This window comes from Durio zibethinus, chromosome 14, assembly GCF_047325235.1.
Source record: "Durio zibethinus cultivar Kanyao isolate XHJ-2024 chromosome 14, ASM4732523v1, whole genome shotgun sequence".
In the NCBI taxonomy this organism is placed as follows: Eukaryota; Viridiplantae; Streptophyta; class Magnoliopsida; order Malvales; family Malvaceae; genus Durio; species Durio zibethinus.
In genome coordinates, this window is record NC_143175.1 from 14,631,515 (window position 1) to 14,775,693 (window position 144,179).

At 39.6% G+C, this 144,179-nt stretch overlaps 1 protein-coding gene, 2 non-coding genes and 3 pseudogenes across 5 annotated transcripts in view; 2 read left to right on the top strand and 4 right to left on the bottom strand.

Annotated features, from left to right (window-relative positions):
• Positions 1-3,632, bottom strand: part of LOC111294389 (beta-1,3-N-acetylglucosaminyltransferase lunatic protein, putative (DUF604)) — a 5,871-nt gene extending 2,239 nt beyond the window's left edge. Inside the window, exons 1-2 of the mRNA XM_022887678.2 lie at positions 2,770-3,632; positions 1,609-1,858 (exon numbers count right to left, since the gene is read on the bottom strand). Of these exons, the coding sequence (XP_022743413.2) occupies positions 1,609-1,858; positions 2,770-3,356 (837 nt within the window). The 5' untranslated portion in view covers positions 3,357-3,632. The remainder of the gene's footprint in view (positions 1-1,608; positions 1,859-2,769) is intronic.
• Positions 3,633-8,328: 4,696 nt separating this feature from the next.
• On the top strand, positions 8,329-19,326 carry LOC111294814 (tropinone reductase homolog At5g06060-like; annotated as a pseudogene). Its single transcript, XR_016327286.1, has 9 exons — positions 8,329-8,774; positions 8,968-9,062; positions 9,287-9,354; positions 10,833-10,914; positions 16,525-16,622; positions 16,809-17,017; positions 18,077-18,282; positions 18,407-18,513; positions 19,105-19,326. The product of XR_016327286.1 is annotated as a tropinone reductase homolog At5g06060-like (transcript).
• Positions 19,327-28,464: 9,138 nt separating this feature from the next.
• On the top strand, positions 28,465-37,828 carry LOC111294816 (protein phosphatase 2C 37-like; annotated as a pseudogene). The gene is made up of 10 exons (XR_016327287.1): positions 28,465-28,575; positions 29,753-29,887; positions 29,994-30,068; positions 33,454-33,573; positions 33,733-33,783; positions 33,896-34,393; positions 34,483-34,571; positions 36,796-37,052; positions 37,141-37,246; positions 37,334-37,828. The product of XR_016327287.1 is annotated as a protein phosphatase 2C 37-like (transcript).
• Positions 37,829-54,253: 16,425 nt separating this feature from the next.
• Positions 54,254-55,173, bottom strand: LOC149515064 (25S ribosomal RNA; annotated as a pseudogene; the record flags this gene model as incomplete).
• A 21,066-nt stretch (positions 55,174-76,239) lies between these two features.
• LOC149515065 (25S ribosomal RNA) lies at positions 76,240-79,634 on the bottom strand. Its single transcript, XR_016327918.1, has one exon. It is a non-coding gene; the product is annotated as a 25S ribosomal RNA (ribosomal RNA).
• A 228-nt stretch (positions 79,635-79,862) lies between these two features.
• LOC149515066 (5.8S ribosomal RNA) lies at positions 79,863-80,018 on the bottom strand. Its single transcript, XR_016327929.1, has one exon. It is a non-coding gene; the product is annotated as a 5.8S ribosomal RNA (ribosomal RNA).
• Between the last annotated feature and the right edge of the window lie 64,161 nt (positions 80,019-144,179).

Sequence of the window (144,179 nt, forward strand, 5' to 3'; positions counted from 1 at the left end):
GACCAATAATAGTAGCTGAGGATACAACAATCCTCCATGTGAAGTAATAGAAACGAATAAGTTGTTTTCTACCAGAAAACTTAAAAGAATTTCAGGAAGTTTGACAGAGAAACCATTTTAACTTAACCAACAAACTTTTTCTAAATTTCTACCAGCGGAGATGTTATCTCACAGAGTTGGTTTCTTCATATGACTGACATTTCCAAACAACTTCTTTTGGTTCTACTTTTACAACTGTGAAAAGTACTAACAATAAAAACTGTAGGCCAGACCTATTCTTTGTGTTGGGTATACATATCTATCTTCACATGGTTCCCCTTTAATTTGTGGCCTATTCCTTTTGTTTGTATCTTTGGGACCTTAAAAATGCAATAACTTCACACGGTTCCCCTTTAGTTTGTGGCCTATTCCTTTCGTTTGTTCGTTTGGGACCTTAAGAATGTAATACTAGTTTGGCCCAAAAATGATTTTTTTTTTTTTTTGGTTGGTTTTCGATTTTCAACTTTGTCAATTGAGTTGACAAAGCAAACTTTTCTTTACCTAATGCTAAAAATTCAGTCCTCTATCTTCGGTTATATAATTCAATCAAATTAATATTCAAGTTAACCGTCATGTCATAGGATCCATTGGTTAACAAATTCAGGTACGATAAAAATGCATTCTCATCACATTGAAATCCCAAAAATCATTGAATCCTCAGAGAATACAATGACTTTTGAAGATCAAATCAAGCTCCATTGCTGTGGGAATTAATGTACTTTTTTACCAGAGACATTATTTTGGCTTTCCATTTTCTAATTTTCGTTTTTACTATAAGTTTTATGTCATATATATATATATATATATATATATATATATAGAAATGAACTCTTGTGTTATACTTATCTACACACCTAAATGAAATGATTGGATCTACAATGTTCCCACATCTTAATTTGTAATAAACCTTAATTTCTTCATAAATCTAAAGAAAATGATAGTAGAAGAAAATTTCCATGATTTTTCGATTTTAAGATGCCTCAAGTGCTAAGCTTTTTCATTCCCCGCTTGCTTTACTTTATAATAATTCTATTTTTCTTCATATTTTAAATTTTTCAATACAAAAAAATCACCATTAAGCCAGTAAATATATAAATGACATTTTCATGTAAATAAATATGATTTTTTTTTGCCAAAATACTAATAATATATATGAGTTGAAGAAATAAAATTACGCCTGAAAGTCCATTCATTAAATTTATAATTATATGCTAATTAATATCTTGATAATGTAATTATGCTTTGATTAGGATTTTGAAAACTTAATTATCTTTAGCAAGGAATCTAAAATAGGGTTTTCATAAGCTTTAACATCATTCTACAGTATAATGGCAAAAGGATTGGCGAAAACAAAAGATAAGATGGCAAAAGCAATCTTTAATCAGTGGACCAAAATCACCAACCAAACCAAAGAAAGAATTCTACACGTGGCAAGAAACCCTTCAAAACGTCAAAATCTACCCTATGAATTTTGCCGGGATGAATTACCGGCATCTCATCTTTGCATTAAATAGTCGCCACGCGCAAAACAAAATTCATGATCGTCAAGTAATAAGAAAATCAACGTACCTGATGAAACCCAGGTTCTTTAGTGAGTGGGACCCCAATCTCACTGATGCAAGCCCATATCCTTTGATCAGAGCCGTAGAAATGAAAGTACCTTTCGAGACAACCGTCCAATACTTTGACTAATTTCTCAGCCAGTGGATAACTCACTGCAAAACCTCCACCCCCAAACGCCATGTCGTATGCATGCATTACGTTTTGTTCTACACTCTCTGAAATTCCACCAATGTACCACATTTCACGATGATCATACCTTTAAGAAATTTTTAAAAGAAAATTTCAAACATTATTAAATTTTAAAAGTATTAGTGCAATTTTTATCAAAAAAATTATTTACTCATGTAATATTATTTATGAAATTATATACATCAATAAAAAGTATAATCATTATATCAAATATTTTTTATGTAATATAAATTAATAAAAAATCAAACCTATATATAATTAAACAAAACTTGAACTTAATAATACTTGAATAAAAAACTTAAATGTATTGAAATCTCTTGTTTATCATTGCGACATTGCATTGGCATGTAAAATGTTCAATTTGTAACCAAAATTAGAAAATTTTATCATTAATAATTTTGATGTGCTACAAAAATGACATTGATATTACATGAATTAAAGTTTTTTTTTGTGTAAAAACATGCGAAAAAAACCAAGGTTAACTTTTACTTGTCATTAAATAAAATTATACATTAAAAAATATACCAAAAATACACCCACAAAAATCATCAAAAAGTATAAAATCGTTCATGTATTTTGTAAATAAAAATGTAAGATGAGTGACACACATATAAAAAGCTTATTTGTAATCAGATTAAAAAAAAAGAGAAATTAATTTAAATCAGCAAAATTTTTTAATTTTTTTTAATCATTGATTTCAATATTTCAAAAAATAAAAAAGATAATTAATAATAATAATTTAATATCTTTTAAATTTATTGAAATCAATTATTAAAATATATATAAAATTAAAAATTTTATTATGATAAGTTATCCTTTCTCTAACATTCTTCAATTTAAAAAAAGAAGAATAATACATTTAATAAGGTAATATTAGAAATTTCTTATAAACAGTTTTTAAAAATTGCAGGAAATGAAAATTTTCGTGCAATAATTAATAAAAAAAATAAAAAAAGTCAACCAAAAAAAAGGGTTTACCTCGCTAAGACAGAAACTAAGTTATGAGTGAAAAACACGGTATCATCATCACCCATCACAAACCACCTTACATTAGGCAACTTCAAGTTAAAACTATCCCATATTATTCGGGCGATCCGAACCGCATGTCTCGAACTCGAATACTTAAACCGAGTCCACTCAGGACTCGATATCCGATAAGGCAACGAAATAGCCGTTTCCGTATGATAACCGTTAACGATCCCGTTGTCTTCGGGTTTTTCATCAAACCAGAAAAAGCCGAGGGTGGAATCCACATGCCACCAAAGCGAACAAACAGCGCGTCGTTCTTTCCACGTCTTGGCTGAGCCACCGATGCCAAAGAGGAGGTGGGAAATGTTGGTTGGGGCATTGTCGGGTGGTTGTTCGGAGCCGATTTTCTGGTTCAAAGAAGTGAACCGGGTAAACGGGTAAGGCCGGTTCGAGAAGGAGCCGTAAAGAACGAGAGCTATGGAGGTGAAAAGGCAGACGAGAAGAGCGATTCGGGTGATAAGCAGGAACTTGTCACGTGGCTTCTCTGGAGAGAAGAAGAACGCCGTAGTTTTGAGAAGGTCCTGTCGTGGACTCATTTTTTTTTCTTTCGGAAACTGCTTTGAAATTGAAAGAGAAGCTGGCAACAAGAAAGAAGAATAAAAAAAAAAAAACTGAGAAAATATCGGGTTTTGGTTGGTTTGTGGATGTTTCAAGGAAAGTAGCTTTAGATTTTTGACAGCCTTTTTTTCTTTCTTTTGTTCTTGTTCTTGTTCTTGGTTAAGACAGGAGACCAAATAATATTGAAAATGAAGAGATTAGCTGCGGGCTTTTTTTTTTTTTTTCTTTTTTAAAGATAATAAACTGCCGGATTTGATTTTAAGAGAGTTTTGAGTTTGGATTAAAGAGTAGGTTAATGAAGGTGTTTTGAGAGAGTTTAATGGTTAATGAGTTTATTGAGGATAATAAATTTTTGGTTAATAATTTACTTACTACTTTTAGCACGTTAGTTGATATGTATCAAATAAAATGGGAGAGTGTTCCACCAAAGCAAAAGTAAAAATAAAAAATAAAAAATGAAAAAAAAGGCTTTTAATATATTTTTTATATACAATTTTTTTTTTTTAATGTTACAAGAAAACAAAATTGAAAGTATATGTATGTTTTTCTCCCTTCATCATATAACCAATAAATATTAAAAAAAAATTATCTCATACATCATTAATGAAAATTGTAAACTAATTTAATTCACAGTTTTTTCCTTACACTCGATAGGATTTGATTATAAGATCAACTTTTAATATATATATATATATATATATATATATTTAAAATTTTAATAAAATAAAAAACATATAATTAATCTTGTTTATGATATTTATAAATTTCAATGACACATATGAAATAATAATTTATGAATAATTATTATGTTTTTTTTATCAAATATTGTTTAGTCTACATAACTAACAACTTATAATCCAATATGTACCCCAAATCTATTTACATTAATCTTTTACCCGTGAAAAATTACCTGATTTTTATATTTATAATAATATTTAACTTAATTTATTAAAAATTTATATAAAATTTTTATACATTTAAAATTTTATTTTTATCTTAAATATTTGTAACTTCTCTCTTTTTATTTTTTATTAAATTTATATATTTAATATTAAAATCTTTGATTTGATTTTTAATTTCTTAAATCGAAAGCATAAAATTTTCAAAATAAAAAAATATAATTTATTAACAAAAATTTTCAAATAACTTTTTGATCTCCATCTTAGTTTAGAAAAGTTTATTAGTAAATATTTAAGACATTTAAAATTTTAATTAAATTCATTTCATAAATTTGACTACTTAATTAATACAAAAGAGAAATTTGTCATATAAAAAAAATGTTTACATAAAATCCAAATGTAATAAGTATTTATAGATCGCAAGAAATTATATGAAAAAATATAATTAAAATAAAGTGCAACTAAAAGTTAATAGAGAAATTTGAAATTGAAAACAAAATTATGATTTAGGAAGTCAAACCGAAAAAGTTCATGGAATTCTAAACCATTCTCCAATCCTCTAAATATTTATCTTTTTCATGCATACATATATTCATGCTCAGAAAGTTTCATTCATTATAAAAAAAATGATAGGAAAACTCCAATTTAAAATTTTTATCACTGTAATAGAATAAAGTTTACAATAAGAGCAATAGAACTTATATATATTAACAAAAAAATTACATGACAATAAAAAAATGAAAACCTTTTTAAAAATAAACCACATACCTCAAGGAATCGAAAAAAAAAAAAGATTCATTGTTTATTCTTATTTATCTTATAAATCATTGCCAAAAAAAATAAAAATAAAAATGGAAAAATTTAAGGGAGAAAATAGAGTTTTGAAAAAGAAATTCGAATGAAAAAATATTTTTAAATGAAAAATTTGAAGAAATGTTAAATGGAGGTGGTAAAGAATTGAGTTTTGGATGGAATAGAATAGCAAAATTCTATTATGTTTTTAATTTTACATCAAGTATTTTAAAATATTAATAATTAATATGTTTTATCCATTTATTTAAATGGATGTTTTTGTTCACTTATTTAACTTGAAATTAAAAAATAAATTAAGATGGATATTTTTAAGTCCTTAAACTAAAATTTTTAAATAGTAATTCATGTATGCTCTTATCAATTTAAACAAATTTAAATATTTTAAATGGATTTGCATAATATTAAATAAAGTAAATAATCATATATCTTTTTATTCATTTCTGAATTAATATTTGAATATTTATTATTTAATGATTTAGTTTAAAAAATTTTTATATTTGATTATTTTGATAATTATATAATATAATTATTTATTATTATTTTATGTGTCATCCAAAAAAATTCACCTACGTAAACAAACTTTATTAAATTTATATATATATATTGTAATATAATATTATATATGATTAGTATAAATAGTAAATACATCTACATTCTTTTAATGTCATAAAGATATTATTATTGATTTAAATATATGTGAGGACCTAGTAATATTTTTTATATTCTTTGAAATATTTTATGAGTTTAATAATCCTGATTTGTATTTTTGGAATAATAATTATGTTAAGAGAGATTTTATTCTGGCGCCTGTTGAGGATTTGGGTTTAAGATAGTGGGCGAATGTCAAATATTACTTTAGTGCCAGGGGCTTCTCCATCATTTTCGTACCTTCCTTGCGAAGCTATCTAGTGCACTAGAAACATTATATTAATGGTTAATTATTGTTTTTAGTACAAAAATATTATTACAATAATTTTTTAAGATTTTTGTTAGGAAAATTTTAAATAAAACAGATTAACCTAGCAAATAATCATAATTATTACAATAAATATATATACACTTATAATTACAGTTATTTAAATTTAAATACTAAAATTACAATAATAATAATGTATTATTTTTAGAGATATCAAATGAGTTTGGTAGCCTATAACATGACACGAATCAATATGGTACGAGCCTTATTTGGCATGACCATTCTTAAAATCATTGATCAAGTCAAGCACTACTCATATATTTGTCATGAGTTAGATATTTTGAATTTACTGAATTGACACAGGACGCCCATTAAAGATCAATGTTAGTATGCAGCACATGGGCTGATATAGTAGACACACAAGTATTAATGTATTGTGTTGTGTCGGTCCAAAAATGTTATAAACAAGTTTAATTTGTTAGTTCTTAATTGTATTTAATATAACTCTTATCATATGATGGATATTTTTTATATTTTATGTTAATAGTTTATAAAAATTAAATTATATAAATAAATCTACTTATAAAATATTTAAACTATTAATAGAGAAAATTATAATTTTTTATTTTGATTTATCATTTTAAAAAAACTATGAAATTTGTATCTTAAAAAAAAAACAAAACAAAACACATGATACAAATGAATTATCATATATTGAAAATGAGAAATAAAATAATATTTTGATATCTATTTTTTTAATTTAAAGATGTAATATTAGTATTTATTAATTTTCACATATTATTTTGCTGTATTCTTTTAATCTTTATTAGTAAACATAACTATTTTGTTGAACCATATGAATTATGTGGCTCATTATTAATTTCATATATTAGTTTTTAAAGATGATAAAAAATCAAGTTACACAAAAAAAAAATTTACATCTTTTTCTAACCATTGATTTAAATAAATTCAAGAAATAAGATTAATCCATTTTTTTCTTGATTTGTCTCTCTTATTTTTTAGATCTATTAAAATTAATGATTAAAAAAATATATAGTTAAAATTTTTTATATTGATGTAAATTGATCCATCTCCTTTAAAGATAATTGAAAAATAAAGAAAAATTTTTTTAAAAAAAAATGATAAAAATTTATTAATGAGTCGTGTTTGATCCGATATAGTGCAAAAAATAGTGTCACTAGTAAGGCACGATATAAAAGACCATCAGACATGTGTCGTACCAACCTAATATGTCATTTAACACCTCTAATTATTTTTCATATAAAACACCAATTAATTAAATCAAATTAATAAATCAATCAAAGAATCAGCATATATTTTGGGATTTCAAGGCAAGTCAAGTTATAAATCTTTGTTTGTATGGCTAGGTAAAAGGGAGGAAACATGTTGTTGAGGGATTGTGAAGCCCAAGAAAGTGAATAGTAAAATTGGAATTGGGCTAATTGGCATAGCGACAAACTCACTAATCCCAGCAAGCCCTAAACTCCAACATAGAAAAAAGTATCAACAATATCCATACGTGCTTGGTTGTGACCCTTATGAGTGGGCTGAAAAATTCGAATAAATTTCATTTTCTAAAAAGTTTTCTGCAAATGATCATTATAATTTCATTTTCAAAAGAAAAAAAATAAAACAAAAAACTGAAAAAGCAGTAAATATCAATAAGTGCCATGCTATATATAAATGGAAAAACATTTTTTTATGGAAAAATGGAGAATCCTAGAGGCCAGCTTTTTGCCAATCCACTCATTTTCTTGAGCTTTTCTTGGCTTGAAGGCAAGGTTTTGCTTCAGATGGTAAGATTTGAATGAATACATTAAACCTAAGTAATTTTTGCACAATAATTGTACCAACAATTTTTTCTTTTTGGAAAAATGACTTAAAATGAAAACTTTACCTTAAAGTACAGAAAAAAAAAGGCTTATTGATTTTAATATGTAATCTTTCATAAATTTGTTTGAAAAAATTCAAAATAAAATAATCCATATAGTTGCATGGTTAGAACTCCTCTTATTGCACTGAAGTATTGGTTTAGTACTGTACCTAAGGTGTGGCCATTATTGTTAAACAGATTTGAAATCTAGATCAATTATGCTATTGACTCATAAGATGTTAGTTTAATATGCCTTTGAGAGTTTAACCACCCAGCTTGCATTTTCCTTTAGCTTACATTATATAAACTAATATAAAATGAAAGAAACTTGCTTGAAATCTGTATTTTTATAACATAAATGTAAGGTGTCCCCAATTGGTTTTAATGGGACAGCTCAGTAATGTAAAATAAAATGATTTGGGGTAATTTTTGTCTTTCTTTCTCTCTAAAAGCTTCTTTGAAAAGAGAAAAGACAAAGCTAAAAGCATGCTTTTGAGTCATTTTTTTTTATTTATCAATCCTGCAGATGTCGTGCGTGTTCTTAATGTTGAATCTACTTCATCATTCTCTGTGGCTTCACCTGTGGTTCCACCTTAAGATGATTCAACACTGAATTCCCTTCACACATGCTATGTAAAGGAACAATTGAGGGGTGAAAAGGGAGAAAGTCTACCAATGGATCAATCTTTCTACCGCTACCTCCTCCTCTCTTAAGTGTTTTTTTTTTTTTTTCCTATTTTGATATTTTTCCTGTTATTCGATTTTACCTTTAATTTTTTAATTTTTTGCTAAAGTGTTTGTTATTGGCAGAAGCTGGGCTTTATGAGAGGAAAGAGGAAGTTGTAAAGAGAGAAGTTCTCTGTCGTATTCAAAGGTAATTACATGTGTTTTTTGTGAAAAAATTCATGTTTCTATGAAATTTCAAACTTTATTAGGTTTGGGATACATGCATGAAGAAATGATTTTTTGTTGGGGTTTAGGGTACGAGGTTCTTTTCCAATATACTTTTGCTATTTCAATTAACCATTTTCATGAGAAGAATAGCAAATCAATTTTTTTTTTTAAAGGCAATTTGGGTTCATTTTGGGCTTAGTCTATGACCATAGCTGGCAATTGCAAATCTTTCATTGCTTCTGCAAGGCAAAAGAGGGCTGTTGAACAGGTGCATTTTTTAATGTTTACTAATTTTTTTAATGATTTGTTTTCGGGGTTTCTTTTTCATGCACTTTGAATTATATCGTTGGGTTATGGAGGAGTTGAAATTTAAAACATTGATGAACCCATGAGTCCACCATAGTTCTAATACTATATTTCATCACTAAAATTCAAATGAAAAATGTTATTCTCTCTGATTGAGATGTTAAATCCCCTCACTTTACTTCACAGGTATTGCAGAATGCAGAATGGCAAAAACAGTTCCCCTTTAAAGATGAGGATTTCAAACGCTTTGATGAGTAAATAATACAAACTAAAATTTTCTGTTAAATTAAAATCTATGTTAAATTTTTGCTTTCCTTGAGATTATTTATCTAATTTTGTTCATGCTTTGCTTCTTCCATGCGTTAATTTCCTAGCTACTGTTACTTACTCACTATTTTCACGATGATTATTCACATTTGCGATTACTAGTTGGGGATTGGAAAAGTAAATTTTGAAGCATTTATTGCCAATTTTAGATGAATGAAGGTTGTTGATATAAGAAATGTTTGGCGAACCTTTTGTTCAAACTTCAAAGAACATTACTCTGTTAAAACTATAATTTCTCCTAGACTAAGGGCTTTGTGTTTCAATCAAGCAGTTTGCACTTTTTGTCTGCCTATATCTCGCGTAATTTCCTCTACACTTTGCTAGAATAAAATAAAAAATAAAGTTCATTGTACTGTCAAGCAAACAGGAAATCTCACAACACTTCATAACTCATCCTTGCATATATCATCCTATATTATATCGATTACAAGTTTGTAAAATAATGACTTGAAAGTTGGAAATATAGAGAATTGGGTAGCTATTGTTGTGTAGATGGCGCAAGGGATTAAATTGCCATATCTGTTATCTTTTTGTCAAATAGAAGTTCTCCAAATCTATATTTTATAATTGAGCTTTGTTATTTTTTGTTAACTATGATTCACGGGCATACCAACAAATTTGGGATCTTTAGAAATCCTTCATGTTTTATTATTTTGGTTCTGATGCCACCCAGCTACAATATCCGGTAATAAGTTGGAATCTCACCTTTCTCCTATCTTGGTTCTTGACAAGACACCCTCAGTTACAATCAGCACAAATGCTCACCACTTTTGTAAGCTCTCTTTAGTGAAGAAACCTATTGCTAATGCAAAGCAAAGGAAGGAAGCTGTTGATATAGAATTTTCTAATGATAGTAGAGGAAAGACTGTAGAAAATCAAGTAGAGGGTTCCAACACCTTTGAAGGCTAGTTTATGAGCTAGTTTCAGGCAGGTTTTCAAGATAAATGTTTGTGACAACACACTCTCCTGTCTATAGGCTTAGATTTTCGATGAGTTTCTAGATTCAGAAATGGACTCAAGGGATCATTTTTTTCCCATAAAAAAAAAAAAGCCTTTTGTATTTTCTACCGAGAGGTGATATAAATTCAACCCAAAACCAAAAATATTTGATTTGGTATTCTTATCATATGTACTCCAAGAAACAAAAGTATAATTCTTTTTATTTGTAGTATTGACAATCTGTTGTCCGTGTTCAGAAATGAATCAATTTCTTTTAGCTATGGTCTATGGTTAGCTGACCCTTTTATATTTACATGCAGTGAATGGAAAGTTTTTCATGAACTTTTATAATGAGATGCTTACATATGTTTGGGACATCATTATTTAATATTGTGAATTATTCTCAACTATAATTTTTTGTACTTCTTTTGCTCAATCTCTAATGGGCATTATTTTTTGGTGGTAGAACTGAATACAATCTAGACAGTGATCTGTTGGATGAAGAGTTCATGTTGAAAGGAAAATGGTACCAAAGAAAGAACATAAAGGTACTGTTTTTAGATTATAAATATTATGTTTAAACAATATCTACTTCATAGTTTAAACATTATATATTTCATTATTATGTATGCTGCGGGCCTGTAAACTAGTATTAACTAAAATTGTGTTTGATTCTATAAGAATATTTAGTTTTCATGATTAAAAATACATTAGTAACTCTTCAAATTGATAAAAATAAGTCTGTCAATTCAAAAAAATTCTCACCAAAGCTCATATGAATTAGGAAATAATTTATATATGGCTCAAGACTAATCCAAATATATGAGTATTTATTTATCAATCAAAATCTAGAAAACTTAATTATATATACATTTAGTTCTTGTTTTCTAGTGTCATATCATACCGCGTGCACGCACACACATATATTATTGCATGCTACATGATAACTTGATCTTTCTCAGTTGGGTAACATATTTATTTAAATTTTATAAATATAACTCACTTTTAAAGTAATCCATTTGTCGATATGTGGTCAAGTCATAAAACTTTAATTTGATTATATATGCATATGTGTGTGTTTCTCTTTCAAAGTTTCCTAAGTATCCCAACAAGTTGAAGAATGAAGACATTTTAGGTAGAATTTATCAGGTACAAGACAATTTTGTTTGATCGAGATTAAATTCTACATTTTAAAAGTAAAAATTCAATAACATCTTGATGATTAAAGAGAGAGATGAAAGGTAAAGAGGGAAAGTGAAATGGGTATGTTAGGAGAAGCAACCGCAATCAATCAATGGGGAATAGGCAATTGCATTCAGAGTTAGATCAGTGGAAAAGGAAACTGGTAACAGTTTTTGTTGATAATATCCACCCTGATGGCAAGGAAGCATAATTGTGGGACAAGATCATGCAACGTGGGAGAATCCTTGACTTCTACATTCCTCTTAAGAGAAAACTGTTTAGGTGTAGCAAATTTGGCTTTTTTCGTTTCAAAGACCTACATAAGCCTTTTTTAGTCATGAGGGCTTTGGATGGTTCAATGTGGAATAGATGGAGGCTAAGGGTGAGTCTGGCCAAATATGAGAAAAGTCATCGTGGAACTCCTGCAACAAAACATATGCAATGAAAAACATTTTTCAATTCACCTATCTCGTATATGGACTTAAAGGAGGATGCGAGACCTACCTATGTAGAAGCAACAAAAAGGCACGCTCCAAAACAACAAGAAACATTGCTGGAAGGTAATGCCAACGTAATAGAGCCAAAGGGGACCTCAGAACCGACGTTGGCTCTAGATGACAAGACTCCACCACAAAATAAGATTGTTGTGGAAGAGGAAGAACTGGAGATATAATGGTTGGAAAAGTGTGTAGTGGCAGAAGTCAAAACCCTTAAGCAATCCACATGCTTCAGCGGCACATTCTTAGTGAAGGAGTTACGCACTTTTCAGTTACAATGATGGAAGGAAGTATGGTGCTTTAACAGTTTCAATCCAGAGAAGATATCTTAGCATGCTCGAGGATAGCAAAACGTGGCTTGAAGAATGGTTCTTTGGACAGTACCTTTGAGCCATGACTTAATAAGTTATGATAAATTTATCTGGCTCAAGACAGAGAACATTCCTGTCTAAATGGTATGAAATAAATGGGGCACTTTTATCATGGTAAATGATAGTACTATGAGGAAAAGATGTTTGGATGTTGCTAGAGTTTTAACTCTTGTTAAGAAAAATGCTCTCATTCTAAACTTACTCACAGTCCTGTTAAATGGAAGTGCTTATAAAGTTAAAGTCACGTTGGAAGGATGTTATGATTTCCTGTGGAATTCGGGGGTGAAGCAAACTGTTCAAGCAAAATCCAGTGCATCTTCATCAAGCTCTAGTTCCTCTGAGAATAACATAGTGATAGGTTTTCACAAAGAAGAAGAACGGTCAAGTTGGAAGCATAGAGATCCAAACAGAAAAAGTGTGAATCTAGCCTCAATTCAGATTGCTTTGAAACTCTTTGATTTGAAAAGACAAAATGATAATGAACCATTGGGAATGGATGACACAGCTATAGATGGCTGAGACTTAGGAATAGCGAAATTTAAACAAGTCACGTGCCCAAGACAAGGCTAAAATGGTTGGTTGGATTTTCAGTGCCAAAGATAAGCAAATTATTAGTGAATAAAGACTATGCTCTACAGGTCAGTGGGCTTAGCTATTTGGGGTTAAGGGGTTCTTTTATTAAAGTCCAAATAGGCAATGACAATGGGCCTATTCATGATATAGTTCCACAACTGGGTCACATGCAAATCTCGGGCTTGAATTAGGCAAAAAAAAGGGATGCAGGCTTGGATAAATCAGTGAATAGCAAGGAGTACTAGCCCTAAACTAAAAAGGGCCTGGGATAGATGGAGTTTTGGAAAATTTTAACAAAGTTTTTGAGACACAGCTGGTAAGCATGGCTCGAGAAAATCATTAAAAAAATCAAAGGGGAAAATAGATACCCTGTGACCGAACACCCTGCTACTCTAAAATAAGTTCCCATAAAAGGCAAGAAGACAAAAAAAAGGTAGAAACAACCACCTGTCTGGTCGAGCAAAAGAAGGGATAAGTTGAAGTAGCAAATTCTTGAGAAAGCTACCAAAAAAGTCCAAAATCTACAGCTAACACAAAAGAGTCAAGTTGAGTAATTAAATTATACCTATCAAACTATATACTATATATTACTACTAGTAATTTACTCAGCAATTGTGATTACAGTCAAGTTTTCGGTTACATTACGTTTATCACTATTACGGTCATAATGAATAAAAATAACAGTCATTGTATGCATTGCAATCGTGAAATTTTTTATTTTTGCATAACTCATTATATAATGAAGTAAATTATAATTAAAATACTGAAAACTCTTATTTTATGATATTTAAAATAATTTAGAACATTTTAATTTCTTTACTTATATGAGAAAATAAATTATTAATATTTTTTATATTATATCTTAATAATCAAATTAATCCATAATTAAAAGTTGTTTAAATATATTCATGAATATTGTGATATTCACTATCATAATTATATAAGAGTGACAAAATAGTATTATACATAAAAATTAAATATTTTTCTATCTTTTTTAATTATATGAAATTAAACTCATAAATTAATTTAGTTAAAAATATAATGGATGAAAATTTTAATATCTAATAATTTACAAATTAAATTTAACAACCAAACTTTAATCAAACACACAAAAAAATAACAATAATATTAAGTAGTAAAACTTTAGTCATTTAAATTTAATTATTTTTAAACCATATTAATACATACAAAAGACTCATAAAATTAATTTTAAAAAATCTCATAAAAATAAATTTATTTTTATCATCTCATTCCCTCTCAATTTTTATCTAAATCATTAAAAAATATTTCTCAAATTTTTAATTTTTACTATTTAATTACTTTTTCATCCCAACTTTTCATATAAAAAAAACAATTTTAATTTTAATTTAAAGTCATGTGAATGTGACTGCTCCCCTAAAATCCCACTAGTCTCTTTCTCCTATGTCTCTTCTCTTACTCCACTCTTCGCTGTCCCCTGCCTCAGTTCATTGTTTTAATTTTCTTTTCCATCCAAGCAATCCCACCAACAATCATCCGTCCAACTTCATGCAGCACCCAGTTCCTTGTGGCCTCTGCTTCAATTAATTTTCTCTCTTTCATGTTTGGGCTCTTTTCTCTCAATGTTGAAAAGATCAAAAACTCTCACTTGCTGCAATTGATAAATATGGAAGTTATGAAAAAGCACTATCTCTTTGATTCTTGTAGTTTGGTATGATTTTTTTTTATTTAGTTATGTATTAGAATTTCGTTTTGATAAAAATGAAAAAAAAAGTATTAGAGAATTCTCAATAGCAATCGATTATGAAAAAAACGGATTGATGTTACCATTATTTACCGTTTTTCTGCTATTTGAGATTGTAAAGAGCTGCCATTAGTGTGATTCATTTCTCTTATTTATATAGTGGAAGATAGTGGTTTCAGAGGCCAACGTTACAGCAAAATAGCATTCGCTATACCGTTGTCCGATGGCTATTTGAAACATGACAGTAATTTATTCTTGACAAACCAAAACTAGCTGCCTTGAAAAAAAATAAATAAATTCTGCAACAAATCAAAATCAACGCCAACACCGCACCCCCACCCCCCCCCCAAAAAAAAAAAAAAAAACTAGCCTGTTAGACATTAGCGAATTAAGCTCGTGGTACCTATGGATCCTCCAGAATATACGGCGAGGTCTCTTAAGTGTTTTGTAGTTCTTTTTCAACGTTTATCTTTACAAGGAATATTGATGAAAGGTCACTGTTGACTTAACAATGGAGTTTTGCAGAGAAAAGGATAAAAAAAAAAAAAAAAAAACACTGATGCATTGCTATTTTTACAGGGAATTTATGATACCCCAAAAAATTTTCCTGTTGTAGAAAAGGAGGGGGTAAATTCGGTGCTTACTTTTGATGGTATCTTGTATGTTTTTGGACGTGTATAGGGTTCTTTGTTTTTTACAAAGGTTTGTAAAGGCATACAGAGAAAGTAAAAAACAGCACATGGAAAGTGAGGTTCGGGGTTACTTCAGGTTTCCATGAAATGCCCAAGGATGATAAAAAGGGCAGCATTGGGCTAGGGGATGGCAATGGCAGAGATGCACATGGGGTTGTGGGATGATCTGTCTGTTTCTATGTTGCTTTCAAAAGATTCATTTATGGGATTTCTCAATGGGAATGAGGATATATTCTGAGCATCTGTGGCGCCTTTTTTTTTTAGTTGTGCCTTGAGAGACTGGATCTTGCTGACACCACTCGTTTATCTCAAGGACTTAATGATGTGAGAAAAAAAAAAACTGAGAAAAGAGTTCTTTCCCAAGGTTGCTCAAAGATACAAAGGAGCCCAAATTAACAACGAGTCCAAGTAGCCCAGACAAAAAGAATGATCAGCCGAATAGGTGTTAGATTAAAGGAAAATGATTACTAACTTTGACTTTATATGTAATATACTAGATTTTATATATTATTAATATATTAGATGATGAGAATTTATTAATACAGTGAATAAGATGATAATATTTTATTAATGAATAAATTATATTTATTTTATATATTTATTTTAAAAATTGATATTTGATTATTAATAAATTATTATAATCTTATAGTATATAAAATTTATATATTAATAGTATATCAAATAAAATTTATTAATTATTATACAAGTAAATTTTTTTTTATAAGAAAAATTCAAAGATAGATAGGTTTTTAGTTCTCAATATCAGAATAAGATGTGTTCTATCTGATAGTTTAAGATAAGTGGTTGCAAATTATATATTTGAGATGATCCAACAAGTAGTTACTGATAAGATTCGAATTAAAGATTTTTTCATCGAAAAAAATAATTTTAACCGATTGAATCAATCACTTGAAAAATTATAAAATTCTTAGACGATAAAAAAAAAACCCTTGACCGTTCGAATGATGTATGTGCACATTTGTCAAAAGATGACAGCGTTTCCTAGGTGCAAACAAGTTGGAAAAATTGCAACTTGACGTGGCTTTAAGAAGATATAGCAAGAACCAGAGTCCAAACTCCATAAAACATTTGCAGGTAAGAGAAAGATAACCCAAAAAAGGCCATTGCAGGGACAGCTAGCAGCTCCAAAACTAAAAGCCCAGGATGGTTTCTCAGTGGAATGACTGCCATTGTCATTGTTGGCAATCGGGGAATTGGGTTGGCTTCTTTTTTTTCAATCTTTTCTCTTCTTGTTTTCTTCAATTCCCTTTTTTTTTTTAATTATTTCAAAATTTTAAATGGTCAAGTTTTGATTTTGGATTAAACCAATGGTAAAAGTTTCATTTTTTATTGGTTTTATCATTTTATTGGTAAAATTTGTATTTATTTGGTTGTTGCTTCTAGGCATGCGATTATGGAAGAACTAGCAGGGCTTGCGGCTGCTGTCTACACATGTTCAAGAAATGAAGTTGAATTGGACAATGAAAGTGTCCGAAGGAAAGGGAAGGTAAAGGATTTGTGGTTAGTGGGTCTTTGTGATGCTTCAAGTAAAGACCAGAGAGAAACTAATGGAGAATGTTGCTTCTCTTTTCAATGGAAGGCTTAACATTCTTGTACGTGTCGTTGCCAATGTGTGCCTTGTCTTAGAAACATTTATATGAATCACTTTTGGGTTTTTTATGAATGATGTTAATGATTATGTCATTTCACGTTAGAGCTTACTTGAGCTAGTCAAATTGTGTCTTTATTCTTTTACTGTATCCTTCTGTTTGGTTGTTTATATTCCAATGCCCAACTTTGGTCTAGGGAGAGGTTGGTGAGCTGGGCTTTTGTTGTATTGATTATAGTAGTTCATTAATATCCATTTTTGGTATTTCTGATTAACTTTTTTTTATTTTAAAGACTTGAAATTGTGTTGTATTAGTCGAATCCTATTGCAGTCGCAGCTTTTGCTGGCCAAATTGGTAGACTATGGAGATGGTCTAATCACTAATGCTACTATTTTTCTTATGTATGATGCATCCGCTGTCATAGCTTTCAGTGGTAATGAATGTTAGGAGCAGATAAGATTGCCTGGCCTTCAAACAATGAAAATAAGAATTCTAAACTATTTAAGTAGAGAGAACATTTGAAATTCTTAATAGAGGTTTAATTAAATATTTGTAAAACGACTTATGTCGAAGGTTTTTCTGTGAATTGGCATGTTTTTAGATTTAGAATATCGTTACAATATAATCAGATTGTGAAAAGCAACAAGAGCACTGTATATATAGTTTTAAGTCATGTAAGTTAGGATTTGAATTTACAACTGAAGAGATTTGATAGAAGTTTCAGAAAGATTTTACCTTGCAGATAAAAAACCTGATGAAAATTAAAAGGATTAGTCACAAGTTCCTCGGTGAAAGGTTGATTCCTGTAAATATTTCGTCTTAGGAGTGTGAAATGTGTCTAATTGCATCAATTGCTTCTCTTCTTTCTTCTGTCTTTCTCTCCCCACCCCTTCCTAATGGTCGCATTATTTCTTTCTTCTTATTGCCCATTGCTAAGTGTTCTTACAACCCATTATGTAGAATAACAAGTATGCTTCTTAACAATATTACATATCTCTATTGTATATCATTAGTTTTGAAGAATGTTGTGGCATAATAATGTTCATGATCCTCTGGGTTTAGGTCAACAATGTGGGGACAAACATCAGGAAGCCAACAATTGAGTACTCTGCTGAAGAATATTTAAAACTTATTACAACTAACTTTGAATCTGCATGCCACTTGTGCCAACTCGCACATCCTCTTCTAAAAGCATCTGGAGTAGGAAGCATTGTGTTCATTTCCTCTGTTGCATATAGCTAGTAGATCCATTTATGGACCAACTAAAGGCAAGTTATCTTCTTATGCGGTGTATGACAACCGTCAACTCCCTCCCATGCCTTGTCAGCTTCGTATTCTTGGCACGTAAGATCAATTTATAAGCATCTTTTGTCTTGTATTTGTTATTGTCAGCTGCTATTAAGCAGCTTACAAAAAATCTGGCTTGTGAGGGGGCAAAGGATAATATTCGGACCAACTTTGTTGCTCCCTGGTATATCAGAACCTCGCTTGTTGAACTTGTAAGATTTCTCATTTCTTGTTAAATTTTGATACTTATTTAGTTTTATAGTCAGCTGCCATGAAAGTGGGGTTCAGGTCTTTTATGGTAGGCGATAATATGCCCCAATCCACAAACCAATAGTAATGAAGCTGAAATGCTCAATCACATGCATCTTTCAAAGATTGTCTCCTGTTGATGAGGATTAAAATCCTTTAGACCCCACTTTGGGTGCTTTGCCTTTAAAATTCAGCACCAATCCCGCTAGTCTTTTCCAAATGATGGTATCTAAATACGTGTTAATTTCTCCAAAATATCTGATGTTTATCTGTGGTTCCTCTAAAACATGTGATTACCTTTGAGTGACTAAAATATATCTTTTCTTCAAATCTTTTATGTAAAGAACATCAAGTTTGGTGAAACCATCGGGATATTTCTTTCTTGAATTTTTCAAAAAGCTAAGTTACTCAACTAGGGATGAGTGTCGGATACAAAAATGTGTCTGACATTGATACGTGTAAGTTTTTCTAAAAAATTGAAGGGTTGTACCTCTATATCCATGTCCATCGGACATGTATCGGACACAGGTAACTAAAGGAAATATGGATTGGAGAAAAAAATAATTTCTGGAACCCCTCTTGAACGTGTTGGAGAACCAATAGAAGTCTCGTCCATTCTGTCATTCCTTTGCCTTCCTGCTTCTTCTCACATCACTGGACAGATTGGTTTTGTCGATGGAGGATTTGCAGTTAACGGTTTTAATCCTGGCATGAGACTTGGATTGAACAAAAACTTCCCACCTTCTAATCTTAATCTTCAGCACAGAAAGTCCTGAATTACTAATTATACATAACAATTCATTGTTCATTTCAATGGCGATTGGTGTGTTAATTTGTCATTGATACTTTTATTCGTTAAAGCTTTAATGCACGCAAATGGCAGTTTTCTGTTTAAATTCTTACTCCTTTATGTTTCAGCACATTATGTTCTTGTTATCAAGATCTTGTTATGAAGAATCTTTGTATATTTTGCTTGCTTTAAACTATAGATGATCAGAGATCATGCCAGATGTTCAGAATTGGGAAAATTGTTCTTTTTCAAAACCTAATTCTGCACCCAAACTTTTCACTAGTGCATTATTATTATTATTATTGGTAATTGATTAGGATTTGAATCTTGATAATTAAAACTAAAAATCTAATATTCTATCAACAAATTATACATTTGTTCGTATCTATTTGCTATAAGTGTATTACTTTTTAAAACTTTACACTCTATTGATAAGTCTATTATCTTAAAATAGATTTGATAATTTTAAACATAATATAATAATACGATACAATTTTAAATTTAAATAAAAATATATGATTTGAAAAAAATAAAAAAATATTTTGTATTTGACATACAAACATAAATTGAAATACAATAATTTTCATATTTTATATGTATTTAATAAAAATAAATATGATATTCATCCACAAATTATTAAATATACTCTTTGTCAAATCTACTCAAAAAATAGGATTGGAATTTCTTTTTTTAAATAAAAATAAATTAAATTTTTAGCAACACAAAAATTATTTCATTTAACAACTATTCAAACTCGATTTCATCATTGTTATTCTAACATGAAAGAGTCTTATAATAAAATATCAAATAAGTAAATAAATTAAAGATTTAAGTTTTTACAATCTTACAACTTGTTGTCCCAAATGTCTAGAAATTTTGGACCATTAATGTTTAAAGTTGTCAATACTATGAAATTTTGTGAGTGATAACATTTACAAGAGTCTTAGTATTATATTGGAAAAACTGGTAACAGGAAAACCGCGAACCTAAACTTTATACAATGCATCAGCAGCAGCAAGCAAGCAGTTTACCAAAATTAACGTTGCATTTGCAACAACCTCGGAAAACCTCAAAAGTATCTGTCTCTTCTTTGCTTCAATCAAACTTTCGGTTTTCCCCATTCATTGACAATGGCTTTCAAGCCCACGCCTTCCTGTCCCGTCGACATGTTTTCAATCAACCCAAACTTTTTTTTCTCTTTTCTTTTTAAATCATAATGTATTCTGAAAATTGTTGACTCCAAGCTCAACATCATATGTAAACACATGAGATCAAGGGCGATCGCAGACGGATCGAGAGCAAAGGTTAGAGTTGTCTTCTATATTTCTATTTTGGCGTTTAGGTTATTATTTGAAAGAGAAAAAAAAGTGTAAAGAATTTATTGTCTATACCTAAAAAAAAAAGAGATATTTATACTAGAGGGAAAAAGTTTTTAGATCTTAATGATTAAATCTTTTAACGGCTGAGTTTAATATTGATGAGATCGATTTAACTTGATATGATCGAATTCACGTGAGTTTTGAAGAATAAAATTAACCTAAATATAGATTAAATGATTAAAATAATCTTAAAATGATGGTAAATCATTTTTTATAGTAAAATATTATTATACTCTTTTAATTATAAAATGCTCCTGACAAAAATTAATCATATTTAAAACTTTAATCCTATTCTGAGAAAATTATTATAAAATTTTGATGTGATTTAATTTTTATGAAATTACATAACAGCATAAAATATTACATTGATTAAAAAATCACTTAATTAAATTAAACAAAAAAATCAAATAAAGAATCAACACGTAATAAAATTAGAATTTAAAATCTCAAGATTTTCAAGATCTTGAGGTGACTTAATCTTATAATTACAAAATTTTACAAGTTCATAATAAATAATAGGATTTTGTTTAAATATTTTAAATAACTCTTTTGAAAACTAGTATACGAAAATTTCAATTAATAAGAATTTTTTTATTATTGTTCTTTTTTAACCATATTTTTATATAAAATTCAAGTTCTTTCAGCCGTTAGGTATACATTGAAAGTCAAATTAAAACTACAAGTGAAAGCATTCCTTTCTCTCTGCACTCAATTTTGTTCAAAAAAATAAAAAACTTTTGAATTGTCAATAAAAAGATTCCATGTTATAAATATAATAATTTATAAAAATAAAAAATGAAAAATAATATTCAATTTGACAAAATCACTATTAAAAAACTATAAAATTATATTATCTCCCCTTTTTTTAGAAGAAAGGGCTTTTACTTTCTTTTTTTTCTTTCAATATTTTAAAAGTTTTTAAACACAAGGAAAAAAAAAAAGAAACAAACTGTTGTCAGCTCTGAGCTTTCAAAAAGGTTATGGCCGGTGGGACGTGAGCGTTTGAAAACAACAATGCTTTCTCCGGTCACCTGGCACTGGTCTTTAATGACGTCACCTCATGCTGGCAATGTTTGCTTCTTAATGAAAACAAGAAAGAATGTTTGTTTAAGATAGTCTACGAATCTAGGTTCTATTTACACGTTTTTCATAACAAATTAAAATTATTACTACACCCTTACACGTGTACGTTTCGTTTTATTCTTTATTTTTTTTCTTTTTTATTTTATTATTTTTTTTCAATGATATAATTGGAAATGTTCAAAATTTAATTTTAATCAAATTAATATTAATTTAATTCTGTCAATTGATTAATTAGTGAATTAATTTGGATAAATTAAAGATGATTTTAAAAAATTTTGACTTTTAATTAATTCGATTCACAAATTAAATTAATTGAAATTTTAACAAAAATATAATAAAATATATATAACTATATATATATATATATCTGAAATTGATCATTTCATTTTAAATTATTAAAGTTTTTAACTTAATATTTAAATATTTAAATAGTTTTATTAAATAATTTTATTTAATTTATTTCACATAAAAAATTTAAAAATTTTAGAATATAATTCAACTTAACATATTTTATTATTTAATTAATTAAAAAAATTAACCAAACCAATCAAACTAATTTTAATCAATTAATTTTTTAAATTAAAAAAATTGATTTAATTAATAAAAATAATTTAATTTAATTTAATTAATTCAATTTTAAATAATTTAATTCAAAAATAATCAAACTAATTAAATAAACAACTATAAATATAATCATCATTAGTATTCTTGAACGGAGTTGCACTTATATTCCAACAACGTTTGCTTCTTAATGAAAACAAGAAAGAATGTTTGTTTGTTCTATATCTAATGCTCCTTGGTCCCTTTTTAAATTATGTTATGTACCAAAATTATTTTTTTATTCTTTTAAAGATTTAAAACTTTCATGTTTTTATTAGTTTTTAATTTTTTAACATTAAAAATCATAAAAAATTTATTTTTTGAAAAAATAAAAATTTAATATTAAATATATAAAAATTAAAATTTTTTTGTTAAATTCCATAAAAATAAAAAATAAAAATTTTGGGATGAGGGAAATTTTGCCAATTATAAAACTTTTTTTTTAACTTTTAAAATCTAATCCACCATTTTTCATATAGACTATACTACTTTTTTTTTAGATTTTGATAATTTCATTTTTTTATTAAGTAAAATGTTTTTATTTTTCACTTAAGTTTGATATCATAATTAACCCCGCATGTTTTTAATCAAATAAAAAAATACCTTCATTTCCAAATGAATTTAATAAAAAAAAAAGGCTTTCAAAAGTTTTGGCCTTTTAAACAAGAGAAATTACAAGTGAATATTCATGCTTTTTTTGGTAATTCCTTCATCCTTTTTCAGTTGTTAGGTTTAGAATAAAAAAAAGTTATTTTGTATCATGTTTTACAGTGATACATGTTAAGTATGCTTTTACAATTGCTATAATATTATGGATTATCTACATCAAAAAGCCTTGTAAAGTTGTCAAATAGATCATTGATCCACTTAAAAGAAGAAACGTTACTATATCAAGATATTATTGAAATAGTTTATCATAATGAAAGGCATGTCTCTATAAAAGTCATGCCACCAATTCAACATTATGACAAGAAAGCGCTAAGTGTTAAATACCAGCTAGAATACTTTGATTATATGTCTGAACTATAACTGCTTATCTTTGGTATTACCTTAATACGAACAATTGATCATCTCTTTCTTGATATTAGGGCGTAACTCTATATACAATCTTGTTCTATTCTATTTCTAACACTAAGTCGGTTAGGAAAAGCTAAAATAGCTTTCTTCCCATGAATTTATCAAAAGATAGTAGTTCACAACCTTTTACTTCCAGATTTTCTTTTAGTTTACATTCTCCTCTTTCCTTTGTAATTAAAAAGTCTTCTTTTTCTAAGTTAGATTTTCTTTATGAAGTAAATTATCTTCCAGAAAAAAAAAACTTCCAAAATCGTACAAAATCTAAACTCCTTAAAAACTAGAGACAAAACAACCCTTACCCCAGTTGTGTATGATGTTACCAAGTCAATCTTATGATTTCGATTTTTCTCTTTCCTAAGAATTCCACAGAGACTAATAAAAACACATTTCAAAAATCTCAAACCTTACTGACGAAGATGAATATGAAAATAAAAAAAGTGTTTCTCATGCAGAATCAATTTTAAACTGACAGACTGAAAATTCTCTTTAATAGAATGTATACTTGACCAGAATAGAGAACAAGTTGGACTAAGTTAGTCACTATTTTGATCAAAGTCTCATCAATCTTTTGAATATTATTCTTGAAATCCAATCAAGAATTATAACTTTAGATCGAGAACTTAAATACATGGTAGAAACCAACACTGGCTTTACTTATGCTTTAACAGAAAGAGAAAAAAAGATGAAAAGTTTCAAGATTCAACTTGTAAATCTTCAAAATCAGCTTTGTCAGAAATAACAGCAACAATAAACAACTTTCAATTATAATATCTTCATTCCTATCAACACTGAACTGCATGACACTCATTATGAAGCTTATACTCATCCTTATCAACCACACAACCTACCTCGCGTCTAAAACATTTTTTCAGACCATTGTAGTATAAAACCTCCTCTTACATCAACACCTTCATAACCAAGACAATATTTTACCCCAATATTAGATCAACTAAAATAACCTCATTTTAGAACAACTAAGCAATAGATTCATAGATTCAGAGAAAAATAATCAATTGACCAAAAACCTAAGAGAATTGCAAAACAACCACTTCCATAACCTGCAAAACCAAAACCAAACTCAAGTTTTATTGCTACCCCTTCTAACCTTACACTTAAATCGACACCGAAACTAAAACCTCCAATATAATTCATAATTTTTTCCATACCAAAAATCTTTCAAGAAATGCTATAACAAATAGCATAAGAGAACTTCCCTTAATTCTCCATTGAAGATATCTTTCCTACCAAATATGAAACAAAATCTCAGATGGAAAGTATTGAGTCAGATAACTCAGATGATTCAAATGAAACACTTTTTTAGATTTTCATGACGGAACCAACAGTTGAAGTTCTAGAAGATAACCCAAAAGTGCACAATCCTAAAGCCATGGATGCTGAATAACAACCTTCTCCAACATAGATACATGTTCCTCCTTCCACATCAAAGTTATCAGTTTTCACAATTGATGATATTTCTTATTCTAATTGGCTTTCAAGATTCCAAAGGTTCCTAACAGTGGAACTTGTTGAATTAAATTCTAATCTCAATGTTATGATAAACACGATTTTAATTAGATTTATCTCAAGACTAGTTAGAACCCTCAAGAATTTTTGAAATAATATTGGTAAATACAGACAACTACAGTTTCTTCAATGCTTAAAAATCCCAAAAGCTATATTTTAGTTTTTGGTAATATTTTATGGCCAAAAAACTCATAGATTGAAAAAAAAAAATTAGGGAACAATTCCTTCCAGCTAAAATGCTGTTCACTTCATCCAAAAGATCTTGACAAAATTACCAACAATTTTTTCATTATGTTTATATACTTGGTGGATTGATGATGTCAACCTGAAGTAAATTTTTTTTAATTTTGTTTCAAAAAAACTTACTCAACAAATAAAACTTAACTCAATTTAAGATACCTTGATGTCAGAACCATGAACCTTGGGGACATCTACAAAATGATGATAAAAGCCCTTGATAAGATTTACAAAAATCACAAATACATTGCAAACTTGGTGAACAACTCAAAAAAAATTAAAAAGACCATGTTCTTACTCCTCCTCAGGACTATAGATCAAATGTTCTTTGATAACATCATAGGAATCCAATAAGGGTTCCATTTTATTGGTCTAGCATGAACAAGTTCATATTTTATTGTTTCAGGAAGAGGTTCTATCCATGCACTATTAAATCTTGTTTCATAAATATTTTTTTATCATTCTTGAGTTGGTAATTGTATTTTGAAAGGTAATTTTCTCATGAAATATCATCTTAGAGCTCTAGCCAATTTTGTTTAAGAATCTTGTGGTTCATCTCACATATCTGTCTCAAAACTCTAAGTATTCATTAGGATTGTCAAATAAGGAGTCTGACAATAAATAACCTTGTGAGTTATAAATTACCATATAAGAGAAATAATATGGTTCATTTGTCAAACAACTGTAAGATCTATGAAAAATCAAAATGATGTGAGGATCAAAAAAATACTCTAGTGTATCTTTCATAAGTCTCTATCCATTGGATCTAATACGAAATGTGTTAAAACAATTGAAAGAAAAACTTAAGATGTTGATCACAAGGTCAATTTGATTTCTTTTTGGATTGATGGTTGACTGATAAAAAAATAGAGGTATCTTTTAAGCTTTTAAAGTAAGAATTCTACAACAATATAATAAAGGTGACAAATACTATATGAAACAAACAGTTTCTTTTACGAACCAAAGTAGGTCAAAGAATTTGAAGTGGTGAATGAAAGGATATTCTAGGTGTATTCCAAGGGATTGAAATGAGGTGTCTCCAAATCTTTTGAGTATCTTGGATTGGTATTTGAACAGAAGGTGTGAGGTTTTTTTGTCAAGGGATTTGGTTGCAATTAGCCTTAGTAATTCTGGAGGGAGTTTTTCAATTAGGATGTTGAAAAATTCATCAGAAAGGTCTATCATTTTTGTATTCATATATTTGTCTGATTTTATTTTTTTCTTCGATAAAGATTGCCTAGCCAATTTTGTTTAAGAATCTTGTGATTCATCTCACATATCTGTCTCTAAAACTCTAAGTATTCATCATGATGGTCAAATAAAGAGTCTGACAATAAATAACCTTGTGAGCTATAAATTACCGTATAAGGGAAATAATATGGTTCATTTGTCAAACAACTGTAAGATCTATGAAAAATCAAAATGATGTGAGGATCAAAAAATACTATAGTGTATCTTTCATAAGTTTCTATCCATTGGATCTATATGAAATGTGTTTAAACAATTGAAAGAAAAACTTAAAATGTTGATGACATGGTCAATTTGCTTTCTTTTTGGATTGATGGTTGACTGATAAAAAAATGGAGGAATCTTTTAAGCTTTTAAAGTAAGAATTCTATAGCAATATAATAAAGGTGACAAAGTACTATATGAAACAAACAGTTTCTTTTACGAACCAAAGTAGGTTAAAGAATTTGAAGTGGTGAATGAAAGGATATTCTACGTGTATTCCAAGGGATTGAAATGAGGTGTCTCCAAATCTTATGAATATCTTGGATTGATATTTGAACAGAAGGTGTGAGGCTTTTTGGGTAAGAGATTTGGTTGCAATTAGTCATAGTAATTCTAGAGGGAGTTTTTCAATTAGGATGTTGAGAAATTCATCAAAAAGGTCTATCATTTTTGTATTTATAAATTTGTCTGATTCTATTTTTTTCTTTGGTAAAGATTGCCTAGCCAATTTTGTTTAAGAATCTTATGGTTCATCTCACATATCTGTCTCTAAAACTTTAAGTATTCATCATGATGGTCAAATAAGGAGTCTAACAATAAATAACCTTGTGAGCTATAAATTATCATATAAGGGAAATAATATGGTTCATTTGTCAAACAACTGTAAGATCTATGAAAAATCAAAATGATGTGAGGATAAAAAAATACTCTAGTGTATCTTTCATAAGTTTTTATCCATTGGATCTATATGAAATGAGTTTAAACAATTGAAAGAAAAAAATTAAGATGTTGATGACATGGTCAATTTGATTTCTTTTTGGATTGATGGTTGACTGATTAAAATATGAAGGAATCTTTTAACCTTTTAAAGTAAGAATTTTACAGCAATATAATAAAGATGACAAAGTACTATATGAAACAAACAATTTCTTTTACGAACCAAAGTAGGTCAAAGAATTTGAAGTGGTGAATGAAAAGATATTCTAAGTGTATTCCAAGGGATTGAAATGAGGTGTCTCCAAATCTTCTGAGTATCTTGGATTGGTATTTGAATAGAAAGTGTGAGGCTTTTTGCTCAAGGGATTTGGTTGCAATTAGTCTTAATAATTCTGGAAGGAGTTTTTCAATTAGGATGTTGAGAAATTCATCATAAAGGTCTATCATTTTTGTATTCATATATTTGTCTGATTCTATTTTTTTCTTCGATAAAGATTGCCTAGCCAGTTTTGTTTAAGAATCTTGTGATTCATCTCACATATCTATCTTTAAAACTCTAAGTATTCATCATGATGGTCCAATAAGGAGTCTGATAATAAATAACTTTGTGAGCTATAAATTACCGTATCAGGGAAATAATATGGTTCATTTGTGAAACAACTGTAAGATCTATGAAAAATGAAAATGATGTGAGGATCAGAAAATACTCTAGTGTATCTTTCATAAGTTTTTATCCATTGAATCTATACGAAATGTGTTTAAACAATTGAAAGAAAAACTTAAGATGTTGATGACATGGTTAATTTGATTTCTTTTTGGATTGATGGTTGACTGATAAAAAAATGGAGGAATCTTTTAAGCTTTTAAAGTAAGAATTCTACAGCAATATAATAAAGGTGACAAAGTACTATATGAAACAAATAGTTTCTTTTACGAACCAAAGTAGGTCAAAGAATTTGAAGTGGTGAATGAAAGGGTATTTTAGGTGTATTTCAAGGGATTGAAATGAAGTGTTTCCAAATCTTCTGAGTATCTTAGATTGGTATTTGAACAAAATGTGTGAGGCTTTTTGGTCAAGGGATTTGGTTGCAATTAGTCTTAATAATTCTGAAGGGAGTTTTTCAATTAAGATGTTGAGAAATTCATCAAAAAGGTCTATCATTTTTGTATTCATATATTTGTTTGATTCTATTTTTTTCTTTGATAAAGATTGCTGACCAAAATTTGCCACTTGCATTTGTTTATAATATCCTTTTGTCATATGAGGGAATCTTTTAAAACTGAAAATGAACATATCACCAATTAAATAGATGTCAAATCATTGTTAAAAGTGAAACAATTTTTATTCCTTTAAGAAATGTTCGGTCTCCAAAATATAAAATGAATGTCATTTCTTAAAAGCCATACATAGTAAATCATGAAAGAAAGAAAACAAATCAGCAATTTCTTAGTTAAAAATTATTCAAAAGTTAAACATCATAAATATAGAAAGAAGTGTTTAAGTGTATAGATTGATACTTTTGTTTACTATTTTGTTTTATTTTCTATTAAAAAAATTAAATAACAAAATCATCAATCAAATATAATTCAAATTATTTTTTAACCTTTTTAACAGTTAGAGTGTGAGTTTGCAAGATCAATAAAATTTATCAAATTGTAAATCCTCTAAAATCTTAATTAATTAATAATAGATATAGTTACACTTGATTAAGATCAAGTATAATTTGTGTAAAATCGCATTATAACATTTTTATACTAATAATTCATGCATTTGCGCTTTTCGCACAAAGGAAAGGAGTGGGAAATAGGTACCTGTTCATATTGCAAAGACGGCAAATTATAAAATTTTTCCAAAGCCAGGCGAACGGGCGAAACGTGTTATAGCGCGAGCAAGGAGGGGGCGGGGTAGAAATGTCAATGGCAAAGTATGCTAGGTTAAAACATTTCCATTCTTAATCTTTAAATTTTTATATTATAATTCTATTTTCTTCTTCGATCGTGTAAATATTTAATAAATACAGATAATTTTAATATTTTATAATTTTTTTAAAAAATAAAACTTAAATTTATTTAAAAATTTTTTTTTTCTCAATATATAATTTTAATATATATAATATTATATATTTTTAAATAAAAATATATTAATTATAATTAATTTAAAATAAAATTTTATATTATTTACAAAAAAATTATTTATTAAATATATATAAATAAATATATAAAATAATACAATATTATCCATTCCCATTTTTATATCAAATAAAAATTAAAATCGTCCACGTTATCATTTCCATCTGTAAAATTCAAAACTGATCCTCGTCCTTATTCTGATTAAAAATTCAGATTCATATCAATATGGGTAAGATTGACGTAAGAAGGTGCGCGGCTTCGGTCCACGTCAGTAGGACAGGTGTCGATGTTGGGTTTAGGGAAGCTTCGGATATTAGGCGATCGAGGTTGACATGTGGTCCCACACGTGTTCTAATTTTCATCTGTTGCGTAGACGGTTTCGCTGTGGGAAAAAGAACCTCGCAGAATTTAATAAAACGAACATATTTTAGATTAATTATTTTCCTGATCGCAGCCCCTGGATCGTAAACTCACTCTCCTTCCATTGCTAAATGCTGATTTAAAACAAAATTACAACAGTGGTACCATGGTATTAATATTTATGTGAGAAAACTTTTTATTATTTTTACATAAATGATTAAAGACATTTGACCAAAAAGTTAAAAATATTTTTAAATTTTATTTAAAATTTATTTTTTGAATAATTTTAAGAATATATTTTTATATTGATTTTGTATATTAATTTTTTTTAGAATTATTTCAAAAAATTAAACACTTAATTGACAAAAAAAAAAGAGAATTTATCGTTTTACTAACTAAACTAAGAATTGAAGATTTGATTCACACATGAATAAGAATTGAAATATAAAAACTTGGCAAGATATAGATTTTTTTTTTACATTCATATAATGACTTTTTTTTTTTCTATAAGCAACCATTTTGGTGAAAATATTTTTATATTGATTTTTTTTTCTTACTTCTGATCATAAATTTTAAAAGCAATAATGATAAAAACTCAAAAAAAAATTTTTTTTTCAAAAGTATTAAAAATTTTAAAATAAGCGTGTTACAACATTAGACAAAAAAAAATACTTAAAAATATAATTTTATATGTCTCAAGGTCTAGTAATTATAATTTATTATGAAAAGTCAAAATACAAAAAAGCAAAGAAAGATTTTCGTGAAATCATATTACATATCATATATAATATTATATTATAATATATAAAATTATTAAATAAAATGTGCTGATATAAACGTTTATATGAATAGTTTTTTTTTTATGATAGTTAGGATAATATTTAAATTATATTATTTATCAAGTAACTCTATCAAATAAATTATTTAAATTTAATATGTTTGAATAATTAATTTAAATTCAAATCAAAATCTATAAAAATATTTAAAATTCTACATAAATTTTAAATTCAAATATATTAAATTATAAATTACTTTTTTTTTTAAATTTAATCATAATTCCATATATATATATAAGCTTCATAAACTGTTATCAGCTATCAAATAATTTTATTTAATAAATTATATAAATTTAATATTTTTGGATAAATATTTAAATTCAAATTAAATTCTATCAAAAAATAAAAATTTTACATAAATTTTAAATTTAAATATATTAAATCATAATTTATCTTTTCTTTTCAAATTGAATCATAGCTCTCTCTCTCTCTCTCTCTCTATATATATATATATACATATATATATATGTATATATGTGTGTTAACCTTAATAACTTTTTATCTACTGAAATCAAGATCTCAAAATAAAAATAAAAAGCTCATAAAGTAAGTGCTTCACCCTCTAACCAATGTAATTTTATTTGTTATTATGAGAATTAAAAATTAAAAAAATACAATCTTTTTTTACTTGATTATGGTTTACCGGTTGTGATGGTCTTTGATTGGTTTTTTATTTTTTTTATTTTTTTGTAGTATTGATTTTTGTTTTTTTAGATTTCAATAATGAAAAGAAAATGACTGCACATTTGGATTGGTTTCAACTAAGTAATAGATATAGTTCATTACTTTTTTTCATATTTTATTTCTGTTTTTTATTTTTTCCTCTTTTTTTGTTTCTTCAAACCTTTTATTTGGTTTTATTTGCATTATATGATATATACATTTAGATTTGATTTATTCTAAAAAAATTGGTTCATATGTTTTTATATATATTTAGTTAAATTGGATATATGCTATGCAAAAATATAAGAGATGTAAATTATATTTGCATTCTCAATTTGTATATTTGGAGTATATTATAATAAAAAATAATTATGTATGTTAAAGTATATATGTAAAAAACAAGAACTAATAAAAAGCAAATAGTTATGAACAAATTAATAATTATGCTTTGTAGTTCAATCAAATACATATAAAAGAAATTATTATTATTATTATTTGATTTTTTTGTTGAGCTTTATAAGATTTAATAGTTTTAAGAATATTACGCTAATATAAATATCTTTCACAATTTAATCAAATGATATATTTTTTATATATCTATATCAACATATAAACAATTATTAACATTGACTATTTTTTTTTTTAATAAGCCAAAGTAAAATTTTATTAAAAATAGTAAAATAATTATAAATATCTAACCATAATTAAGAATATAATAAAGTACAAAAATAATATAAACCTTAAAGAAATTATACTAATATTACGTGAAGAATCCAAAAGCATGGATAATAATAGTCATAACACTCAAAATAACATATTAACCAACAATAAAAATCTTTATTATTTAAAATTGAACTTTTCTTTTTTGATCGAATAAGAAAAAAAGAATGGCAAAAATTTTATTATTTAGTAAATGAATTAAAAAAATAATTTTTTATGAAAAAGAAAAGAATTTTATAATTCTTTTGAATTTTAACAAAAGCTTTTACTTTGAAAGAGTATTACAATATGTATAAACTGTTACTTAATTGCACCTTGAACTTTATTAATGTATATATAATAAATCAATAAAAATTTACATGCTCTTTTATTAAAGTAAAACAAAAAATTAAGGGTAATAAAAAAAATTTTTAATTATGGAAATTAATAAAAAATTCCCATGGCGTGGGTTGAAGAACTAGTATATATAAATTGTTCACTCTGCACGGCAGGGCTATAAAAATAAAAAAAAGTATGTAAATATATTTGTGTGTTATTTGTATAAAGTTTTTCTTTATCATAAATTCAGTGGGGCATTCATTTACTATTAACGAAAACTAAATTTGTTGTTTCTCTAAAAAACATACTATAGTAGCTAAAAATAATTAAGGTCAATTGTCAAATTCACAGTTGTATTTTGGCTAACTATTAAATTGTGTTATAGTGTTAAGAGATATTTTTTTTTTTTATTGTCAGTAAATTTTTAAATTTTACAAGTGAAATTAATAGTATAACAATTATTTTTTAAGATATATTTAAAATTATAATAAAATTAATTAAAAATAGATATATTAATATTTTAATTTTATTTATGAAATTAAAATATTATACTAATGGAGTATCAAATACTAATACAATTGATTTTTATCATTCCATTTATATTTTGTTGCTTTTTTACATGAAATAACAGAAAGTGATAAAATTTTATACTTTTGATGTTAACAAAATATTTTTTGAAATATTTGAGTTTCGTTATTTTATTAAACTAATTTATTTTTTATTTAAAAATGCTGTGATAAATTTAATAAATTTGAAGTATAATAAAACATTTTAACATTAAATTATAACACTAGACATTTTACCTTTAAATTCTTAATTAAAATCTAATAAGCAAAGTAAATGGTGGTGATCTACGCCACTCTAAAAAAGCGTGTGGAGAGGCGGATCGAGCACAGTATTTCACGATCCCGCCACGTGGGGATATCTTCGTGACAGTTTTCCTTTTAAGAATATTCTTTAAAAAATAAAAAACCAAAATATTTTTTAAAAAAATTTAATTGAAAAAGCGATTAACAGGAAAACAAGACTGGCAAAGCGGGGCCGTCCTCCTTCTCTCATGTGTGTCAGCAAAAGGCCGGTTGTTTCAAGAATTCGTGTTATCCAATAATTGGTCCACGTATCCCACAGCATTCAAAAGTTACTCACACGTGTCATTTTTAAGCAATTTGATCAAATGGACGGTGCCTGATTAACTTCTTTTATTCAGTAAATCGACGTCACACCCACTGTATATGTCGGGTCCCCTTGCCCGAACAGAATCGGTCATCCTGCCCTTGCTTTTGGTGTGGCCCCCAGGTGAAATTGGAGTTCTCAGTACAAAAGCTTCCATCCCAGGCCTTTATATGGGTCCTTTCTTGTCAATCTGAAAAAAAAAAATCTTTGATTTTGCAACAAAGGTTGTTTTACAGCGAATAACGCTTTCATTTTTTTTTTTTTTTTTTGTGAAGAAGAAGAGTAATTCGGTAATCGAAGGGCTGGAATTTGCGGTGGAGTTGTTGGAGAAAGTGAGGCGGCGGCTACGGTTGAACCAACCGCAAGAGCTTCTTGCCGTAGCAGAATGGAGCTTTGTCCGTTTAAGTTAGTAGCCGACGCCGCCGTTTAACCACCCTTAGAAAACGGCCGTAAACTCCAGAAGCTCCCTCTCGATCTCTTCCTACCGGCTTCTCCTTGGGACTGTGATAACGTGGTTCAGAACTCGGATACTAACAAGCTTAAGAAAGATCACGAATTTAACGGAGGCCTAATTTCTTATGGAACAGTAAAATTAGAGCCGGAAAATTCCGTAGAAGGAGAAAAGGAATGGCCGAAGTTTGGAATGACTTCCGTTTGTGGAAGGAGACGAGATATGGAAGACGCTGTTTCGATTCACCCCTCGTTTTGTAAACAAAGCTGTCAAGTTCAAAATTCATCGGATATTCACTTTTTCGGAGTCTTCGACGGCCATGGCTGTTCTCATGTACTAAAAAGAATCTTGAAAATATTTCACAAATTTAATTTTATTAATAAACTAATTGATTGAATTATAACTGGCTTCTCTTCTTTTAGGTTGCGATGAAGTGTAGAGATCGGTTTTCATGAGATAGTGAAAGAAGAAATCGAAGCGTGCGTAGTGTTAGGAAAATCAATATATTCACGTAATATAAAATAGTAAGTTTAATAAAAATAAAAGTATATAAATATATTTATTTTGATCTAACTCAAAATGACCTACTTCAAATCTAATTTACTATCAAATAAATTTTTATAATTGTGAGACTTTTGAAATGAGAAAAATCATAAAAAATTTTTTACTCAAAATTTAACCAAAAATCTAATTACACCATTTAATAACCTATTCACTTGTTATTCTCTTTATGTCTAACTCTCTAGGACTACCAAACTAAAATTAAAACATCTTATTTATAAGGATGAAACCGCTTATACATTTACTAAACTCTCAATGTGAGATACAAAGTAAACTTAAAACTCTTATAACTTTCGATATGAGATTATGAGATTCAAGGTAAATCTCAACAAATTCTCTCTTGACTTGAATCTCCAAACACTTCAACAGTATCTGTAAAGCTGACACGCTTATCTTTCTTCTTTTCTTTCATCATAAGAATCCTAGCAACTGAGTCTCCATCAAACATATACAAGTGATTTTTGACCTTATTCCCTTGTAAAATTACATTATCATTCTTGTACACTTTCAATGAATCATTATTACCATAGTATGTGTATCCTTGAGAAGCTAACTCACCCAAAGTAATTAAATTGTAGCTAAAACTCGATACATACCTTACATGACGAAGCGTCCTAATAACACCATTGCGAGATCTAAGGCGAATACTCCCAATGCATTGAATCTACACCTTTTATTTATTAGCAACCATAATATCTCTATACTTTTCATTCTCATCCAATTTCACAAAGTAACTTATATCATTGTAAACATGAACTGTAGCAGCTGAATCTAAAACCTAACCTTTATCACCTTTTAAAATCTTAATCTCATCTACACAAGTCATCAAAACATCATCATCATCAAACACAATAGCAATAGTATCACTCTTTCTTTCACCTAATTTTTTCTCATCATTCATCATTTTGAAAAGCAGTCATATCCTTTTTCAGCTTTCTGCAACGCACTTGGATATGTCCTTTTTCATCACAATAATAACATTCTATATCACTGTAATATCTGTCTCTTGACTTTAATTTTTCTCTTAATCTATTAATTTTCTTTTGAGTCCTTCCTCGATCAAAATCCTCTACAGCTAATGTACTTTTGATGAGTTCTGAGCTTTCATAAACCTTTCGTTCTCACGCAACAAGACAATCACATCATCCAACTTCAAAGTAAACCTACCTACCAACAAAGTCTGAACTAAAGGCCTATAAGATTTGGGCAAAGATGACAGTAAAATTAAAGCATTCTCTTCATTTTTTAACTCATCAACAGAAATTGCCAACAATTGAGAAATTAATCTATTAAACTCATTCAGGTGATTATGAAGACTCGTACATTCTTTCATCTTCAGAGAATACAGATCCATCTTCAAACATAATTTATTAGTCAAAGACTTTGAAGCATAAATACTCTCAAGCTTATCCTATAAACTCTTTGGAGTACTTTCAGTTAACGCACTGTACTTTACTTCTGGAGCTAGCACTAATCTAATAATACTAATAGCTTTTTTCTGAATCTTATTTCAATTACGTCAGACATTCCTTTAGGCTTACTACTCTCTAATGTCTTATCTAACCTTTATTGTACTAACAGATCTTGAATCATACTTTGTCATAACATGAAATTACTATTTTCATCAAATAACGAAATTTCAAACCTAGGCATAAGCATACTAGATATACCTTCTTCAGACATCTTCAAACACTGCTTCATGATCTCTTAGGTCCATGAACCTTAAACCTTGAACCTAACTCTGATATCACTTGTTAGAAAAATCAACACACACACGTAGCATCCACACACAAAATAGTAAGCTCAAATCAAGAATAAGAACACATAAATATATTTGTTTCGGCTCAACTCAAAATGGCATACTTCAAACCTAATCCACTATCAAATAAATCTTTATAATTATGAGACTTTTGGAATGAAAAAGGTCACCAAAAACTTCTTACTCAAAATTTAACCCAAAACCCAATTACATCCTTTAATAGCCTACTCACTTGCTATTCTCTTGATGTCTAACTCTCTAGGATTATCAAATCAAAACTAAAATATCTTATTTATAATGGTGAAACCCTCGTACTTTTACGGAACTCTCGATGTGATATATAAGGTAAACTCAAAATTTTTATAATTTTTGATGTGAGATTATGAAATTTAAGACAAATCCCAACACGGATAAGGAAAGGCTGTGAAGTGGAAGCAGACGATCGAGACAAGCTTTGAAAGGATGGATAAAGAAGTTCAAGAATGGACATTGGGAGCCAATGAAAGTTCGAATTGCCGGTGCGAACTTCAAACTCCACACTGCGATGCTGTTGGATCCACCGCAGTGGTTGCTCTTGTCAACCCGGATAAAATCATTATCGCCAACTGCGGTGATTCCCACTCTGTCTTATGTCGGGACGGCGTCGCTTTCCCCCTCTCCGACGATCACAAGGTGAGAGATTTTACTTTCTATTTTAATTTAATTTCACGTACGTCCGCTGAAATTAAAAAAAAAAAATTATTAATTTACTTTATTGCAGCCGGATCGACCCGATGAATTGCTCCGAATCCAAGAAGCTGGTGGCCGAGTAATTTACTGGGATGGCCCTCGGGTTCTCGGCTTTTTAGCCATGTCTACTGCAATTGGTAAGCTTTAAAACAAAATTTCATTTTTCTTAACAATTTTTATTTTTAAAAAATTAGTATCTAATTTTTTGCTTCATTAATCGCCAGGTGATAATTATTTGAAACCTTTCGTTATGCCAGATTCTGAGGTGACAATAACGGAGAGAAAAGGAGGAGATGATTGTTTGATACTGGCGAGCGATGGATTGTGGGATGTGGTGACGAATGATACGGCATGTGGGGTGGCGCGTATGTGCTTACAATCTCAAAGGCCGCCATCGCCACCAGGATCACCTGGTAGTGACGCGGCGGTGAAAGGTGGAGCAGCCGAGAGTTATGATAACGCGTGTTGGGGTGCTTCCATTTTGTTAACGAAGTTGGCGTTGGCTAGGAATAAAATGGATAATGTTGGCGTTGTTGTCGTTTATTTGAAGAAAAATCAGAAGCAGCTATAATTAAAAGACTAATATTTAACTTTAAACAATTATTAAATCAAGAAAATATGATTTTTTCTTTTTTTTTGAAATTGTGAGATGTAGCGTTTCAATTCCTTCTTGACGGGGAAATTGAATGAAAGGACACGAAAAGAAAATATTGGTTTTATGATTTGATTTATTTATTTATTTATTTTTTTTAATGTTTTTATCTAACAAAGATCATAATAGATCGAAACGAAATGAGTTTTTATTCATTCGAATCTAATCTTATTTTACATCTTTAATATTTGATTTAATTTTTGTATATTATTTTTATGTTGGAAATTGATTCAATTTAATATTATATAAATTTATAATTAATTTGATTTGAAATTGATAAAATATTATTTTAATATAAAATATTATTTTTAAATATAAATATAAAATTAAATAAATATAAAAAATATATAAATATAAAATTAAATAATTAATTAAAAATTATTTATATATTTTTTGGGTGAGGATGGATTTATTTAAAATTTGATTTTAATTTTTTTTAAGATTCAATTTGATTTAAAATTTAATTTTTTTTATTTGATTTTAAAAAAAAATCGATATTATAAAATTAGATCCGACCGAAATTCAAAGATTGAATTGCCAAGTTTCTTAAAGAATTTTCTATTAATGATTACTTGTAAAATCCGAGAGGATTTTATTTGTTCTTGAAACCAAAATTGGTTTTTCCTTTTTCTTTTAGTTATTTATAATGTGCAATTTCAAAATACTATGGTAATTATGAGGTTGAACTTGAACTAAAAAGAAATCATATATAATATTTTAGAATACATAGAAATTTGATAAAATATATTATTTTATGTAAACGTTTATGTAGATGATTTATATTTCAAATACATAAAAAATTGTTTAAAAATTTTATTTACGTCAATATATACTTAAATAATTTTTAAACTGTTATTAATAAAATTTAATTTAGATTTTTTTTAATTTTTAATGAATTTCTAAATAATTTATACAATATATTTTTGAATTTAAAAATCTCAAACATAATGATATTTTATCATTTAAAATGAATTTTTTAATAATCTAAATATATATCTTTTTAAATCTAAAAATTTTGAATGTAGTGATATATCTTTTTAAATCTAAATATACATATCCTATTTGAGATATATTTTTCTTTTTAAAAAGATATGCTCTTTTAAATTTAAAAATATCTCAAATAGGATTCAAATTCAAATATCAAAAGTTAGATTAACAAACAAAAAATTTGTTAAATAACATTTCAACCAATTTAGACTTTGGGTTATGAAATGGATAAAACTACCTATTTAGATTCAATATTGAATTCAAACAAATAGATTAAATTGTAATAAAATTTAAATTTTAACAAATTCATTTTATTTGATTTGAATTTTATCTATTTAGAGATTTTATTTTAAATTTAAATTTCTCAAAAAATATATTTACCTTCGTAAATTTCTTTATGATTCTTTAGTTTTATTTTTTCTAATTCAAAAACATAAATATCACTTATTATGTTATATTTAAATTCAAAAGATATTTATCAATTTAAAAGTTATCTATATATCTTAATTATCATCCAACATCTATATATGGTTTGAGGTGCATAGTTTTTTTTATTCAATTTGCAACTTTTCATAATTTTGTTTTTATACATAAATAATAAAATTCTTTTTTTTTTCTTTTGACACACATTTATTAACTTTTTTTTTCAAAAATTATTTAAAGATCACAAGTAAAATTATGTAAATACTACTATTACGATTTAATTCATTATTCAAATATGCTATAGGAGTGCTAGGCATGTTGTATAGGTGTGCAGATTGGTGTCTAACCATAAGTGCAGGGCATACTGAGCCAATGTATAGATTGGTGCGTGATAGCGTGTGTGCTAGTGTGCTGTGCTAACAGACAGGTGTGTTGGCTCATTGGGACTAGGATCGGATCACTAGAGTGTGCAGAAGGTTAAGGTAACCTTTTTGTCTTTCTGCATTCATGACTAACAATGTTTTAGGGGCTGTGACATGGCTAAGGAAAACCAGATCGAAGGCCAGACCAAGGGCCTTGATGAGCGCCTACCTATAAGCAAGGCAAGGGAAGCTGGATCGAGAGACATGGTGATGTCCCTGCACACCCAATTGTAAAAGTTCGAGGTGACAATTGTTGATTTGAATGATAGGTTTGAAGATAGGGAAAGATCATTGAACGAGGCATTAGAAGTACTTATGTAGTAAAACGAGGCATTGAAGGCCATGGTGTCAACCTTACGAGAGAAGCTGGCAAGGTTTAGGGTTTATCACACTATATTTCGAGCTATCGTAGTTGTTGGTGTGGGCTTAAGACCTAGGGTAGCGATGCCTAAGCATTTTTTATATAATTGGAAGCCAAATGTAAAGATTGTGCTACAATAGAGTGGCATGCAGGAGTTAAGTTGGGCCAATGTTGCTATAAAATTGAAGACTTAGGTTGAGTGCACCAAGTCTCCAAGGCCTAAGGGAAATGGCCAGAGTGGGAGAGACACTAGTGTTTGTTCTTCAAAAGAGGAAGGGGCTATAGGAAAGCTTAGATTTCACAAGGCCAAAAGTGCTACTAGCAAGGCCAAGGAAAAGAAGCCTTGGAGTTACTTTTTGTGTGGTGGTCAGCATAAGGTCAAGAAATGTACAAGCCATACAGGTTTTCAACCATCAACTGGGTAAATGAGTTATTTATATGCAACAATTGTAGCAGTGATGGGCATCAGGACCCCAAGGTGATGCAGCTTGATGCTTTTCAATTCTGTCCAAATTGTAGAACTTCTCTAAGAGATAAGGGCAAAGTGGCAATAGAGTGCCACAGCATGAGTTCCAAGGTGTAGCTAAATCCTTCCAACACAAGTGTGCAGCACACAACTCAAAGGATATAAAGGATACATTGAGTGTGCAGGCAAAAATGACCAATATGGTGTAGGACTGATGATACTAAGGAGAACAGCCAGTAGAGTACATGTTCGAGTATAAGACTGACACATGGTAAATCTGGTTCAAAGGGTAAAAGGAAAAGAGCATATGAGTGCTCAATCCAAGCACAACATCCCTCTAGCAATGAAGGCAATGCTAGAATGAATGGGGGAAAATGTCATGGTCCACGGGGAGGACCAAACCCAATAGTTCTCACTGAGGTAGGAAACAGTTCTAAGGCAACCAAGATGAAGTCAGAAAGTAAGGAAGACCAAGCCCAAAGGTGCAGTGGAGGTCCTAAGGATAGTACCATGACCCAGAATGAGTGCATGGACACTGAAATGAGCTCAGGCCAAGGGTTCAATTTGATTACTTTCAGACATATTGAGGTGTAGACACAGTAGTAAGCCCAGGCATAGGCAAAATTGAACTAGGCACAGGCCTATGGAGGGGCCCTATGTAGGCACTACTGAAGAAAGAGTCCAAGCTGGTTCAAACTATTTTTTGATAAAGTCCATGTAAAATTAAAACTCTCTAGTTGTAATCCTTTATAATTTTTTATATATGTTAGACTCTTTGTAAGCCCTAGGATAGGAACTATCTTAGCTATTAATTTAAGAGAGCCTTAGTAATAAATAGAAGGTGCCCCTACCCTCATTGTACACACACCACAAGTTGAGTAATACAAGTTTACTCTCGTCTATCTCTATTGTTCTCTTTAGCTTTCCATTAAATAGTTTATGTGCAACCTTGTCTAGCAGTAGCTTAGGGTGGTGTCTTTGGTGATTCTAATGTTCATGTATCAATCTGATTGAAGTCTGATCTAAGATACCAAATGAGTCCATTTTTGGGTCTTGGAGCCACACAAGTTAGAGCTTGAGTCTCGACCTATGACACATGGGCTTGGCTAGGCCAAGGCATTTTTATGGTCAATGAGAAGGGACCACGAAACCGTCAAATACCTAAGAGACTTGGCTAGGCTAAGTCCATGACTACAGCTTCTTCATACACCTTCCCAAAAAGCCATTACCCAATTCAGGCACTTGGTCTAGGGTCTATGGTAGCATTAATCGTAGGCACGGGCTTTAGCTCAACTCTCTCTTTTCACATGCATGCCAATCGATGAGGTCATAGGCACCTACAGGTCATCAGAGTAAGTAGTCATCAAATAAAATGGCTAAAAGGAATGCACAACCAAGATGTACCCAATAATAGGCCCATCACACACATTTACTCCCCTACGAGAAAGAGAAGAGGTGGAAGGACTACCACCCCTTAAAGAGCATGATAGATTTTATAGATATGCTAGCAGTAGACATTAAAGTATCTTAAATAAAGACATATTTTTCAAATAGGCATATCTTGCACTAAAGGTTTGTAGATGTCGATGGTGGTCGAAGAATGTGCTTACACCAAGGGCTATCTTCTACTGATGTTGATTAAGGCATATGTCCTTACCAATTCTAGATAGTGCCGATGCTGATCAAGGCATGCATGTACTGATGGTGGTCAAGGTAAGTGCTTGTATAAAAAGCCAACTTATACTAATAGTAGTCGAGATAAGTGCTCGTACCAAAGGCTAGCTTGAGTTGATGGTGGTTAAGGCATGTGTCTGTGTTACACCATGGGTAGGCACACCAAACGCACAGGTCCAAGCACTAGAGGTTAAGGCTAGAGTCCCAAGGACATTGGTAGGGGTTTGTGCACTAGGCCTTAGAGAAGGGTTCAGACCAATCGCACAGCATGCAGGCCTACCCACATAGCTAGGGCCAAGTCCACAAGAGGCCCATAAGATGCTCATACCACACCTAAGAGGGCCTAAGGGAGTCAATGCACACCAAAATCTTCCAAAATCAGTTAGGATTGGTAGGAGCTTTTGGTAGGATCTTATTGACCCTGAAAATTAGGATAAGCCTTTTGTATTAATGTGTAATCCCTAATTTTTAAGAGATATTGTAATCTTTTGATTTTAAAAGTTAGCCATAAGTATAGCTTGGGGCCTTAACTATAAATAAAGGGTCTTTTAACCTTCATTTGTACATCATTAGACATTTTGCTTCAGTAATATATAGTGTAAATTCCAATAATTCTCTAACTCTCTCAAACTTGCACATTCTATCCTTTCAATTGTTTTAGTGCCCACACACTTGTGTTTTAGGCTGACTTAGGCTAAAAAAAAAATGATTCTAAACCTAAGACCACATGAATTCTAAGTCTTAGGTTAAAGCCCATGACAGGTGATATTAGAGCAGGTTTGGTTTAGGTTCTACTTATGTTTGTGTGCAAGTTAGATCACAGTCGAGGAGATGGCATCCCAGAGTGATGTTGCTAAGCAATAACCAGAGGCCCAAGAGCAAGGCTGCGAAAAGGGCAAGAAAGCCAATTTGAGAGATATTTGGTTTACCATGAATGGGAGGTGATCCAAGATAGAAGTGACTATAGGCAATGTGAAGGATAAGCTTGACGATGTGGAAACTCATGTTAAAATGCTAAACTTTATGAAGAAGAAGCTCAAGGGTGAGTTATAAGCTACTATTAATAAAGGCCCTGACATGATGGCCTAGAGGAATGAAGTCTTGGAAGCCCAAGTGAAGACCATGTGCAATGAGATGAAGGCCATGCGTGGAAAAATGAAAGAGCTTAGGGGTGAGCTTATTGCTTACAAGACTATCATTAAGAATGGCATGTTTGCTTAATGACAGTTTTGTTGGAGTGTCTAAAACCTATGTGAAAATTCCTAAGCCCAAAGAGTTCAAGAGGACAAGGGCAACCAAGGAAGTAGATAACTACTTATGATGGATGGAGCAATATTTTTAGGTTATGGGCATGCAAGATGATGTTACCAAAGTAAACACCACTTCAATGTATCTTATTGATGTTACCTTATTATGGTAGAGGTACAGGTGTAATGATGTCTAGTACGGGGATGCCATAATTGAAACATGAAAAGAGTTCCAAAAAAAGTTCAGGGAGTAGTTTGACCTAGAGTACACCAATGATGAGGCATAGGTAAAGTTATGTAGGCTTAGCCAGTAAGGGGATGTGAAGGAGTATATCCAAAAATTCTTTAAACTGATGCTTCAGATTTTAGATTTGAGTGAGATAGAGGGTTTATTTACCTTCATAGATAGGCTAAAGCCATGGGTGAAGCATGAGCTACAACAAAAGGAAGTTCATGACTTAGCTGAAGCCATGACTACTGTTGAGTCTTTGGTGGAGCTTAAACCACAAAACAAGTTTGAGTCTTCCAAGCCTAAGGGAAAGGGTAAGGATAAGAGGGATTGAGAGAGACAGTCCAAGGGAAAAGATTGTGACTACTAGTCCAAATATAAGGATCAAGACCGTTCGAACAAATATGGTGAGAGGAAGCCACCAGTAGGGAAGTGGAAGGTAAAAGGAGACTAAGAGCCAATCTCATGCTACTTATATAGAAAAAGACATATAATGCGTAATTACCCAAAAAAAGGTAAACTAGCTATTATAGATAAAAAGTCAGATGAAGAGCCAAAAGTGAGGTGGCAAAGCTTAGGTTATCGGTGCTCAATACTGTCCAAAGTAAGGGGAGGCACAAGCCAAAGGGCTTGATGTTTGTAGATCTGATGGTTACAAGCAAAAAAGTGAGCGCACTAGTGGACATAGGTACTTCATATTTATTTATTTAAGGTGATGGAGCCTAAAAACTTGGATTGAAAGTGTAAAAAAAGATCGATACCATCAAACGGTGAACTCTAAGAAGGTTATAGCCATTAGAGTAGTACGGGGAGTGGAGTTACAGCTTGAAGGCTGAGAAAGCAAAGAAACCATTAAGATGATACCCTTGGATGACTATGAGTTTGTGATTAGGTTAGATTACCTTGTTTGGATTAATGCCCTTCTTGTGCCTTTTACCAATTGTATATGTATTTTGGATGCAAGGTGCTAATGCCTTATACCATTAAAACACAAGTCCAAGATTAGGTCCAAGGTGCTATCAACCATTCAATTTGCCAAGATAGTGAGTAGGGATAAAGACACCTTTTTGGCAGTCTTAAAGTATGAAAAATTAAGGGAAAAAAAGACTGACACCCCTTTGAGGGTGTTAAAGGTGCTAGAGGCCTTTAGCGATGTGATGTCTGCAAGTTGCTAGGTAGGTTATCACTTAAGAGAGAGTTGGACCACAGGATCGAACTGGTGTCTAAGGCCAAGCCACTAGCCAAGGCCTCTTACTGAATGTCTTTTTTAGAGTTGGAGGAGTTGACGAAATAGCTTGGAAAGCTGATTGATGTAGGGTACATCAGGTCATCTAAGGCCCGTGTGGTGCATTGGTGTTGTTCTAATGCAAGCATGATGGGTCACTATAATTGTGTATAGACTACTAGGCATTGAACAAGCTGACCGTGAAGAACAAGTATCCTATCCCACTCATTGCAGACTTGTTCGATCAACTTGAAAGCGCAAGGTGGTTTTCCAAGCTTGATTTGAGGTTAGATTACTACCAAGTTATGATCGTGGAGGGAGATGAGCCCAAGATAGTATGTGTTACCCACTATGGTTCGTATGAGTTCTTGGTTATGCCATTCGGACTCACCAATGCTCTAGCCACATTTTGCACTCTAATGAACAAGGTACTTCAGTTGTTCTTTAATCATTTTGTTGTGGTTTATCTTGAAGATATTATGGTGTAGAGCTAAACATTGGAGAACCATGTAGATTATTTAAGATAGGTGTTTGAGGTGTTATGAGTGAATGAAATGTATGTCAAGCGGAAGAAGTGCTCATTTGCCAAGCAAGAAATCTTATTTTTAAGCCACATAATGGGAGGTGACAGGATTCGCATGGATCAAGACAATGTATGTACCATCATAGAGTGGGAACCGCCAACCAAGGTCACTAAGTTAAGGTCATTCCTTGGGCTCATCAACTACTATAGATGCTTCATCAAAGGCCACTCAACCATAGCCACACCATTGACTGACTTGCTCAAAAAGGGGAGAGCATAAGAGTGGAGCACAAGGTGCCAAGAAGCTTTTGATCATTTGAAGCAAGCTGTGACTGAGAAGCCAATCGACTATGCCAAGGTATATGAGGTGATAAGGATGCATCAGACTATGCAATAGGGGCTGTGTTGATGCAGAAGGGTCATCCAATTGTATTTGAGAGCTAAAAGCTCAATGAGACCAAGTACAAGTACACGGTTTAGGAGAAAAAATGATAGCAGTGGTGCATTACTTCCACACTTGGTGCCATTACCTGTTGGGGTCAAGGTTCATGGTCAGGACAGCCAATGTGGCAATCAGCTACTTCTAGACGTAGAAGAAGCTATCCCTTAAGTAAACAAGATGGTAGGATTTTCTTATGGAATTTGATTATAGGTTAGAGTACAAACCTAGGCAGGCAAACCTAATGGCTGATGCATTAAGTAGGAAGGTGAGCCTAGCTACCATTAGCCAACTAAAGGGTTTTTTAGTGCCACGCATCAAAGAATGGCTCGTGTATGATCCTACAACCAAAGCTCTTATCGAGCATGCCAAGTAAGGTAAGACTAGACGATTTTGGGTATAGGATGATTTGTTCCTTACCAAGGGTAGTAGGTTGTTTGTGCTGTAACATGGAAAGCTCCATAAGAAAGTCATGAACGAGTGCCATGATTCAAAGTGGGCTAGACACCTAAGGTTGAGCCACACCTTGGCTTTGCTAAAAGATTAGTACTACTAACCACACATGAGGGAGGATATGGAGGCCTATGTGAAGACTTGTCTTGTGTGCCAATAGGACAAGGTGTGGCTCACCTTTGGGTATGTGAATCTATTTGCTACAGGCAAGAAAATGAATGCTCTAGTGGACACAAGAGCTTCACATTAGTTCATTTCTAATAATGGAGCCTAGAAACTTAACCTAAAAGTGCATAAGGTGATTGGTACCATCAAGACAGTCAACTCTAATGAGGTTCCAACCATTAGAGTGGCATATAGGGTAGAGCTAAAACTTAGATATTGGAAGGGCAAGGAGACCATTGAAGTAATACCCTTAGATGATTATGAGTTTATGGTTAGTTTAAATTTCCTTATTTGGATTGATGCCTTCCTTATGCCTTTTGCCAACTCCATATGCATTCTGGATGTAAAGTGCCAATACCTTGCACCAACAAAGCATGAGTCCGAGCTTGGTACCAAGGTGCTATCATTCATTCAATTTGCCAAGGCGGTGAGTAGGAATAAAGATACCTTATTGGTTGCCTTGAAGTATGATGAACCTAATGACCTAAAAACTGACACCCGTTTAGAAGTACTAGATGTGTATGAGGCCTTTAATAATATGATGCCTGTATAGTTACCTAGTAGGCTATCACTCAAGATAAAGGTAGACCATAAGATCAAGCCAGTACCTAAGGCTAAGCTGTCAGCCAAGGCCTTCTAGCAAATGTCACCTTAAAGTTGAAAGAGTTGAAGAAGTAACTTAGGAAGTTGATCGATGTTGGCTACATCAAGCCATCCAATGCCTCATATGATGCCCTGATTTTGTTTTAATGCAAGCATGATGGGTCTTTGCAATTGTATATTGAGTATCGAGCATTGAACAAGCTGATAATCAAGAACAAGTATCCTATCTCCCTCATTGCTAACTTGTTCGACCAACTTAGAAGTGCAAGGTGGTTCACCAAGTTAGATTTGCAGTCAAGGTATTACCAGGTTAGGATCGTAAAAGGAGATAAGCCTAAAACTGCTTGTGTCACCCGTTATGGCTCTTACGAGTTCTTGGTCATGCCATTTAAACTCACCAATGCTCCGACAACATTCTGCATGCTCATGAACATGGTATTATGACCATTCCTTGATCATTTTGTTATGGTTAATCTTGATGATATTATGATATATAACCAGACATTGAATGAGCATATAAACAACTTGAGGTAGGTGTTCCAGGTTCTGTAGGTGAACAAACTATTTGTAAAGAAAGAGAAATGCTCATTTGCCCAACGAAAGGTATAATTTCTAGGCCATATAGTGGAAGGTGGCAGGATACGCATAGATACCAATAAGGTTTGTGCAATTCTAGATTGGGAACCACCAGCCAAGGTCACTGAGTTGAGATCATTCCTTGGGCTAGTTAACTACTATCGATGCTTTATCAAAGGTCACTTGTCCATCGCCATACCATTGACTGACTTGCCTAAGAAGGGGAGAGTGTGGGACTTGAGCATTGAGTACCAGTAGGCTTTTGATCAGTTAAAGTAAGTAGTGATCAAAGAGCTAGTCTTAGCCTTGCTAGACCATGCCAAACCATATAAGGTAGATACAGATATATTAAACTTTGTAATTGGGTGTGTGCTACTGTAGGAGAACCATTTGGCTACATTTGAGTGCCAAAAGCTCAATGAGACCAAGCGTAGATACATGATTTAAGAGAACGAGATGACAGTAGTGGTGCACTACTTGTGCACTTAGTAGCATTGCATGTTAGGATTGAGGTTGAGGTTTGTGGTTAGAATTGACAACGTTGTAACCAGTTACTTCTAGACACAAAAGAAGTTATCCACCAAATAGGCCTATCGGTAAGACATATTTGTAAAATTTGGTTACAGGTTAGAGTATAAGCCTTGGCATGTAAACACAGTGGCTAACACCCTTAGCTGAAAGGCAAGCCTTGCTACCATTAGCCAACTAGAAGGGTCTTTGGTGCCATGCATTAGAGAAGGGCTATCCCATAATACTTGAGTGTGCTTCACATCTTAGCTTTGCTAAAAGATTGATACTATTAGTCATACATGAGGAATGATGTTAAGGCCTATGTGAAAACCTATCTTGTGTGCCAATAAGACAAAGTAAACTCAATCTATCAGGAATCTTTTGGAGCCTATGTCTATACCAAAGTGACCATATGAGAGCATCACTTTGGATTTCATAATAAGTCTACCCAAAGTGGATGGATTTCAAAGCATTATGGTAGTGGTCGATGGATTTTCTAAGTATAGGACTTTCATTGTAGCAACCAAGGAGTGCCCAATCGAGGTGGCAACCTATTTGTTCTTGAAAAAAGTGGTAAAGTACTGGGGAATACCATAGACCTTTGTTAGTGATTGGGATAGGTGATTCACAGGGTGATTATAGACTGAGTTTTTTAAGCTATTAGGGTCAGACTTGAACTTTTCCACCAACTTGCACCCCCAAACCTATGGGTAGATTGAATGAGTAAATGGACTATTAGAGGTTTACCTCGGGCACTATGTGAGTGCCATATAGTGGGACTGGCCTAAACTACTTAATGTTACCCAGTTCTCATACAACCTATAGTAGAGTGAAGCAAATTGTGATATGGTAGCAACTGCTAACTCCAAGTTTGATTACAACAAGTTTCATAGGGCTTAAGCCAACCACATATAAGTTTGCTAAGGCATGGTAGGAGCAAGCCGACCTAGCTAGAATCTATCTACACAAAGTAGCAAAGAAGTCCAAGAAGTTGGTAGACCAAAAAAGAGGGGATGTGCAGTTCTAAGTGAGGGACTTGGTCTTGGTGAAGCTGTACCTCATCATGCACAATAAGGGTTTGCATAAGGGCCTAGTCCAGAGGTATGAAGGACTTTTCAAAGTTTTTAAGAGGGTAGGCAAGGTTGCCTACATGCTGGATATACCACCAAAGTTAAAGGTACATTTAATTTTCCAAGTTAGCATGTTCAAGCTATTCTATGAGGACTAGGGGGATCTAGGGCAGACGGAGTCAAGGCGTGCACTATTGAGAGCTAAGGCCTTATATGAGAAAGAGGTCCAATTCATTCTTGTTGATTGAGTCATAAAGTAATAGAGTTATAAACCAAAACAAGAGTACTTGGAGCAATGGAAAGGGCTTCTAAATAGTGAAGCTAGTAGAGAACTAGTTGAAGACCTATGGCAGTTCCAGGATCAGATCAAGCAGTTCTAAATAGAGGATGTGATAAGGGCATTATGAGATTAGGTAAGGGAAAATGTCATGCCTTGGGTAGGCATACCAAGACCTGAAGGTTGCACCTTAGTAGCCAAGGCTTGTGCACTAAGACAGAGGTGGTGGTTCATGTAATAATTAGCTGAGGACCAAGACCATTTAGCTAAGGATGGCGAGAGGAGACCTCCAATAGGGAAGTGAAAGGCTAGTAGAGATCGGGAGTCAATCTCTTACTTCTTATGTGGAGGGCCACATGTAGCACAAGACTACCCTAAGAAGGGTAAGCTAACTACCATCGACAAAGGGTTGGATGAGAAGCCAGAAAGGGGGACTACAAAGCTTAGCTTAATTTTGTTCAATGCAATCCAAGGTAAAGGGAGATACAAGCCAAAGGGACTAATGTATGTGGATCTATTGGTTGTAAATTAGAAAATGAACACTTTGGTGGACACAAGAGCTTTACATTTGTTCATTTCTAGTGATAGAGCCCAAAAACTCAGCCTAAAGGTGACAAGAGGACTGGTACCATCAAGACAGTCAACTCCAAAGAAGTCTTAACCATTGGAGTGGCACATAAGGTAGAGTAACAACTTAGAGATTGGAAGGGCAAAAAGACCATTGAAGTAATGCTCTTAGATGATTATGAGTTTATGGTTGGTTTAGATTTCCCTATTTGGATTAATGCTTTCTTGTGCCTTTTGTCAAATACATATGCATTTTGGATGCATGATGCCAATGCCTTATACCATTGAGGTGCGAATCTGAGTTTGGGACTAGAATGCTATCGACTATTCAATTTGCCAAGGCAGTGAGTAGGAATGAAGAAACCTTTTTGACTACCCTAAAGTATGATGAACCTAATGAGCCAGAGTCTAACACCTTATTGGAAGTGCTAAAGATGTTGGAGGCCTTTAGCGATATGATGCCTGCATAGTTACCTAGTAGGCTACCACTCAAGAGAGAGGTGGACCATAAGATCGAGGTGGCACCTAAGGCTAAATCACCAACCAATTCCCCTTACTGAATGTCACCCCTAGAGTCAGAGGAGTTAAGGAATTAGCTTAGAAAGCTGATCAATGTTGGCTACATCAGGCCATCCAAGGCCTTATATGGTGCCTTAATTTTGTTCCAACATAGCATGATGGGTCTTTATGGTTGTTTATTGATTACCAGGCACTGAACAAGTTGACCATTCAGAACAAGTATCCTATCCCCCTCATTGTTGACTTATTCAACCAACTTAGAGGCATAAGGTGGTTCACCAAGCTAGATTTACGGTCAAGGTATTACTAGGTTAGAATTACAGAGGGAAATGAGTCCAAAATCGCATGTGTCACCTGTTATGGCTCTTACAAGTTCTTAGCCAAGCCATTCGAATGCACCAATGCACCAACAACATTTTGCATGCTTATGAACAAGGAACTGTAATTGTTTCTTGATCATTTTGTTGTAATTTATCTTAATGATGTTGTGGTTTATAGCCAGACACTAGAAGAGCATGTGGACCACTTAAGGCAAGTGTTTTAGGTTTTATAGGTGAATGAACTGTTATAAAGAAAAAGATGTGCTAATTTACCCTGTGAGAGGTATCATTTTTAGGCCACCTAGTGGAAGTTGGCAAGATAGGCATGGATGTAAGCAAGGTCCATCCAATTTTGGATTGGGAACCACTAGCCAAGGTCATTGAGCTAAGATCATTACTTGGGCTGGTTAACAACTATCGATGCTTCATCAAATGCCACTCATTCATCACCACACTATTGACTGACTTGCTCAAGAAGGGAAGAGTGTGGGATTAGTGCATTGAGTGCTCATAAGCCTTTAATCAATTGAAGTAGGTAGTGGCTGAAGAGCTAGTCTTAGCCTTGTTAGACCAAGCCAAACTATATGAGGTGAATATAGATGCATCAAACTTTACGATTGGGGGCATGTTAATGGAAGAGAACCATTTAGTTGCATTTAAAAGTTGAAAGCTCAATAAGATCGAGTGTAGATACATGGTCCATGAGAAAGAGATCACAATAGTGGTGCACTACTTTTACCCTTGGTAGCACTACCTATTAGGGTCACGATTTATGGTAAAATTGATAACATCGTAACTAGCTACTTCCAGACATAGCAAAAGCTATCCCCTAAGCAGGCCTACTGGTAAGACTTTCTTTTGAAATTTGATTATAGGTTGAGTACAAGCTTAGGCGTGCAAACACAATGGCTGACACCTGTAGTTGAGAGGTGAGCCTTACTGCCATCAACCAACTAGAAAGGTCTTTAATGCCGCACATTAAAAAAAGGCTATCCCACGATCCTATAACAAAGACTCTAATTGACCATGCCAAGAAAGGTAAGATTAGATAGTTTTAGTTGTAGGATGATTTATTGTTCACCAAGGGCAATCGATTGTTTGTGCCATAACATGGGAAGCTCCGCTAGGAAGTAATGCAAGAGTGCCATGATTTGAAATGGGCTGGTTACTTGGGCATGCTAGAGGATCGATACTACTAGCTTTACATGAAAGATGATGCTGAACCTATGTGAAAACCTATCTTGTGTGCTAATAGGAAAAAGTAGAGCTCAAGCCACCAGTTAGTCTTTTAGAGCTTTTGCCTATACTAGAGTGACCATGAGAGAGCATCATTCTAGATTTCATAGTCAGTCTACCAAATATGGATGGGTTTGAGAGCATTATGGTAGTGGTGGATAGATTTTCTAAGTATGCGACTTTCATTCTAGCAACCAAGGAGTGCCCAATTGAGAAAGTAGCTCATTTATTGAAAAATATGGTGAAGTAGTAGGGAGTACCATAGACCATTGTTAGTGATCGAGATAGGTGATTCATAGGGTAGTTTTGGACTGAGTTATTCAAGTTGTTATAGTCAGACTTAAACTTTTCCACTAGCATGTACCCCTAGATCGATGGGTAGAATGAATAAGTAAATAGACTATTGAAGGTTTACCTTAGGTACTATGTGGCATCATATAGTGGGATTGGCCCAAGTTGCTTAGTGTCACCCAGTTCTCATACAACCTACAGTGGAGTGACGCAACGAATTAGAGCTTTTTTGAGATTACGATAAGGCAGCAGCCAGCAACACCAGGTTTGATTGTAGCAGGTTACACAGGGCCTAACCCAACAGCATATAAGTTTGCCAAGGCTTGGTTGGAGGAAGCCAAATAGCCAGAGTCTATCTTCATAAGGCAGGAAATAAGTCTAAGGACTTGGTAGACCAAAAAATAAGAGACATGGAGTTTCAGATGGGGGACATGTAGTTTCAGGTGGAGGACTTGGTCTTGGTGAATGTGTACCCCATCATGTGAACAAAGGTCTACACAAGGGCCTAGTTTGGAGGTAGAGGGACTTTTCAAAGTTCTTAAGAAGGTAGGCAAGGTTGACTACAAGCTGGATATGCCACCAAAGCTGAAGGTATACCCAATTTCCATGTTAGCTTGCTCAAGCTGATCTATGAGGACCCAGGGGATTCAAGGCAGGCAGAGTCAAAGCCTGCACTATTGGGAGCTAGGGCCTCATACAATAAATGAGTCCAATGCATTCTTGCTAACCATATCATAAGGTGATAGAGTTATAAACCAAGATAGGTGTACTTGGTGCAATGGAAAGGGTTTCTAGATAGTGAAGTTAGTTAGGAACTAGCAAAAGACTTATGATAGTTTCAGGACCAAATTAGGTAGTTCCACATAGAGGACACGACTTGGGCTTGCGAGATCAGATGAAGGAGAATGTAATGCCCTAGGTGTGTACACCAAAAGCTAAGGCCTACGCACCAGTGGCCAAGGCTCGAACACCAGAGACAAAGGCAATGGTTCATGCAATAATCATGGTAAAAGAATCCAAACCACTTGCTCAACAGTTAAGCTGGCCTTTAGCATCGGGACCAGGCCCGCAACATGCTCGTATCATACCTAGGTGGGTCAAGGAGAGTGGGGCCAATGTACTCTTTGTAATTTGTATTTTTTAATTTGAAATTGTAATCTTTTGATATTAGGAAGAACCATACTAGAACTGGGGCCTCATCTATAAATAAAAGGCCACCCCACCCTTATTTGTAAGCATTCACTACTAAACAGAGCATTCCGGCATTCCCTTATGTTCTTAAGCTTGCGTATTCTACCTTTCGATGTTGGTTTTATGTTTGCACGATTGTTTCGTAGGTTGACTTAGGCATATAAAATTCATTCCTAGTCTAAGGCTATATGGAGTTTGGCTTAAGACCAAAGTTTGTGACACTAGCACCAGCTAAAGAGGCGATGAAGGCAATAACCCACACCAACCAAGGTTCCACTTATGTTGATAGTGGTTAAGGTAAGTGCCTGCACGAAGTGCTAGCATATTATGATGTTGTCTAAGGCAACATCCTATACTAAGGGGCCAGTATCTGATGATGGAGTCTGAGCTAGCAACAAGCCAACATCTATCGATGGTGTTGGATATGATTACTTGTACCTATCAATGGCCAAATGCTATCGATGGTGGTCAAGGCAACAACCCATACCAAGGGCCAGTAGAGTTCAAGAAAAGTACCTGTATCGAAAGTGAGCCCATCCTTGTAACAAATACCAAAGGCATTCAATTATCATTTACTTAGATGCTCGAAGGAGGGACATCATCACCTGACCAAATTGGTTGTAATGGAAAACACCATTCATCCCCAACCCTAGTGTGGTATAGTGTAAAAAAAATGAAGTGAAAAGACTTTGGTGGGTGTGAGGGGGGAAGAAGGAATAAATCAAAGCAATAAAGGGCTAAATCTTAGTGGATTATGGTAGCAAGGCCAATCTGCCATTTACAATATCCTGTCACGTATTTAAGTTGTCTGCAAAGGATTCTACCTATTACTTGGTGGGAATTGAGTTCTAAAGAAGCCTGTGTGACTTGTCTGCCATAAGGGCTACACCTACGATACATGCCATTGGGGGCTATGGGCCTGTACTATGGGTTAGCAATTAGGTGATGGGTGCATGCATCACTTCTAGCCCAAATTTTGACTTATAGGCATTCAGTCATAATCTAGTGCACGATAGCTTCACACCATTGGCTTTTCAACCAAGCATAATGACCAATTATGCTAATTAACTATTCCTTTTATACTAGGTTAATTACTATTGCGACATTGCCATCAATAGGGTAAAACTAACCTATCTCATGATGGTTAAAACCCAGCTCACGTCTTTTATTGGTGGGTGACCAATCCAACATTTGGTGAATTCTGCTTCATAATGATTGAAATAGCCAACATCGAAAGATTAAAAAGCAACATCGCTATGAATGCTTGGTTGCCACAAGCTAGTTATCCCTATGGTAACTTTTATGACACCTCTAACCTTAAATTTTGAAGGTTTAAAGGATGAATAGGCCAAGTTTTCATAGTTTGTATTTGTATTGGAAATCAAAATCAAATGAGCTTTTACCCTTTTATTCCACATGAGTTTTTGTTCTTGTTAAACTCATCGTAGGACACTTGCGTTATCTTTTAATAGATGTGTTGCCCTAGCCAAACTTCCCACCAGACAATGTTTTTCACTTAGATCGACCTATTGAGGCTAACATTGGGTCCAAAAAAAGAGGTCATGCCCCACCTTTGGTTCACGAAAATACATAACATTAGATAGAAAGAGCCAACACAGGGCATAAACATTGTACATGTCAAGCACGTGAAATGCATAACATCAGATGGGTTGAGTGCCCAAACCCACAAACCATTCCATATTTAAGAGCACAATCAAACACTGGTGCACTAATGCAACCATAAAGATTTAGGTCCCACATTTGGGCCATGAGGCATGATTAAAGTTTGACTCGTAGCTCCTAAGGACACAAGATGGATGAGGGATGGTAAGACATCTAGTTTTCATTGATTTAGGTATGCAACATAGGATCTCGATTATGCTTTTAGGGTATAATAACCATAAAAAAAGAGATTGAAGATGATGATGGGCTGACAATTTGATGCATCGAGGATGGAACCTGCCAACACGTACAACCATTGCACCACTCATATGCCCATTAGATACAAGTAGTAGCATCCATGTGTACCGATCCATAACCCACCCGATTGATTACTCAATGGGCGAGTGGAAGAAATGATGTATGAGGCCATGCCACAATCATTTGGCATAGGAAAAACTCAAACAAGGGCCACAAGACTACCACTGTCATCCAATAGGTAACAACGATATGACACCACTAATGCTTGGTTTAGTTGAGACTGCACACACAAAATCTGCTATCACCACCATCGGAGACATTGCTCATTTAAGGACTTATTCTTGAGGTCATAGGTAGCATCAGCTACATGCACGTGTCATAAGCTAAGACTCAAGCTTCAAGTTGTGTGGCTTTAAGACCTAGGAATGGCCTTATCTTACATCCCATATCAGCCTTTATCTAGACTAGTGCATGAACACTCGAACCACAAGGGCTAGTCATCCTAAGCTACTACTAGACAAGACTTCACATAAACTATTTGATGGAAAGCTAAAGAGAAGCAGAAGAGATAGGTAAGAGTAAACTTGTATTACTCAAGTTGTGGTGTTGTACAATGAGGGTAGGGCACTTCTTATTTATAGTTAAGGCCCCCTTACATTAATGGTTGAGATAGTTCATTTTTTAGGGCTCATAAAGAGTCCAACATATATAGGACATTACAAAATATTACAATAGAGAGTTTTAATTTTACATGGACTCTATCAAAAAAGAGTTTGAACCAGCTTGAACTCCTTTTTCAGTAATACTCTTGTAGGGCCCCTTTTTAGGCCCATACCTGGTTTAGTTCTGCTCGCCCTTAGGCTTGCTCCTTTACCCATGCCTGGGTTCATTTGAAAGCTACCAAATTGAATCCCCTAGCTTGAGCTCTTTAAGCTCGATTCAGTGCCTATGCACCTATTTATGGGTCATGGTCTTGCCCACAATACCTCTATTGTGCCTCTGTGGTTGGTTTCCCTTACTTTTTGACTTGGTCCCAGTTGCCTTAGAATTACTCCCTATCACAATCTACAAGTTGGTCCAAGCCTAAGGGTTCTTTTCAAGTTAGGTAATAGTTCAACTTCTAGCAAAATAGAGTTTGATAGCTAATGGGATCGAGCCTTGAGTTGCATTGAAGGTCCAGGTTAAAGGGAACCAGCCTAAAATAATTGTGTGAGCAGTGATTAGGACTTCAGTGGCTTAGGTTAGGTGTTCGGGTTCACCACAGTCGAGCTAGACCTAAGTACGAGTAGTGTGGGCACATAGGCAGACACATGCATGGGCACCTAGTCAGACCATGGTGGGAGTACTGATGATTGAGGTGTGGGTGCACGATTGGGCCTAGGTGTGGGCACACTTGAACACAGACCTGAGATAATTAGAGTTGGCAACACTGAGTCAGGCCTAGATATAGGCACAGGTACAGGCCCAGGTATGAAAGGCCTAAAATGCACCTCCCATGCCTAAAACTGGTGAGGATAGATTCTCACTCAGATTGGATAAATGATGCTATGAATATGCCACAGCATTATATCCCCTAAAATCAAGGACTGTATCATATCTCCTAAAATCATGAAATTTAAACTAATGTAATCCCTAGTGTTTAGACATGTATCTTGGCACTAATTGTAGGGGGATTCAGCTATAAATAGAGAGTCCCCCACCCTCATATACATAAGGGAAGAAGCCAAAACCATAAATTGAATAATAAGATCCTTACTCTTGCTTTAATCCTTTTTATTGTTCTTTTATTAGCCTTTCTTCAGGCACTTGCTGTGCCTTTTTTTTTTGTAGTGTATTAGGGGCCAAGCCCTATAGTCTAGTGCATATGTGCATTGTTTCTTGTGTTAGGCTAATTTCGGATGCTGGATAAGTCCATTTCAGGGTCTTGAGCCACGCGAGCCTAGAGCTTGAGTCTTAACCCATGACAAGTGGTATTAGAACATAATTCAAGGAAGCTTTCATAGTAGGCCATAGAGTCTGATACCAAGTGGTATTAGAGCTTGGTTTGGAGGAGCTAAGAGTAGGCCACAAAGTTTGATACCAAGTAGTATTTGTGCCTAGTTAGGGGGAGCCGAGAGTAGGCAGCAAGACCAAATACCAAAGGATATTAGAGCTTGGATCAGACCAAAAGTGGTGACTAGAACCTTGTTTCAGAGTGTGCAATAGATCTCTATCCGTGACAAGAGGAGCTAGAGTCAATGTGTGTGCTAGAGTTGGCTAGAGAGCCAAAGTTGGCATTGGTGCAGGTGTGGGGAGTTGTGTGTGGGCATCCTAGTGTGGTGTGTGGGCATCCTGGTGAGTTATGCAAGTATCTTACTATGTGTATAGACATCTTACTATGTGTAAAAATTTTCTACTATGTGGCACGGGTGGTTTGCTATATGGCACAGACATCCTAGAAAGGCTACTGTGCTTGTGTACTGGTGAAATGCTTTTAGTGTGCTGCTAAAGTGCAAGATAGGTGCTTGATAATTTGTTACTGTGTTATGGATGTGCTGGGCATGCTGTGCAAGTGTGCAAGTGTGCAGACTAAAACCTAAATGAGAGGTTAGTGTGCTAAGCCAGTGTGCAAACTGGTGCTTAATAGTGTATGCTATGCTGGTGTGTTGTGCTAGTGTGCTGGTTTATAGGAACTAGAGCTAGATCACTAGAGTGCCTATAAGAGTTGAGGTAAACCTTTGGTTTATGCATTCACGATCTAATAGTTTGTGTGTTTTGGCTATGGCATTGCTAGGGAAAACTAAATAGGGGGCCAAAGCGATGTGTTTAAAGAGCACCCACCTACAAAACAATGGGGAAGGCTTTTTCAAATAATAGATCAGTTCAAGGATGTTGAGGGATCCTTGGATAAGGCAATGGAGAGGTTTATGCAATGTACTAAAGTGTTGGAGTCTGTGGTGTCAACCTTGCTAGAAGAGCTAGCCAAGCTCAAGGTTGACCATGCAGCATTTTGAGCTGGTTGCTAATGTGAGGTTGGGACTGAGAGTATAGGTGCCTAAGTATTTCATTGATGGAGTGAAGGAATGGGTAAAGGCCAAATTGCAATGAAGAGGTGTGCAAGAGTTGAGTTAGGCCAGAGTTGTTGTGAAATCATTGACTTAGGATGAGTGTACCAAGTCTCTAAGGCTAAAGGGAAAAGGCTAGAATTGGTGAGACATCAATGTTTGTTCTTCAAGGAAGAAAGGGCTGTGGGGAAGCCTAGATTTTGCAAGATCAATAGAGCTGCCAGTATAGGCAAAGGGTCCCTGATTTGTTATTTTTGTGTAGGTCCATATTGGGTCAGTAAATGCCCAAAGCTTTCAACCATCAAGCATGTAAATGGGCTATCCGAAAGCAAATGTGGTAAGGGTAAATAGCACTAGAAAGAGCCTAAGGAAGAGTGGTCTAATGCTAGTCAAGACTATTGAGGGGTTAAGACCTCTTGAGGAGCTAATAAGGGTAAACCAATGGTAGTAGAGTGCCATAGCATAAGTCCTATAGTGCAACTAGATTCCATATAAAAGAGTGTACGGTGGGTAACTTAGAGGAAGCATAAGAAACATTAGTACTGTCAACAGAAGGGACCATTGCAACAGATTCTAAGAAACCTCAAATCGAGAGCAATGAAAGTAGTAAAGTACATGTTTGGATATAGGACCAAAATGTTAGAAAATTGGATCATGGGGTAGGAGTCAGAACTAGCGTGCATGGTGGGTGCATCATTCCCCTAGCAATGAGGGCATTACTAGAATGAGTGTGCAAGAATGTGATGGTCCACAAGCTAGTCTAGGCCCAGGGGTTCTCTTCAAGTCAGGTAGTAGTTCAAGTTTTAGGTGGATAAAGTCTAATAGCCAAGGGGACTAGGCCTAGAAGTACACTAAAGGTCCAGGTAGTAGGGAACCAACCCAGAATAATTATGCTGGAAGTGACCAGGACTCTAGTGGCTTAGATAGGGTGTTTAGGTTTGGCACAATCAAGGTAGGCCTAGGTGCAGGTAGTGCAAGTGCACAGGCAGACACATGTATGGGCACCCAATTAGACCTTGGCGAGAGCACTGATGATTGAGGTGTAGGTGCATTGTCGGGCCTAGGTGTGAGCATACCTAAACACAGACCTAAGATAATTAGAGTTGGCAACACTGAGTCAAGCCCAAGTGTGGGCACAAGTACAAGCCCAGGCACAAGCAATGCTGAGCATGGGCTTAAAATTGGCCAGGATAAATTCCCATTTAGATTGGATCAAAGATGTTGAGAATATGTTGTAGTATCATATCCCTTAGAATTAAGGACCGTATCATATGTCCTAGAATCATGGGATTTAAATTAATGTAATCCTTAAAGTTTAGGCATGTATCTTAGCACTAATTATAAGGGAGGCTCAGCTATAAATAGAGAGTCTCTCACTCTCATGTACATAAAAGAAGAAACCATAACCACAAATTGAGTAATAAGATCCTTACTCTTTCCTTAATCATTTTTATTGTTCTTTGTTAGCCTTTCTTCAAGCACTTGCTATACCTTTTTGTTTTGTAGCATGTTGGTCAACCAAGCCTGCAGCCCAGTATGTCCGTGCACTATTTCTTGTGTTAAGCTGATTTGAGATGTAGAATAACTCCATTCCAGGGTCCTAGAGCCATGCAAGCCAAGAGTTTGAGTCCCATCCTATGACACCCTATCTTAGTGAGAACCACTGGCCTGGTCCTCCCCAAGGATCGTGACATTCTCCCTGACTCATTTTAGTAATGCCCTCACTGTTAGGGGGATGTTGTACATAGACTACAAACCCTCATGCACATTAACTTTATTTTTTACCCCTTGAACAACATTTCCCTTATGTCAGTCCCATACTTGAACAAGTACTTTGTCGGCTATTCTTTTGAGTGTCATCAGGCCTCTATTGCACTCATCCCTTTTGCCTGCATGCCTAATGTTTCCTTTGCTTCCTTTAAGTTACCTACCATGCGCTCATGTTAGAAGAATCTAGCTGTACCTTGAGACTCATGTTATGGCACTCTACTGACACTTTGCCCTCATCTTCTAGAGAGGTTTTACCCTTTCAATAGAATTAGAAAGCATCGAGCCACATCGCCTTCAACTTTTCCTAGTGCTTATCACCACTACTATTTTTGTTTATAGACAGCTCTTCTACGTAGTTAATGGTTGAAAGCCTTGCATGCCTTGGGCACTCTTTGACCCTATGCGGACCATCACATAAAAAGTAACTCAAGGGCTTCTTTTCCCTACCCTTGCTGGCAGCACTATTGGTCTTACGAAATCTGGGCTTTTCTGTAACCTTTTTCTCCCCTGAAGAGCAAACACTAGTGTCTCCCTCATTCTGGCCATTGCCCCTAGGCCTTAGAGATTTGGTGCACTCAACTTGAGTCTTTAATTCCACAGTAACACTAACTTGACTTGACTCTTGCATGCCACTTTATTCAGCACAGTCTTTACCCTTAACTTTTGACCATCTAAAAAATGCTTAGGCACCGCCACTTTATGCCTATGCCGTATGATCAACCTTGAGCCTCGCTAGCTCTTCTCACAAGGTTGACACCGTGGCCTCCAATGCCTCATTTAAGGATCCTTTCCTTTTTTTGAACCAGTCCCTTAAATCAATAATGGTCACCTCGAACTTCTGCAGTCGAGTGTCTACGGACATCACCATGTCTCTTGATCCATCTTCCCTTACCTTACTTGTTGGTGGGCATTCATCAAGGCCCTCGATCTGGTTTTCCCTAGCCATGCCACAGCTCTAAACTCACTGTTAGTCATGAATGCACAGATACCAAAAGATTACCTCAACCTTTTAACACTCTACTGATCTAGTCTTTTTCCTGACAAACCATCACACCTATCTGTTGGCATAGCACACTAGTACACACACTATCTGACACCAATTTTGACACTAGCTTAGCACACCTTGCACTCTTGGTTAGGCATTAGTCTACACACTTGCACAACACGTCAGCACTCTCACAGCACCATAGCAGTAATAAATTGAACACATGGTCTACACTGCCTACACCTTATGCACCAGAGGGGTATCACTAGCACACAAGCATAAAAACAACCTAGGATGCCCGTACCACACAATCGAATGCCATACCAACATGTTTGCAGTCTCCCCTAAGGCTGACACTGGTTCCAGTAACACCTAGCATTGATCAACTTCTATCAACTCTGAACCAACTTTAAACCTGCTTTGATATCACTTGGTATTAGACTCTATGACCTACTCCTAGCTTCCCCAAACTAGGCTCTAATACCACTTGTCATAGGTCGAGACTCAAACTCCAACTCATATGGCTCTAGGACCCAAGAATGGACTCATCCGACATCTTAGATCAGCCTTCAACCGGACTGGTGCATAGATACTTGAACCACCAAGGCCAACCCTCTCAAGCTGCTACTAGACAAGGCTGTACATAAACTATTTGATGGAAAGCTAAAGAGAAACAGAAGAGATAGGCAAGAGTAAACTTGTATTACTCAAGTTATAGTGTTGTATAATGAGAGTGGGGCAACTCCTATTTATAGCTAAAACCCTCTTACATCAATCATTGAGATAGTTTTTATCCTAGGGCTCATAAAGAGTCTAACATATACAGAACATTACAAAAGATTACAATGAAGAGTTCTAATTTTACATGGACTCTATCAGAAAGGAGTTTGAACTAGCTTGGACTCTTTTTTTAGTAATGCTTATGCGAGGCCCTTTTTTAGCCTCACATCTAGTTCGATTCTACCCATACTTAGGCTTGCTCTTATACCCACGTGTAGGTATGTTTGAAAGTGGCCAATTCGAATCCCCTGGCTTGAGCTCTCTGAGCTCATTTCAACACTCGCACACCCATTCCAAGTAATGATCCTACCCCCAAATCCTCTATTACACCTTTGGGCTTGGTCTCTCTTACTTTCTGACTTGGTTCTGGTTGCCTTAGAATCATTCCTTGTCTTAGTGAAAACCATTGGCCCTGGTCCTCTCTACAAATTGTGACACATGGGCATGGCTAGGCCAAGGCATTTTTATGGTCGACGAAAGGGACCATGAGACTACCAAATACTTGAAAAGACTTGGCCAGGCTAAACCCATGACCATAGCATTTGCTTGCACCACTTTAGAGAGTCGTTGCTCGATTTAAGGACTTGGCCTGAGGTTTGGAGTAGCATTAGCTATAAGCACAGGCTTAAGCTCAACTCTTTTTTCTATATGCACACCAATTGACCAAGGCCATGCATGTCTGTGAGTCATCAGAGCAACTAATCACCAGACAAAATGGCCAAAATGCATGCATGGCCTAGATGTACATAATGATAGGCCCATCATGCACACCTATTCCCCTATAGAGGGAAGAGAGGGTGCTCGGACTACCACCCCATAAAGAGCATGAGAGATTTTACAAATATGCTAGCAATAGACATTAAAGTGCTTGAAATAGGAACACTTTTTTTAAATAGGCATATCCTACATCGTAGGTTTGTAAGTGCTAATGGTGGTCAAGGCATGTGCTTGATACCAAGGCCCAGCATGTGCTGATGGCGCTCGATGCAACTATCAGTGGTCTTTAAGGTAACTGCCTGCACCAAAGGCCATATTTTGCCAATGCTGATCGAGGCGTGTGCTTGCACTAGTTTCAGATTGTGCCAATGCTAATTGAGACATGAATATACCAATGGTGGTCAAGGTAAGTGCTTGTACTAAAGGGTTAGCTTGTGTCGATAGTGCTTGAGGTAAGTGCTTGTACCAAGGGCTAGCTTGTGTTGATGGTGATCTAGGCATGTGCTTGCACCATGTGCAGGCATGTGCCGTTGATGGTTGAGGCTTTGGTCAAAGTTTGAATTTAGGCCATGTTGCACATGTCGGGTGTACGCACATGATGTGAGATGGGTGCTAGTCCTTGGCCCTCATATTGGCCCTTTATCCCCAAAAGAACCTCGACAACTCACACCCCTTTAACGAGTATAAAAGCTTTTACAAGTTTACAACTAATAACTATTCAACTGTCTTAAATGAGGATTTATTTTTCAAATGGCCATAAAATCTTTTACACTTCAATTTTTTAGCTAATTTTTTTTGTGCAGGCCAATAAAAATACAAGGATCACTTATACCAAATTTAGGGCCAAAACTCCTTCTAAAATAATTAAAAAAAAAATCTTAAACTGTAAAAAATTTTAAAAATAATGAAAAATAAAAAATGAGTCATCTTGCCATAAAACTTCATAGCAAGGCTTAGGGGATCATTATATGAATTTACAAGCCATAAAAATGGCATTGGCATGGAAAAAATTTAAAGATATGCCTAAACCCACCTACTACTCGATCGTGGTGCATATGGTGTGTAGCTAGGGTTCAGGATACCCGTATGTGGTGTGCAACCCAGCATGTGATGATGATGTTTGAGGGAACTACCTGCACAAAGGGCCAGCTTGTGTCAATGGTGATAGAATCATGTGCCGACAGCAAGGGCCAACATGTTTTGATGGTAGTTGAGGCATGTGTATGTGTCACAATCCACGGAGAAGACCAGACCTAGTGGTTCTCATTGAGACAAGGAATAATTCTAAACCAACTAGAACAAAGTCAAAAAGCAAGGGAGACCAAGCCTAGAGGTGCAATACAGGTTTTAGAGGTAAGACTATGACCCAGAATGGGTGCGCAGATGCTAAAATGGGCTTAAAGAGCTCATGCCAAGAGATTTGGTTTAGTAACTTTCATATAAACCTAGACGTGAGCAGAATTGAACCAGGCATGGACCCAATGAGAGGCCTTGCATGGGCATAGTTGAAGAAAAAGTCCAAGCCAATTCAAACTCTTTTCTAATAAAGTCCATGTAAAATTAAAACTCTCTAATTATAATTTTTTGTGTCTTGTATATGTTGGACTCTTTATGAGCCCTAGGATAAGAACTATCTTAGCCATCGATTTAAGGGAGGCCTTACCTATAAATCGGAGGTGCCTTCACCCTCAATATATAAACACCACAACTTGAGTAATATAGGTTTACTCTTGCCTATCTCTTCTATTTCTCTTGAGCTTTCTATTAAACAGTTTATGTAGAGCCTTGTCTAGCAGTAGCTTGGGGTAGCTGGGCCTGGTGGTTTAAGTGTCTATGCACTAGTCTGATTAAAGGTTGATCTAGGATGTTGAATGAGTCCATTCTTGGGTCTTGGAGTCACATAAGTTAGAGCTTAAGTCTTGACATATAACAAGTGATATCAGAGCAGGTTCGAAGCTTGTTCAAAGTCGATAGAAGCTGGTCAAAAGGAGTTGATCAATGCTAGGTGCTATTGGAACCAATGCTAGCCTCGAAAGAGGTTGTGAACATGTTGGTTAGGCATCCTAGGTTGTTTATGTGTTTGTGCACTGGTGATATGTCCTTTGGTGCACAAGGTGCAAGTGCGCATGAGTGCAAACTTGGTGTTTGACCGATTGCTATTGTAATGCTATGGGAGTGTTGGGTGTGCTATGCAAGTGTGTAAAGTAGTGCCTAACCAATAGTGCAGGGTGTGTTGAGCTAGTGTGTAGATTGGTGTCTGACAGTGTGTATGCTGGTGTGTTACACCAATAGATAGGTGTGTTGGTTCGTTGGGACTAAGACCAAATCATTGGAGTGCATAAAAGGTTAAGGTAATCCTTTTATCTTTGTGCATTCATGACTAATAGTGTGTTTAGGGTTGTGGCATGGCTAAGTAAAACCAAATCGAAAGCTTGAATGAAGGCCTTAATGAGGCCCAACCTATAGGTAATGTGAAAGAAGCTAGATTGAGAGACATGGTGATGTCCTTAATCACCTGACTACAAAAGTTTGAGGTGACAATTGCTTATTTGAGGGACCAATTTGAAGAGAGGGAAGGATCCTTGAATAAGGCATTAAAGATGCTCATGTAGTAGAATAAGGAATTGGAAGCCACGATGTCAACCTTACAAGAGGAGCTGGAGAGGCTCAAGGTTGATCACACTATATTGAGAGCTACTGTAGTTATTGGTGTGGGCTTAAGACCCGAGGTGGTGGTGCCTAAGTGTTTCTTAGTTGGTCAAAAGCTAGAGGTAAAGACCATCTTGCAATAGAGTGGCATGCAAGAGTCTAGTCAGGGTAGTGTTGCTATGAAATCAAAGACTTAGGTTGAGTGCAACCAGATCCCTTCAAAAAGAATGTACGATGGGCAATTCAAAGGAAGCAAAGGAAACGTTGGGCATGTAGGCAAAATAGACTAGTGCAGCATAGGGTTGATGATACTTGAAAGAGCAACCGACAATGTACTTGTTCGAGTATGGGACCGACACATGGGAAATCTGGTTCAAGGGGCAAAAGATGAAGCCAACGTGCATGGAGGCATGCACCTCACCCTTAACTTTACTTTACTTTAAGGCTATGCTACCCTAAGGTGCTGCTAAATGAAATGGAAGGATTTTATCAACGTTCTGAGTGTAGCATCCCCCTAGTAACAAGGCCATTGCTAGAATGAGTGTGGGAGAATGTCATGGTCCGTGAGGAGGACCAGACCCATTGGTTCTCACTGAGATAAAAAGCGATTTTAAGGCCACTGAGACTAAGTCAAAAAGTAAGGAAGACCAAGCCTAGAGGCACAATAGAGGTATTGGAGCTAGGACCATGACCCAGAATAGGTGCGTGGGTGTTGAAATCTCTGGCCAGGGGATTTGATTCGACAGCTTTCAAATAAATCTATGTATGAGCACAGGAGTAAGCCTTGGCACAAGCATAACCGAACCAAGTGTGAGCCTAAGGAAGGGCCTGACATGAGCACTACTGAAGTAGGAGTCCAAGCTAGTTCAAACTACTTTCTGATAGAGTCCATGTAAAATTAGAACTCTCCAATTGTAATCCTTCATAATGTCTTGTATATGTTAGACTCTTTATGAGCCCTAGGGTAAGAACTATCTTAGCCATTGATTTAAAAGGGCCTTAACTATAAATAAGAGGTACCCCCATCTTTATTGTACACACATGACAACATGAGTAATGCAAGTTTACGCTTACCTTTCTCTTTTCTTTCTCTTAAGCTTTCTATTAAACAGTTTTTGTACAGCCTTGTCTAGCAGTAGCATAGGGTAGCTAGCCTTAGTGGTTCAAGTTTCAGTGTATTGGCTCGATTAAAGGTTGATTTGAGGATGCTAGATGAGTACATTCTTGGGTCTTGGAGCTACATCAATTAGAGCTTGAGTCTTAACTCGTGACAAATGTGTTCTAGTCTGTAAGCTAGTCCAAACCCAAGGATTCTAGTGGGACAAGGTCCAACAGCCAAGGGGACTAGGCTTTGAGGCCTACTTAATGTGTAGGTCATAGGGAACTAGACTAGAACGATGGTACAGACAACGATCAAGACTCCTAAGGCTCAAGCACAATGTTCATGTTCGGTAGAATTATACCAAGCTCTGGTGTGAGCACTAATGAGCAGTCATATAAATTTACAGGCCATAAAAATAGCATTGGCACTGCAAAAAAGTGAAAATGTGCTTAAACCCACCTACTACCTAATCGTGGTACGCATGGTGCATGACCCGAGCCCAGGATACCTATGTATGGTACGCGAGCCAACATGTGCCAATGTTGTTGAAGGGAACTACCAGCACAAAGGACCAACATGTGCTAATGGTGGTTAAAGCATGTGTCGAGACTAAGGCCCAACATGTCCCAACGGTGGTTGAAGCATGTGTGTCACACCTCGAGTGGGCACACTAGGAGTTGATAGGCGTGCCTCAACGGCCAAAGTTCGAGCACCAAACACAGAGGTGGGGGTTCAAGCAATAATCTTGGTAGAATAGTCCAAACTGCTCACTTGACAATCAAGCCTAGTCGTAGCACCAAGCCCTGGCCTGTAACATGCCTGTACCATACCCAGGTTGGCCTAAGAGAGCCTGGTTGACCTAAAACCATTTAGAAGCCTCTAGGATCTATAGCACACAAATGAGGACCTAGTTAATCCTTTGGATTAGGATGTAATCTATGTAATCTGTATTTTTGAATTTGAAATTGTAATCCTTTAATGTTAGGAACTACCATGCCAGGGCTGGGGCCTTAACTATAAAAAGAGGGCCACCCCTCTTTCATTAGTAAACATTCATCATTGAGTAATATATAGAACATTCTAACATTCCTTTATGTTCTTAAGCTTGTGTATTCTACCTTTCGATGTTGGTTTTGTGCCTACATGCTTGTTTTGTAGGCTAACTTAAGAATACGAGCCCATTCCTAGTCTAAGATCACATGGAGTTTGGCTTAAGATTAAAGCCTATAATAGTTGGTATAAGAGCAAGTTCTACTTGGAGGTTATGTTCAAGTCATACTCAAGGTGTTTGAGGAAATGGCATCTCAGAGTGATGTTGCTAGCTAGCAACTAAAGTTCTAGGAATAGGGCCATGAAAAGGGCAAGAAAGCTAGTTCAAGGGACATTTGGTCTATCATGGATAGGTGGTTGGCCAAGAGGAAGTGATAGTGGCTGATGTGAAAGAGAAGCTTGACAATGTGGAGATTCACATTGAGGATTTAGACTCTATGGAAGAGGTGCTCAAAGGTAAGATGCAAGCTGCCCTAAACCAAACCATCGACATGTTCACCTAATGGAATGAGGCCTTGGTGGAGACCATGCACAAGGAGATGGAGGAGCTTAAGGGGTAGCTCACTACTTGCAAAACAACCATTGGGAATGGCATGATTGCTGGAATGCCTAGGCCTTGTATGGATGTCCCCAAGCCTAAGGAGCTTAAAGGGACTAGGGCTACCAAGGAAGTGGATAAGTTTTTATCAGGGATGATCTAATACTTTTGGGCCATGGGCATGCAGGATGATGCTACTAAGGTAAGCATCGCTTCAATGTATTTTACTGATGTTGCCTTGTTATGGTAAAGGCACAAGTGCGATAATGTAAGGTACGGTGGTGCTTTGATTGGAACCTGGGAGGAGTTCTAAAAAAAATTCAAGGTGTAGTTCTACCTTGAGTATAATAGTGATGAGGTGCATGCAAAGTTATGCTAACTTACTTAACAGGGCGAGATAAGGGAGTATGTCCAAAAATTTTTTAAATTTATATTATAGATTTCATATTTGAGTTAGACCGAGGATCCTTTCACCTTCATGGAAAGACTCAAGCCATGGGTGAAGCATAAGCTGCAGAGAAGAGGAGTTCATGATCTAGCCAAAGCTATGACCATCGTTGAATCCTTGGTAGAGTTTAGGCCACATAACAAGTTTGAGTCTTGCAAGCCCAAAGGGAAGGGCAAGGTAAAAGAAAGACTAGGAGTGACAGTCTAAGGGTGGAGACCGTGACTGGCAAGCCAAAGATAGGGACCAAGACCATTCAGCCAAGGATAGCTAGGGGAGGCCACTAGTAGAGAAGTGGAAGGCTAGGAGAGACTGAGAGTTGATCTCTTGCTTTTTATGTAGAGGGCCACATATAGCACAAAACTAGCCTAGAAGGGCAAGCTGGCTACCATAGACAAAAGGTCAGATGAGAAGCCAAAAAGGGAGACTGCAAAGCTTGGCTTAATTGTGCTCAAAGCAGTCTAAGGTAAAAAAAGCTACAAGTAAAAGAGACTGATGTATGAGGATATATTAGTTGTAGGCAAGAAAGTGAATGGTCTGGTGGGCACAAGAGCTTCACATTTATTCATATATGGTGATAGATCATAAAAACTCAACTTGAAAGTGCACAAGAGGACTGGTACCATTAAGACATTAAACTCCAAAAAGGTCTCAATCATTAGAGTGACACATGGGGTAGAGCTACAACTGAGAGATTGGAAGGGCAAAGAGACCATTGAGGTAATACTCTTAAATGATTATGAGTTTGAGATTGGTTTAGATTTCCTTGTTTAGATTAACACTGTCCTTATGCCTTTTGCCAACTGCTTATGCATTCTAGATGCATGGTACCAATGCCTTGTACCACTGAGGTGCCAATCTAGGCTTGAGACCATGGTGCTACTGGCCATTCAATTTGTAAAAGCAGTGAGTAAGAATGAAGACACCATTTTGGCTACCCTAAAGTATAATAAACCTAATGAGCTATAGTCTAACACCCCATTAAAAGTGCTAAAGGTGCTAGAGGTGCTAGAGGCCTTTAGTAATATGATACCCACACAATTACCTAGCAAGCTACCACCAAAAAGAGAGGTTGACCATAAGATTGAGCTGGGACTTGGGGTCATGCTGCCAGCTAAAGCCTTTTATCGAATGTCACCACTAGAGTTGGATGAGTTAAGGAAGTAGCTTAGGGAGTTGATCAATGTAGGCTACATTAGGCCATCCAAGGCCCAATATGGTGCCCCAATTCTATTCCAATGCAAGGATGACTAGTCCTTATGGTTTTGTATCAACTACTGAGCACTAAACAAGTTGACCATTAAGAATAAGTAACCTATCCCCCTCATTTTTGACTTATTTGACCAACTTGGAAGTGCAATGTGGTTCACCAAGCTAGATTTGTAGTTAGGGTATTACCAGGTTAGGATCACAGAGGGAGATGAGCCTAAAACTGCCTGTGTCACCCATTATGGCTCTTACGAGTTCTTGGTTAGGCCATTCGGATGCATCGATGCTCTAGCAATATTTTACACGCTAATAAACGAGGTACTACAACCGTTCTTTGATCATTTTGTTATGAATTATCTTGACGATATTGTGATCTATAGCAAAAAATTAGAGAAGCATGTGGACCACTTGAGGTTGGTATTCTAGGTTCTGCAGGTGAACGAACTATTCATAAAAAAGGAGAAGTGCTCATTTGCCTAACGAGAGGTACCATTTTTTAGCCATATAGTGGGAGGTGGCAAGATACGCATGGATGCCAGCAAGGTCCATGAATTTTAGATTAGGAACTGCTAGCCATGGTCACGAAGCTGAGATCATTCCTTAGGCTGGTTAACTATTACTGATGCTTTATCAAAGGCCACTCATCGATCTCCACACCATTGACTAATTTGCTTAAAAAGGGGAAAGTGTGGGACTGAAGCACCAACTTCTAGTAGCCAAAGAGTGCCCAATCGAGGAAGTAGCCAATTTGTTCTTGAAGAATGTAGTGATGTTTTGGGGAGTACTATAGACCATTGCTAGTGATCAGGACGTGTGATTCACAAGGTAGTTTTAGACTAAGTTGTTTAAGCTATTAGGGTCAAACTTGAAATTTTCCACTAGCATGTACCCTAAACTGATAGGCAGACTGAATAAGTAAATAGATTATTGGAGGCCTACCTTATGCACTATGTGAGTGCCACGTAGCAGGACTAGCCCAAATTGCTTGATGTTGCCTAGTTCTCATACAACTGGCAGTGGAGTGAAGTAACAAACTAGAGCCCTTTTGAGATCGTGACAAGGTAGGAGCTATAAACACCAAGTTCAATTATAGTAGGTTACACAAGGCCTAACCTAGTAGCATATAAGTTTGCCAAGGCTTGGCAAGAGCAAGTTGACCTAGCCAAAGTTTATTTACATAAAGCAGTAAAGAAGTCTAAAAGGTTGGCAAACCAAAAAAGGAGGGACATGTAGTTCCAAGTGGGGGACTTGGTCTTGGTGAGCTGCATCCCATCATGTGCAATAAAGGTCTACATAAGAGCCTAGTCCAGAAGTATAAGGGACCTTTGAAAGTTTTTAAAAGGGTAAGCAAGGTTGCCAAACAGTTGGATATGCCACAAATACTAAAGGTACACTTAGTTTTCAATGTTAGCATGCTAAAACTATTCCATGAAGACCAAGAGGATCCAAGGTGGGTAGAGTTAAGGTGTGTACCATTGGCAGTCAAGGCCTCATATGAGAAGGAGGTCCAATGCATTCTTACTAACCGAGTCATGAGGCGGTAGAGTTACAAACTAAGATAGGAGTACTTGGTGGAATGGAAAATGCTTCTAGATAATGAAGCTAGTTGGGAACCAACGAAGAGTTATTGCAGTTCTAGGACCAAATCAAGTAGTTCCATACAAAGGACATGATAAAGGCATTACGAGATCAGGTGGGGGTGAATGTCACTCCTCGAGCGGGGGCACTAAGAGTTAAAGACTATACCTTAGTGATCAAGGCTCGAACAGCAGAGACAGAGCTAAAAGTTTAAGTAATAATCATGGTAGAAGTGTCCAAACTACCCACCTAACAATTAGGCTAGCCCACAGCACCAGGGCCAGCCTGTAACATGTCCGTACTGCACCTAGGTGGGCTTAGTAGAGCCTAGCCAACCCAGAAGCATCTAAAAGCCTCTAAGATTTCTGGCACATAAAAGAGGACTTGGTCAATCCTTAGGATTAGGATGTAATTTGTGTAATGTATAATTTTGAATTTGAAATTGTAAGTCCTTGATATTAGGAACTACCATACTAGAGCTATGGCCTCAACTATAAGTAAAGGGCACCCTATCCTCATTCACAAGCATTCACCATTGAGTAATATACAAAGCATTCTAAGATTCCTTTATGTTTTTTAGTTTACATACCTTTTAGTGTTGGTTTTATGTCCGCACACTTATTTCATAGGCTGACTTAGGCATATGGAGTCAATTCCTAGTCTAAGGTCACATGAAGTTTGGCTTAAGATTGAAGTCTGTGACACATGGGCCTGGTTAGGCCAAGGCATTTTTGTGGTTAATAAGAAGGGACCACGAGATCGCCAAATACCTGAGAGACTTGGCCAAGCCAAGCTTATGATCACAGCTTCTGCTTGCACCACCGCAGGGATCCGTTACCTAATTCAAGGACTTGGTTTAGGGTTAGGGGTACCATTAGCCATAGGCATGGGCTTGAGCTTGGCTCCTCTTTTTGCATGCATGGTAATCAACCAAGGCCATGGGCACCTGTGAGTTACTTGAGCAACTAACCACCTAACAAAATGGATAGAAGGCATGTATAGCCTAGATGTATACAATGATAGGCCCATCATGCACACTTACTCCTTTAATGGGAAGGAAGAAGGGGTAACTAAACTACTACCCCTTAAAGAGCATGAGAGATTTCACAAATATATTAGTAGTAGACATTAAAGTGTCTAAAATGGGGATATTTTTTTCAAACAAACATATCCTACACCGAAGGTCTACATGTGCCGATGGTGGTTGAGGCATGTGCCGATGGTGGTTGAGGCATGTGCCCATACCAATGGCCATCTTTCACCAATGTTGATTGAGGCATGTGCTCGCACCAGTTCTAGATTGTATCGATGTTGATTGAGGCATGCATGTACTAAATAGTGGTCAAGGTAAGTGCTTGTACTAAGGGCCAAACTTTACTGATGGTGGTTGAGGCATGTGCCTGAATTATACACCAATATATGCTGTTGATGGTTGAGGCATGTGCTCGTACCATGCACCAGCATTTGTTGTTGATGGTCAAGACTTGGTTGAAGTTTGATTTTAGGCCATGGTGCACATACTGGGCTCAAGCATGTGCAGCTACCATTATTTTCTACCTAGGGCACCATCACTAAAGCAAAGCCAGAGAACCTAATTGATGGCATTAGGGTTTCAGCAATTAAGGGTAAGGGCCGGGGGGTGTGCAAACATAATGTGAAATAGGTGCTGGTCCTTGGCTGTCATATTGCCCCTCTATCCCTAAAGGTACCTCAACGACTCACACCTTCTTAAAAAGCATTAGAGCTTTTACAGGTTTGGAACTAGTAACCATTCAAGTATCTAAAATTGGGATGCTTTTTTCAAATGGCCGCAAAATTTTCTACACATCAATTTTTTAGCTAAATTTTTTTATGCATGCCAACAAAAATACAAGGATCACACATACCAAATTAGTGGCCAAAACTCCTTCTAAAAAATTTTTTTAAAAAATCTCAAACGAAAAAAATTTTTAAAAATCATGAAAAACAAAAAATAAGTCATCTTGCTATGAAACTTCACATGAAGGCTTAAGAGACCATTACAAGAATTTACAAGCCATAAAATTGGCATTGGCATGGTAGAAATATGAAGATGTGCCTAAATCCACCTATTGCTTGATCGTGGTGTGCATAGTGCATGGCTCAGCATGTGTTAATTATGTTTGAGGGAATTGCTCGCATAAAAGGCCAACATGTGCCAATAGTGGTTGAAGCATGTGCCAAGACAAAGGGTCAACATGTCTCGATGGTGGTTGAGGCATGTGCATGTTTCATAATTCGCAAGCTGGTCCAAGCCTAAAGGTTCTAGCTGGATAGGGTCTGACAGCTAGGGGGACCTAACCTTGAGGCCAACTCAAGGCACTCATGGGGAACTAGACCAAAAGAGTGGTATAAGTAGTGATTAGGATTCTAGAGGCTCAGGCACAGTGATCATGTTCCACAAAATTGAGCCAAGCTTAGTTATAGGGGCTAGTGAGGACTCATATGAATTTACAAGCCATAAAAATGGCACAACACAGTAGAAATATAAAGATGTGCCTGAACCCACCTGTTGCCTGGTCATAGGGTACATGGTGCATGGCTCAGGCCCAAGATACCCATAAGTGGTGCATGACCTAGCATGTGCTCATGCTATTCGAGGGAACTACCCGCATAAAGGGCTAGCATGTGTTGATGGTGGTCAAAGCATGTATCGAGACCAAGGGCCAACATATCTTGATGGCGGTCAAAGTATATATTAAGACCAAGGGCCAACATGTCCTAATGGTGGTCAAGGTATGTGCATGTGTTACAGTCGTAAGCAAGCTAGTCCAGGCCTAGTGGTTCTAACAGGGTAGGATTTGATAACCAGAAGGACCAGGCCTTGAGGCTAACTCGAGGTCTAGGTTATCAAAAACTGGATCAAAACAATGGTATGGTCAGTGATCAAGACTCCAAAGGCTTAGGCATAGTGTTCAAGTTTAACATAATTAAACTATGCCTAGGTGCAGGCATGCATGAACATAGTCCTAGTTTGGATCAGATTTGTTGGCTTCTAGAAGGCCTAGTACTGTAGCACAATCTTTGACAAGCTGGAATTATGCTGAGCACTTAAGTTTCGTAGGCCAACTTAGGTAGATGGAGTCAATTCCCTTTCCAAAGCCATATGGATTTAGCTTAAGATTAGAGCTTGTGACACATGCATCGAGCATCATTTGGTGCCAATGGTGACCAAAAGGCAGACAAGTGCCTTGGCTGCAAAGGTTATGATACACATGTTACACCAAGTGCCAATGTTATGCCCCAAGCAAGCACACTAGGAGCTAGGACCATGCCCCAACAACCAAGGCATGAGCACCAGAGACAGAGGTGAGGGTTCACACAATAATCATGGTAGAAGCATTAGGACCTCTCGCCTAATAGTCAAGCTAAGCCATAACACTAGGACCATATTGACAATATGTCCACACCATACCCAAGTGAGTGGGGCCAACCTAGAACCGTCTAAAACACTCCAAGATCTGCAACATGCCTAAAATAGAGGGGGACTTGGTCAATCCTTACTATTAGGATGTAATCTATATTTTTGAATTTTAAAATGTAATCCCTTAATATTAGGAACTACCACACTAGAGTTGGGTCTTCAACTATAAATAAAGGGCCACCCCACCCTTATTTGTAAGTTTTCACCACTAAGTAATATACAGAGCATTGTAGCATTCCCTTGTGTTTTTAAGCTTGCATATTCTTCCTTTTAGTGTTAGTTTTATGCTCACATGCTTGTTTCATAGGCTGACTTAGGCATATGAAGTCCCATTCCCAGTCTAAGGCCGCATGGAGTTTGGCTTAAGACAGGAGCCTATGACATAAGTACCTGTCAAAGAGGTGTTCAAGGTGATAAACCACACTAAGTGCCAGTGTTATAGACCTAAGGAGGCGTCCTGAATCCCACATTGGTTGAGTACTAGAGTTGGTCTTGGGATATAAGAGTTCACATATTCCCTTCATTGTAAGGCATTTTTTATCGGACAAAATTGTGAGGCCAGAGGGGCTAGAGTGGACAATACCTCACAAGGGTGTGAACTATGATAAGTAGGCTAATCTAGGACACCAAATGAGTGTATGTCTAAGTCTTAGAGCCATACAGGCCTGGAGATTGAGTCTGGCTTGTGATAAGTGGTATCAAAGCTAACTTTAGGAGGTACTAAAAATATGCCACCAAAGATGGTGGGCCCTCGTTGAAGTGGGTAAAGATGTCACAAAACTAAGAATGAGTCTTAAATCCTGCATTAGTAGAGTACTAGAGTTGGTTTTGGGATATAAGGGTTCAGACATTCTTTTCCTTATGAGGTGCCATTTATGGGATAAAACCATGAGGCCAGAGGGGCCAGAGCAGACAATACCTCTCAAGGGTGTGAATCATGGTAGGTAGGCTAATCTAGGACACCAGATGAGTGCATGCCCATGTCTTGGAGTCGCATGAGCCTGAAGGTTAAGTCTCAACCTATGACAGCAACACCTGTCAAAGAGGTGTCTGAGGCAACAACCCACACTAACCAGGGGCCCACTTGCACTGGTAGTGGTTGAGTTAAGTGCCTGCACAAAGTGTCAATATTTGGTAATGGTGTTCGAGGTAACAACAGGCTAGCATTTGCCAATGGTGTTAGATACGATTGCCTGCACCAACTAAGGGCTAGATGCCATCGATGACATCTGAGGTAATAACCCACACGAGGGGCAATAGAGTTTGAGGAAAATGCTCACACCGAGGGTGAGCCCATCCCTATAATGAATGCCTAGGGCATTCGATTATTGTTTACTTAGACGCTTGAGTGAGAGATGTCATCGCTCGGCCAAATCAGTTGCAATAAAGAACACCATTCATCCCTAACCTTAGAAGGGTGCAGTGTAAAAAAGTGAAATGAGATGACTTCATTATGTGTAGAGGGGGAAGAAAGGACAAATCGAAGTGACAAAAGGTTGAATGTCAATGGATCATGGTAGTAAGGCCACTCTACCATTTACAAAACCTCATCATGTATTTAAGTGATCTGCAAAGGATTTTACCCTCTACTTAATAGGAATTGAGCTCTAAGGAAGCCTACATAGCTTGTTTGTCATAAGGGCTTCACCTATGATCCATGCCCTTAGGAGCCATGGGCCCTTATTTTAGGTCAACAATCAGGCAACGAGCATATGCATCACTTTTAGCCCAAATTCTAACTTAGAGGTATTCGGTCATAATCTAGTGCATGGTAACTTCATGCCACTAGCTTTGCAACCAAGTCTTATGACCAATTGTGCTAATCAACAGTTCTCGTACTATGTTGAATTACTATTGTGATGCTACCATTAGTAAGGTAAAACTAACCTGTCTCGTTATAGTCTAAACTAACTTACGTTCCTTATTGGTGGGTGAACAATACAACACTTGGTGAATTTTGCTTCATAATGATAGGAAGAGCTGACATCAAAGGATAAAAAAGCAACATCTCTATGAATGCTTGGCTACCATAAGCCAGTCATCCTTGTGATAACTTTTTTGACACCACTAGCTTCAAATTTCGAAGGTCTAAAGGATCAATATGCCACACTTTCACAGTTCATATTTGTACTAAAAATTAGAATCAAATGAGCTTTTACCCTTTTGTTCCACATGAGATTTTTATTATCGTTGAACTCATCTTAGAACATTGTGTTATCTTTTAACAAATATGGTGCCTCAAGCAAACTCTGCACTTGACAATGACTTCTACCTAGATCAACTGATCGAGGTTAGCCATGGGTTTCAAAGAAGGGATTGTGTCGTACCTATAATTCACAGAATAAGTAAAATAATGGTAAAAGTAGTGATATTTTAATTTTGCCTAAGGGCTCCCACTTATCTTACGCCTCTCAAGTCTTTTCACAAAGTTAGACTAAACTTGAACTCAATAGGGTCTTTTTCCTCATTGAATTCATGAAGCCTATTCCCTTAGCTATGGTTTCACTAGATAGTAGACAAGGATAGTGAGAATCTTGTTAATCCATTCATCCATGTCACTACTTAGATGATAAGGCATTTGGCTACCTTAAAAAAGTCATAGTTAGTCCTACCATTTACCCGTGCTTAATTGAATTTTTTCACTTTGACATTTAAAACATTGGGTAGAAATCACATTGTGCAAGCATCCATAATGAACATCATAATGCTTTATTTTAATTAAATAGTCAGATTCCCTTTGCCCGTACCAATTTTGAGTTAACTATTCATCACCCAGGTAAGGCCCTTGATGGAGCCATTCCTAGTTCATCCCTTAATCAACACGTGGTGACCTGTTCGCGCTATAGGAACAACTTGAGTAGTGCACCAGTAGTCAATGGGTTTAGAACTAAGACCCCCATGCCCAACCCTCAGAATTAATACTTGTTCCCTAGGTTACGGATCTATTTTGCCAACTTTCCTTGCCTACATTGTTGCATCGACTAGAGGTTATTCACTTTAGAGATCTGATGCAGTTATAAGTTTGACCATGCATGAAAGGCATCTAGGCACAAATGGCACTTGATCCTTTAAATTTTCAAAAGCTATCAAGGGTGCACCGAACACCAAGTGACGTGTGGTGCTCTTTGACTACTAGACCCTACCTCCAACTAAGCTGTTTCCAAGGTGGGCAGGCCATTAAACAAAAAAATTACTTTTCATGAGGCCCTCGCTGATGTCTTTGGACTCTTTAATGTTGTCATCAACTGCAGTGTCTTGATTCAAGAATTTTAACATAATTACCTTTTGAAGCTCACATTGGATGCACTATCGGGTAGGCTTCCCTTGTCTTTTAGGATCAACTAACCCATGTGCAAGTGTTGTTCACATAGAGCCTTTCCCCTATTCAGCCTTTAAAGTTCTTATTTGAATATTTGCTACTATCACCAAGATCTGCATTGATGGTTGCTTCACTCTGGCTAGCATCTCGAGTTTTACGATGATTGCCATGCTTTCGTACTCATTGGGACTTGGCCCTTGCCCCAACAGCTTGGTATAGGTCGTATGCTTAAACATCATCCATTTTCGGGGCTAATTGATTTGGCAGGTGAGTTGTCATGCACTCTTTAGTATATTTCAACTTCCATGTTCATTATCTTGCTATCTTAATCAACTAACACCCTTTATGGGTTCTAGGTTGGTGCACAATTAGGCACCATAACCTAACTTCTAGTTCATCCTGCATCGTTAGTTCTGCTTACCAAAAAATAGCCCACTTAGAGCTCTTGATTCTGTGGCATGGTCTAATAAAGCAGATGTATTATCCTACCTATTTAAAGTTAGAGAATAAGTCAAGCGTGTTGCATACCCGATGCCTCTAATCATTGGCTTCACCTAATATAACTCGCTAAGGGGTCCTCTTGAGGGAAATTTCATAGGGAACTAGCTACTAGATGGTTTGATTAGTCTTTCACCCTTATACCTAAGTCAAATTAACAATTTGCACGTCAGTATCACTATGGGCCTCCACCAAAGTTTCTTTTGGCTTCACCTTGCATAGGCATAGTTCACCATCTTTTAGGTCTCGATAGGCATACTCACACTTAAACCCTTCTTAGAAGATCAAGGTCGATTGATGGTGCACTTATGAGGGATCCCGCCAATCAACTTTCTTTCACCTTACAGGGTTTTTAGCCTATTAACTCGCACACATATTAGACTTCTTGGTTCATGCTTTAAGATAGGTAAGATGGGGAGCTTATAGGTTGATGCTAAAGCACACTAGTGTGAAGGCATGCCAAGATGATGCATGCTACATTCCACGATCATAGTGATGATGTCTTTGTGGGCATATTGAAAGCTCGAGCTTGGGCAACCACCATGACCTGCGTCGGTCCACACCTTGAGTCGATTGGCAGATTGGCTCTCACCATTCTACATCAGACCAGGGTGTATCGTCGACCCCTATCCACTTCCCTTCCAACAATTTCAAGCATATTTTGACTATATTTTCAAAGTCCTTTTCATCTTTCCCTTAGGATGCTTGTTCATTATCGCTATCTTGCCCATATTTAGCTTTGGACAGAATTTACCACCCAATTAGGGTTGTATTCCCAAACAACTCAACTCATAGATAACACCTCATGGTGTGACAGGGTCTAGGCACAATGGGCCTACCAACCTCTCCAACACCCTTTTTTAGAGGACTTGGGCTTAGCTCGCTACTAAAAACATTTTTTTAAACTACAATTCCTATGCCAAAGGTGCCTGATTCATAAGCTATGCTTTTCTTAGTTCACTTGCCATTACTAGGGGAATCATGGTAAGTTTCTTTTCCTTTGCTTATTGATATGCTTAAACTTATAGGGTAATCTTGCCTGACCTAGGGTCACAATGCAAGCATCAACTGAGTGATGGGGGTCCAATGGGTCTGGATGGATAGTGAGAGCACGTCACTGGAGACGAGGCATGATGGGAACTTTACCATTGATGATCATAGTGCCATCATTGGCAGGGACTTGTTTTGGGGCCAACCGTGACTAACAAGATCACAGAAGGCCATTTTCTACCACTTTTACCTAGAATTTGATGGGTGAGGGATTGAGGGGGTGATAATGCATGACACCCAGTTAGACATGCCCTTGACCCAATGGCTTAGGGCACAACTTGTGTTCAAAGACTTGATGGTTCTTGAGATTCTATAATTCATACCAAGTATCACACTTCGCTATATTCTTCATCGATGCTATAGCTGAGATATCTGTTGCTGAGAGTCATTTTGGTTTTTCATGACAAAAAGAACCACAATGCCACCCGTGCACACATAGTGAATGAATGGCAATAGTGTACATGCTCTTTTTCATTCTAGCTCTTTGGCATGATTTGCTTTGGCAGTTCGTTATTTGGCTATGGGTGACGACATCGATCATTTTACCCATCTAAGAGTCGAAACAAATTGATTGTCGCACCTATTCCGATTCAGAAGGGGCTTAAGGCATAAAGGCACCCTCGTCCCCTTGGTATTTCGTTAATACATTCATGGGTCATTCGTTGAGCTAATTTTGATAATGATCCTTTTGTAGGTTTAGCTACGAAAACTTTATTATGACTTCTCCTTCCCTTAAATGATAAGGTTCAGTGGACTTCTCACGATGTCATAAGTAGTGAATCGTCCATGTCATCGTGATTCGAATAGTTCATCAGACCATTTAATTGGTAGGAGCAATAGGTAGTGTGTACAAAGGGCAGGTGTCATAGTCTGAAAGCTAGTCTAAGCTCAAGGGTTCTCTCTAAGTTGAGTAGCAGTTCAAGTTCTAGTAGGACAGAGTTTGATAGCCAAGGTAGCCAAGCTTAGAGGTAACCTAGAGGTCTAGGTCATGGAGAACCAACCCAAAATAATGGTGCGGGCAATGATCAAGACTCCAAAAGCTTAAAGAAGGTGTTCAATTTCGACAAGTTTGAGCCAGGCCCAAGGGTAAATGTGGTGCACGATGCACAGACACCTAGTCAGACGTAGGTGAGAGCACGATTATTGAGGTACAAGTGCACAATCTAACTATGGTGCAGGTGTCATGCCCTTGGTTGGCATAATAAGAGTTGAGACTTGAGCACCTATGGCCAAGGCTTAAGCACTAGGGACAATAGTGAGGGTTGGCAAAATAGCATGGGAGAAGTGTCCAGACTACTTGCGTAGCATGTAAGCCTACCCACACAGCTAGGACCAAGCCCACAACATGTCCACACCATACCTAGGTGGACCTAAGAGAGCCTAGCGGATCCAAAATCATCTAAAAGCATCTAGGATGGGTAGCATTCAGTAGGAGGATCTAGTCAACCTTGAGAATTAGGAGGGGATCCTTAGAATCTGGGTGCAGTCTATGTAAATCCTTTAATTCGAGGAATCATGTTGTCCATTGATTTTAAGAAGTGGCCATAAGTAAAGCTAGGGGCCTCAACTATTAATAGAGGGTCGCCCTACCCTCAGTTGTACATCATCAGAAATACTGTTCTTTAAGAATATATAGCATATTCCAACTTTCTCTTGTCTTCTTTTAGCTTGTATATTCTACCTTTTTAGTTGTTTTTTTACCTGCACACTTGGTTCATAGGCTGACTTAGACATAAGAAGCACATTTCTAGTTTAAGGCCACACAGATTCTGAGTTAAAGGTCAAAGTCCATGATAGTTGGTATCAATGTAGGTTCTATTTGGTGGTGTTTAGATCACACTCAAGGCATTCACAGATATAGCATCCCAGAGTGATGTGGCTAGCCAATAACTAGAGGCCTAAGAGCAAGGTCGTGGAAGGGGAAAGAAAGCTAGTTCGAGGGACCTTTGGTCTACCTTGGATGGGAGGCTATCCAAGCTAGAGGTGACAGTGGGTGATATGAAGGAGAAGCTTGATGAGGTGGAGGCTCACATTGAGGTGTTGGACTCCATGGAGGAGGGGTTCAAAGGTGAGTTGCAAGCTACTTTGAATGAGGCCATTGACATGATCACCTAATGGAATGAAGCCTTTAAGGCCTATGTGGAAACCAATAGTAAAGAGATAGAAGAACTCAAGAGGGAGATCACTGCTTGCAAGAAGCCATTGAAATTGGCGTGATCATTTGAGCGTTGAATACCCATGTGGAGATTCTTAAGCCTAAGGAGTTCAAGGGGACTAGGGTGGCCAAAGAAGTAGATAACTATCTATGGGGGATGGAGCAGTACTTCCAGGCCACAGGCATCTAGGACAATGCTACTAAGGTAAGCACCACTTTAATGTACCTTACTAATATTGCCTTATTGTGGTGGAAGGGCCGGTGTGATGATGTCAAGTGCAGAGGTGCCTTGATTGGAATCTGGGAAGAGTTCCAAAAAGAGTTCAGAGAGCAACCTTTCCTAGAGTACACTAATGATAAGGCACGAGCAAAGTTACACCAGCATACTCAACAGGGGGACTTAAAGGAGTATGTCTAGAAGTTCTTTGAATTGATGTTTCAGATTTTAGATATGAGCGAGATCGAGGGTTTGTTTGCCTTCGTGGATGGGCTCAAGCCATGGGTGAAGCATGAGCTACAAAGAGGGGAGTTCGTGAATTGGCTAAGGCCATGGGGAAAGGCAGGGACAAAAAAAACTAGGAATAATAGTCTAAGAATGGAGGCCATGACCAACAATTTAAAGAGGGAGACAAAGACCATTTAGGTAAGGGTGGCCTAGGTAAGCCACTAACGGGGAGATGGGAAGCTAGGAGGGATCGAGAGCTGGTCTCTTATTACTTGTGTGATGGGCCACATAGAGCATGGGACTATCCCAAGAAAGGCAAGATAGCTACCATAAACAAAAGGTTAGATGAAGAGCCAAAAAGGAAAGCTGAAAAGCTTAGCTTGATCATACTCAATACTATTTAAGGTAAGGGAAACTATAAGCCAAAGGGATTGATGTATGCAAATCTTATGGTTATGAGCAAGAAGGTGAGCATACCGATGGACACAGGTGCCTCGTATTTGTTTATTTCAGATGATGGAACCTAAAAGCTCAGCCTAAAGCTGTACATAGGGACTAGTACCATCAAGACAGTCAACTTCAAGCTAGTTTCAGCCATTAGAGTGGCACATGGGGTAGAGATACAACCTAGGGACTAGAAAGGTAAGAAAATCATCGAGGTAATACCCTTAGATGATTATGTGTTTGTGATTTGGTTAGATTTCCTTATTCGAATTAATTCCCTCCTTATGCCCTTTGCAAATTGCATATGCATTTTGGATGCACAATGCCAATGCTTTGTACGATTGAGGCACGGGTCTAGGATTGGGACCATGGTGCTATTGGCCATTCAATTTACCAAGGTGATGAGCAAGAAAGAAAACACCTTTTTAGCTACCTTGACGTATGAGAAACCAAGAGAGATAGAGTCTGATACCCCCTTAAAAGGGTTAGAGGTCTTGGAGACCTTTAGTGATGTGATGCTTGCATAGTTATGTAATAGGCTACCACCTAAAAGAGAGGTGGACCATAAAATCGAGCTGGTGCCCAAGGCTAAACCACCAGCCAAGGCTCCTTATCAAATGTCACCCCCAGAGTTAGACGAGTTAAGAAAGTATCTTAATGAGCTGATTGATGCTGGCTACATCAGGCCATCTAAGGTGCCATATGGTGCCCCTATTTTGTTCCAACACAAACAGGATGGGTCCTTACGATTGTGTATTGACTATCAGGCTTTGGACAAGCTGACCATCGAGAACAAGTATCCTATCCTACCCATTGCAAACTTGTCGATCAACTTGGTGATACGAGGTGGTTCACCAAATTGGACTTGAGGTCAGGGTATTACCAAATTAGGATTACGAAGGCAAATGAGCCCAAGATAGTGTGTGCCACTTGTTATGGCTCTTATGAGTTCTTGGTTACACCATGCAGACTCATTAATGCCCAAACAAATTTTTGCACACTCATGAACAATGTACTTCAATCGTTTCTTGATCTTCTGGTTATGGTTTATCCTGATGATATTGTGATATATAACCAGACATTAGGAAAGCATGTAGGCCACTTGAGACAGGTGTTTAAGATGTTATGGGCACATGAGTTGTTTGTGAGAATGTAGAAGTGTTCATTTACCCCGTAAGAGGTACGATTTTTAAGCCACATAGTAGGAGGTGGCAAGATACGAATGGATACAGGCAAGGTTTGGGCAATTTTGGATTAGGAATCACCAGCCAAGGTAACCGAGTTAAGGTCATTCCTTGGGCTGGTCAACTACTACTAGTGCTTCATCAAAGGCCACTCAGACATAGTGACACCATTGACTGATTTGCTCAATAAGGGAAGAACATGGGAGTGGAGCACCAAGTGCTAGCAAGCCATTGATCAGTTGAAGTGGGTAGTGTTAAAAAAGTTAGTGTTAGCCTAGCTAGACCATGCTAAGCCTTATGAGGTACGTACAAATGCATCAAACTTTGTGATAAGGGGAGTGGTAATGTAGGAAAACCATCCAATTGCATTTGAGAGTGGAAAACTCAGCGAGATCGAGCACAGGTACATGGTCCAAAAGAAAGAGATGATAACAATGGTGCATTGTTTGCACACTTGGTGGCATTACTTGTTGGGGTAAGGGTTCATGGTCTGAACAAAAAATGTGGCAACTAACTACTTCTAGACATAGAAGAAGCTATCCCCCAATTAGGCTCGTTGGTAGGATTTTTTTGTGAAATTTGATTACACGTTGGAGTATAAGATAGGGAGGGCAAACATAGTGGCTAACGCCCTAAGCAGGAAGGCATGCCTAGCTACCATTAGCCAACTAGAGGGGTTTTTGGTGTCGTATATCAAAGAAAGGTTGCTACATGATCCTACAACAGAGGCTTTTGTTGAGCATGCCAAACAAGGTAAGATTAGGTGGTTTTGGTTGCATGATGGCTTATTATACACCAAAGGTAATAGGTTGTTTATGCCATAGCATCGAAAGCTCTACAAGGAAGTTTTACAAGAGTGCCTTGATTCCAGATAGGCTGAACACCTAAAAGTGAGTCGTACCTTAACCTTGCTAAAGGATTGGTACTACTAGTTGTACATGAAGGATGATGTAAAGGTCTATGTGAAGACTTGTCTTGTGTGCCAACAGGATAAGGTGGAGCTCAAGAAACCAAGCGATCTGTTGGAGTCATTGTCCATGCCAGAACAACCATAGGAGAGCATCACTTTGGGTTTCATAGTTGGTCTACCCAAGGTAGAGGGGTTCAGAAGCATCATGGTAGTGGTGGATAGATTTTTCAAGTATGAGATTTTCATTCCAAAAACAAAGGAGTGCCTAGCTAAGGAAGTAGCCCATTTATTCCTAAAGAACGTGGTGAAGTACTGAGGAATACCGAGGCCATTGTTAGTGATCGGGATGGGTGATTCATAAGGTTGTTCGAGACTGAGTTGTTCAAGCTATTGGGGTCAGACTTGAACTTTTGCATTGGCATGCATCCATAGACCAACAAGTAGACTGAACAAGTGAATGGACTATTAGAGGTCTACCTTAAGCATTATGTGAGTGCCATGCAATGTGACTGGCCCAAGCTACTAGATGTCACCCAATTCTCATATAACTTGCAAAGGAGTAAAGTAATTAACTAGAGTCCATTTGAGATTGTGATAGGTTAGCAACTACTAACACCTGATTCAATTGTTATAGGTTATGGAGGGCCTAATTCAATAGCATACAAGTTTCCCAAGGCTTCGGAGGAGCAAGTTGACTTGGCCAAAGTCTGTCTACACAAAGCCACGAAGTGGTCGAAGAAGTGGGTAGACCAAAAAAAGAGGGACGTGTAATTCCAAGTAGGGGAGTTGGTCTTGGTGACGCTGCACCCCATTATGCACCACAGGGGGCTACAGAAGGGCTTATCAGGAGGTATGAGAGGCCTTTTAGAGTTTTGAAGAGGGTAGGCAAGGTTGTCTACAAGCTGGATATGCCACCGAAGCTGAGAGTACACTTGATTTTCCATGTTAGCATGCTTAAGTCATTCCATGAGGATGAGGAAAATCTAAGACGGGCAAAGTCGAGACATGCACCATTAAGAGCTAGGATCTCATATGAAAGGGAGGTCTAAAGCATTATTGCTGATTGGAAAGTGAGGTAGAAGAACTATCAACCAAGATAGGAGTACTTGGTGTGTTGGAAGGGACTTCTTGACAATAAGGTAAGTTGGGAACCAATAAAGGATTTATGGTAGTTTCAGGGCCAAATCAAGTAGTTTCATGCAAAAGATGCGATAAGGGCATTGCGTAATTATGTTAGGGTGAATGCCATGCCCCAGGCAGGCACAAAAAGAGCTGAGGCCTAACCACCTATGGTTAAGGCTTGAGCACCAAGGACAATAGTGAGGGTTGGCATAATAAGCATGGGAAAAATGTCCAGGCCATTTACACGACATGCAAGCCTGCCCGCACCTCTCTTAGGTGGTCCAAGGGAGTTTGGCCGACCCAAAATCATCTAAAAGCATCTAGAATTGATAACATTTAGTAAGAGGATTTGCTCAACCCTAAAAATCAGAAGGGGATCCTTAGCATCAGGGTGTAATCTATGTAATCTGTGTAAATCCCTTAATTCTAAGAATTATGCAATCCATTGATTTTAGGTAGTAGCCATAGTAGAACTGGGGGCCTCAACTATAAATAGAGAGTTACCCTACCTTCAATTGTACATCATTAGACACACTATTCTTTAGTAATATATAGCATATTTCAATATTCTCTTATCTTTTTTTAGCTTGTATATTCTACCTTTCCAGTTGTTTGTTTGCTTGCATGCTTGGTTCATAGGCTGACTTAGACATAAGGAGCACATTCTTAGTCTACGATCATGTGGATTCTAAGTCAGAGGTCAAAGCCCTTGACATAAGCATGCCTAAACACAATCCTAGAAGGATAAGATTTAGGGGCTTCTAGAAGAATCAATGCTCAATACAATTTCAGTTAGTCACAGATTATTTAGCAACTCCAAATTCTCTAGAATCAAGGATTGCTTCTCATCTCCTAAAATCAAGGGATTTAACCAATGTAATCTCTAGAGTTTAGGAATGTAGCTCAGGCACTAAATGTACAGGGGGCTCAACTATAAATAAAGTTCCCGCACCTTTATGTACAAAAGGAAAAAGACTAGAACCATTGAGTAATAAGATCCTTACTCTTGCCATAATCCTTTCTATTATTCTTTTGTTTGCCTTTCTTCAAGCACTTGCTGTGTCCTTTCATTTTACAGCATATTGGGTGGCCAAGCCCTGTAGTCTAAAGTGTTCATGCATCGTTTCTTGTGTTAGGTTAATCTGGGATGCGAAAGAGTCCGTCGTTATTTCTTGGAGCCACACGAGCCTAGAGCTTAAGTCTCAACCCATGACAAGTGGTATTAGAGCCAGGTTTTGGGGAGCTTGGAGTAGGGCACAAAGTTTGATTCCAAGTGGTATCATTGCCTAGTTTAGGGGAGCTAGGTATAGGCGGTAGAACCAAATTCCAAGGGCTATTGGAGCCTAGATCAAACCAGAAGTGGTGACTAGAGCCTTGGTTCAAAGTGTGCAACAGATCCTTGTTCATGACAAGAGGAGCAAGAGTCACCATAAAAGCCAAAAATGGTTGAAAAGCCAAAGTTAGCATCGATATAGGTCAAGGAACTTGCATGCAGGCAACCTAGTGTGATGTGTGAGCATTGTGGTAAGTTGTGCAGACATCCTACTATGTGTACAGACATTCTACTATATGGTGTGGGTGGTTAGTTGCATGGTGCAGGCATCCCAAAAGGGCTACTATGCTTATATGTTGGTGAAATGCTCTTGGTGTTCTAGTTACAGGTATGCTAGTGTATAAGACAGGTGCTCAATAACTTGTTGCTATGTGTTATGGGTGTGCTAAGCATGCTGTGCAGGTGTATAGGTGTACAAACTTATGCCTGACTAAGAGGTTGGTGTGCTAAGCTAGTTTGTGGACTAGTGTCTGACAGTGTGTGGTGTGCTAGTATAACGTGCTGAAGTGTTGGTTTGTGGGAACCAAATATAGATTGATAGAGTGCCTACTAGAGTTAAGGTAAACCTTTGGTTTATGCATTCATGGTCTAACAGCTTGTGTGTTTGGGCTATGGCATGGCTAGGGAAAACTAGATAGGGGGCCAAACCGAGATGCTTGAGAAACACCTACCTATAGACAAGTGAGGGAAGGTTTTTTTTCAGACAATAGATTGGGTCAGGGACATTGAGGTATCTCAAATAAGGCAATGGAGAGGCTTATACAGTGTAATGAGACTTTGGAGTCTGTGGCATCAACCTTGTGAAAGGAGCTAGCTAGGCTCAAGCTTGACTATGCTACATTGCAAGCTACCATGGTTGATAGTGCGATCTTGGGACCAAGAGTAGAGGTGCCTAAGCACTTCATTAATGGAGTCAAGCCATAGGTAAAGGCCAAGCTGTAATGAAAAGAAAAGGCCAAAGTGGGTAAGACATCGGTGTTTGTTCCTCAAGGGAGGAAAAGGCTATGGGGAAGCCTAGATTTTGCAAGACTAATAGAGCTGCCAATAGGGGCAAGAGGTCCTTGAGTTGCTATTTTTGCATAGGTCCATGTTGGGTCAGGAAGTGCCTGAAGCTTTTAGCCATCAATTGAGTAGAAGGGCTATCCAAAGGCAAGAGTAGTAGGGGTAAACAATGCCAGAATGAGCCTAAGAAAGAGTAGTTAGGTGCAAGTCGAGACTACTAAAGGATTGGGACCTCTCAAGGAGTTGATAAAATGAAACCAATGGCAGTAGAGTGCCATAGCATGAGTCTCATAGTGCATTCAAATTCCTCGTAGAAGAGTGTGCAGTGAGCAACTCAGAAGAAGCGCAAGAAGTGTTAGTAGTATGAGCAAAAGGGACCATTGTAGCAGAGTGCTAAGAAACTTAGGATTGAGACCAATGAAAGATAACAGAGTACATGTTCATCATGCCTCTCACTTGTGCCTTCAAAGATTGGGTCAAGATCTTGTCACATGAGGCACTACCCATAGTACCCGTCCATTGCTAATGTAAAGGGATCATCCTAGCTCTAATGCACCTTTGTGCTGATTCCACTTTTGGTCTACACTTAATCCATTTCTTGTACATGCCACTACATTGATTCACCTATGGACACATCATGTTGTGACCTTAAGGCACCCTCATTGATCATGACTTGCAGTTGAATGAGTGACCACTTGCTTTGCCACACATTGATGCATCACACTAGACATGACCCATCACACCAACTGCACACCTGCGGCACCAACTCTTTGATGTGCCCCTTTAGATGTGGTGTCTAAGTCAACCGCATTCATACAGCACCACCCACGATAGACTCTAGCATGGTGGTATTCAAACACTTCACTCATCTCACAAATTGGGTTCTTTTGACCCCTCCAAGGTCACCTCTCTAGGTATGGCCCTCTGGCCAACTGCCTTCGTGCCGGCACCTTAGCGGGCATTGCTCGGCCTTTGGCTTAGACTCAAACACAATGTTCAATAAACTTAGGCTCTACTACCTTAGCTCAATTCCATTAGGAATCACAAGTCTTCCCCACATTTACTCAAACTCTGCTTGGCTCCTACACGCAACCATGTCTTTATGATGGTTCCATAACTCATTTGCCTTGCCTCTAGGAAATCTTAAAAGGTAACTCAAAACCCATAAAAAGCTCAAGGATCCACTGATCCAAACAATCACATTGTCCACTGACTTGCTTGACTTAAAGGTTCACCAACCCACTCAATTCTCAGGGTCCACCAACCTACTCGAACTAGAGGCCATCTCATAGCCCGACATTTTTTCAAATTATCCCATATATGGCTTAATCACCATCGACTTATCCTTTGCCTTGCTCAAACTTGGCTAATCCGTTGACTACATCCCACTCAAATGCCAATAACATTAGCTTACTCAACTTAATCTCTCTTCTGACCGACATAACTCATAAGGTCTTGTTAACTAGCTGATTTCAACTTGCTCTTTCCATTGAATGATACACTGTCATCACCCATTGACCACCACCACTCATAACACCTTTTCTCTTAGCCAACATAAAACATGGTCCACTGACTGTCACACTCTTGTGATCCTCTAACCATGAGAACTTATAGTCCACTGACCATCACAACTCATGACTTCAATCCTCGACCAACTCGATCTCTTTTTCTTTGCAAAATGGCACTACACTTGGACCCAAATACTTAGTTCATACCCTCGTTAAGGCACCTACACCATACAACAAGTGCATACGTTAGTAACTTATCTCAATATGCAGGACTCATGTCATTCAAGACAAAATTCATTCAGCCCACATGGCTTCACACAACACCCTTTCAAGATGTGTGCCCCTTTCATTTTTTGATATCAATGTGGTTTTTTTGTTCAAGGGGCATCACAAGCCTGCACAAGTCAACACCTTTTGCTAGGTAAAGCTAGATTGCCATGCTCTTTTGCTTGGCATCTTAGAGCCTACTTGAAGGCCTTTCACCAAAGCCAATTTTTCCCACAGTATGCATCATTGGCTTATTCCTGAGCCCTTATAGCCATAAAAACTGCATTTGTGTCTTGATAGCTCTCTTTGAGCTTTGCACCACCCTAATTTCATGTTATCATGGCCACACCTAGGGCCACATTAGCCTCACGGCTAAACCAAACATGGTTCTGATACCAAATATCACTCTTAATACGGGGGAACACCACCCAATCCACTAATCAGCCAACCCTACCTACCCCGTTAGGTGCTTGGTGTGGAATCAAGTCATGGTGGCAATATAAGGTATGTATCACAGCACTCTCACCATACCTACCCCATTAGGTGCTTGGTGTGGAAACCCCTAGATGGAGAGCCATGCTTTGCCATAGTTCACATGTGAAAGTTCCTAGGGATTGGTTATTTCTTTGCTCTAATACCAAAATGTCACAAGCCATGCGTTTCTTAGACCAAACCACATGTTTGTATGGCACCAAGACTAATCATAGTTGAGGTCAGCCTTTCGTGAGTCCATTTTCGCATGGACAACTCAATGTTGATCCTTCAAGTTGTATACTCATGAGCCTTTCCTGGCATTAATCTCATAGGGTCAAACCTTGAAGGGGAGGAACACAACTCCTACTAACTATTAGCCTATGATTCTCAGAGTGGCCAAGAGCACCCATCTTTACCCACAGGCATCAAAGTCCCAAGCACTAACCCTTGAATTTACTTAAGGGCCTGCAGCACTGGTTCTCATAATGTTATTACTTTTTGGCATGATGAGACCCAACACCATGCCCTCCCTCATTGTACGTCAGCTCTCATGCCAGGATTTCATAGGCACAATATAAATGTTGGTCAGTAGCTAGCCTAAAGCCTTTAGGCTCATCTCATCCCATGAAACTCATTTCTTAGGGCCTTTGCCCTTAACCTTATTTCAGGCTTCCTCTATGCATGATGAACACACAAAATCATGCCTATCCTACCTTGGGGGCTTCGATAAGCTACCCCAACCACAGTACCCCATTACCAATTGACCACAAGGGTCTAGCAGCATGCTTGCTTGCTAGCCCACTTATCCTTCAAGCTCAATGGTGCCCCTCCTACATAAACACCATCTTATGATCTTTTTGGCTTAAGGAGGAAAAATTATGGGGTATAGCAAATGCCATCATCTAACCCCATGGTTCAATGCAAATGTTCGATATAAAGTTCATCGACCCTAACTGTCCTTGGGCTTACCATGGCTCAAGGAGACACCATGCCACACTCATGACCCTCTGATACTTGCTCACCTAGACACCATATGTGCCTAAGAGTAGCTCACTTCAGACTAGCCAAGCTACCACTTACCTGCTAGCCAAGGAGGTAGTGGAGAGCTGATGCCAGTCATCCTACTATAAAAAGCATAAGAGCTTTTACAATCTTTTAACCAGAAACCATAAGACTATCTAAAATGGGGACATTTTTCTCTCCAGCCATCTCAAGGCCTTTTTTCACCAAAATAAGGGCCTAGTGACCTTCCTCTTGGTCACCATAATTTCAGCATTTCACTCGTTACTCCACCAACCCACTTGAAGGTGCCTATACATGACTTCAACTAACAGTACCCGACTATCTACCTGACTCGAGGGTTTTCGCCCACTGCTTTGAACTTGCCTGCACATCTTGGGGCCTAGGGCTCATATTGCTTGTACACAATATCAACAACATGTTCCCATGCTTATTCTACATACACACTATTCTTAGGACCATTATCCTTCTAACATAGCCTTGATCGCTACTCAGTTTAGGGTCAATCATAACAGGATTGAGGCACACTAGGGCTTGACCATTAGGTGGTCTCTTAGAGCCATTGCCAATGTCAGAGCGACCATGAGAGAGTCTTTATCTAGACTTTATAATCGGTCTACCCAAGACAAAGGGGTTTGGAAGCATCATGGTAGTGGTGGACAGGTTTTCCAAATATGGAATCTTCATTCTAGCAACCAAAGAGTGCCCAGTAGAGAAGGTAGCTTGATTGTTCTTGAAAAACATGGTTAAGTATTAGGAAGTGCCAATGACCATTGTTAGAGATTGGGATGGGCATTTTGACGGGCAAGTTTTGGACTGAGTTGTTCAAGCTATTGGGGTCAAACTTGAACTTTTCCACTAGCATGCATCCACAGACTAATGGGTAGACTAAATGTATGAATGGACTATTGGAGGTCTACCTCAGGTACTATGTGAGTCCCATATAAAGGGATTGGCCAAAGTTGCTAGATATTGCATAGTTTTCCAACAACTTACAAAGGATCGAGGTAATGAACCAGAGCTTATTTGAGGTTGTGACAGGTCAACAACCACTAACACTTGATTTGATTGTTATAGGTTATACAGGGCAAAATCCAGCAGCATATAAGTTTTCTAAGGCCTGGCAAGAGCAAGCTGCCTTGGCTAGAGTCTATCTACACAAGGTGGCAAAGAGGTCGAAGAAGTGGGTAGACCAAAATAGGTGGGACGTGTAGTTTCAGGTTAGAGACTTGGTGTTGGTGAAGTTGCATCCCGTTGTGTGCCACAAGGGGCTGCACAAAGGCTTAGTACAGAGGTATGAAGGACCTTTCTAAGTAGTCAAGAGGGTAGGCAAGGTTGCTTATAAGCTGGATATGCCACCCAAGTTGAAGGTACACTCGATATTCCATGTAAGCATGTTCAAGCCGTTCCATGAGGATGAAAAAGATCCAAGACGGGCAGAGTCAAAGCGTGCACCATTAGGAGCAAGGGCCTCATATAAGAAAAAGGTCCACAACATCATAGCCGATCGGGAGGTGAGACAAAAAAACTACTAACCAAGATAAGAGTACTTAGTACGTTGGAAGGGATTTTTAGAAAATGAGGTGAGCTAAGAACTAGCAGAAGACTTATGGCAGTTTGGGGACTACATCAGATAGTACCATATAGAGGACGTAATGAGGGCGTTATGCAATCAAGTGAGGGAGAATGTCACACCATGGGCAGGTGCACCAGGCTCATCAAGCGTACCAATATGTGTACTTAAAGTTGAGGCCTATGCACCAGGTGCACTGGGTGGAGTCAGTGCGTAAGGCCTTACAGGTAAGGCCAGAATGCTTACACAGCCTACAGGCTGATCGCAAGGCTAAGGCTTGGCCTGCATTATGCTCACACCACATCCAACAGGGCCTAAGATGGGAGATACGTAAAGGAATCTGCTAAAAGATCACAGGATCAATAGAAGCTTTCTAACAGATCTGATTTACCCATAGAATTAGGAGATAGAATTGTGATTGATTGCAATCTTTGTAATTCCTTGATTTTAGCTTTGATTTTAGGGATTTAGCCATAAGTATAGCTGGGAGCCTCAACTATAAATAGAGGGCTGCTCCACCCTCATTTGTACACCATCATATACTTTTGTTTCAGTGAATACAAAACATATTCCAGCAAGCTATCTTGTTTTCCTGTTTCTCTCAAAATTGCACATTCTACCTTTCTTTTTGTTCTAGTGCCTGCACACTTGTGTTTTAAGTTGACTTAGGCTAAGAGAAGGTGATTCCAAGCCTAAAGTTGAACGGATTCTGATTCTAAAGTCAGAGCCCGTGACAATTGGTATTAGAGAAAGTTTGATTCTACATGTTTATGTTGTTCAGGTTAGATCACAGTCAAGGAGATGGCATCCCAAAGTGACGTTGCTAGCCAACAACCAGAGGCCCAAGAGCAGGGGTGTGAAAGAGACAAGAAGGCCAACTCGAGAGAAATTTAGTCTACCATGGACGGTAGGTTGGCCAAGGTGGAGGTGAGCATGGGTGAGATGCAAGAGAAGCTCGAGGATGTGGGGACTCATGTTGAAACGCTAGACTCCATGTAAGAGGAGCTCGATGGTGAGTTGCAAGTTGCTCTCAATAAATACATGGACGCGATCACCCAAAAGAATGAGGCTTTGAAGGCTAAAGTGGTGACCTTACGCTATGGCATGGAGGCCATGCACAACCAGATGAGTTCACTAGCCAGCTTGTTGCATGCAAGACCGCCATTGGGAATGGCATGTTTGCTAGAGTGTTTAAGTCCAGGATGGATGTCCCAAGCCCAAATAGTTCAAGGGGACTAGGGCGACCAAGAAAGTAGACAACTACCTATGGGGTATGAAGTAGTACTTCCAAGCCATGGGAATGCAGGATGAGGCGATAAAGGTAAGCATCGTTGTTATGTATCTTACTGATGTAGCCTTATTGTGGTGGAAGGGCATGTGTGATGATGTTTAGCTTGGAAGCACCAAGATTGGAACTTAGGCAGAGTTCTAAAAAGAGTTCAGGGAATAATTTTACCCAAAATATGTCGACGATGAGACGCGATAAAGTTACACAGGCTGAGCTAGCAAGGGGACATAAGGGAGTATGTTTAGAGATTCTCTGAATTGATGCTACAGATTTTAGATCTAGGTGAAAAGGTTGCCTTATTTGGTTACATGGATGGGTTGAAGCTTTGGGTGAAGCATGAGATACAACAGATGGGAGTTCATGACTTGGCTAAAGCCTTGACTACTGTTGAGTCCTAGATAAAGTTAAAGCCTCTAAACAACTTTGACTCTTCCAAGCCCAAGGATAAGGGCAAGGGTGAGAGGGACTGAAAGAAACAGTCTAAAGGGAAAGATCGTGATCGGGAGTCTAAAGATGGGGATCGAGACCATTCAACCAAAGATGGTGAAAGGAAGCCACCCGTAGGTAAGTGGAAAGCAAAAGGGGATCGAGAGCCACTAGCATGCTACCTATGTGGAGGGAGCCACATAATGCGTAATTACCCATAGAAGGGTAAATTGGCTGCTATAGACAAGGAGTCTGACGTGGAGCCAGAGGTAGGGGCAATAAAGCTTGGGTCATTGGTGCTCAATGTTGTCTAAAGTAAGGGGAATCGTAAGTTAAAAGGCTTGATATCTGTAGATCTGATGGTTGCGAGTCAGAAGGTGAACGTACTGATGGACACAGGTGCCTCACATTTTTTTATTTCAGGTGATGGAGCCCAGAAGCTCAGACTAAAGGTGTAGAAAGAGACTGGTACCATTAAAATGATGAACTCCAATGAGGTTCTAGCCATTGGAGTAGCGCGAAGAGTGGAGTTGCAGCTTAGAGACTGGAAAGACAATGAGACCGTAGATTTAATACCCCTTGACGATTATGAGTTTGTGGTTGCGTTGGATTTTCTTTTTTGGATTAACGCCCTCTTTGTGCCTTTTGCTAATTGTATATGCATCCTGAATGCACAATGCCAATACCTAGTGCCATTAAGGAGAGGGTCCAGAGTTAGGTCGCGTGTGGTGTCATCCATCCAATTTGCCAAGGCGGTAAGCAAAAAAGAAGACACCTTCTTGGCAGCCCTAAAGTATAAAGAGCCAAGAGAGAAGGAGATCGAGTCACACTTGGAGGTGCTAAAAGTGCTGAAAACATTTCATGATGTGGTGCCCATAAAGCTGCCTAGCTAGCTACCACCTAAAAGGGAGGTGAACCACAAGATCGAGCTAGTGTCCAAGGCCAAGCCACCAACTAGAGCCTCCTACCGAATGTCTCCACCAGAATTGAAGGAGTTAAGAAAGTAGCCTAAAAAGTTAGTTGATGCTTGCTTCATCAGGCCATCGAAAGTACCATATGGTGCACCGGTTCTATTCTGGTGCAAGCCTGATGGGTCGTTATGGCTGTGCATAGACTATCGAGCTTTGAACAAGCTGATCGTCAAGAACAAGTATCCTATCCCACTCATTACGGACTTGTTCAACCAACTTAGGAGCGTAAGGTGGTTCACCAAGTTGGATTTGAGGTCGGGCTACTACCAAGTCAGGATTGTGAGGGAGATGAGCCCAAGACAGCATGTGTCACTCGGTATGGATTGTATGAGTTCTTAGTCATGCTATTCGAACTCATGAATGCCCCAGTAACATTCTGCACCCTTATGAATAAGGTAATTCAGTCGTTCCTTGATCGATTTGTTGTGGTTTATTTGTTAAGAGGGAGAAGTGCTTGTTTGCCCAGCAGAAGATCCCATTCCTAGGCCACATAGTGGGAGGTGGTAAGATACGCATGGATGAAGGAAGGTGCACGCCATCCTGGAGTGGGAACTGCCAGTCAAGGTCACTGAGTTGAGATCATTCCTTGGGCTAGTCAACTACTACAAGCACTTCATCAAATGTCACTTAGCAATAGCCACGCCATTGACTGACTTGCTCAAGAAGGGGAGAGCTTGGGAGTGGAACGTAAATTGCCAGGAAGCTTTTAACAGGTTGAAGCAGGCTGTGATCGAAGAGCCAGTCTTGGCTTTGCCAGACCATGCCAAGTCATATGAGGTGCGAACAGATGCATCAGACTTTGCCATAGGGGCGTGTTGATGTAAGAGGGACATTTAGTCGCGTTCGAAAGCAAGAAGCTGAACAAGACAGAGCACAAGTATATGGTCCAAGAGAAAGAGATGACTGTAGTGATGCATTGCTTGCGCACTTGGTGCCATTACCTGTTTTGGTCAAGGTTCGCGGTTAGGATGGACAATGTGGTGACCAACTACTTCCAAATGCAGAAGAAGCTATCCCCCAAATAGGCGAAATGGTATGATTTTCTTACGAAATTTGATTTCTAAATGGAGTACCAGCTAGGACGGGTGAACCTGGTGGCAGTTGCCCTGAATAGGAAGGCTAACCTTGCTGCCTTTAGCCAACCAGAGGGGTCACTAGTGTTGCGCATTAAAGAGGGACTTGTACATGATCCTATAGCCAAGGCTCTCATGGAGTACGCCCGGTAAGGTAAGACTCGGTGGTTTTGGGTGCATGATGGTTTGTTGTACACCAAGGGCAGTAGACTATTTATGCTGTAGCATAGGAAGCTTCATAGGAAAGTTTTACAAGACTGCCATGATTTAAGGTGGGCTGGACACCCGAGAGTGAGCTGTACCTTAATGTTGCTAGAGGACTGGTACTATTGGTCGTATATAAGGGACGATGTGGAGGCCTATGTGAAGACTTGTGTTATGTGCCAATAGGACAAGGTAGAGCTTAAGAAACCAGGCAGTCTCTTGGAGCTATTGCCAATGCCAGAACGACCATGGGAGAGTTTTTCTCTGGACTTTATAGTCAGTCTACCCAAGGCAGAGGGGTTTGGAAGCATCATGGTAGTGGTGGACTGGTTTTCCAAGTATGAAATCTTCATTCTAGCAACCAAGGAGTGCCCAGCTGAAGAGGTAGCTCAATTGTTCCTGAAAAACGTGGTTAAGTATTGAGGAGTGCCAAAGACCATTGTTACTGATTGGGACAGGCGTTTCACGGACAAGTTCTGGACTAAATTGTTCAAACTGTTGGGGTTAGACTTGAACTTTTTCACCAGCATGCATCCGCAGATCGATGGGTAGACTGAGCATGTGAATGGACTATTGGAGGTCTACCTTAGGCATTATGTGAGTGCCATACAAAGGGACTGGCCAAAGCTGCTAGATGTTGCACAGTTTTCCAACAACTTGTAAAGGAGCAAGGTAACGAACCAAAGCCCATTTGAGGTTGTGATAGGTCAACAACCACTAACACCCAGTTTGATTGCTGTAGGTTACACAGGGTCGAATCCAATAGCATACAAGTTTACCAAGGCTTGGCAGGAGCAAGCTGACCTGGCCAGCATCTATCTACACAGGAGAGGTCGAAAAAGTGGGCAGACCAGAATAGGTAAGATGTTCAATTCCAAGTTAGAGACTTGGTGTTGGTGAAGCTGCATCCCATTGTGCACCATAAAGGGTTGCACAAAGGCCTAGTCCAGAGGTATGAGGGACCTTTCTCAGTAGTCAAGAGGGTAGGCAAGGTTGCCTACAAGCTAGATAAGCCACTCAAGTTAAGGGTACACCCAATGTTCCATGTAAGCATGCTCAAGCCATTCCATGAAGATGAAGGAGATCTAGGACAGGTAGAGTCAAAGCATGCGCCATTGGAAGCAAGGGCCTCATATAAGAAGGAGGTCCACGGTATCATAGCTGATTAGAAAGTGAAACAAAAAAACTACCAACCAAAATAAGAATACATGGTGCGCTGGAAAAGATTTCAAGACAGTGAGGCGAGTTAGGAACTAGCAGAGGACTTATGGCTATTTGGGAACCAAATTAGACTGTACCATATAGAGGATGCAACATGGGCATTGCATAATCAGGTGGGGGAGAATGTCACACTCTAGACGGGCACACCAGGCACATCAGGTGCACCAACATGTGCACCTGAGGTTGAGGCCTGTACACCAGTTGTATTAGCAAGAGTTAACACCTAAGGCCTTGGAGCTAAGGCCGAAACACCCGCACAGCCTGCAGGCCAGCCTAAAAGGCCAAGGTCTGGCTTGCATGATGCCCGCACCACATTCAATGGGTTACGACGGTAGCCCAAGCCTGGGCTTTCAATATGCCTGTCGAGACATCATCACCACGATCATGGAAAGTAGCATGTGTCATCTCGACATGCCCCTTTATGCAGGTAGTTCCCTTGAACACCATCGACACCTATTGGGTCACGCACCAAGCGTCTGCACCCAGGCTTGAGCCGTATGCCATGCGCACCACGATTGGGCAGTAAGTGGGTTTGGACAGACCCTCATATATTTGCCGTGCCAAAGCCATTTTTATGGCCTGTGAATTCATATGACTGCTTCCCAGCACCCGCACACCACGTGTCGATGTCCTGAACTCGAGTCGAGCACCTAGTGCGCCACGACCGAGTGGTGGGTGGGTTTAGGCTTATTTTCATATTTCTACCATGCCAATGCCATTTTTATGACTTGTAAATTCTCACAGTGGTCCCCTAAGCCTTCATGTGAAGTTTCATGGCAAGATGACTCATTTTTTATTTTTCATAAATTTTGAAATTTTTTACGGTTTAAAATTTTTTAAAAATTTTTTTAGAAGGAGTTTCGACCCCAAATTTGGTAGACCCGATCCTTGTACTTTTTTAGCATGCATAAAAAAATTCAGCAAATAAAACCAAAACGTAGAAGGTTTTTTGCCCATTTGAAAAAAGTTTCCTCATTTCGGACGCTTAAATGGCTACTGATAGGAATCCTGTAAAAGTTCAAATGCTCTTTAAGGGGTGAGTTCTCGAGGTTGCATGTAGGATAGGGGGCCAATATACGGGCCAAGTCCATCACACATCATGTGCGCACACCCCCTGTCCCCCTACCCCTAATCGTTGGAATCTTCATACCACCGGTCAGATTATCCGGTGATGCTCCAGCGATGGTGCCACGGGTAAAAAAATATAGCACCAGCACATGCTCAAGCCTAGCACAAAATCGAACTTCGGCCAAGGCCTCGACCATCAATGGCACATGCTGGCGTATGGTGCGGGCACACGCATCGATCATCATCGGAACAAGCTGGCCCTTGGTACGGGCACTTGCCTCGACCAACATCGACACATGCATGCCTTGATCAACATCGACACAATCTAGAGTCAGTGTGGGCATATGCCCCAATCACCATCGACACATGCTGGCCTGTGGTACGCCTCAAGCCACTAGGTCGATGCCATGTTTCCCTGGAGACGTCATCGCCCCCCCTCCGACCCCCTACCAGTCGGGCTAGGAAGAAGGGTAGGGGGCAAAAAATGGCCTCTCATGATTTGGTCGATTGCGGTTGGCCCAAAAGAGAGTCCCCGATAACTATAGCATTGTGACCGTCAATGGTAAAGCTCTCGACATCCTCATCTCCAGTGATGCGTGCTCGTTATCCACTCAAACCCCCTGCATCACCCGATCGATACTTGCATCATGACCACAGGTCGAATGGGGGCAACGGTGTGCCCCCAGTCGATGTGGAATACGAAAGCTGATAGCTCAGAGCATGGATCGATGCGGGTCGCAACGATAGCCTAAGCTCGAGCTTTCAATATGCCCATGGAGACATCATCATCGAGATTGTGGAAAGTGGTACGCATCGTCTTGGCATGCCCCAGCACCGACGTGCTCTCAACATCAACCTACGGGTTCCCTATCCAGCCTGTCTTGAAACATAGACTAGGGAGACAATGGGATAGAAAACCCGTAAGGCGCAAGGCATCTAGTTGGTGAGATCCCTCGCGGGTGCACCACCATCGACTGACTTGGGCCTGGCTCGATTCTGGCAAACCTGAATGCCGTGCCTGAGCCTTTGGAGTCTTGATCACTGCCTGTACCACTGTCTCGATCTATTTCTCCTGACCTGCACCTCGAGTAGGCCTCAAGGCCTGGTCTCTTGGGCTGTCGTACCATCTCTCGCTAGAACACCAGGTTCAGTCCCAGCTTGCTTGCTGACCGTGACACATGCCCTTGCCTCGACTACCATAGAGATATGTCAGCCCTTGGTCTCGGCACATGCCTCGACCACCATTGACAAATGCCTCGACCACCATTGGTACATGTTGGCCCTTTATACGGGCAGTTCCCTCGAATACCATCTATACATGCTAAGTCGCGCACCAAGCGCCCTAACCTAGGCTCAGACCGCACGCTATGTGCACCACGACTGGGTAGTAGGTGGGTTCAGACACACCATCATATTTTTGCCATACCAAAGCCATTTTTATAGCTTGTGAATTCATATGATCGCTCTCCAATGCCTGCGCAACACCCACCGGTGTCCTGAGCTTGGGTTGAGTACCATGCGTGCCACGACTGGACGGTGGGTGGGTTATGTGCATCTTCATATTTCTACCATGCCAATGCCATTTTTATGACTTGTAAATTCACACAATGGTCCCTTAAGCCTTCATGTAAAGTTTCATGGCAAGATGACTCGTTTTTTATTTTTCATGATTTTTAAAATTTTTTACGATTCGAGATATTTTAAAATTTTTTTAAAGTTTCGACCCCGTATTTGGTAGACTCGATCTTTGTATTTTGTTAGCTTGCATAAAAAAATTCAGTGACAAAAACCAAAGTGTAGAATTTTTTGCCCATTCGAAAGAAGTGTCCCCATTTTAGACACTTGAATGGCTACTGACAACAAACTGATAAAAGCTCAAATGCTCTTTAAGGGGGTGTGAGTTCTCGAGGTTGCATGCGGGATAGGAGGCCAATATAATGGCCAAGTCTATCACACATCATGAGCATACACCTCCCGGCCCCTACCCCCCATCGCTAGAACCACCATGCCACTGGTCAGGTTCTCCGACGATGCTCTGATGATGGTCTGGGAATGGTGCCATGGGAAAAAAAATATGGCACCAGCATATGCTTGAGCCCAGTATGTGCACTGTCACCCAAATTCAAACTTCGACCAAGGCCTCCACCATCAACGGCATACACTGGCATATGGTATGGGAACATGCATCGATCATCATCGGCATAAGCTGGCCCTAGGTATGGGCACTTACCTCGACCAACATCGGCACATGCATGCCTCGATCAGCATCAACACAATCTGGAGCCAGTGCGGCACAAGCCTCGATCACCATCAATACATGCTGGCCTCATGGTACGCCCTAAGCCACTAGGCCGAGAACACGTCTGCCTGGAACATCATTGCCCCCTTCGACCCTCCTGCCTGTCAAGCTTGAGGGGAGGGAAGAGGGGGGAAAGATGGCCTTTCATGATCCGATTGGTCACGGTTGGCCCAAAAATGAGTCCCTGGTAATGACAGTGTTGTGACCATAGATGGTAAAGTTCCCAGCAGCCTTGTCTCCAGTGATGCGCACTCGTTGTCCACCCAAACCTCGTTGGACGCCCCGTATCACCCAACCAATGCTCACGTAGCGACCCCAGGTCGAATGGAGGCTAACGTGTGCCTCCAGTCGGATGTGAAATGATGAGAGCCGATCGGTCAATCGACTCGAGGCGTGGACCGACGTGGGTCGCAATGGTAGCCCAAGCCCAAGCTTTCAATATACCTACAAAGACGTTATCATTGTGATCATGGAAAGCAGCATGCATCATCTTGGTGTGCCTTGACATTGGCATGCTCTCGATGTCTGTCGACGGGCTTCCCATCCGACCTATCTTGAAACACAAACCAAGGAGTCTGACATGTGCATGAGTTAACGAGCTAAAAAACCCATAAGGTTAAGGAATCTAATTGGTGAGATCTCTCACGGTTGCACCACTACCGACTGACCTGGGCCTGGCTCGATTTTGCCAAACCTGAATGTCGTGCTTGAGCCTCTAAAGTCCTAATCACCACCTGCACCACTATCCCGATCAATTTCCCTCAGCTTGTGCCTTGAGTAGGCCTCAAGGCTTGGTCCCCTAGGCTGTCGAACCCTGTTCCGTTGGAGCCTCAAGGTTGGTCCCAGCTTGCTTGCTGATCGTGACACATGCCCTTATCTCGACCACAATAGAGAGATGTCAGCCTTTGGTCTCGGCATATACCTCGACCACCATCGGTACATGGCTCGATCGCTATCGACACATGCTGGCCCTTTATGCGGGCGATTCCCTCAAACACCATTGACACATGTTGGGTCATGCATCAAGCACTTGCACCCAAGCTTGGGCCGTATGCCATACGCACCACGACTAGGCAGCAGGTGGGTTCAGACACATCATCATATTTCTATCGTGCCAAAGCCATATATATGGCCTATGAATTCATATGACAACTCTCCTGGTTTGAGCACCATGCATGCCATAACCAGGGCGATGGGTGGGTTTAGGCATATCTTCATATTTCTACCATGTCAATGCTATTTTTATGACTTGTAAATCCACACAATAGTCCCCTAAGCCACTAGGCTGAGGGCACACCTGCCTGGATATGTCGTCGCCCCCCCTTTGCCCCTTACTAGTTAGGCTTGTGGGATGGGAAGGGGGTGGATGGTGGCCTTTCGTGATCCAGTCGATCGCGGTTGGCCCAAAATCGAGTTCTTGATAATGACAGCACCATGACCGTCGAAGGTAAAGCTCCCGGCATGTCTCATCTCTGGTGATACGTGCTCATTGTCCACTCTGACCCCATTAGACCCCCATCACCCGGTTGATGCTCGCATCGCTATCACAGGTTGAATTAGGGTCGACGGAGCACCCTCAGTCAGATGTGGAATGATAAGAGTTGATCGATCGATCAACTTGAGGCATGGACTGACTCGAGTAACAATGGCAGCCCAAGCTTGAACTTTTAATATGCCCTTAGAGACATCATCGTCATGATCGTGGAAAGCAACACATGTCATCTCAGCATGCCCTGGCATCGACGTGCTCCCAACGTCAACCTATGGGCTCCCCACCCGGCTTATCTTGAAACACAAAACAAGACATCTGACATGCGTGTTAGTCAATAGGCTAGAAAACTCGTAAGGTGCAAGGAATCTAATTGGCAAGATCCCTCGCGAGTGCACCACCGTTGATCAACCTGACCCTGGCTCAATTTTGCCAAACCTGAATGTCGTGCCTAAGCTTTTAGAGTCCTAATAACTACTTGCACCACTGTCTCGATCTATTTCCCCTGACTTGCACCTTGAGCAAGCCTCGAGGCCTGATCTCTTGGGCTGTCTACCCTATCCCGCTAGAACCCTAAGGTTCGACCCAGCTTGCTTACTGACCGTGACTCATGCCTTTGCCTCGACCATTATAAGGACAAGTTGGCCCTTGGTCTCAGCACATGCCTTGACCACCATCGACACATACCTCGATCGCCATTGGCACATGCTAGCCCTTTATGCAAGCAGTTCCCTCGAACACCATCGACACATGCTGGGTTGTGCATTAAGCGATCGCACCTACGTTTGGGTTGTACGCCATGGGCACCACGATCGGGTAGTAGGTAGGTTTGGACACACCATCATATTTTTGCTATGCCAAATCCATTGTTATGGCTTGTGAATTCATTTGATCGCTCCCCGTACCTGCGTACCATGCGTTGGCCTCCTGAGCTCGGGCAAAGCACCATGCACGCCACGATCGGGTGGTGGGTGGGTTTAGGTGCATCTTCATATTTCTACCGTGCTAATGTTATTTTTATGGCTTGCAAATTCACACAATGATCCTCTAAGACTTCATGTGAAGTTTCATGGCAAGATGACTTATTTTCTATTTTTCACGATTTTTGAAATTTTTTACAGTTTGAGATTTTTAAAAATATTTTTAGGAGTTTCGGCCCCAAATTTGGTCTACCTGATCCTTGTATTTTTTTGGCAAGCACAAAAAACTTCAATGAAAAAAACCATGGTGTAGAAAATTTTTTGCCCATTTTAAAAAAGTGTCCCCATTTTCGGATACTTGAACAGCTACTGGTAGTAAACCTGTAAAAGCTCAAATGCTCTTTAAGGGGGTGTGAGTTCTTAGGTTGCATTCAGGATAGGAGGCCAATAGAAAGGCCAAGTCCATCACACATCATGTGCGCACAACCCCCTGGCCCCCTACCCCTAATCGTCGAAACCCTTAAGCCACCAGTTAGGTTCCTAACGATGCTCCGACGATGGTACCACGAGCAAAAAAATACAGCACCAGCACATGCTTGAGCCTAGCATGTGTACCATGGCACAAAATCAAATTTCAGCCAAGGCCTCAACCATCAATGGCACATGCTGGCGTATGGTGCGGGCACATGCTTCGATTATCATCGGTACAAGTTGGCCCTTAGTACGGGCACATACCTCAACCAACATCGACACATGTATGCCTCGATCAACATCGACAAAATCTAGAGTCAGTGCAGGCACATGCCTCGATCACCATCAGCACATGTTGGCCCATGGTACGCCTCAAGCCACTAGGCTTGGAAACGTCATCGCCCTCTCTAACCCCCCTGCCCGTCGAGCTCGGAGGGAAGAAGGGGGGCAAAAGATGGCCTCTCATGACTCGATCAGTCGTGGTTGGCCCAAAAGTCAATCCCAGTAACTACAGCATCGTGACCGTCGATGGTAAAGCTTTCGGCATGCCTCGTCTCCGGTGAGGCATGCTCGTTATCTACCTGGACCTGTCAAACCCCTTGCATCACTCGACTGATGCTCGCAACGCGACCCCATGTTGGATGGGGGTCGATGGTGCACCCTTAATCGGATGTGGAATGATAAGAGCTAGTCGATCGATCGGTTTAGGGTGTGGATCGATGCGGGTCGTGATGACAGCCTAAGCCTGGGCTTTCAATATGCTTGTAGAGACGTCATCAACGCGATCATGGAAAGTAGCACGAGTCATCTCAGAGTGCCACATCACCGACGTGTCGCATCATCGATGTGCTCTCAGTATCGACTTGTGGGCTCCTCATCTGACTCGTTTGGAAACACGGACTAAGGAGTTTGACATGAGCACGAGTCAACAAGTTACAAAGCCAGTAAAGCATAAGGAATCTAATTAGCGAGATCCCTCGTAGGTGCACCGTCGTCGATCGACCTGGGCCTGGCTCGATTCTACCAAACTTGAATGTCGTGCCTAAGCCTCTAGAGTCCTGATCATTATCCATAACACTGTCTCGATCTATTTCACCCAGCCTACACCTCGAGTAGGCCTTAAGGTTTGGTCCCTTGGGCTATCAGACCTCATCCCGCTAGAACCTTAGGGCTGGTCAAAGTCCAAGGATGGAGACCGAGATCGTTCAACCAAGGATGTCAAGAGAAAGCCATCAGTAGGCAAGTGGAAAGCAAAAGGGGATCGAGAGCCACTAGCATGCTACCTATGTGGAGAGAGCCATATAGCACACAATTGCCTATAGAAGAGCAAGCTGGTTGCTGTAAACAAGGAATCTGACAAGGAGCCAGAGGCAAGGCAGTAAAGCTTAGGTCATTGATGCTCAATGCTGTCTAAAGTAAGGGGAGCCATAGGCCAAAGGGCTTGATGTTTACGGATCTGATGGTTACAGGTTAAAAGGTGAGTGCACTAATGGACACAAGTGCCTCACATCTTTTTATTTCAGGTGATGGAACCGAAAAGTTCAGACTAAAGGTGTAGAAAAGGGACTAGTACCATTGAAACGATGAACTCCAAGGAGGTTCCAGCCATTGGAGTAGTGCGGGGAGTAGAGTTATAGCTTGGAGACTCCCCTTGACGATAATGACTTTGTGATTGGGTTGGATTTCCTTGTTCGAATTAATGCCCTCTTTGTGCTTTTTACCAATTGATTTTGCATCTTGGATGCATGGTGCCAATGCCTAGTGGTATTGAGAAGAGGGTCTAAAGTTGGATCGCGGGTGGTGTCAGTCATCTAATTTGCCAATGTGATAAATAGAGAAGAAGACACCTTTTAAGCAGCCCTAAAGTATGAGGAGCTAAGGGAGAAGGGGATCGAGTCACCCTTAGAGGTGCTAAAGGTGCTAAAGACCTTTAATGATGTGATGCTCGTAAAGCTGTCTAGCCAGCTACCACCTAAAAGGGAGGTGGACCACAAGATCGAGCTGGTGTCCGAGGTCAAGCCACCAGCTAGAGCCTTTTACCAAATATCCCCACTAGAGTTGGAAGAGTTAAGGAAGCAGTTCAAAAAGTTAGTTGATGTCAGCTTCATCAGGTCATCGAAGGTACCATATGGTGCAGTGATTCTATTTCAATACAAGCATGATGGGTCATTGTAGCTGTACATAAACTACCGAGCTTTGAACAAGATGATCGTCAAGAACAAGTATCCTATCCCACTCATTGCGAACTTGTTCAACCAATTTAAGAGCGCAAGGTGGTTCACTAAGCTGGATTTAAGGTCGAGCTACTACCAAGTTAGGATCACAAAGGGAGATGAGCCCAAGACAGCATGTGTCACTCGGTATGGTTCGTATGAGTTCCTGGTCATGCCATTTGGACTCACGAATGCCCCGACAACATTCTGCACCCTTATGAACAAGGTACTTCAGTCGTTCCTTGATCGATTTGTTATGGTTTATTTGGATGACATTGTGATCTATAGCCAGACTTTTGAAGAGCATGTAGACCACTTAAGAAAGTTGTTCAAGGTGTTGTGAGTGCACAAGCTATTTGTCAAGAGGGAGAAGTACAAAGATCCCATTCTTATGCCACATAGTGGGAGGTGGCATGATACTCATGGATGAAGGCAAGGTGCATGCCATCCTAGAGTGGGAACTGCCAGCCAAGGTCACTGAGTTGAAGTTATTCCTTGGGTTGGTTAACTACTGCAGGCACTTCATCAATGGTCACTCAGTAATAGCCATGCCATTGACTGACTTGCTCAAGAAAGGGAAAGCATGGGAATGGAGTGCAGGGCTCCAGAAAGCCTTTGACAGGTTGAAGTAGACTGTGACCAAGGAGCCAGTCTTGGCCTTGTCAAACCATGCCAAGCCGTATGAGGTGCATACGGATGCATCAGACTTTGCCATAGGGGGTGTGTTGATGCAGGAGAGACATCTAGTCTCGTTCGAAAGCAAAAAAGCTAAACCAGACTGAGTGCAAGGACATGGTCTAAGAGAAAAAAATGACTGTAATGGTGCACTGCTTGTGCACCTACTGCCATTACCTATTGGGGTCAAGGTTCATGGTTAGGAAGGACAATGTGGTGACCAGCTAGTTCTAGACGCAGAAGAAGCTGTCACCCAAGCAGGCAAGATGGTAAGATTTTCTTACGAAATTTGATTTCCAAATAGAGTACAAGCCAAGGCAGTTAAACCTGATGGCAAACGCCCTGAGCAAGAAGGCTAACCTTGTTGCCATTAGCCAACTAGAGGGGTCACTAGTGCTACGCATCAAGGAGGGACTTGTGTATGATCCTATAGCGAAGGCTCTTATGGAGTATGCCTCAGCAAGGTAAGACTAGGCGATTTTGGGTGTAAAATGGTTTGTTGTACACCAGAGGCAGTAGACTATTTGTGCCATAGCATGGAAAGCTCCGCAAGGAAGTTTTGTAAGAGTGCCATGATTTAAGGTGGGCTGGACGACTAGGAGTGAGCTGTACCTTAGCGCTGCTAAAGGACTGGTACTACTAGCCAGACATGAAAGACGATGTGGAAGCCTATATAAAGACTTGTCTTGTATGCCAACAGGACAAGATAGAGCTCAAGAAACCAGATGGTCTCTTGAAGCCATTGCCAGTGCCAGAACGACCATGAGAGAGTGTTTCTCTAGACTTTATAGTTGGTCTACCTAAGGCAAAGGGGTTTGGAGGCATCATGGTAGTAGTGGACAGGTTTTCCAAATATGGAATCTTCATTCCAGCAACCAATGAGTGCCCAGTCGAGGAGGTAGTTCAATTATTCCTAAAGAACATGGTTAAGTACTGGAGAGTGCCGAGGACCATTGTTAATGATCGGGATAGGCATTTCACGGGCAGGTTTTGAACTGAGTTGTTCAAACTGTTGGGGTCAGACTTGAACTTTTCCACTAGCATGTATCTGCAGACCGATAGGTAGACTTAACGTGTGAATGGACTATTGAAGGTCTACCTCAGCACTATGTGAGTGCCACACAAAAGGACTGGCCAAAGCTATTAAATGTTGCGTAGTTTTCCTACAACTTGCAAAGGAGTGAGGCAATGAACCAGAGCCCATTTAAGGTTGTGATAGGTCAACAATCACTAACATCTAGTTTGATTGCTATAAATTATACAAGGTCGAATCCAGCAGCCTATAAGTTTGCCAAGTCTTGGCAGGAACAAGCTGACTTGGCCAGAGTCTGTTTACATAAAGTGACAAAGAGGTCAAAGAAGTAGGCATACTCGAATTGGAGGGACATGTAGTTTCAAGGTAGAGACTTGGTGTTGGTGAAATTGCATCCCATTGTGTGCCATAGGGATCTATACAAAGGCTTAGTTTGGAGGTATGAGGGACCTTTCCAAGCAGTCACGAGGGTAAGCCAGGTTGCTTACAAGCTGGATATGCCTCCTAAGTTAAAGGTACACTCAATGTTCTATGTAAACGTGCTTAAGCCATTCCATGAGGATGAGAGAGATCCAGGACGGGCAGAGTCAAAGCATACACCATTAGGAGCAAGAGCCTTATATAAGAAGAAGGTCCACAGCATCACAGCTGACTAGGAGGTGAGACAAAAAAATTACCAACCAAGACAATAGTACTTGGTGCACTGAAAGGGACTCAAGATAATGATGCAAGCTGGGAACCAACAAAAGACTTATGACAGTTTGGGAATCAGATCAAGTAGTACCATACAAAGGATGTAACGAGGGCATTACGTAATTAGGTGGGGTAAAATGTCACACCTTAGGTGGGCGCACCAGCTCATGCACCTGAGGTTGAGGCCTACGCACCAGGCACACTAATGGAAGCTAGATGCAGGGCCTTGAAGGCAAGGCCAGAACATTCGTACAACCTGTAAGCCAGCCTGTAAGGCTAAAGTCTGGCTTACATGATGCCCACACCACATCCAGCAGGGCCTAAGATGGGAGATACATAAGGGGATCTTTTGAAAGATCACAAGATCAACATGAGACCTTTCGTAGATCTGGTTGACCCTTAAAATCAGGAGATACAATCTTGATTGATTGTAATCTTTGTAATTCCTTAATTTTAGCCTTGATTCTAGGGATTTAGCCATAAGTATAGTTAGGAACCTCAACTATAAATAGAGGTTTGCTCCACCCTCATTTGTACACCATCAAACACTTATGTTTTAGTGAATACAAAGCATATTTCAGCAAGCTATCTTATTTTCTTGTTTCTCTTAAAGTTGTGCATTCTGCCTTCCCTTTTGTTCTAGTGCTCGCAAGCTTGTGTTTTAGGTTGACTTAGGTTAGAATGAGGTGATTTCAAGCCTAAGGTCGCATGGATTTTAAGTCTAAGGTTGGAGCCCATGACAGTTAGTATCAGAGCAAGTTTGATTCTGTGTGTTTATGTTGTTCAGGTTAGATCACAGTTAAAGAGATGGCATCCTAGAGTTATATTGCTAGGCAACAACCAAAGGCCCAAGAATAAGGGCATGGAAGAGGCAGTAAGGACAATTCGAGAGTCATCTGGTCTACCATGGATGATAGGCTGGCCAAGGTAGAGGTGAAAATGGGTGACATGTAAGAGAAGCTTGAGGATGTGGAGACTCACATTGAAGTGCTAGACTCCTTAGAGGAGCTCAGTGGTGGGTTGCAAGTTACTCTCAACCAAGGCATGGATGTGATAACCCAAAAGAATAAGACCTTGAAGGCTGTGGTAGAGACCATGCGTGATGGCATGGAGGCCATGAGCAAGAGCATAGAGGAGCTCACCAGCAAGCTCATTGCTTGTAAGATTGCCATTAGGAATGAGATGTTTACTGGAGTGTCTAAGTCCAGGATGGATGTCCCCAAGCCTAAAGAGTTTAAGGGAACTAGGACGGCCAAGGAAGTAGACAACTACCTATAGGGTATGGAGCAGTACTTCTAAGCCATGGGCATGCAGGATAAGGTAATAAAGGTAAGCACTTCTATTATGTATCTAACTGATATAGCCTTATTGTGGTGGAGGCGCAGGTGTTATGATGTTAAGCATGGGAGCGCCAAGATTGAAACCTGGGTAGAGTTTCAAAAAGAGTTCATGGAGCAATTTTAGCCAGAGTATGTCGATGATGAGACACGGGCAAAGTTACGTAGGTTGAGCCAGCAAGAGGACGTAAGGGAGTATGTCCAGAGATTTTCTAAACTAATGCTACAGATCTCAGATCTAGGCAAGAAAGATGCTTTATTTATTTTCGTGGATGGGCTAAAACCGTGGGTGAAGCATGAGCTACAATGGAGGGGAGTTCATGACTTAGCTAAAGCCGTGACTACTATTGAGTCCTTGATAGAGTTTAAGCCTCTGAATAAGTTTGAGTCTTCCAAGCCCAAGGGTAAGGGCAAGAATGAGAAGAACCAGAAGAAGTAGTCCAAAGGGAAGGACTATGACAGGGAGTCCAAAGATGGGGACTGAGATCGTTCAACCAAATATGGTGAAAGGAAGCCACCAGCAGGTAAGTGGAAAGCAAAGGGGAACTGAAAGCCACTAGCATACTACCTATGTGGAGGGAGCCACATAGAGTGCAATTACCCACAGAAGGGCAAGCTGGCTGTTGTAGACAAAGAGTCTGACGATGAGCCAGAAGTAAGGGTAACAAATTTTGGGTCATTGGTGCTCAATGCTATCTAAAGTAAGGGGAACCGTAGGCCAAAAAGTTTGATGTTTTTGGATCTGATGGTTACAAGTCAGAAGTTGAGTGCATTGGTGGACACAAGTGCCTCACATCTTATTTTTTTAGGTGATGAAGCCCAGATGCTTAGACTAAAGGTGTAGAAGGGGATTGGTACCATTAAAATGATGAAGTCCAAGGAGGTTCCAACCATTGGAGTAGCGTGAGGAGTGGTGTTACAGCTTGGAGACTGAAAAGGCAAGGAGACCATAGAGGTAATACCCCTTGATGACAATGAGTTTGTGATTGGGTTAGATTTTCTTGTTTGGATTAATGCCCTTATTGTACCTTTTACCAATTATATTTGCATCCTAGATGCATGGTGCCAATGCCTAGTGCCATTAAGGAGAGGGTCTGAAGTTAAGTTACAGGTGGTGTCAACCATCCAATTTGTCAAGGTGGTAAGCAAAAAAGAAAACACCTTTTTGATAGCCTTGAAGTATGAAGAGCCATGGGAGAAGGGGATCGAGTCACCCTTGGAGGTGCTAAATGTGTTAAAGACCTTTAATGATGTGATGCCCATAAAGCTGCCTAGCCAGCTACCACCTAAGAGGGAGGTGGACCATAAGATTGAGCTAGTGTCTGAGGACAAGCCACCAACTAGAGCCCTTTACGAATGTCCTCACCAAAGTTGGAGGAGTTGATGAAGCAGCTCAAAGAGTTAGTTGATGCTAGCTTCATCAGGCCATCGAAGGCACTATATGGTGCATCGATTTTATTCTAGCATAAGCATGATAGGTCATTGTAGCTGTGCATAGACTATCAGCCTTTGAACAAGCTGACCGTCAAGAACAAGTATCTTATCCCACTCATTGCAGACTTGTTTAACCAACTTGGGAGCGCAAGGTGGTTCATTAAGCTGGATTTGAGGTTAGGCTACTACCAAGTTAGGATCACGAAGGGAGATGAGCCCAAGACAGCATGTGTCACTCGGTATGGTTTGTATGAGTTCCTAGTCATGCCATTCAGACTCATAAATGCCCCAGCAACATTCTGCACCCTTATGAACAAGGTACTTGAATCGTTCCTTGATCGATTTTTTATGGTTTTTTTGGATGACATTGTGATCTACAGCCAGGCTTTGAGAGAGCATGTAGACCACTTGAGATAGGTGTTCAAGGTGTTGTGGGCACATAAGTTGTTTGTCAAGAGAGAGAAGTGCTCGTTTGGCCAGCAGGAGATCCCATTCCTAGGCTAGAAAGTGGTAGGTGGCAGGATATGCATGGATGAAAGTAAGGTGTACGCCATCCTAGAATGGGAACCGTAAGCCAAGGTCACTGAGTTGAGTTCATTCCTTGGGCTGGTCAATTACTACGGTGCTTCATCAAAGGTCACTTAGCAATAGCCACGCCATTGACTGACTTGCTTAAGAAAGAAAGAGCATGGGAGTGGAACGTAGGGTGCCAGGAAGCCTTTGACAGGATGAAGTAAGCTGTGACCAAGGAGCCAATCTTGGTCTTGCTAAACCATGCCAAGCCGTATGAGGTGTATACAGATGCGTGAAACTTTGCCATAGAGGGCATGTTGATGCAGGAGGGACATCAAGTCGTATTCGAGAGTAAGAAGTTGAACGAGACTAAGCGTAAGTACATGGTCTAAGAGAAAGAGATGATTGCAGTAGTGCACTACTTGCGCACTTGGTGCCATTACCTATTGGTGTCAAGCTTCATGGTTAGGATGGACAATGTGACGACCAGCTACTTTCAAACGCAGAAGAAGCTGTCACCTAAGCAGGCGAGATGGTAAGATTTTTTTATGAAATTTGATTTCAGATGGAGTACAAGCCAGGACGGGCAAAGTTGGTGGTAGATGCCCTGAGCAGCAAGGCTAACCTTGTTACCATTAGCCAACCAGAGGGGTCACTGGTGCCGCACATCAAGAAGGGACTTGTGCATGGTCCTACAGCCAAGGCTCTTATGGAGTACGCTCAGTAAGGTAAGACTAGGCGATTTTGGGTGCAGGATGGTTTATTGTACACCAAGGGTAGTAGACTATTTATGCCATAACATGGGAAGCTTCGTAAGGAAGTTTGCAACAGTGCCATGATTCAAGGTGGGCTGGACACCCAGGAGTGAGCTGTACCTTGGCATTGCTAGAGGACTGGTACTACTGGCCGTATATGAGGGATGATGTAGAGGTCTATATGAAAACTTATCTTGTGTGCCAACAGGATAAGGTGGAGCTCAAGAAACCAAGCAATGTCTTGGAGCCATTGCCAGTGCCAGAGTGACTATGAGAGAGTATTTCTCTGGACTTTATAATCGGTCTACCTAAGGTAGAGGGGTTTCAAAGCATCATGGTAGTGGTGGACAGGTTTTTCAAATATGGAATCTTTATTCCAGCAACCAAGGAGGCAGCTCGATTGTTCCTAAAAAATGTGGTTAAGTACTAGGAAGTGCTGAAGGCCATTGTTAGTGATCGAGATGGGCGTTTCACGAGCAGGTTCTGGACTGAGTTGTTCAAGCTGTTGGGGTCAGACTTGAACTTTTCCACTAGCATGCATCCGTAGACTGATGGGTAGACTGAATGTGTGAATGGACTATTGGTGGTCTACCTCAGGCACTATGTGAGTGCCACACAAAGGGACTGGCCAAAGTTGTTAGATCTTGCACAGTTTTGCTATAACTTGCAAAGGGACGAGGCAACGAACCAAAGCCCATTTGAGGTTATGACAGGTGAACAACCACTAACACCCAGTTCGATTGCTGCAGGTTATATAGGGTTGAATCCAACAGCATACAAGTGTGCCAAGGCTTGGCAGGAGCAAGCTGACTTGGCCAGTGTCTGTCTACACAAAGTGACAGATAGGTCAAAAAAGTAGGCAGACCAAAATAGGAGGGACGTGCAGTTCCAAGTTGGAGACTTGGTGTTGGTGAAGCTGCATCCCATTGTGCACCACAGGGGGCTGCACAAAGGCCTAGTTTGGAGGTATGAGGGACCTTTTCAAGTAGTCAAGAGGGTAGGCAAGGTTGCCTACAAGCTGGATATATCACCTAAGCAGAGGGTACACCCGATGTTCCATGTATGCATGCTCAAGCCGTTCCATGAGGATGAGGGAGATCTAGGATAGGCAGAGTCAAAGCGTGTGCCATTGGGAGCAAGGGGCTCATATGAGAAGGAGGTCCATAGCATCATAGCTGATCGAGAGGTGAAATAGAAAAACTACCAACCAAGATAAGAGTACATGGTATGCTGGAAGAGACTTTCAGATAGTGAGGTGAGCTAGGAACCAATAGAAGACTTATGGCAGTTTAGGGGTCAAATCAGGCAGTACCATACAGAAGATGCAATGAGGGCTTTGCGTAATCAGGTGGGGGACAATGTCATGCCCTGGGTGAACGCATCAGGCTGATCAGGTGCACCAACACGCGAACCTAAGGTTGAGGCCTGTGCATCAAGTGCATTGGCTGGAGTTAGCATACAAGCCCTTGGACATCCAACAAGGCTCAAGATGGGAGATATGCGAGGGGATCTTTTGAAAAATCACAGGATAGGAAAGAGCTTTCTGGCAAATCTGGTTGACCCTTAGAATCAGAAGATAGAATCTTGATTGAATGTAATCTTTGTAATTCCTTGATTTTAGCCTTGATTCTAAAGATTTAGCCATAAGTAAAGTTGGAAGCCTTAACTATAAATAGAGGAGTGCTCCACCCTCATTTGTAAACCATTAAACACTTATGTTTCAGTGAATACAAAGCATATTCTAGCAAGCTATCTTGTTTTCCTGTTTCTCTTAAAGTTGCACATTATGCCTTTCCTTTTGTTCTAGTGCCTGCACTCTTGTGTTTTAGACTTAGGCTAGAAGGAGGTGATTCCAAGCCTAAGGCCGTATGGATTCTGAGTCTAAGGTCAGAGCCCGTGACACGAGCACATGCCTCGATCATCATCAGCACAAGCGGGCCTTTGGTATGGGCACTTGTTGCGACCAACATCGACACATGCATGCCTTGATCCACATCGACACATCGACACAATCTGGAGTCAGTGCGAAAATGACAACATCGAACCTGAATGTCATGCCTGAGCCTTTGGAGTCCTGATCACTGCCCGTACCACTGTCCCGATCTAGTTACTCTGGCCTGCATCTCGAGTAGGCCTCAAGGCCTGGTCTCCTAGGTTTTCAGACCCTGTCCCGTTAGAACCCCAATGTCGATCCCAGCTTGCTTGCTGACTGTGACACATGCCCTTGCCTCGACACCATAGGGACATGTCGACCTTTAGTCTCAGCACATGCTTCGACCACCATCAGCACAAGCCTTGACTGCCATTGGGACATGCTGGCCCCTTATGCAGGAAGTTCCCTTGAACACCATCGGCACATGCTGGGTCGTATATCGAACACCCATACCGAGGCTTGAGCCACATGCCATGTACACCACGATCGGGCAGTAGGTGGGTTCGAACACACCCTCATATTTTTGCCATGCCAAAGTCATTTTTATGGCATGTGAATTCAAATGACCGCTCCCCAGTGCTCGTGCAGCACGCATCGACGTCCTGAGCTTAGGTCGAGCACCTTGCATGCGACTACCAGACGGTGGGTGGGTTTAGGTGCATCTTCATATTTCTACCATGCTAATGCTATTTTTTTTGACTTGTAAAGTCACACAATGGTCCCCTAAGCCTTCATGTGAAGTTTCATGGCAAAATGACTCGTTTTTTATTTTTCATGATTTTTTAAATTTTTTACGGTTCGATATTTTTTAAATTTTTTTAGGAGTTTGGGCCCCAGATTTGGTAGACCTAATCCTTGTATTTTTTTTGGCATGCATAAAAAAATTCAATGAAAAAAACCAAAGTGTAGAAGATTTTTTGCCCATTTGAAAAAAGTGTCCTCGTTTCGGACACTTGAACGGTTACTGGCAGCAAACCTGTAAAAGCTGAAATGCTCTTTAAGGGGGTGTGAGTTCTAAAGGTTGCATGCGGGATAGGGGGCCAATATAAGGGCCAAGTCCATCGCATATCATGTGCGCACAGCCCCCGACCCCTACCCCGAATCGCTAAAACCCCGATGCTGCCGATCATGTTCTCCGGTGAAGCTTCGGCAATCGACCTGGACGTGGCTCGATTCTGCCAAACCTGAATGTCGTGCCAAAGCCTCTGGAGTCTTGATCACTACTCACACCATTGTCCGATCTATTTCCCTCAGCCTACGTCTCGAGTAGGCCTCAAGACCTGGTCCCCTGGCCTATCAAACCCTATCCTGCTAGAACCTCAGGGCCAGTCCCAACTTGCTTGCTGACCGTGACACATGCCCTTGCCTCGACCACCATAGTGACATGTCAGCCTTTGGTCTCAGCACATGCCTCGACCACCATCGGTGAATGCCTTGATCACCATCGGCACATGTTGGCCCTTTATGCAGGCAGTTCCTTCAAACACCATCGACACATGCTGGGTTACGCACTAAGCGCCTGCACCCAAGCCTAGGCCACATGCCATGTGTACCACGACCGGTTAGTAGGTGGGTTTTGACACACCTTCATATTTTTGCCATGCCAAAGCTATTTTTTTGGCCTATGAATTCATATGATCGTTCCCTAACACCAACACACCACGCGCCAGTTTTCTAAGCCCGGGCTGAGCAACATGCACGTCACGATCAGATGGTGGGTGGGTTTAGGCACATCTTCATATTTCTACCGTGGCATTGTCATTTTTATTACTTGTAAATTCACACAATGGTACCCTAAACCTTCATGTGAAGTTTCATGGCAAGATGACCCGTTTTCTATATTTCACGATTTTTGAAATTTTTTACAATTCAAGATGTTTTAAAATTTTTTTAGAAGGAGTTTCAACCGTAGATTTGGTAGACTCAATCCTTGTACTTTGTTGGCATGAACAAAAGAATTCAAAGAAAAAAACCAAAGTGTAGAAGATTTTTTGCCCATTAGAAAAAAGTGTCATCGTTACAAACACTTGAACAGCTACTGGCAGCAAACTTGTAAAAGCTCAAATGCTATTTAAGGGGGTATGAGCTCTCGAGGTTGCATGCAGGATAGGGGTCAATATAAGGGCCAAGTCCATCACACATCATGTGTGCACACCCGTCGGCCCCCTACCCCTAATCGTCGAAACCTCCAAGCCATTGGTCAAGTTCTTCGACAATGGTGCTCTGAGCAAAAAATTATGGCACCAGCACATGCTCATGCCTAGCATGTGCACCGTGGCCCAAAATCAAACTTCGACCAAGGCCTCAACCATCAACAGCACATGCTGATTTATGGTACGGGCACATGCTGATTTATGGTACGGGCACATGCATCGATCATCATCGGCACAAGTTGGCCCTTGGTATGGGCACTTACCTCGACTAACATCGGCACATGCATACTTCAGTCAGCATCGACATAATTTAGAGTTGATACAGGCACATGCCTTGATCACCATTGCTACATGTTAACATATGATGCACCCCAAGCCACTAGACCGAGGGCACGCCTGCCTGGAGACGTCATTGCCCCCTCTTCGACCCTTCTTACCATCGGGCTCGAAAGGAAAAAAGGGTGTGAAAAATGACCTCCCATGATCCGATAGTCGCAGTTGGCCCAAAAGTGAGTCCCCGTTAACTACAGCGTCGTGATTGTTGGCGGTAAAGCCCCCACCATGCCTCATCTCCAGTGATGAGTGCTTGTCATCCAATCGAACCCCGTCAGATCCCCCGCATCACCCGATCGATGCTCGCTTTGTAACCCTAGGTCTGATGGGTGCCGACGGTGCACCCTCGATCAGATGTGGAAGGACAAGAATCGATCGATCGATCCGCTCAGGGCGTGGACTGACGCGGGTCGTGACGGGAGCCTAAGCTCAGGCTTTCAATATGCCTGTAGAGACATCATTATCATGATCATGGAAAGCAGCACGTGTTGTCTCGGAGTGCCCTGATAATGGCATGATCTTGACGTTGGCTTACAAGCTCCCCATCCAGCCTGTCTTGAAATATAGACCAAGGAGTCTGACATGAGCGTAAGTCAATGGGCTAAAAAACTTGTAAGACGTGAGAAATCTAATTGGTGAGATCCCTCATGAGTGCACCATTGTCGATCGACCTGGGCTTGGCTCGATTCTGCCGATCCTGAATGCCGTGCTTAAGCCTCTGAAGTCTTGATCACTGCCCACACAACTATCCCGATCTATTTCCCCTTGTATGCACCTCAAGTAGGCCTCAAGGCCTGGTCCCTTAGGCTGTTGGACCCTGTCCTGCTAGAACCTCGAGCCAGTCCCAGCTTGCTTGCTGACTATGACACATGCCCTTGCCTCGACCACCATAGGGACATGTCAACCCTTGGTCTCGACGCATGCCTCAACCACCATCAGTAAATGTCTTGATCGCCATTGGCACATGTTGGCCCTTTTTGTGGGTAGTTCCTTTGAACACTATTGGCACATGCTAGGTCACGCACCAAGCGCCCGCACCCAGGCTCGGGCCATATGCCATGCGCACCACGACCAGGCAATAGGTGGGTTCAGACACACTCTCATATTTCTGCCATGCCAAAGCCATTTTTATGGCCTGTGGGTGGGTTTAGGTGCATCTTCATATCTTTACCATGCCAATGCCATTTTTATGACTTGTAAATTCTCATTGTGGTCCCCTAAGCCTTCATTTGAAGTTTCATGGCAAGATGACTCGTTTTTTATTTTTCATAATTTTTGAAATTTTTTATGGTTCGATATTTTTTTAAATTTTTTTAGAAGTAGTTTCGACCCTAGATTTGGTAAACCCGATCCTTGTATTTTGTTAGCATGCAAAAAAAAAATTAGAGAAAAAAACCAAAGTGTAGAAGATTTTTTATCCATTTGAAAAAAGAGTCCCCATTTCGGACACTTGAACAGCTACTGACAACAAACTTGTAAAAGCTCAAATGCTCTCTAAAAGGGTGTGAGTTCTCAAGGTTGCCTACGGTATAAGGGGCCAATATAAGGGCCAAGTCCATCGTACATCATGTGTGCACACCCCTCTGGCCCCCTACCCCCAATCATCGAAAACCACATGTCGCCTATCAGGTTCTCTGACGATGCTCTGACGATGGTGCCCTGAGCAAAAAAATGTGTCACCAGCACATGCTCGAGCCCAACATGTGCACCATGGCCCAAAATTGAACTTCGACCAAGGTATTGACCATTAACGGCACATGCAAGCGTATGGTGCGGGCACATGCATCGATCATTATTGGCACAAGCTGGCCCTTACTACGGGCACTTACTTCAACCAACATTGACACATGCATGCCTCGATCAGCATCAATATAATCTAGAGCCAGTGTGGACACATTCCTCGATCACCATCGGTATAAGTTGGCCCGTAGTGTGCCCCAAGTGACTAGGTCGAGGGCACAACTACCTGGACACATGTCGCCACCCTCCGACCCTCTACCCGTCGGGCTCAAACGGAGGGAAGGGAGTGAAAGATGGCCTCTCATGATTCAGTCTGTTACGGTTAGCCCAAAAATGAGTCCCCGCTAATGAGAGCATCATGACCGTTAATGGTAAAGCTCCTAGCAGGCCTCGTCTCCGGTGATGTGTGCTTGTTGTCCACCTGAAACCCGTCGGACCCCCTACATCACCCGATCAATGCTTGCATGATGATCTTAGGTCGAATAAGGGCCAACGCTGTGCCTCTGGTCAGATGTGGAACAATAAGAGTCGGTTGGTCGATTGGGTTGAGGTGTGGACTGACATGGGTAGTGATGGCAACCCAAGCTCGGGCTTTGAATATGCCCAAAGAGATGGCATCATCGTGATCATTGAAAGTAGTAGGTGTCATCTTGGCGTGCCCTGGCACCGACATGCTCCCGACGTTGGCCTACGAGCTCCTTATTCGGCCCATCTTGAAACAAGGACCAAGGAGTTTGACATGTGCATGAGTCAACAGGTTAGAAAACTTGTAAGGTAAAAGGAATCTAGTTGGCGAGATCCCTCATGGGTGCACCACCACTTACCGACCTGGGCCTGGCTCGATTTTATCGAACCTGAACATCGTGCTTGAGCCTCTTGAGTCCTGATCATTACACGCACCACTGTCTCGATCTATTTCCCCCTACCTACACCTTGAGTAGGGATTAAAAGCCTGGTCCCCTGGGCTATCGGACCATGTCTCGCTAGAACACCAGAGTCAGTCCCAACTTGCTTGCTAATCGTGACACATGCCCTTACCTCAACCACCACAGGGACATGTCGACCCTTAGTTTCTGCACATGCCTCGATCGACATCCACACATACTGGCCCTTTATGTAGCTAGTTCCCTTGAACACCATCGACACATGCTGGGTCACGCACCAAACGCCCACACTCAAGCTCGGGTCGTACACCATGCGCACCATGACTAGGTAGTAGGTGGGTCTGGACACACCATCATTTTTCTATCATGCCAAAGCCATTTTTATGGCCTGTGAATTCATATGACCTCTCTCCAGCACCCACGCACCATACACCAATTTTTTGAGCCCGGGCCAAGCACCATGCATGCCACAACCGGACGATGGGTGGGTTTAGGTGCATCTTCATATTTCTACCATGCCAATGCTATTTTTATGACTTGTAAATTCACACAATGGTCCTCTAAGCCTTCATGTGAAGTTCAATGGCAAGATGACTCATTTTTTACTTTTCATAATTTTTAAAATTTTTTGCTGTTCGACATTTTTTTAAATTTTTTTGGAAGGAGTTTCGACCCTAGATTTGGTAGACCCCATCCTTGTATTTTGTTGGCATTCACAAAACAATTCAGCAAAAACAACCAAAGTGTCGAAGATTTTTTGCTCATTTAAAAAAAGTGTCCCCGTTTCAGACACTTGAACGGTTACTGATAGCAAATAGTAAAAGCTCAAATGCTCTTTAAAGGGGTGTGAGTTTCTCGAGGTTGCATGCAGGATAGGGGGCCAATATAGGGCCAAGTCCATCACACATCAAGTGCGCACACACGCTCTGCCCTCTACCTCTAATCATCGAAACCCCCATGTTGTCGGTCAGGTTCTCCGACGATGGTACCCCAGGCAAAAAAATACAGTACCAGCACATGCTCGAGCCCAGCATGTGCACTGTGGCATAAAATCAAACTTCAGCCAAGGCCTCGACCATCAACGGCACATGCTGGCATATGGTGCGAGCACATACCTCGATCATCATCGGCATAAGTTGGCCCTTGGTACGAGCACTTACCTCGACCAACATCAGCACATGCATGCCTCGATCAGCATCGACATAATTTGAAGCTGATACGAGCACATGCCTCGATCACCATCGACACATGCTGGCCCATGGTGCCCCTCAAGCCACTAGGTCGAGGCATGCCTACCAAGAGATGTCGTCGCCCCCACTTTGAGCCCCCTGCCAGTCAGGCTAGGGGGGTTATAAAGGGGCAAAAGATGGCCTCTCATGATTCGATCAGTTAGGTTAGCCCAAAAGTGAGTCTTCGATAATGACGGCATCCTAACTGTCGATGGTCAAGCTCCTAGCATGCCTCGTCTCTAGTGATGCGCTCTCATTGTCCACCTAGACCCCAACGGACCCCTTGTATCACCCTAGGTTAGATGGGGGCCAACGATATGCCCTCGTCGGATATGGAATGATGAGAGCTAATAGGTCGATCGACTTTGGGCATGGATCGACGTAGGTTACGACAGTAGCCCAAGCTTGGAAAGTAGCACGAGTCATTTCGACGTGCCTCGACACCGGTGTGCTATCGGTGTCAGCCTGTGTGCTCTCCATCCAGCCTATCTTCAAACGTGAACGAAGTAATCTGACATGTGCGTGAGCCAACGGGCTAAAAAACCCATAAGGCACAAGGAATCTAATTGGTGAGATCCCACATAGGTGTGCTGTCATCGATTGACCTAGGCCTGGCTCGATTCTGCCAAACTTGAATGCCTTGCCTGAGCCTTTGGAGTCTTAATCACTGGCCACACCACTATCCCAATCTATTTTCTCTGACCTACGCCTTGAATAGGCCTCAAGGCTTGGTCCCAAGGCTATCGGACCCTTTCTCGCTAGAACCCTAATGCCAGTCCCAGCTCGCTTGTTGACCGTGACACATGGCCTTACCTTGACCACCATAAAGACATGTCGGCCCTTTCTCTCACCACATGCTTCGACCACCATCAGCATATGCCTTAATCGCTATCAACACATACTGGCCCTTTATGTGGGTAGTTCTCTCGAACACCATCAGCACATGCTGGGTCACGCACCAAGTGCCTATAGCCAGGCCCGAGCCGTATGCCATGCGCACCATGACTGGGCAGTAGGTGGGTTCGAATACACCCTCATATTTCTGTCGTAACAAAGCCATTTTTATGGCCTGTGAATTCATATGACCACTCTCCAGCACCCGTGAACCAGGATCGGACGGTGGGTGGGTTTAGGTGCATCTTCATATTTTTACTATACCAATGCCATTTTCTAACTTGTAAATTCACACAATGGTCCTCTAAGCCTTCATGTGAAGTTTCATGGCAAGATGACTCGTTTTTTACTTTTCATGATTTTTAAAATTTTTTACGGTTCAACATTTTTTTAAATTTTTTTAAAAAGAGTTTCGGCCCTAGATTTGGTAAACCCGATCCTTGTATTTTGTTGGCTTCCATAAAAAAATTCAACAAAATAAACCAATGTGTAGAAGATTTTTTGCCCATTTGAAAAAAGTGTTCCCGTTTCGGACACTTGAATGGCTATTGACAGCAAACCTGTAAAAGCTTAAATGCTCTTTAAGGGGGTGTGAGTTCTTGAGGTTGTATGTAGGATATAGGGCCAATATAAGGGCCAAGTCCATTGCACATCATGTGTGCACACCCCCTGGCCCCTACCCCCAATCACCAGAACCCTCATGCCGTCGGTCAGGTTCTCCGACGATGCTCCGATGATGGTCCCACAAGTAAAAAAATGTGACACCAGCACATGCTTGAGTCCAGCATGTGCACCGTGGCCAAAAATCAAACTTCAGCCAAGGTCTCGACCATTAACGACACATGCTAATGTATGGTGTCGACACATGCTTCGATCATCATCGGCACAAGCTGGCCTTTGGTACGGGCACTAGCCTCAATCAACATTGGTACATGCATACCTGGATCAGCATCGATACAATCTGGACTTAGTGTGGGTAGATGCTTCAATCACCATTGGCACATGCTGGCCCGTGAGGTGCCCCAAACCACTAGGCCAAAGGCACACCTACTTGGAGACGTCATTGCCCCCCTCTGACCCCCTACCAGTCGAGCTCGAAGGGTGGGAGGAGGGGGCGAAAGATGGCCTCCCATGATCCGATCAACCGTGGTTGGCCCAAAAGTGAGTCCCTGATAACAACAGTGTCACGATCGTCAATGGTAAAGCTCTCAGCATGCCTCATCTCCAGTGATGCACGCTCATTGTCCACCTGGACCCCGTCGAACCCCTCACATCACCTAGCCGATGCTTGCATCGTGACCCTAGGTAGAATGAGGGCCGATGGTGCACCCCCGATCGAATGTGGAATGATGAGAGCCAGTTGACCGATCAGTTCAGGGCATAGATCGACATGGACTGTGACGGTAGCCCAACCCGAGCTTTCAATATGCCTACAGGGACATCATCATCATGATCATGGAAAGCAGCATGCATAATCTCGGTGAGCCCCAGCACTGACGTGCTTCTGTCATCGACTTACGTGCTCCCCATCTAGCCCGTCTTGAAACACGGACCAAGAAGCCTGACATGTGCTTGAGTCAACGGGCTAGAAAACTCATAAGGTGTAATGAATCTAATTGGCGTGATCCCTCATAGGTTTACCACCGTCGATTAACCTCGGCCTGGTTCGACTCTACCGAACTTGAACGTCGTGCCTGAGCCTTTGGAGTCCTTATCACTACCCACACCAATGTATTGATCTCTTTCCCCCAACCTACACCTCGAGTTGGCCTCAAGGCTTGGTCCCCTAGGCTATCAGACCCTATCTCGCTAGAACCTTAGGGTCGGTCCCAGCTTGCTTGCTAACCGTGACACTTACCCTTACCTCGACCATCGTAAGTACATGTCGACCTTTGGTCTCGGCACATGCCTCGACCACTATCGATATATGCTGGCCCTTTATACAGGTAGCTCTTCGAATACCATCGGCACATGCTGGGTCACACATCAAGCGCTCGCATCCAGGCCTGAGCCGCATACCATGCGTACCATGACTGTGCAGTAGGTGGGCTTGGACACACCCTTATATTTCTACCATGCCAAAGCCATTTTTATGGCTTGTGAATTCATATAACCATTCCCCAGCACCTGCGCACCATTTGTCAATGTCCTAAGCTCGAGCCAAGCACCTTGCGTGCCACGATCGAACGGTGGGTGGGTTTAGGTGCATCTTCATATTTCTATCATGCCAATGCCATTTTTTTTACTTGTAAATTCACACAATGGCCCCCAAAGCCTTCATGTGAAGTTTCATGGCAAGATGACTCGTTTTCTACTTTTCATGATTTTTAAAATTTTTTAGGGTTTGAAATTTTTTAAAATGTTTTTGAAAAGAGTTTCAGCCCCATATTTGGTAGACCTAATCCATCTATTTTGTTGGCTTGCACAAAAAAATTCAATGAAAAAAACTAAAGTGTAGAAGATTTTTTGCCCATTTGAAAAAATGTCCATGTTTCGGACACTTGAACGGCTACTGATAGCAAACCTATAAAAGCTCAAATGCTCTTTAAGGGGGTGTGAGTTCTCGAGGTTGCATGTGGGATAGGGGGCCAATATAATGGCCAAGTCCACCAAACATCATGTGCGCACACCCCCTGACCCCCTACCTTTAATCATCGGAACCCTCATGCCATCGGTCGGGTTCTCCGGTGATGGTACCACGGGCAAAAAAATGTGGCACCAGCACATGCATGAGCCCAACATGTGCACCATGGCCCAAAATTGAACTTTGACCAAGGCTTCGACCATTAATGACACATGCTGACGTATGGTGTGGGCACATGCATCGATCATCATTGGCACAAGCTAGCCCTTGGTACATGCACTTGCCTCGACCAACATCGGTACATGCATGCCTCAATCAGCATTGACACAATCTAGAACTGATGCAGACACATGCCTTGTCCAACATCGACACATGCATGCCTCGATTAGCATCGACACAATCTGGAGTCTATGCGAGAACATGCCTCGATCGATCGCAGTTGGCCCAAAAGTGAGTCCCTAGTAACGACAGCATCATGACCATCGATGGTAAAGCTCTTGGCATGCCTTGTCTCCGATGATACGTGCTCATTGTCCACCCAGACCTTGTCAGACCCCTTGCATCACTTGGACGATGCTCGCATAGCGATCGTAGGTTAGATAGGGGCCGACAGTGTGCCTCAGGTCAGATATAGAATGATGAAAGTCGGTCGACCGATCGACTCGGGGCATGGACCAACACGGGTCTCGATGGCAACCCAAGCTCGAGCTTTTAATATGCCTGCGAGACATCATCACCGCCATCTTGTAAAGCAGTACGCATCATCTCGACGTGCCTCGACATCGACATGCTTTCGACGTTGACCTACATGCTCCCCATCCGGCCCATCTTGAAACACAGACCCAAGAGTCTAACATGTGCACGAGTCAATGGGCTAGAAAAATCGTAAGGCGTAAGGAATCTAATTGGTAAGATCTCTCACGGGTGCACCACCATCAATTGCTCAGGGCTTGGCTCAATTCTGTTGAACGTGAATGCCTTATTTGAGCCTCTAGAGTCCTAATCACTACCTGCACCACTATCTTGGTCTATTTCCCTTGACCTGTGCCTCGAGTATGCCTCAAGGCCTGGTCCAATGGGCTGTCAGACCCTGTCTGACTGAAACCCAAGGTCGGTCTGAGCTTGCTTGCTTATCGTGACACATGCCTTAGCCTCGACCACCATTAGGACATGTCAGCCCTTGGTCACAGCACATGCCTCGACCACAATTAGCACATGCCTCGATCGCCATCAGCACATGCTAACCCTTTATGTGGGCAGTTCCCTTGAACACCATCGACACATGTTGAGTCACACACCGAGCGCCCGTACCCAGGCTCGGCCCACATGCCATGAGCACCATGACTGGGTCACACGTCATGTGCACCATGATCAGGCAGTAGGTGGGTTCGGACACACCCTCATATTTTTATCTTGCCAAAGCCATTTTTATGGCTTGGGAATTCGTATGACCACTCCTCAGCATTCGTGCACCACGCATCGATATCCTGAGCCTGGGTCGAGCACTTTGCATGCCACGATCGGGCGGTAGGTGGGTTTAGATGCATCTTCATATTTCTATCATGTCAATGTCATTTTTTTGACTTGTAAATTCACACAATGGTCCCCTAAGCCTTCATGTGAAGTTTCATGACAAGATGACTCGTTTTCTATTTTTTACGATTTTTAAAATTTTTTACGGTTCAACATTTTTTAAAATTTTTTTAAGAGTTTTGGCCCTAGATTTGCTAGACCCGATCCTTGTATTTTGTTGGCAGGCATAAAAAACTTTAGCAAAAAAAACCAAAGTGTAGAAGATTTTTTGCCCATTTAAAAAAAGTATCCCTATTTTAGACACTTAAACAGCTACTGGCAGCAAACCTGTAAAAGCTTAAATGCTCTTTAAGGGGGTGTGAGTTCTCAAGGTTGTATACGAGATAAGGGGCCAAGTCCATCACGCATTATGTGCGCACACCCTCCGAACCCTACCCGTAATCGTCGGAACCCTCATGTCGCCGGTTAAGTTCTCCGTTGATGCTCCGATGATGGTCTAACAATGGTGCCACTGGCAAAAAAATATGACACCAGCACATGCTCGAGCTCAACATATGCACCACAGGCACATACGTCGATCATCATTGGCACAAGCTGGCCCTTAATACGGGCAATTTCTCGACCAACATTGGCACATGCATGCCTTAATCAGCATTGACACAATCTAGACCTAGTACGAGTACATGCCTCAATCACCATCGGTACATGCAGGCCTATAGTGCACCTCAAGCCACTAGGTCGAAGGCATGTCTGCCAAGAAAACATCATCGGGCTCGGGATGGGAGGAAATATGGCCTTTTGTGATTCGATCAATCACAGTTGGCCCAAAAGTGAGTCTCTGATAATGACACCCTCATATTGCTACCATGCCAAAGCCATTTTTATGGCCTTTGAATTCATATGATCGCTCTCCAGTGCCCGTGCACCACACACCTATCCCTGAGCCCGGGTTAAGCACATTGGGTGCCACGATCAGGTAATGGGTGGGATTAGGCTAATCTTCATATTTTTACCATGTCAATGCCATTTTTTTGACTTGTTAATTCACACAATGGTCCCCTAAGCCTTCATGTGAATTTTCGTGGCAAAATGACTCATTTTTTATTTTTCATGATTTTTAAATTTTTTTACGGTTCAACATTTTTTTAAATTTTTTTAGAGGGAGTTTCAGCCCCAGATTTGGTAGACCTAATCCTTGTATTTTGTTGGCATGCACAAAACAATTCAGCAAAAAAAACCAAAGTGTAAAAGATTTTTTACCCATTTGAAAAAAATATCCCCATTCTAGATACTTGAACGGCTACTGGCAGTAAACTTGTAAAAGCTCAAATGCTTTTTCAGGGGGTGTGTGTTCTCAAGGTTGCATGTGGGATAAGGGGCCACTATAAGGGCCAAGTCTATTGCACATCATGTGCGTACACCCCCTTACCCCCTACCCTTAATCGTCGGAACCCCCATACCGTCAGTCAGGTTCTCCGGTAATACTCCGACGATGGTGCCACAGGCAAAAAAATACGTCACTAGCATATGCTTGAGCCCAACATGTGCACCGTGGCACAAAATCAAACTTTGACTTAGGCCTCGACCATCAATGGCACATGCTGGCGTATGGTGCGGGCACATGTATCGATCATCATCGCCATAAGCTAGCATTTGGTGCAGATGTCACGGGCTCTGACTTTAGACTAAGAATCCATGTGGCCTTCAGCTTGAAATCACCTCCTTGTAGCCTAAGTCAACAAAAAACACCAATGTGCAGGCACTAGAACAATGGGAAGGGCTGAATGCGCAAGTTTGAGAGAAACAGAAAAATAAGATAGGTTGCTAGAATATGCTTTGTCTTCACTGAAACAGAAAGTGTATGATGGTGTACAAATGAGGGTGGAGCAGCCCTCTCTATTTATAGTTGAGGTTTTCAGCTACACTTGTGGCTAAATCACTAGGATCAAGGCTAAAATCATGGAATTACAAAGATTACAATCAATCAGGATTCTATTTCCTGATTCTAAGGGTCAACCAGATCTGCCAAAAGGCTCTTGCTGATCCTGAGATTTTCTAGAAGATCCCATTATGTATCTCTCATCTTGGGCCCTGCTGGATGTGGTGTGGTCATCATGTAGGCTAGACCTTGGCCTTGTGGGTTAGCCTACAGGCTGTGCCAGCATTCTGGCCTTACGCATAAATACCCGTTTGTGCACATGGTGTTCGAGCCTTAACCTTTGGCTCACGTGCTTGTGAGCTTGATGTGCATGGCATGCCCGCCATAGGGTGTCACATTCTTCCCCACCTGGTTGTGCAATGTCTTTATTGCATCCTCTGTATGGTACTACCTGATCTGGTCCCCAAACTATCGTAAGTCCTCTGCTGGTTCCCTGCTTACCTCACTATCTGAAAGTCTCTTCCAGCACATCAAGTATTCTTATCTTGGTTGGTAGTTTTTTTGTCTCACCTCCCGATCAACTATGATACTGTGGACCTCCTTTTCATATGAGGCTCATGCTCTCAATGGTGCACGCTTTGACTCTGCTCGTCCTAGATCTCCCTCATCCTCATGGAATGGCTTGAGCATGTTTTCATGGAACACCGGGTGTACCCTCAGGTTGGGTGGCATATCCAACTTATAGGCAACCTTACATAGCTTTTTGACTATTCAGAAAGGTCCCTCATACCTTCAAACTAGGCCTTTGTACAGCCCCTTGTGGTGTACAATAGGATGCAGCTTCACCAACACCAAGTTGCCAACTTGAAACTGCACGTCCTGCCTATTTTGGTCTGTCCACTTCCTCGACCTCCTTGTCGCCTTATGCAGATAGACCTTGGCCAAGTCAGTTTGCTCCTGCCAAGCCTTGGCAAGCTTGTATGCTGTTGGATTAGGCCCTATATAACCTGCAACAATCGAACCGGGTGTTAGTGGTTGTTGACCAGTCATAACCTTAAATGGGCTGTGGTTCATTGGCTCACTCCTTTGCAAGTTACAGGAAAAATGTGCAACATCTAGCAACTTTGGCCGATCCCTTTATGTGGCACTCACATAGTGCCTGAGGTAGACCTCCAATAATCCATTCACATGCTTAGTCTGCCCATCAGTTTGGGGATGCATGCTAGTGGAAAAGTTCAAGTTTGACCCAAATAGCTTGAAAAACTTAGTCGAAAACCTGCCCGTGAAACGTTTGTCCTGATCACTAACAATGGTCCTCGACACTCCCTAGTACTTAACTATCTTCTTCAGGAACAATCGAGTTACCCCCTCGATCGGGCACTCTTGGTTGCTGGAATGAAGATTCCATACTTGGAAAACCTGTCCACTACTACCATGATGCTTTCAAACCCCTCTGCCTTAGGTAGACTGACTATAAAATCCAGAGAAACACTCTCTCATGGTTACTTTGGCACTGGCAATGGCTCTAAGAGATCGCCTAGTTTCTTGAGCTCTACCTTGTCTAGTTGGCACACAAGACAAGTCTTCGCATAGGCTTTACATCATCCCTTATGTGTGGCTAGTAGTATCGATCCTTAAGCAATGCCAAGGTGTGGCTCATTCCTGGGTGTCTAGCCTACCTTGAATCATGGCACTCTTGTAAAACTTCTTTGTGGAGCTTCCGTGCTATGGTATAAACAGTCTACTGCCCCTGGTGTACAACAAACCATCCTACACACAAAATCGCTTAGTCTTACATTGCTAGGCGTACTCCATAAGAGCCTTAGCTATAGGATCATGCGTAAGTCCCTCCTTGATGCGCGACACCAGTAACCATTCTGGTTGGCTCATGGTAGCAAGCTTAGCCTTTCTGCTCAGGGCGTCTGCCACTAGGTTTGCCCATCTTGGCTTGTACTCTATTTGGAAATCAAATTATGCAACATACTTATGCTGGAATAGAATTGGTGCACCATATGGTGCCTTCAATCGCCTGATAAAGTCGACATCACTAACTCTTTGAGCTGCTTCCTTAACTCTTCCGACTCTGGTGGGGATATTCGATAAAAGGCTCTAGCTAGTGGCTTAGCCTTGGACACCAACTCGATCTTGTGGTCTATCTTTCTCTTAGTTGGTAGCTGGCTAGGTAAATTTGTGGGCATCACAGCCCTAAAGGTCTTCAGCACCTCTAGCACCTCCAAGGGTGACTCGATCCTTTTTCCCCTTGGCTTTTCATACTTCAGGGCTGCTAAGAAGGTGTCTTCTTCTCTGCTTACCACCTTGGCAAATTAGATGGCTAACACCATCCACAACCCAACTCTAGACCCTTTCCTCAATGGCACTAGGCATTGGCACCGTGCATCCAAGATACAAATGTTATTGGTAAAAGGCACAAGAAGGGCATTAATTCGAACAAAAAAATCCAACCCAATCATAAACTCATAGTTGTCAAGGGGTATTATTTCTATGGTTTCCTTGCCTTTCCAGTCTACAAGCTATAACTCTATTCCCCGTGCTACTTCAATGGCTGGAACCTCCTTGAAGTTTATCATTTTAATGGTACCAGTCCCTTTTTACACCTTTAGTCTGAGCTTCTGGGCTTCATCACCTAAAATAAAAAGATGTAAGGCACCTGTGTCCCCCAATGCCCTTACCTTCTGACCCGTAACCATCAGATCCACAAATATCAAGCCTTTTGGCTTGCGACTCCCCTTACTCTGGATAGCATTGAGTACGAACGACCAAAGCTTTGCTGCCCTTGTCTTTGGCTCTTCGTCAGACTCCTTGTCTACAGTAACCAACTTACCCTTCTGTGGGCAATTACGTGCTATGTGGCTCCCTCCACATAGGTAGCATGCTAGTGGCTCTTAGTCCCCCTTTACTTTCCACTTGCCTGCTGGTGGCATCTTCTCGCCATCTTTGGTTGAACGGTCTCAGTCTCATCCTTGAACTCCCGGTCATGGTCCTTCCCCTTGGACTGCTTCTTTTGGTCCCTCTCGTCCTTGCCCTTACCTTTGGGTTTGGAAGACTCAAACTTGTTCAGAGGTTTAAACTCTATCAAGGACTCAACAGTAGTCATAGCTTTAGCCAAGTCATAAACTCCCCTCCGTTGTAGCTCATGCTTCACTCACGGCTTCAACCCATCCATGAAAGCAAATAAGGCATCCTTCTCACCAAGATCTAAGATCTATAGCATCAGTTTAGAGAATCTCTGGACATACTCTCTTATGTCCCCTTATTAGCTCAGCCTACGTAACTTTGCCCGTGCGTCATCATCGACATACTCCGGGTAAAATTACTTCCTGAACTCTTTTTGAAACTCTGTCCAGGTTTCGATCTTGGCACTCCCACACCTAACATCATCACACCATGCCTCCACCACAATAAGGCTACATCAGTAAGATACATAACAGTAGTGCTTACCTTTATTACCTCGTCTTGCATGCTCATGGCCTGAAATACTACTCCATACCCCATAGGTAGTTGTCTACTTCCTTGGCTGCCCTAGTTCCCTTGAACTCTTTAGGCTTGAGGACATCCATCCTGCACTTAGACACTCCAGCAAACATGCCATTCCCAATGGCAGTCTTGTAAGTAATGAGCTCGTTGGTGAGCTCTTTTATCCTCTTGCGTAAGGCCTCCACCATAGCCTCGAAGGTCTCATTTGTTTGAGTGATCATGTCCATGCCTTTATTGAAAGCATCTTGCAACTCACCACTGAGCTCCTCATTCATGGACTCTAGTGCTTCAATGTGAATCTCTGCATCCTCAAGCTTCTCTTGCATGTCGCCCATGCTTACATCCACCCTGGCTAGCTTATCATCCATAGTAGACCAGATGTCTCTCAAGTTGGCCTACTTGCCTCTTCCATGCCCCTGCTCCTGGGCATCTGGTTGTTGGCTAGCAACGTCACTCTGGGATGCCATCACCTCGACTGTGATCTAACCTAAATAACACAAACACGTAGAACCAAACTTACTCTGATATCAACTGTCCTGGGCTCTGACCTTAGACTTAGAATTCGTGTGGCCTTAGGCTTAGAATCAACTTCTTATAGCCTAAGTCAGCCTAAAACACCAGCGTGCAAGCACTAGAACAATGGGAAGTGTGAAATGTACAAGTTTGAGAGAAAAAAATAAGATAGCTTGTTGGAATATGCTTTGTATTCACTGAAACAGAAGTGTATGATAGTGTACAAATGAGGGTAGAGTAGCCCTTTATTTATAGTTGAGGCTCCCAGCTACATTTATGACTAAATCCCTAGAATCAATGCTTAAATCAAGAAATCACAAAGATTACAATCAATCAAGATTCTATCTCTTAATTCTAAAGTTCAACCAGATTTGCTAGAAGGCTCCTACTAATCCTGTGATCTTTCAAAAGATCCCCTTATATATCTCCCATCTTGGGCCCTGTTAGATGTGGTGTAGGCATCATGTAGGCTAGACCTTAGCCTTGCGGGCTAGCCTATAAGCTGTACGGGCATTCTGGCCTTGCTTCCAAGGCTTTACATGCTAACTCCTGCCAGTGCGCCTGGTGCGTGGGCTTCAACCTTAGGTGCTCGTACTAGCACACCTGATGTGCCTCGTGCACCCGTCCAAGGCATGACATTCTCCCCTAATTGCATAATGCCCTCGTTGCATCCTCTGTATGGTACTACCTAATTTGGTCCCCAAACTACCATAAGTCCTTTGCTGGTTCCTAGCTCACCTCACTATCTAGAAGTCCCTTCCAGAAGATTAAGTACTCTTGTCTTGGTTGGTAATTTTTCTCTCACCTCTTGGTTAGCTATGATGCTGTGGACCTCTTTCTCATATGAGGCCTTTGCTCCTAATGGTGCACACTTTGACTTTGCTCATCCTGGATCTCCCTCATCCTCATAGAATAGCTTGAGCATGCTTACATGGAACATCGGGTGTACCCTCAACTTTAGGGGCATATCCAACTTGTAGGCAACCTTACCTACCCTATTGACTATCGAAAAGGTCCCTTATACCTTTATGCTAGGCCTTTGTGCAACTCCCTGTAGCGTACAATGGGATGTAGCTTCACCAACACCAAGTCTCTAACCTAAAACTGCACGTCTCATCTATTCTGGTCTGCCCACTTCTTCGACCTCTTTGTCGCTTTGTGTAGACAGACTCTGGCCAAGTCAATTTGCTCTTGCCAAGCTTTGACAAACTTGTATGCTGTTGGATTCGACCCTGTATAACCTGTAGCAATCAAACTGGGTGTTAGTGGTTGTTGACCTATCATAACCTCAAATGGGCTCTGGTTCGTTACCTCATTCCTTTGCAAGTTGTAAGAAAACTATGCAGCATCTAGCAGCTTTGACCAGTCTTTTTGTGTGGCACTCACATTGTTCCTAAAGTAGACCTTCAATAGTTCATTCACACGGTCAATCTACTCATCGATTTATGGATGCATGCTGGTGAAAAAGTTCAAGTCTGACCCCAACAACTTGAACAACTCAATCCAAAACTTGCCTGTGAAATGCCTATCCCGATCACTAACAATGGTCCTCGAACTCTCCAATATTTAACCATGTTCTTCAGGAACAATCTAGATGCCTCTTCGACTGGGCACTCCTTTGTTGCTGGAATAAAGATTCCATACTTGGAAAACCTATCCACTACTACCATGATGCTTCCAAACCCCTTTACCTTGGGTAGACCGACTATAAAGTCTAGAAAAACACTCTTCCATAGTCGTTCTGGCATTGGCAATGGCTTCAAGAGACCACCTGGTTTCTTGAGCTCCACCTTGTCCTATTGGCACACAAGACAAGTCTTCACGTAAGCCTCCACATCGTCCCTCATATAAGGCTAGTAGTACCGATCCTCTAGCAACGCCAAAGTACAGCTCACTCCTGAGTGTCCAACCCACCTTGAATTATGGCACTCTTACAAAACTTCCTTGTGGAGCTTCCCATGTTACGGCATAAATAGTCTACTACCCATGGTGTACAGCAAACCATCCTGCACCTAAAATTGCCTAGTCTTACCTTGCTGGGTGTACTCCATAAGAGCCTTTGTTATAGGATCATGCGTAAGTCTGTTCTTGATGCGCGGCACCAGTGACCCCTCTGGTTGGCTAATGGCAGCAAGGTTAGCCTTCCTGCTCAGGGCGTCTGCCACTAGGTTCACCCGTCCTGGCTTGTACTCCATCTGGAAATCAAATTTTACAAGAAAATCTTACCATCTTGCCTACTTGGTGGATAGCTTCTTCTACGTCTGGAAGTAGCTGGTCACCACATTATCTATCCCAACCACGAACCTTTACCCTAATAGGTAATGGCGCTAAGTGCGCAAGTAGTGCACCATTGCAGTCATCTCCTTCTCTTGGACCGTGTACTTACGCTCAGTCTTATTTAACTTCCTGCTTTTGAACGTGACTAGATGTCCTTTTTGCATCAACACCCCCTATGACAAAGTCTGATGCATTTGTATGCACCTCATATGGCTTAGTATGGTCTGGCAAGGCCAAGACTGGCTCCTCGATCACAGCCTGCTTCAACCTATCAAATGCTTCTTAGCACCCTGTGCTCTACTCCCATGCTTTCTCTTTCTTAATTAAGTCAATTAATGGCGTGGCTATTACTGAGTGACCTTTGATGAAGCACCTATCGTAGTTAACTACCCCAAAGAATGACTTCAACTCAGTGACCTTGGTTGGCAGTTCCCATTTCAAGATGGTGTGCACCTTACCTTCATCAATGCATATTCTACCCCCTCCCACTATGTAGCCTAGGAATGAGATCTCCTGCTGGGCAAACGAGCACTTCTCCCTCTTGACAGATAGCTTGTGCACCTGTAACACCTCAAAAACCTATCTCAAGTAGTTTACATGCTCTCTCAAAGTCTGGCTATAGATCATAGTGTCATCTAAATAAACCATAACAAATTGATCAAAGAATTATTGACGTACCTTATTCATAAAGGTACAGAATGTTGCTGGGACATTTGTGAGTCTGAATGGCATGACCAAGAACTCATACAAACCATATCGAGTGACACATGCTATCTTGGGCTCATCTCTCTCTACGATCCTAACTTGGTAGTAGCCCGACCTCAAATTTAGCTTGGTGAACCACCTTGCGCTCCCAAGTTGGTTGAATAAGTCCACAATGAGTGGGATAGGATACTTGTTCTTGGTGGTTAGCTTGTTCAAAGCTTGGTAGTGTATGCACAGTTGCAACGACCCATCATGCTTGTGGTAGAATAGAATCGGTACACCATATGGTGCCTTTAATGGCCTGATGAAGCCAGCATCAACTAACTCTTTGAGCTGCTTTTTTAACTCCTCTAACTCTGGTGGGGACATTCGGTAAGAAGCTCTAGCTGGTGGCTTAGCCTCAGACACTAGCTCGATCTTGTGGCCCACCTCTCTCTTAGGTGATAGCTGGCTAGGTAGCTTTGCAGGCATCACATCACTAAAGGTCTTCAGCACCTTTAGCACCTCCAAGGGTGACTCGATTTCCTTCTCCCTTGGCTCTTTATACTTCAAGGCTGCCAAGAAGGTGTTTTTTTCTTTGCTTATAGCCTTGGCAAATTAGATGGCTGACACCACTCCCGACCCAACTCCAGATCCTTTCCTCAATGGTACTAGGCATTGGCACTGTGCATCCAAGATGCAAATGCAATTGGCAAAAGGCACAAAGAGGGTGTTATTTTGAACAAGAAAATCCAACCCAACCATAAACTCATAGTCGTCAAGGGGTATTACGTCTATGGTCTCCTTTCCTCTCCAGTCTCTAAATTGTAACTCCACTCTCAGTGCTACTCCAATGGCTATAACCTCTTTAGAGTTCACTGTTTTAATGGTACTAGTCTTTTTTTGCACCTTTAGTCTGAGCTTCTGGGCTCTATCACCTAAAATAAAAAGATGTAAGGCACCTATGTCCACCAGTGCGCTCACCTTCTGACCTACAACCATTAGATCCATAAACATCAAGCCTTTTGGCTTGTGGTTCCCTTTACTTTGGACAGCATTGAGACCAATGACCCAAGCTTTGTGGCCTCTATCTCTGGCTCTTCATCAGATTCTTTGTCTACAACAGCCAACTTACCCTTCTATGGGTAATTGCATGCTATGTGGCTCCATCCACATAGGTAGCATGCTAGTGGTTCTCGGTCCCCCTTTGCTTTCCACTTGTCGCTGGTGGCTTTCTCCTGCCATCCTTGGTTGAACAATCTCGATCCCAATCCTTTGACTTTCAATCACGGTCTTTCCTTTTGGACTGCTTCTTTCGATTCTCTCATCTTTGCCCTTACCCTTAGGCTAGGAAGACTCGAACTTATTCAGAGGTGTAAACTCTATCAAGGACTCAGCAATAGTCATAGCTTTAACCAAGTCATGAATTACCCTCCGTTGTAGCTCATGCTTCACACACGACTTCTGCCCATCCATGAAAGCAAATAAGGCATCCTTTTCGCCTAGGTCTGAGATCTGTAGCATTAGTTTAGAGAATCTCTGGACATACTCCCTTATGTCCCATTGCTGGTTCAGCCTATGCAACTTTGTCCGCACCTCATCATCAGCATACTTCGAGTAAAATTACTCCCTGAACTTTTTTTAGAACTCTGTTCAGGTTCTAATTTTGGTGCTCCATGCCTAACATCATCACAGCTGTGCCTCCACCACAATAAGGCTACATCAATGAGATACATAACAGTAGTGCCATAACAGTAGTGCTTACCTTTATTGCCTTGTCCTGCATGCCCATAGCCTTGAAAATACTACTCTATACCCCATAAGTAGTTGTCTACTTCCTTGGCTGCCCTAGTCCCCTTGAACTCTTTGGGCTTAGAGACATCCATCCTGGACTTAGACACTCTAGCAAACATGCCATTCCCAATGGCAATCTTGCAAACAATGAGCTCACCGGTGAGCTCCTCTATCCTATTGTTTATGGCCTTCATGCCATCATGCATGGTCTCCACCACAGCCTTGAAGGTCTCATTCTTTTGAGTGATCACGTCCATGCCTTTATTGATAGTAGCTTCCAACTCACCATTGAGCTCCTTCTTTATGGAGTCTAGTGCTTCAACGTGAATCTCCACATTGTCAAGCTTCTCTTACATGTTGCCCTTACCTCTACCTTGGCCAGCCTACCATCTATGGTAGACCAGATGTCTCTTGAGTTGGCTTTCTTGCCTCTTCCACGCCCCTACTCTTAGGCCTTAGTTATTGACTAGCAACGTCACTCTGGGATGCCATCTCTTTGACTGTGATCTATCCTGAACAACATAAACATGCAAAACTGAACTTACTCTAATACCAACTGTCACGGGCTCCGACCTTAGACTTAAAATCTATGTGGCCTTAGGCTTGGAATCACCTCTTTGTAGCTTAAGTCAACCTAAAACACCAGCGTGCCGGCACTAGAACAATGGAAAGGGCTGAATGCGTAAGTTTGAGAAAAACAAGAAAACAAGATAGCTCGTTGGAATATGCTTTGTATTCACTAAAATAGAAGTGTATGATGGTGTACAAATGAGGGTAATGCAGCCCTCTATTTATAGTTGAGGCTCTCAGCTACACTTATGGCTAAATCTTTAGAATCAAGGCTAAAATCAAGGAATTACAAAGATTACAATCAATCAGGACTCTATCTCCCAATTCTAAGGGTCAACTAGATCTGTCAGAAAGCTTCTGTTGATCCTGTGATCTTTCAAAAGATCCCCTTGCATATCTTTCATCTTGGGCCTTGTTGGATGTGGTGTCGACATCATGCAGGCCAGACCTTGGCCTTACGGGCTGGCCTGCAGGTGTTCGGGCATTCTGGCCTTACCTCCAAGGCCTTGCGTGCTAACTCCTACCAGTGCGCCTGGTGCATAGGCCTCAACCTCAGGTGCTCATGCTGGTGTGTCTGATGTGCCTGATGTGCCTGGTACGTCGACTATTAGGTCAAGGGCATGCCTGCCTTTAGATGTGGTCGCCCCCCCTCCGACCTTTTCTTCCCATCAGGCTCGGAGAGAGAGGGGGGCAAAAGATGGCCTCTCATGATTCGATCAATCGTGGTGGCCCAAAAATGAGTCCTCGATAACGACAGCATCGTGACTATCAATGGTAAAGCTCTTGGTATGCCTCATCTCTGGTGATGTGCTCTCGTTGTCCACTCGGACCCCGTTGGACCCCCTACATCACTCGGTCGATGCTCGCATCACGACCTCAGGTCGGATGAGGGCCGACGGTGCACCCCCGATCGAATGTGGAAAGATGAGAGTTGGTCGGCCGATCGACTTAGGACGTGGACAGACATGGGTTGTGACGATAGCCCAAGCCTGAGCTTTCAATATGCCCATGGAGACATCATCATCGCAATCATGGAAAGCAGCACGCATCTTCTCAGCTTGCCCTAACATTGGTGTACTCCAGGCATTAGCCTACGGACTCCCCATCCGGCTCGTCTTGAAACACAGACCAAGGAGTCTGACATGTACATGAGTCAATAGGTTAGAAAACCCTTAAGGCACAAGGAATCTAATTGGTGAGATCCCTCGTGGGTGCACCGCCATCGATCGACCTGGGCTTGGCTCGATTCTGTCGATCCTAAATGCCATGCCTGAGCCTCTTGAGTCCTTATCATTACCCGTAACACTATCTCAATCTATTTCCCCCAGTGTCACAGGCTAAGCTTTCTCTCAACAAGCGATAGACCGTGCTGCACTTGAATAGATGCTCCCACCTAAGTCAACAAACAATAGCTCGATATCTGAACAAGTAACCATAAACCATAGTTAATCCCAAGCATACACAAGAAGACATATTCATATCGAGAGAAGGTAAAACACATTGAGGCAATACTTAGGACTTTTGAATAAAAGATGTATTTTATTATTATCGAGAATAGTACGTCAAGACTTCACACCATCGTCGAGGCTAGGGGGCAGCCCTTGATGGGTGGCCTACGTCCATACCTTAACCAGTGAGATAGCCCAATAGTATGCTGACTGCTCACCCTCTAAAGAACAAATGGGATTTTATAGCTATTCTACCACTAACCATTACAATGTTTGAAATGGAGACACTTTTCCTAGCCCAAGGGGTCTATCCTTCCCTTTGGCACCTCTACTTGGCCATGGCCTTATACATCGGTGGCATATGACTACCTAAACTCGATCATGACCCTATACAAAAATGTTGGCTCATGACATCCTTCCCCACATATTCTATCGATGACCTCATCGATTTGTTGGCTTGGAATTCTTCAATTTTCCTCTTAAATGCCCGAATGTCATGCTCTCTCTTCCAGCTAGTTTTTTCTGGTCCTAAGCCCTCCTATTTCACTAAATATTTGTGAACTAATCTTCTAGATACTCTGGATACTCTATCAGCTAGGATCTCTTCAACGTGGCACTCTGATGGTGGCTTCATGGTGATAGCGGCCCTGGTTGACTCTTTGCGGCTTGCATCTCTTGGATCTACATGAAAAGGTTTCAAGTTGCTCACATGGAATATTGGGTGTACTTTCATCCATTTTGATGGGTTTATTTTGTAGGTGACATTTCCCACATTGGCAATGATCTTCACTAGGCCCTTATACTTCTGCACCAATCTACGATCTTGCTTCTTCAAGAACCTGGTTTGTTCGGGCACTAATCTGACTAGAATGAGATCACCAACTTGGAATTGTTGTGCTCTCCAACCTTTGTCTAGCCATTTTTTCATGCACATGGATGCCTTTTCTAGGTAGGCTCATGCAATCTCTATGTTCTGTTTCCATTTTTTACTGAGGTTAAAGGCTCGAGGATTCTTTCCTCCATATTACTCAAAAGAGGTATGGGGTAGTCTTGGTAGTTATCCCGTGACCGCCTCGAACAAACTCTTGTTAGTGGAAGAGCTTTTGTTGGAATTGAAATAGAGTTGGGCAATGTCTAGTAATGAAGGCCAGCTCTTCTGATTGGCTTGAACAAAGTGCCTTAAGTACTCTTCCAACAACCCATTGAATTGCTCAGTTTGTCCATCTATCTGGGGGTGGTAGCTTGAAGAATGTTGAGTTAAGATCCCAAAATCTTGAAAAGTTTTCTCCAAACTGACCCCGTGAATCTTAGATCCCTATCACTGACAATGTTTTGAGGAAAGCCCCAATACTTGATCACATGTTTAAACATTAGCCAAGCTGTATCTTTTGCAGTACAAAACTTAGGGGTGGGAATGAATGTAGCATACTTTGAGAAACAGTCAATCACCACTAAGATAGACCCAAGATCACTCACTTTAGAAAGACTCGATATGAAATTAAGGGAGATGCTTTCCCACAGTCAAGTGGGCATCGATAATGTTTTAAGCAAGCCTGCTAGTTTCTTTTTTTCAACTTTATCCTATTGGTAAATGAGACACATCTTGGTGTAGTCCATCACATCTTGTCGCATGCGAGGCCAATAGTAGCCTTATTTTAATATAACAAAAGTACGTTTACAACTTGGGTGACCTACCTATGGTGTGTTGTGGCATTCCTTCATTAGCATCTGTCTTAGACCTCCTACTTTTGGCACAAACAATTGAGAGCCCTTTGTCCATAAGGCCATATTCTCCTACCAGAAGTACTTCGACTTCCCTTCTTCAACTAACTTTAGAATGGCACTGGCATGTGGGTCCTTTTCCAAATTCTTTTCAATTAACTTGCGAATGTCTATTGTAACTTTGCTAGCTATCATTGGGGCAATTTTTCTCAGGGTTGCTAATTTTACTCATCGGCTCAATGCATTGGCCACTTGATTGGTTGTTCCCCTAGTGTGTTCAAAGCAAAAATCAAACTCAATTAAAAATTCTTGCCATCGAGCTTGCTTCACTGTGAGCCTTGGTTGGGTAAGAAAGTGACTAACTACCGCATTGTCTATCTTCACTACAAAGTGTGAGCCTAAAAAATAATGTCACCAAGTTCTCAAACAGTGAATTACTGCTAGGAGTTCTTTCTCTTGGGCCGTATATTTCCTCTCAGCTTCACTTAGCTTTCTACTTTCAAATGCTATTTGGTGCCGCGCTTGTAGGAGAACTCCCCCAATAGCAAAGTCAGAAGCATCTGTTTGGACTTCAACGGGTTGTTCGATGTCGGAGAGGGCCAAAACAAGATCTTTCATAATAGCTTCCTTCAGTCTTTCAAATGCCTCTTGACATTCGCTCATCCAACACCATTTATGCTCTTTTTACAATAGTTCTGTTAAGGCCGTAGTTCTACGGGAGTACCCTTCTACAAATCTTCTGTAATAGTTGGCTAATCCTAAAAATGAGCAAAGCTCACTAACATTCTTGGGTGTTGTCCACTCCTTGATGGCTCTAACATTTTCCATATCCATTCAAATGTGGCCTTGTTCGACAATGTGACCTAAAAAATAGATTTGGGTTTGAGCAAAGGCACATTTCTCTCTTTTCACATACAACTAGTGGTCTTATAATCTTTGAAGCACTAAGCGCAAGTGTTCTTGGTGTTCTTCTAAAGTGGAGCTGTATACCACTATGTCATCCAAATAAATCACCACGAATTTGTTAAGGCAATCATGGAACACTTGATTTATCAAGGTACAAAATATGGCAGGAGCATTCATTAGTCCAAAAGACATAACAAGAAATTCAAATGCAACATATCGGGTTACACATGTGGTTTTCGAGTCATCTCCCTTTGCAATTCTGACTTGATGATAGCCAGACCTCAGGTCTAATTTGGAAAAGTATTTGGCCTGACTCAGTTGATCAAACAAATCAGCAATAAGGGTAATCAGGTACTTGTTTCTCACGGTGACCTTGTTTAGGGCTCTATAGTCGACACATAATTGTAGGTTTCTATTATGCTTCCTCTAAAATAGCACAGGTACTCTAAAAGGTGCTTTTGATGGCTTAATGAACCTAGCCTGTAAGATTTTATCCAATTGTTTCCTTAGTTCGACCAATTCTGGTGGAGCCATTGGTATGGGGCCTTAGCAGGGGGTTTGACCCCTAGGAGAAGTTCAATTTCATGGCCAACCAATCTTCGAAGAGGTAAGACCTTAGGCAATTGTTTTGGCATCACATTCTTAAACTTTCCTAACACCCTTTCCACCCCCTCAAGTATTGGATCTAACTCCATCCCATACTTATAGATCGACATTGCCACAAAAGAGGGCTCCCCTCTCTTTATCCCTTTCTTGAATTGTAGTGCTGAGATCATCTTCTTTCCACTCTTTGACAAGATTGTGGTTGGCATCACACAGGGTTGCTCCCTTAAGAACAATAGATAACTAGCGACGGAGATTGGTATCGCCTGAGCCAACATCATGAAATCCAATCTAAGGTCAACATCAAAGTCTTCCATGAAGGAAACAGTGAAGTCTACCTTTCCTTTTCATGGCCCCAACTTAGTCATCACATTTTCAGAGCTTTCACTAATTGCGAAGGCTGGTGAGTTGACCGCTTTCATTTATCCGCAGTCCTTGTTCACTTTGAGAGCACACCTTTTTGCTTCTTCAAGTGTGATAAAAGTATCAATTGTACCCATATCAACCATAGCCCTTGTAGTCTTCTCATTGAGTACCAGTCCACATACATCAAGCCTCTACTTGATTCTTTCTTTATCATGTTAAGCTGGGTATGGAGGGCATTTAAGAACCACATGAAGCCCATCCTGATCAGTTCCTCTTCAATCTCTTCGACTATCTCGGGTGCTTTTGTGAAATCTTGAGATGAGGCTCTCAAGGTATTAAGGGCCCCTCTATGTGGGCACTAAGCCACTCGATGCAGCCCCTTGCATAGGAAACAAGCTAATGGTTGCCATGGCTTGAAACTTGTTACGTGGTTTGCTCTGGGTTGGGTGTTTTCTCAACCAAAAGACCTTTTATCTGATCCCCCACTGAAGGGTCAGTCCAATCTGGCCATCTTTTCCTCACTCCTAAAGATGGAGTTACTGCTACCTAATAGAGGATTTTTTCATTTTGAGGAGCCATCATTGTAATCATGAATGCGTTCGGTTGCAGCCATAACCATGGCCACATCTTGCACCTTTTGCCTATGCAGTTCTGTCTTGGCCCACGATTTGAGGCCCTTAAGAAAATAAAATATTTTATCCTTTTTGGACATGTCTTTAATGTCCAACATTAGGGTAAAAAAGTTCCTTACAAACTCCCGCACTGTTCCCATTTGCACCAACTCTCAAAGCTTCCTTAGGGCCATATACTTTACGTTCTCAAGAAAGAATTGGTTTTTCAATTCCTGCTTCAGGTCCACCCAAGTTTTGAATGCCACCAAAGCTTGGCATCCCCCGTAAGGTACATTAATGCCATTGCCACCTTGTCTTCCTATTATTCAGTATGCACGGCTCGAAAGTATTGCTCCATGTCAAATAGGAAGTTTTCAAGCTCTTTGGCATCTCTTACCCCCTCATAGCATTGGGGCTCTAGCACCTTGGCCCTTTTCCCCCTTTTTATTGAGTTAGAACTTGATCTAGCCACCGCTACCTGTAAGACACCCATGGGCCCTGAGCTTTTCAAACTTTTTCTGAAGGATATTCAAGGCATCTCTAGCCTCTTCACTTAAGCTATGTAGAGTATCAGACAACTCCCATTGGGTTGTCTCGACCTCCCTCAGACGATCGTTCATAACCACATGAGCTTTCAAAGCGACCACCGTGGCCTCAAGCTCCTCAATTCTCTATTGATGGTTGACACCACCGTTTGTGGCCATTTCTTCAATTCTCTAGCACTTCACATTGTGCTCTGATACCACGTACCATGGCCTAAGCTTTCTCTCAACAAGTGATAGACCGTCGGTACTTGAATAGATGCTCCCACCCAAGTTAGGCAATAATAACTCGATATCTGAACAAGTAACCATAAGCCATAGTTAATATCAAGCAT